General features: G+C 63.3%; 2 protein-coding genes across 3 annotated transcripts; both read left to right on the top strand.

The window, feature by feature from the left end:
* Nucleotides 1-1,086: 1,086 nt before the first annotated feature.
* Nucleotides 1,087-58,831, top strand: CACNA1S (calcium voltage-gated channel subunit alpha1 S). 2 transcript variants are annotated; one of them, XM_052653454.1, is made up of 44 exons: nt 1,087-1,349; nt 2,796-2,901; nt 16,786-16,925; nt 19,032-19,174; nt 19,300-19,452; nt 20,331-20,536; nt 21,715-21,818; nt 23,954-24,099; nt 24,516-24,597; nt 26,329-26,489; nt 28,170-28,395; nt 29,296-29,503; nt 29,673-29,793; nt 30,102-30,216; nt 30,593-30,686; nt 31,253-31,322; nt 31,845-31,977; nt 32,553-32,682; nt 33,253-33,312; nt 34,939-35,045; nt 35,417-35,504; nt 35,758-35,865; nt 37,706-37,758; nt 37,960-38,106; nt 38,492-38,693; nt 39,023-39,181; nt 40,578-40,688; nt 41,197-41,280; nt 46,241-46,294; nt 47,116-47,244; nt 47,815-47,880; nt 48,515-48,606; nt 49,147-49,306; nt 50,478-50,605; nt 51,562-51,658; nt 52,007-52,109; nt 52,849-52,950; nt 53,155-53,279; nt 54,907-55,035; nt 55,637-55,887; nt 57,059-57,144; nt 57,809-57,900; nt 58,074-58,214; nt 58,319-58,831. In XM_052653454.1, the coding sequence occupies exons 1-44, from the start codon at nt 1,198-1,200 to the stop codon at nt 58,568-58,570; spliced, it is 5,616 nt and encodes a 1,871-aa protein (XP_052509414.1). In that variant the 5' UTR covers nt 1,087-1,197; the 3' UTR covers nt 58,571-58,831. The 2 variants fall into 2 exon arrangements, with proteins under 2 accessions (XP_052509414.1, XP_052509413.1); XM_052653453.1 differs by having other exon boundaries at nt 1,088-1,349; nt 46,241-46,297.
* Nucleotides 58,832-80,514: 21,683 nt separating this feature from the next.
* On the top strand, nt 80,515-110,027 carry KIF21B (kinesin family member 21B). Its single transcript, XM_052653589.1, has 35 exons — nt 80,515-81,002; nt 81,755-81,977; nt 82,213-82,395; nt 84,850-84,999; nt 85,095-85,229; nt 85,480-85,647; nt 85,882-85,997; nt 86,434-86,629; nt 87,836-88,025; nt 88,477-88,540; nt 88,613-88,813; nt 89,136-89,217; nt 89,512-89,629; nt 90,303-90,494; nt 91,919-92,118; nt 94,726-94,833; nt 95,266-95,334; nt 95,643-95,875; nt 96,005-96,152; nt 96,238-96,432; nt 96,515-96,616; nt 99,559-99,724; nt 99,900-99,951; nt 100,103-100,160; nt 100,834-101,039; nt 101,126-101,200; nt 102,710-102,823; nt 105,061-105,099; nt 106,654-106,790; nt 107,403-107,583; nt 107,684-107,848; nt 108,026-108,143; nt 108,724-108,894; nt 109,323-109,522; nt 109,906-110,027. The coding sequence occupies exons 1-35, from the start codon at nt 80,515-80,517 to the stop codon at nt 110,003-110,005; spliced, it is 5,343 nt and encodes a 1,780-aa protein (XP_052509549.1). The 3' UTR covers nt 110,006-110,027.
* The last annotated feature ends 4,143 nt before the right edge of the window (nt 110,028-114,170 follow it).

Here is a 114,170-nt window from a genome sequence, read left to right as displayed (position 1 = left end):
AGGTCTAAGCCCAGGTTCCGGTGTGTACCCGGCCACTGCGGCCCTGATCTGTAAACCCGGGGGCCACTGGCGCAGCCCAGAAGGCAAGCCTGCTTTGATGGGCGGGCCTCGCCTGGACTCTCCAGGAGATGGCCCCAGACACCAGCGTCTCTTTGGGAGCTTGCCAGCCCGCCTCCCAGGGACACCCAGAGGGTGAGCTTGCACCCAGCCCAGGGTGGGGTGGCGGGGGAGGTCGTGTGGTCCGTGCTGCCCCCTGGCTTCCTTACTGGAGGACCCAAGGCTCCCAGCCCGCAGCCCCCAGCCTGCAGTGTGGCCTTTTCCTTTCCCAGGTCGGGAGGGGACTGCTTCCCCTCATCCTGCGCTCCGTGGCATGCAGGCCGCGTGGGTGTATGTGCTGTGTTTGCACCAAGGGGCTAAATAAAGACGCTGGGCTCTGTGGTTCCGGGTCACTGTCCACCTCTTTTCCCTGGCGACCCAGTCTCCTTCCACTCAGAGCACTTGCCTGCGGGGGGTGTGGGGTGTTCTGTTCGCTTATGCATTCAGCTGACGTTCACGCAGAGCTCAGTACCTGCCAGGGGCAGAGTCCCAGGGGCAGACACCTGCCCCTTGCACAGTTAGGGGCGGTGGGGTGAGGTGGGGAACAAAGGTGTGCACACCCAGGAGCCCCCCACCCTGGGGCGTGGGGGTGAGATTGGAGGGTCTTGGCCAGACGGCTGCGGGTGGAGATGGCAGGGAGGCCTGTGGACTCCTACTGAGCCGGGCCACCCAGCACCTTTTCCGGATGGTGTCTTGGGGTGGGGAGGGGGACTAATCTTGACATCCAGGAGCTGGTGTCGGTGGTCCCTCCGTGGGCTCAGTGAGTCTGGGGGCTCCAGATCACTTCCTGAGCTGTCCGCCGCTCCAGCCTGGGCCTGTGTGTGACCCTCCCCCCGCCTCCTTGGGGACATACCGGGATGCCGCCGGCTGGGCTGGGGAGGGGTGACAGCTGCCTGGCTGTGGAGCCCGGGGCTGGCCAGCGGGGAGCCAGGGGAGGCTAATTTTACCCCCGGAGCAGGGAGAGTGATCCCGCCCCGCCCGGCTGGCTCAGCAGGGCAGGCGCCCCAGCTCGGCCGCCCAGTCCAGGAGGCGGGGGGCGCTGGGACGCAGGGAGGAGAGGGCAGCGGTAGGCGAGCAGGACAGGCCGAGGCCGCGGGAGCCATGGAGCCGGCCCCAGCCCAGGACGAGGGCCTGCGGAGGAAGCAGGCCAAGAAGCCCATCCCAGAGGTCCTGCCCAGGCCGCCCCGGGCCTTGTTCTGCTTGACCCTCCAGAACCCTGTGCGGAAAGCCTGCATCAGCATTGTCGAGTGGAAGTATCCTTCAGGGGCTGTGCGGAGGGGAGGAGGGGGCTCAGTGATCACAAGCTCTGGGGGCCCGGCACTGGGGCCCAGGGGTGCAGCCGGGGGCTTTGGGAAAGGCGGCCCTGGCGCGGGCGCAGGGGGCTGAGGGCAAGGCGCAGGGCCCCGAGGCCACCTCTGGAAGGTGCTGGAAGGCGTGGAGGCCCTGACATGGGACTGGGTGGCGGGGGCCGGCGGGGCTGGGAGGCTGGTGGGGTGGGCACCAAGCTCTGTGCAGACATCAGGCCCGGCTGGGCCGCACGCCCTGGGCACAGGGACGTGACCCCCTCCACACTGGCATCAGCTCTGGGAGGAAGAATGATGAAAATGCCCGGCTTGCTGGGGCCAGGGGGACAGGCATGAAGGCAGAGGGAAGGCTGTTGTCATGGGGGTGCTGAGCGCACCGGCTGGGAATATTTGGAATATTTCTGAGGGGCTTTGGAAGACCGAGCTCCCACCAGCTGTTGCCTAGAAGATAGAGAGTGAGGGAGCTGCAGGGGCAGAGAACCCGGAACCGGGGCGCCTGGTGGGACCGGGCCTGCCCCCACACTGCTGTGCCCACCCTGGGGCCCCCTGCCCGTTCCGTCTGAGGGGCCAAGGGCCTCTCTCGCCTGTCTCCCGGCGCCTCTCCAGGCCTCTGCCCTGAGGCCACCTCTCCCCAAACCCAAGGAAGGTGGCTGGAAAGGGCAAGGGGCCTTCCCATGAGCTGTGGACACAGGGTGCATCCCCGCTGTCAGCTCACGCACACCTCTGCTCTTCCATCTTCACCCCTCAGTCCCCGCCACCCCCACCTTCCCTGGCGGCCTCCCCCAGGGCCCCTACTGCTCACCAGCAAGTCCAGGGAGCCTGGGGGTGCCCTCTGGCAAGCAGCTGGCTCGCCCTGCGCAGGGGGTGCTGGGACCTGGAGGTGCCCTCTGGCAAACAGCTGGCTTGCCCTGCGCAGGGGGTGCTGGGACTTGGGGGTGCAGCTGCCGCGGGGCAGTCTCCCCTGCTCAGGCCACAGAGGCCAGGTTTCAGGGCGCACAGCCGCTCCCCGTCCTGCCCCAGGGGCCTCACCCGGCTCACACCAGCCCAGCCTCCCTGGCTGCTCCTCCGAGGCCCGGAGGACTGTCTGACTGTAGCGCCTTCAAGGGGACAGAGGGGTGGGTGGCTGGGCGATAGGTGGGGGTGTAGGGACTGAGATGGGACTCAAGACTCCCTGAGCGTTGGAGCTGAGTAGCCCCATACGGGAGCCAGTGCCTCGCGGTCCCTGAACTTCTCAGTCAATCCCCTGATGGAGGAGGGTCCCCGCCCACACCCCTGCCAGGAGCAGAAGTGCGATGTGGGCCCGTCGCTGGGCCTCGGTGTCCACGGAGACCCCCAGTGCACTCTCTGCTCCACCCGCAAGTCCCGCGCCTCACTCTCTCCTTGACTCCGCCGCAGACCCTTCGAGACCATCATCTTACTCACCATCTTTGCCAACTGTGTGGCCCTGGCCGTGTACCTGCCCATGCCGGAAGATGACAACAACAGGCTGAACCTCGGCCTGGTAAGAGTGTGGTCCCGCCTCTGCTGGCCTGCTGCCCAGTGGGGGATGCTGGAGCTTCACCCCCAGCCCCCTGGGAGGGTAGAGAGCCCTGTCCCCGAGACCTGCAGGGCGGGCTGAGCGGCTCTGAGCTCTGCAGGGAAACCTGGCTGGGCTGGATTCCGTCATATCAGCAGCCAGCCTGAGCAAGTACCCGCTGTGCCAGCTCCGTGCTAAGTGCTGAGGCAGTCCAAGCGGGGGCTGGGAAGGAATGTCCAGACTCGGGAGCATTTCAGAAGGGAATGAGTTTGCTAAGACCAAAGATCAGAGAAAACAGGGGTGCTGCGAGCTCAGCAGGCTGACCTCCTAACAGCCCGGAGAGAGGCAGCGCTTTCCTGGTTTAGAAGCCAGTTTTTATAGCCTCAAGACAAAGAAAATTCCTGCTGGCAGGTTGCTGCTGGGTGATTGGTTAGGGTGGACTTCCCAGGTGGCACTAGGGGTGAAAAACCCACCTCCCAAAGCAGGAGCTGTAAGGGACATGGGTCCATCCCTGGGTGGGGAAGCTCCCCTTGGAGGAGGGCACAGCAACCCGCTCCAGTATCTCACCTGGAGAATCCCATGGACGGAAGAGCCTGGTGGGCTACAGTCTTTAAGCCACAAAGAGTCAGACGCAACTGAGTCAACTTAGCTCTCGCGCACGCACAGTTGGTCAGGGTGCTATAGGGTGAGCACGGGGTCAGCATTTTGGCCTAATTTGGAGTCAGGAAGCTCGTTAGTGATGATCAGGGGGCTTTGGCAAAGGTTACGAAGGGCCTCAGTCAGCTCTGGAGGTGACCTTGGTTCTGGCTCCACTGCTGTGCCCGCGGGACTCACCGCTGAGCACCGTGTGAGAGTAAGCTGTGTCCTCCGCACCACAGCCCCTAAGCCAGCCCCATTCGGCAGATGCAGAGACTGAGGCTTAGTGAGGCCAGTGACGGGGCTGAATGCTGATCTCCCTTCCCTGGGTGTGACTTGGAAGAAACGCGCTTCTGTGGAGCTTGCCTTTCTGCGGGAGTTTGTGTCAGCACCACGCTCCCTTCAGCCCAGCACCCACAACACGTCCACAGGCCAGGGAATGCCGCAGCTGGAGGGGGTTTCCTGGGTCAGGTTGTCCTGCTCCTCCCTGCCTCAGTCTGTTTGTGATGAGAAAACGGAGGCTTGGAGAGGATAAAAGATGGACTTACCGTAAGCCAGATCATAGTCCAATGCCCAACATTGCCCGAGTGCTCATTAGACGCCTGGCTCTGCGTGAACATTTTGCCTTATTGTCTCGTTCCTCCCCCGTGAGGCCGTTAGACCCTTTCTGAGATGAGGAGACTGAGACCCGGAGGGTCTGGGTTCCCTGCCTGGGGTCCCCCCACATGTCTGTCTTCCCAGAGAGTCTGACTCGGGCTCTGACTTTCAGCCTTGACTGGATCACTGTGCTGCCAACGTGGCAACAACCCGGAGGCTCCGGGAAAGCCACTGGAGGCCGTGGCCCTGGGCACCTCCCACCCAGGCTCCCGGGGGACAGGGCGGTGCACCCCTTCATGTCAGCAGGCTTTCCGGGCACTAACTGTGCGGGGAGGGCAGGAGGAAGCCGGCCGCATGTGTCCAGGGCCTGGAAGGGCAGCGCTGTCTGTGCCTCCGCGTGGCGCTGCTTTCCACGGGATCCATCTATCTTGGGTTAGGGAGAAGCTGGGAGTCTAAGTGTGTGCTTGGCTATAATTGGAAAAATGCAGAGAGTGGGATCCGACATGGGGGAGGCAGGTGTGGGGAGGCGCTCCTCGGAGCCCGGGTCCTGGGACGGGTCCCTTCTCTATGCCCTGCGTCCACCCTGCCCTTCAGCGGTTCCTGTCTGGGGGCGTTGGTTCCATTTCAACTCCCTAAAAGGTTGACAGCTTTGGAAAAGCACTCCATCCTCCGGAGAGTATCAGAGATCTTAGCAGGCACATTGCCTTCCATCTTGAAACAAAGCAGCCCCCTCAAAACGTCCAGACGGCGCTGTGGGCTGAGTGAGAGCGCCTGCAGAGATGAGGCAATGCGCGCCCCCGGCAGGACCACGCGGGAAGCCTTCCCAGACGGCCACCGCCACGGCGAGGGTCGGACCTGGACGGGCTGCTGCTCGTCCGTGAGGGACCCCCACTGTGAGGGCCCGGGTCGGGGGGACGCTGAGGCCGGCTCCCGCTCCCGCGGCACCCACGGCTCACACGGCTCACACAGCTCCCACGGGTCACACGGCTCACACGGCTCCCATGGCTCCCACGGCTCCCACGGCTCCCACGGCTCCCACGGCTCCCACGGCTCACACGGCTCCCACCGCTCCCATGGCTCACACGGCTCCCACAGCTCCCACGGCTCCCACGGCTCCCACGGCTCCCACGGCTCCCACGGCTCACACGGCTCACACGGCTCCCACCGCTCCCATGGCTCACACGGCTCCCACGGGTCACACAGCTCACACAGCTCCCACGGCTCCCACGGCTCCCACGGCTCCCACGGCTCCCACGGCTCCCATGGCTCCCACGGCTCACACGGCTCCCACGGGTCACACGGCTCACACGGCTCCCACGGCTCCCACGGCTCCCACGGGTCACACGGCTCCCACAGCTCCCACGGGTCACACGGCTCACACGGCTCCCACAGCTCCCACAGCTCCCACGGGTCACACGGCTCACACGGCTCACACGGCTCACACGGGTCACACAGCTCCCCACTCACACGGCTCACACGGCCGGCTCCCCGCTCACACGGCTCACACGGCCGGCTCCCCGCTCACACGGCTCACACAGCTCACACGGCTCACACGGCTCCCACAGCTCCCACGGGTCACACGGCTCACACGGCTCCCACGGCTCACACGGCTCACACGGCTCCCACCGCTCCCATGGCTCACACGGCTCCCACGGGTCACACAGCTCACACAGCTCCCACGGCTCCCACGGCTCCCACGGCTCCCACGGCTCCCACGGCTCCCATGGCTCCCACGGCTCACACGGCTCCCACGGGTCACACGGCTCACACGGCTCCCACGGCTCCCACGGCTCCCACGGGTCACACGGCTCCCACAGCTCCCACGGGTCACACGGCTCACATGGCTCCCACAGCTCCCACAGCTCCCACGGGTCACACGGCTCACACGGCTCACACGGCTCACACGGGTCACACAGCTCCCCACTCACACGGCTCACACGGCCGGCTCCCCGCTCACACGGCTCACACGGCCGGCTCCCCGCTCACACGGCTCACACAGCTCACACGGCTCACACGGCTCACACAGCTCACACGGGTCACACAGCTCCCCACTCACACGGCTCACACGGCCGGCTCCCCGCTCACACGGCTCACACGGCCGGCTCCCCGCTCACACGGCTCACACAGCTCACACGGCTCACACGGCCGGCTCCCCGCTCACACGGCTCACACGGCCGGCTCCCCGCTCACATGGCTCACACAGCTCACACGGCTCACACGGCCCACACAGCTCACACGGGTCACACAGCTCCCCACTCACACGGCTCACACGGCCAGCTCCCCGCTCACATGGCTCCCACGGCTCCCCGCTCCCACGGCTCACACGGCTCCCTGCTCACACGGCTCACACGGCTCCCCGCTCACACGGCTGAGGCCTCCCGCCTCCCCCTTGTCCATTATGTGTTTATCGTCCCAAAAACCGGTGAAAGGGAAGTGAGGGTGGGCAGAGCAATGGGGAGGGATCAGGGGTCTTCTTCTCTTCTTCCCACGATTGGCTGCCTTACAAGAACCTGAGGAAGGCCAGAGAACTCCCGTCTCCCACCCCCAGCCTTCCAGCAGAGCCATGGTTGGGAGAAGGGAGGCACCCGGACCACCGTTCACTCTCTTGTTCATTTAACAAACAGTCGAGTGCTCCGTCCCCGGCACCCACGGGGGTTGGCCTTGTGAACCAGAGTTCCCGTCTGCACAGAGGTCAGTCCAGTGCCTCAGGCGAGCAGTAAAGGAACAGGAGGCGCACAGGGTCGGGGGGCGTGAGCACGCTGTCCTGGAGGAAAACCTGGGTGAGCCATGGGGTCAGGGAGGCCCCAGAGGGTGGCAGGTCTGGCCTGGGCCGGGAGCGCAGAGGCGGCGTCCCGGAGGGCGGCCTGCTCGGGCGGGCGCCGTGCTCGGGACAACGCTCGGCAGTGGTGGTGGCAGCAAGTCTTTCACCGTCTCGTCTCTGTGTTTTGTGAGCGGGGCCCAGCAGGGGCAGGTGCACGGCCGGGAACTGAGGGCAGTGGCTCACTCACGGTCCCGCCTTCCCTGCCTCTAAGGACAGACTCTCAGCTCAGGCCCCGACCGCTGGGGCCCTGGGCCCCCTGGCAGGACCTGTCCGAGGTCCTGGGAGGGTCAGGTTTATGCCCATGCGCCATGCGGTGTGTCCGGACAGCCGTCCCCAGCCAGGGCTGCCTGTGCCGTGGCCCGGTCAGTGGTGCCCGGCAAGGTCCAGTCCCCCATCCCTCCAGTGCTCAGCGTACCCCTGAGGGAGGCCTGTCCCCGTCAGGCGGAAGCAGTGGGCCTGTGTGCAGGGGGACGCCCAGTTCCACACCCAGCTCAGGCCGGGGCACAGCTGGGTCATGGGGTAGGGGGGGTGCCTGGGCGGGTCTGCACACGCCAACATTAAACAGGCTGTAGCCCACCAGGAGAGGCTGCCAGGGGGAGCGCGGTGGCAGGAAGGTGTCCCGGCACCTTCAACGGCGCTGGCCTGGGCCAGGCCTGCACGTGCCCCGTCCCTGGGCCACAGAGGCTCCCCGACTCTGGGCGACTGCAGGCTGGTGGGGGCGGGCCTCGTGCGGCCCCGGGCAGCTGGCCCCTCACTCGGGGGGGAGCCCTGACACCTGTTCTGGGAACGAGCACCGCCCCCCACCCCAGGAGGCTGGGGCCCCTCCGGGAGCCACTCCGGCCCCACCCACCAGCTCTCAGCCAGGCTGACAGGCTGAGCTGGGGGCCCCTGTGACGCTTCGTCAGGGGGAAGCCCTGGGTCAGAGCAGCAGGGGAGGGCGAGGCCCAGAGACGGCCAGGAGGCCTGGGGAGACGCCGTGGTCCGAGACCCGTGAAGGCGGGGTCAGTGCCCACGTCCCAGCCACCGTGACGGCGTCCCAGCCAGCAGGGGGGATGTGGGCCCTGCCTCAGCCAGGCAGGAGATGCAGATGGTGGCTCAGAGAGGGGCCCTGGGGCTGCAGCTGTGTGATCTCGGGCGAGTTGCTGCGCTGCTGTACGCCCTCACCTGTAAAAGGGGTTAGCGCTGTAAACTTCCAAGAAGGCTCTGCCTGAGTCGAGACCTGCAGGTTGTGCCACCTCGTCTATCAGCACAGGAGCCCTCACTGTGCTGAGCCTCAGCACCCCTGTGGGGCTTCCCGGCCGCAGAGCCCGTCACAGAGGCCCTGGGTTGTTCTGGACTCAAAGGATGGAACTCGCATTGATGACCAAAGGATTATCTCAGACAAGATCTTCCTCTTCAGCCCACCTGCCATCTGTGCCCGACCTCTTTAACCCTTTTCTTCTTCCAACATCTGATTTATCTGGACGGCTTTTCTGGCCTCCACCCGAATGCCATCATCACCATCTTCGTCCTGGTCGTCATCCGTTGGGCACCTGCCCTGTGCCAGGCACTGCTCTGACATGCTCAGGGCCTCATTGCCCTGAATGCCCACCATGGCCCCACAGGGCAGCACAGTTATATAGACGAGTAAACTGAGGCACAGTGCCCTCTCAGAGCACAGTGGGCTCTGCAGCAAACCTGGGCCCTTGGTTGGGCACTGGGCGTGGCTCCCTCCTCATCAGAAGGGGACGCAGGAGGTCTTTGCTTCCCCGGGGAGTGGTCCTGGGCGGGGCTGGAGGAGGGGCCGTCCAGGACAGCAGCTCCTGGCGTCTCCCCAGGACCCCTCTCTCTAGACTGTGGAGTTGCTGCCACGCAGGCCAGGGAGGAAGCTCGGAGATCCGGCCCCACATCCACAGCCCCCAGAGGGCAGGCAGGCTGCTGTATGCCTGCAGGACTGACCCACACTGCCTGTGCCAGAGGTCCCCCAGCCTAGTGCAGGCGGCGGACGCCGCTCACACAGGCCAGCGTGTGTCAGGGAAGCAGGAGGGCGGAATAGACCCTGAGCCATCCTGGGGCCGGTGGGAGGGCAGAGGGGTGGAAGCCCAACTAGGACCCAGGGCGCCGGCCGCAGCCCAGGACCCCAGGAGGTCAGCTCCACCGCTCTAAGGCCCACCTGCTTCCTGAAGCCTGAAGGGGCCCTGCCCCGGGGGGGACCCCCGACTGAATTAATGAAGGGAAACCTTTGGGAGCGTCTCCATGCAGCCGGGGCCAGAGCAAGGGACCCACGCGGAAAATCAGCGGCGGCAGTGCCGGAGTGACCAGTTCTGGGGCAGGCTGGAAACATTGCTTTAGCTGCTTATCTGTCACTGTGCCCACAAGCAGAGGGTAAAGACATGACTCTGATTAAAACAGAGAAGGAACACAGGCCATAGGCTGATTCAACGCATAGAGACCAAGAAGCCGGGCACAGCTGGTTCAAAGAGAACTCGAGAAACAGCAATCTATGACCCTGCAGAAAACATGACAGGCTAGGGTTGCCGGATGAGACACACAGCGGGCTGGCGTCCTACAGCGTGTGTCCAGCAGGGATGGTCTCTATCAGGCAGGAGTCTGTGCTCCTACTGGGCAGAATCCTGAGAGTCAGAGGGACAGCCCCAGGTCAGTGGTTTCCAGGGTAGGAAGGGGAGGGGCTCTCAGTGACAGTCTAGAGGCTGGCGGGAACGTGTGTCCTGAGCGTGTGTAAGCATGTGTCCTGGGTGTGTCTCCTGAGAGTGTGTCCTGAGCTTGTGTAAGCATGCGTCCTAGACATGTATCCTGAGCGTGTATCTTGGGTGTGTGACCTCGGCGTGTCTTGGGTGTGTGTCCCAGGCGTGTCCCTAGTGTGTACCCCAGGCGTGTGTTCCGAGCATGTACCCCAGGCGTGTGTCCCGAGCGTGTACCCCGAGCGTGTACCCCAGGCGTGTGTCCCAAGTGTGTCCCGGGCGTGTGTCCTGAGCGTACTGCTCGCGTCTACAGGGCAGAGGCCAGGGGTCTGCTCCGCTGCCCCCAGTGCACAGGACCGCCCCCTCCTGCCGACCAAGAGCCGCCCACCCACAGGAGAGGCAGGGCGGAGGCCCCGGCAGACCCCTCGTCCAGGCCTGCTAGCAGAGGTTCCAGCAAGGGCCCGGTGCTGACGTCCAAGGTCGGGAGGATTTGCTGACGCCCGTCAGGCTGGCCTGGGGCAGCCAGGGGGCTGAGGGGCTGCCCCTCCCCACCCCCACCCCGTGCCTGCCGGCCGTCGGGCCCCTGACATTCCTGGGCTCGGATTGCCGTCTTTTTATAGGGTCCGGAATGCGCCCGCTGCCGCTTGGCCCACCCCACCTCCCCAGGAAGCGGCCCACACTGGCCTTGCCTATCAAAGACCCCGGGCCAGCCGGGCACAGAGGTCCAAGCCCGGGCCACTGCTCGGGGGTCTGGCGAAATGCCTGCCCTCTCCCATCGGGGGCTCAGAGTTCCCCACGCTCCTCCATGCCCCTCTCAGCCCAGGTGCTGCGTGGGCACCGAGAGGTGGGTGGACAGAGTCGGAGCTGCCCTGCACGCCTGGCCCAAGATGTTGGCCCCGGAGGCCCGGCAGAGCCCAGGCCTCAGGCAGCTGCAGCGCCTGCCGCCCCCGCCCCAGTCTGGCTCTGGTGCAGCTCCCTGCAGTCTGTGAGCCCCAGCTTGGGGGGGGGGGGGGGCGGATTCCCCGTCCTCCAGAACTGTCGGGGGAACATGTCTGTCCGGCCACACGGGGGTGGCTGAGGAGGTGGCTGTCGCCTCCCCTCTCTGTCCCCTCCTTGTGTTCCCAGCCCACTGCCAAGCCCTGAGGAACCCAGGCCTGGAGGGCAGAGGACGGGATCTGATGAGCCCCCCGGGGGTCCCCGTGTGAATTTTCTCCCCTCCCAGCATGACGTGGTGGTTGAGGTCATGGGGCCTGGGTTCTCATCACGGCCCTGCCAGTCGGCCGCTGTGTGATCCTGGAGAAATTACTTAACCTCTCTGTGCTTTGGTTTCCTCATCTGTTCGGTGGGGATAGGAGTGCTGCCCTTCCAGGCCCCTGTGAGGATGACGTGCGTGTGTGTGTGTGTCTGTGCGCATGTGCGTACATGTGTGTGCATGTGTGTGTGCACGTCTGTGTGCATGCACGTGTGTGCACATGTGTGCGTGCATGTGTGCGTGCGTGTGTGCACATGTATGTGTGTGACTACAGGAGGGCCTGGCGCACCAGCTCAGTGAAGCAGCGTGGCTGTCAGCACGCCGGCCCAGGCCCCATTTCCTGCCCATGACGTGGGTGCCTCGCTTTCTTGCCCCCCCCAGGTGACCGGCTCCCCCTGCGGCCCTCAGCCCTGCCACCCCCCTCTGGACACACTCCTGACCCTCTACCCAGCACGGGCCCCGCAGGAGCTGGCTCTCCTCCTGTGAAGGGAAGCAGAGGCCAGGGAGGGGGGACAGGCTCAGGTCTCGTCCATGCCGGGAGGGTGCGTCAGGATGAATGCAGCTACTGCCCTCCCACCAGCGGGCCCTCCTCCCAGCCTGGAGGCTGAGGGGTCCTGCAGACACACCCCAGGGCCTGCAATCCCGGGCACTGGCACCTCAGGCCGCAGGCCAGCTCCCCAGGACACCGGGGGCTGAGCCAGGGCAGGTGGGCCAGGGCCTCGCCCCCACCTCCCTCACGTCCACGCAGGAAAAGCTTCAGAGTAGGGGTGCCCAAGAGGCGCCCCCTTTGCTCCCAGAAGCCGGCCTCGCCTGGGCCCTACGCCCACCCCTCCAGGATGGACAGAACCGGACCGTGCTTGGTCTCCGCTCACTCACTCCATGGCCCGGCCCCGGTCTCAGGCGGCGCCCAGCAGCCCCATCCACCCTCGCGGCCACAGCGTTCTAGATACGTGGTTCCCCGGGCCACTGTCTGCTGTCCCTGCAGGCAGTTCAGGAAGCAGGAGTCCTTGGCAGGGCTGCCCCCTGCGGTCTCAGGGGTCTCCCGGTGCCTTCAGACCCTGCCGCAGCTCAGGGAGCTGTGAGGAAGCAGGCTCTCGAACCTCCAAACCCTGGGCTGAGGCTCTGTTTTGCTGGGGAGATGGCCCCCCACTTCAAGCCCTCCCACACACTGGGGCGGGGGGCTTTAGGAGACAAACCTCCCGACCTGCCCCCTACGTCTCCGGGGCAGCGGGCCCAGGGTCTGCTTGGGGAGCAGAACGGGGAGGACCCGGGGCGGGGAGCCTCTTGGAGCAGCAGCACCCGGGGGCCTGCTCCGAGCATGGCCGTGAGACCCCACGGCGCCCCCTGCACACAGGCTCCCCCTCTCAGCCAAACCCGCTCCGGCCCGTTGACGCAGATGGTCCTAACAGTGAACGACTGTGAGTGGAAAAGTGGAACGCTCCAGGCCCACCCCAGCAAGATTTGTGTCTGAACAGGTCACAGAGCCTGGGCCCTAAGGCAGGAGCCTCAGGCCTGGGGGTTGGGGAGGACCCGCCGCCTTCAGAACTGTGACTGGAGCTTCCCGGCTCCATCACCTTGCCCCAGACCAGCCTGCGGCGCCTTTCTGTGGACCCTGCAGGGCCCAGAGTCCTCCAAGGGGCCGCTGGCGTCAGGGATTCTGGGGTCCAGGCCCACTGTCCTGAAGGCCCCAGTGTGGTCAGACAGGGGGACCGAGGCCTGCGGACCTCCGGAGGGAGCCCCGCCCCACCCCCACCTCCCCACGGAGCCCAGGGCCTCGGGGCACGGAGAGTCGAGCCAGGATGACTGACCCCTGGAGACAGAGGCAGCAGCAGGATGGGGTGCGGTCTGAGCCCCGCTGTTCTCAGCCCAGGGCTTAAGGGGGTCTGGCTGCAATGCCCCCAGGAGCAGGGGAGTCAGGGTCACAGAGCAGGCCCGCCTCCAGCCAACACTAGTTCTGGAGCCCCAGTGAGCAGCCTGTCTGCGGAGGGATGTTTGTTAGTTAAGGCCCTTCCTTGCAGGGGTTTCTCTGGGGGCTCAGTGGAAGAATCTGCCTGCAATACTGGAAAGCCAGGTTAGACTCCTGGGTCACAAAGATGCCCTGGAGGAGGGCATGGCAGTCCGCTCCAGTGCTCCTGCCTGGAGAATCCCGTGGACAGAGGAGCCTCACAGGCTGCAGTCCACGGGGTCGCACAGAGTTGGACGTGACTGGAGCGACTCAGCACGCGTTGCAGGGAGCTGGTCTCAGCTCCTGGTCAGACAGGCTCATGGTGCTCACCCAGGCAGTGCCAGGGCTCTGGGGTGGGCACTGTCTCCCTGCGTGCGTGTCAGAGCCTGGGGTCCAGCGTCCCCTCTCAGAAACGGAGATGGCGAGGCCTCTGAGGCGTGCAGCAGCATCAGAGATGGGATTTTCTGCTGTGTATTCATTCAGCAAACGTTCCTTGAGGCCCTCCTGTGTGCCAGGCGGTCCCACATGCTCCAACATGGAGCTTTGCGGACGACCTATGAGGCCAGAGCTGTCTGTGGCTGGAGTGTCCCGTCCTCTGTGGTCTGACGGGTGCTCCTCCCCCGCGGACCTCGTCAGCGCTGAGCTGTGCAGGCTGGCCTCGGGGCTCGCCACGTGGCTTCCGTGAGCCCACCTTGGCCTGTGACCTGCCCGCGTGCCTGGGGGTTGTGCGTGTTGCTCTGACAGCTCCCAAAGGCCACTTCTGGAGCCTTCATGGCGCCCACCGCAGGTGGGGACCGAGGGCCAGCGCTGGGGACACCGATGCCCACGCTGGTGCTGGACTCAGGGGACGAGGCAGCAGCTCCAGGCTGTACAGTGAGGCGGGCAGACAGTCAGGAAGGACGAGACGGGGCGTGGCAAGCGGGGTCAGCTGCTGACAAACACCCCAACCTTGGGATGAAGATAGTGGGGGGAGGGAAGGAGGGGTCCTGGGCCCCAGTGATGACGCTGAAGCTGGGGTCCCAAAGAGAGAAGGGTGCGGTCATGGGGCTCTCTCAGAAGGACAGTCCTGGCAGAGCAACAGCAAGGGCAGAAGCCCCGAGCCCCGGTGACGTTAGGGGAGCCGTGCCAGGCGTGGGGGTGGGGGTGGAGTCCTGCCACAAAACCTTCCCTCACGCCCCACCAGCAGAGACTCAGGGATGCCGCCTAAGGTGACCTTTGCCCGCTCCCCAATCCCATTGCTGATGGGGACCACTGCCTCTTCTGTTTGGCGGCAGAGAAACCACGGGCAGCCCCAAGCTTCAGGACCCCACGTGTGGTCTCAGAGCTGCAGCTGGGGGAGGGGTGGTGAAGAGCGGCCCCGTGTTTGCGGGGACGGAGGGACACATGGGAGGAGCTCGCCCTGGGAGCTCAGAGGGCTGTTGGCGGGTGTGACGTCTGCTGGGCTGAGGGGCCCGGGGATGCAGGCAGAGGGGCAGGGGCAGCGGGAGATCCAGGGGCCTGGATGTCACGTGGGGGGTGTCCGGGGGTCGTATGGGCCTAGAAGGTGTGGGGGCACAGGTTGTGTGAGTTTGGGGGCAGGCGGGTCAGAAAACGCTAGGGTGCAGAAAGGTTTGGACATGGTAGGTGCTGGGGCCCAGGGCAGAGCAGTGGGAGGCGTCCAGAGAGAGCCAGGTGGGAGTCCCACTCAGCAAGTTGGTGCCATCAGCCTAGCCAGGACCATGTGGAGGAGCGGGATCTGGGGAGGGGCGTTCAGGTAGAGGCGGGACACACGGAGCCCAGCCCTGGCTGCCCCCGGACAGGACCGCGGGCCACGGCTCCGTGAGAACCAGCAGGGCGGTGCAGGGGGACACAGGCACAGCCGAAGGGAAGGGGGCGCGGGCGGAGCAGGCAGCCAGGGAGCTCCACGAAGGCTGGCCACCGGGGCCTTCAGATGGCCTCCAGGGTGGCGCTTAGTGAGCAGCGGGGAGAGAGCCAGGGCCGGGGGCCTGCAGTGACTCCACGTGACCCCGTTCCTGTGGCGGAGGAAGGGGCCCAGCCCCCTGCCTCGGCGGGACGCATGTACACACAGGTGCCCACGCAGAGCTCGGTAACTCCACGCGCGTCAGGGTCGGGCCGGAGCTAACAGCAGCGGACCCTGAGTGACCCGTGGCCTCGACAAGCTCCCTGGTGGCCAAGCGGAAGCAGGATGGGCAGGGGCAGGTGCAGGCGCCCCCCTCCCTTGCTGGTGTGTGGCCGGCCGCCTGGCCTGTGAGCTCTGCAGCTATTCTGGGCCCTGTTTTCCCTCCGCTAAGCCCACTTCTGCCCCTGGGGCAGCAGCCGCTGGAGCATTTAAATGCTGACTTGACTTCACTCACTGCTCCTTCTGCCCCCTCGGGCTGCTGGACTCCCAGTGGCCTGCCCTGCAGGGGACGGGACCCCCATCCCCCTCAGCTCTGCTGTGCTGCCCCCACCCTCGCAGGGAGCCATGGGATGGCCCCTGGACAGTGACCCCCACCAGGGCCATGGCCCCAGTTCCTGGCTGCCTTACTTAGCTCAAGCACAGGCCCTCCACAAGCCCTTCAGCAGGATGCAGCCTTACCTTCCAGTCCTACAGTGCCGTTTTCTGGAAGAAGGAGAAAGCTTTGGGCTTACAAGCTGGTGGAAGAAATAAAGAGCCCATTAAGGAAAGCAGGCTTAGCCCACATGTGCCTCAGTTTTCCTCTCTGGACAGAAGGGGAAACTGTGCTTTTAGGAAAATTCTCTAAATACTAAATGGGGAGGTCTCTGCAACCGGATCCGTGTGAATGAGCTTTTGGCGACCTTGCCTCCCAAGCCTACCTTTTTGGAAGTAAAAGTGAACTCTTGTCCGAGCCGCTAACCGGGTGGCCCTAACGTACCAATGGCTCTGCCGGGTGCTGGCCGGGCGGGGGCAGGTGACCCGTGGGGACACAGGTATGGGTGGTAGGACTCAGGCCTCCTCGCGCAGGGCCATCCAGGAGTCAAGCCTGTGGGAGGCACGGGGCGGGGGCGGGTACAGAGCTCTGAACCCTGGCTCAGAAGACAGCGGTGTCAGCCTGGAGCCCTGACAGGGTGAGCTGCTACTTTGGAAATAGCTGCCTCCTGGACCCGGGGACAGGGAGGGGTGACTGGGCCAGGGTGGGGGTGGGGCGGGGTCTGGAGAGGCCCAGAGGAGCCCCCCTTCAGTTGGGGGCTGGGCGGTGGGGGCTGAGCCAGGAGCCTTAGCCCCTGAACTCTGGGGCCCCCTCCACGGCAGTGACCCCGCAATGCCCCCACCCTGCGTGATGGCGCTTGTGCCCGCCAAGTGGTGCCTGCCAGCTTTGGATGTGGGCACGTGGGCTGGGCGGAGGGGGTCACAGAAAGTGGATGAAAGGGAAGGCTCTGACCAGCCTGGAAGGCCCCCCTGGAACCCTAGTGAGTGCTCCCCAACCCTCCTCCCGTGAGTCCTCGGGATGAGGGAGAAGATGCCCACACAGGAGCCACGTGGGGCCTTCATCCGGCGGCTGTCCAGCCTGTTCATCCATTCATCCCACTCTAGCCTGGAGATGCAGAGTCATTTTTTGAAAAAAGAGGAACTTCCCTGGTGCCCCAGAGGTTGACTCTGCCCTTCCACTGCAGGGGTCGTCATTTTGGTCTCTGGTCCTTGAACCAAGATTCCACAAGGCAGTGTGGCCAAAAAATAAAAGAGCAAAAAATCAACACCGCCTATATTTTAGTAAGACAGGAAAGGAACCAGGTAGAAACACCTGTGGCTTTTGCAGCTGGGGATACGCTCAGAAGACAGAGCGGGAAGAGGAACAGAGGACGTCAGAGGCGGCCCCAGGGCCTGGTGCGGCCCCCTGGGGAGGGGCCCTGCAGGAAGGAGGGACCCAGGTGGTAAGGTAGCAGGGGCAGGAGTCCCGAGGCGGCTGAGCCCTGATGTGACCCCCTCGCCCCGCAGGAGAAGCTGGAATACTTCTTCCTCATCGTCTTCTCCATCGAGGCCGCCATGAAGATCATCGCCTACGGCTTCCTGTTCCACCAGGACGCCTACCTGCGCAGCGGCTGGAACGTGCTGGACTTCATCATCGTCTTCCTGGGGTGAGACAGGCTGGGGTTCGGGGCTGAGCCTGGTGGGGACCCCAGGGCCCAGAGGCAGGTACAGCGGTGAGCGGGGTGGGGGCAGTGGGGGCACCAGCCAGTCACACCCTCCCCAGCCGGCACTGCCAGCCTGCTTGCTCTCTGCACACACGGCTGGAAACGTGTGCCTGCTTCCAGGACCCAGCACTTCCTGGACGTTCATAAAATTCTCAGCCTTCATTACCATCTCTCCACGGACCTGTGTGGAGCACGTGTCTCTTGAGTTCACGAGAATGGACATTTGGTAACCTGCAGGAGTCTGCGTGGGGTTCCCAGGTGGCGCTGGCGGTAGAGAACCCGCCTGCCAATGCAGGAGACGTGAGATGCATGTTCGGTCTCTGGGTCGGGAAGATCCCCTGGAGGAGGAGGACATAACAAGCCGCTCCAGTATTCTTGCCTGGAGAATCTCATGGACAGAGGAGCCTCGTGCCCTCCTGGTGCACAGTCCACGGGGCCACAAAGGGTCAGACACGACTGAAGGGACTGAGCATGCAGGAAGCACACGAGTCCGCTGGGGCCGCCATGACAAGAAGCCACAGACCGGGGCGGATACCACAAAAACGTATTTTCTGACTCTTCTGGAGGCTGGAAGTCCAAGGTCAAGGTGTTCCCAGGCTTCTCCTGAGGCCTCCCTTCTTGGCTTGCCGATGGCCACCTTCTTGCTGAATCCCCACGTGGTCCTTCCTCTATCCACACACACCCCTGTGGTGCACGTGCCCATGTGGGGTGTGCCACGTTTCCTCTTGTACTAAGGGTAGCAGTCAGACAATTAGAGCCCACCCTAACAGCCTCCTTTTCACTTGAGTCGCTTCTTTAGAGTCCTATCTTCAAATACAGTCATATTCTGAGATCCTAGGAGTTAGGGTTTCAGCATATGAACTGGGAGTGGGGTCAGGGGGAGCATGGCTAAGCCCATGAGATAAGATATAGCAGCCACCACCTAACTATAACAGGGCTTCCCAGTGGGCATGTACGATTGTGAGAGCTGGACGTAAAGAAGGCAGAACGCCAAAGAATTGATGCCTTTGAACTGTGGTGTTGGAGAAGATTCCAGAAGGTCTTGCTTGGACAGCAAGGAGATCAAACCAGTCAATCTTAAAGGAGATCAACCCTGAATATTCACTGGAAAGACTGACGCTGAAGCTGAAGCTTTAGCATTTTGGTCATCTGATGCCAACAGACAACTCACTGGAAAAGTCACCGATGCTGGGAAAGACCAAGCGCAGCAGGAAAAGAGTTCGTCAGAGGATGAGACGGTGGGACGGCATCACTGACTCGAAGGACATGAGTCTGAGCAGGCTCCAGGGGGTAGTGAAGGACAGGGAGCCTGGTGTGCTGCCACCGTGGGGTCAGAAAGAGTCAGACACGACTGAGCGACTGAACCAAACACACAACTTACTCCAGAGGCTGCTGTCTTAACCACTAAGCCGCCCTTCAAGTCAGTAAGAAGCATGGTGCTTACTTACCAATTGTACAGTACTGCTCTGGGCAGAACACGGAGAGGAGGGGGATTCTGTGGGTCAGCCTCTGCCCTGGACGCACTCCTGGCTGGAGGTCACGCTCCTGTGTGGTGCGGTCCAGGGGCAGCTGTCAACAGGATACAGAAGGGCTTGAGATGGACCTCAGAGCGCCCTGAGAGCAGGAAGGACGGCCGGGGCTTTGTCAGACGGCAGCAGGAGGAATGCCCGCAGGAGAGCCAGCCCTGGGCTTTCTCCTCCCGACCACCCGCCACCGGTGCCTGGCGGCTGGAACCGCCCACCCACTCCGGGGTGTGCTCAGCCCCCAGGCCTGACACAGATGCTGTGACCCCAGCGCCTCCACCCGCACCTTCAGGGCCAGAGTGGACATCACCGATGGGCCCAGCGTTCGTCTCACTGAGCCTGAACACGGCTGCGGGTCTTCTCTAAAATCCCCCGGGCAGACAGACATCGCCAGAGCCGCCCCCGGCGTGGGGCCTCATACCTGCCCCTCCCCACCTCCCTACAGGTCCCCGGACGGGACAAGGGCCCCGACCCCGGGCAGAGGCCTAGCTGACCGCGGGCCCGTCTCCCTCTTTGGTCGCCGCAGGGTCTTCACCGTGATCCTGGAGCAGGTCAACCTCATCCAGAGCAACACGGCCCCGATGAGCAGCAAAGGCGCGGGCCTGGACGTCAAGGCGCTGCGGGCCTTCCGCGTGCTCCGCCCGCTCCGGCTGGTGTCCGGGGTGCCCAGTGGGTGGCGCAGCCCTGCCCCTCCCCCGGCCTGCTCCCTGCCCCGGTTCTAGGCCCCTGCGGGCTCGGTGTCCCGGGAGGGCCAGGAGAGCGAGGGAAGCTGAGTCCGCGCCCCCGCCCCGCAGGCCTGCAGGTGGTCCTCAACTCCATCTTCAAGGCCATGTTGCCGCTCTTCCACATCGCCCTGCTGGTGCTCTTCATGGTCGTCATCTACGCCATCGTCGGCCTCGAGCTCTTCAAGGGCAAGATGCACAAGACGTGCTACTTCATCGGCACGGGTGCGCTGCGGGGCGGGGCGGGGCCGGGGGCGGGGCGGGGCGGGGCGGGGCCGGGGGCGGGCCGGGGCCGGGTGCGCTGCGGGGCGGGGCGGGGCGGGGCGGGCGTGCGCCGTGGGGCGGGGATGCTGATGGCGGGGGGCGGGGGGCGGGGGTGCGGAGGGCGGGGCGGGCGGGGTGGGGCGGGGCCGGGGCCGGGGCGGGGCGGGGCCGGGGCGGGGCCGGGGGCGGGGGCGGGGCGGGCGGGGCCGGGGCGGGGCCGGGGGCGGGGGCGGGGCGGGCGGGGCCGGGGGCGGGGGCGGGGCGGGCGGGGCCGGGGGCGGGGGGCGGGGGGCGGGGCGGGCGGGGCGGGCGGGGGGCGGGGCGGGCGGGGGGCGGGGCGGGCGGGGGGCGGGGCGGGCGGGGGGCGGGGCGGGCGGGGGGCGGGGCGGGCGGGGGGCGGGGCGGGCGGGGGGCGGGGCGGGCGGGGGGCGGGGCGGGCGGGGGGCGGGGCGGGCGGGGGGCGGGGCGGGCGGGGCGGGCTCTGTTTCAGCGCCCCAGACGGAGCTCTCAAGTCGGCGGGAGAGCCTGCCCACACCTCCGCCCCCGCTGCCTCCTTCTGCGAAGCTCTGTGGGTACAAGTGATCCACGGCGTGCCTCGCAGCCTGGGGTCTCTAGAAGCCTCGCCTCCAGGGAGGTCTGCCTGGAGCTGCTGCCCGCAGGCGTCGCTGTGCCTACCCATATCCGTGGATCCCTGCCTGGATCCGTACCCACGCCCCCCCAGCCTCCCTGCGGTCTGCACCACACGCCCCCGCGGGGCTGTCCTCCCGACTTCACAGTCTTGTTGAGACGCCCCCTCCCGTTCCCGCCTGGGGCTCACTGCTCTCGCCGCCCGCCCTCAGACATCGTGGCCACGGTGGAGAATGAGAAGCCGTCCCCCTGCGCCCGGACGGGCTCCGGCCGCCCCTGCACCATCAGCGGCAGCGAGTGCCGCGGCGGGTGGCCCGGCCCCAACCACGGCATCACCCACTTCGACAACTTCGGCTTCTCCATGCTCACCGTATATCAGTGCATCACCATGGAGGGCTGGACAGACGTCCTCTACTGGGTGGGTCTCGGCCCGAGACTGCCGGCTGTCCCCTCACCCGTGGGCTCGGGGCTGTTGGTGGGGCTGCCAGTCCTGGACCCCGGAGGGCCCGCTGCTCCCCTCCCCTCCAGCATCCCGGGGGGAGGGGTTGGGGTACCACCTGTGTCCGCAGCCCCAGGAGCAGTGAGGATGGAAACCAGGAGCTCGGCGGCTTCTGTTTCAGCTCCTACCTTGTCCCCAAGCCTGGCTGTGAGTGACTCGCCCCTGATGGCCAGGAATCTCAGATTTCCCGAGGGAGGAAGGACCTGGAGAGTCTCTCTCCTCACTGCTGGGCAAGGCTGCTCTCCCGTAAAAAGACGATTGGATACCAGGTCCCTCGTCTGTAGAATAAAAATACCAGCTCCATCATCGGGTAGTTAGATGGTTAGTGAGTCTGTTAACTGGGTCCCCACAGTACCGATGCACACCCAGTGTGTGGTCCTTCTGTTGAGAAGGTTCTTTTTTGGTGTTACTTAGAGCTATTTGATCCTCCAGCGATGGAAGGCATGATCCCATTTTCTGGATAAGGAAACTGAGGCTCAGAGAGGTTCAGTGATTTGGCCTATGGTGGCTAGTGAGCGACATGGCCAAGACTGACCTCTAATCCCCCCAGCTCCAACCCCGGAGCCTGGCCAGGGGGTGACACTGCCTATGTGGGACAGTTGGAGAACTGTCAAATGCTTTGCAAACGTAAAGGATTAGTGTGACTGGCTCTCGTGAGCTCAGATCATGGGAGCCGGTTATTAAACGTTTCAAAGGACTGTCACACGTGTCGTTTCGCCTGTGACCAGCCTGTGAGGGGCGAGCTCACATCGTCAGTTCAGGAGGCGTTGGGACAGGGCTCAGAGATGCCGGGGGACTCACTGCAGCCACAGGCGGTTCCTGAAGGAGCCGGCCGAGCGCAGGTCGAGGCTTGGAGTGTTTCTACTGGGAGAAATCTTGGCTGGAGAGGAGGCTGGTGCCAGCCAGCAAGACGGGGTCCAGGCAGGGAGCCGGGTGGTTGGAGGGAGGCAGGGCTCCGTCCCGCCGGCCAGGTAGCCGTCAGGAAGGCCCCAGTGCTCCGTCTTCAGGCGGGACCTAGGTGGCCAGGTGCGGCGAGCGGGCCAGCTTGCGGAGGGCCTGGGCCTGCACGCCGGGGACTCACGCCCATGTCTGCCCAGGTGAACGACGCCATCGGGAACGAGTGGCCCTGGATATACTTTGTCACCCTCATCCTGCTGGGCTCCTTCTTCATCCTCAACCTGGTGCTGGGCGTCCTCAGCGGGTGAGGGGCTAGAGGCAGCTGGGGCGGGGGGAATGGAGGGGGAGAAGGAGGGGCGGGGAGGGAGAGAGGGAAGAGGGCAGGGGGTGTGACTTAGAACACCCACTCCTGCCCGGGTCCCCTTTAGCTGGGAGCAGGCTCCTCGCTAGCAAGGAAGAGCGAAGATGCAGGGAGAGCCCTCCTTGCTCCACCCCCTCCCTCCTCCTCGAGCCTTCTTCCATCCTCGCTTCCTTCGGCCCCTGTGCATGAACCCCCCAAGACCCCGGCCTGCAGCCCCTGGAGGTGCAAGGTCTGAGGCTCAGCTCCAAGAATGGCCTCCGGGCTGAGCGTGCAGACTGGGGCAAGGGGCCCCGGTTTAAAGCCTGGCGCTGCTGCTGGCTGGCTGAGTGGCCTTTGCTAACTCCCTAGCCCCTCTGTGCCTCAGGTTTCACCTCTGACACAGAGGAATAACGTCAGGGCCTGCTTCACAGGCTGGTTGGGAGAACGCATGAGTCGGTTCCCATAACGTTCTTAGAGCAGAGGCTGGCACACCACGGGTGCTGCGTGCTCGTGGTCATGCCTCTGTGAGGCTCCACTGCAACCGTGGCAGGCAGCCTGGAAGCGGCCACCACCAGCCCCAGGAGCTGCTCTCCTGGCACTGGGGGCGGGGGGGGGGGGGGGGTCTGTGGACTTGGAGAAGAAGGCCCTGCTTCCATTTTCGACTCTGACTGAAACTCGACCCTTCTTTCATGGAGTGGTCATGGCGCCGCCCGTGACTCGTCCCAGTAGGAAGCCCTTGGCAGATCCCAGTGTCGCAAGTATCACTGCCTGGAAAGATGATGGTTTTTAGGACTGAGACTAGATCTTGCCAATTAATGAACTACTAAAGAAGCATTTGTTCAGCTGCTAAGTCATGTCCGACCCTTTGTGACCCCACGAACTGCAGCAGGCCAGGCTTCCCTGCCTTTCACCAACTCCTGGAGTTTTATATGTAATTTCAACACCATTTCTTTATGTCTCAACAACTACATGTTCATACCACTGGTTCCATTGTCAGGCTCTGGTTTCCAAATGAAACACTTTACAACGCTGCTCAAAATGCTCCTAACCCTAACCTAAATGGAGCATTTTCCCCATGGTTCTGAGGAGGGACCCACAGCTTTCACAGGAGCCCCGAACGGACTGGGGCACAAAGTGGCCAAGAACCCCTCTTGGACCCTGCCCAGCAGTGTGAGGGCGCAGGCAGTGTGAGCAGACCCTCAGGCTGGCTGCCCCCCGCCCCTCAGGCTGGCTGCCCCCGCCCTCCCCGAAGCCTTCCCCGACCCTCAGGTCCCCTGTACGACTGCTGCAGTCTGGTTTCTTTGAGGCCCAGCAGCCCCTACCCGGCCCCCGAGGCCTTAGGTCTGTAAGCAGAACTAAATCCATCAGGCGGCCTAAAGGGTCAGGGCTGCAGGGAAAACGAGTGATATGAGGCAGTTCTCGGCCTTCCCCAGGCACTATAAACTGACCAGGGCCAGACTTCACTGGGGTTCCTGCACCAGCTGCAGGAGGCAGCAACAAGCCAGAGCCTCCCTTGCTAGTTCCTGGGGCCGCAGGAGGGGGCCGAGGTGGTGTGCCCAGGCCTTTGTGGTGTTGAGTATATGGGGCATGTGTAGCAAGCTGCTGCTCCGGGCTCTCCAGAAATGGCAGTTGGGCGTTTTGTTTTTTTTGTCTTTGTGTAGTTTGGTCCAGAGTCTGCCCCAGCTGCATGCAGGTATTTTTCGTCCCACGTCGTTTCTTTGTATCTTTGCTGCTGGAGGAGAGGTGTGTCCAGGTGCAAGCAGTGTGCAAAGGGTCGCAGGTCCCAGCCTGTCTCAGGAGGATCCAGGCAGCTCTGTTAGGCAGTGGATGGTCGTGTCACTAACCCCTGCCCAAGGTCACCCAAGACGAGGCCGGAGAAATGAGATGGGACGAGAAGGAACAATAGCGGGGGGCCAAGTGTGCCAAGTATCCTGGAGGACTGCGGGGAGGGCTGCCCTCGGCCCCTGGAAGGTCCCCAGACCAGTGCGATACCCAGGCCAGGAGGGTGGGTGCGTCCAGCCTCAGAAGGGGCTCAGTGACCCAAGAAGCTCCATCCCCGCAACTGGTTCCTCCTCCTTCTCCTCCCTGGCCCCGTGCAGGGAATTCACCAAGGAGCGGGAGAAGGCCAAGTCCAGGGGAACATTCCAGAAGCTGCGGGAGAAGCAGCAGCTGGAGGAGGACCTCCGGGGCTACCTGAGCTGGATCACGCAGGGCGAGGTCATGGACGTGGATGACTTGAGAGAAGGTGGGAACCATGGGCGACAGTCAGCACCCCGCCCCAAGCTGCCCTCGTGCCGGCCCCCATAAGGGCATCCCCACGCCCTGCTCCCCCACAGCCCCAGGGCTTGATGAGCAGGACTGAGGGCCCCACTTTGCAGATGAGGAAGCATGGCCCCTAGAGGGCAAGCCTGGTGCCTCGAGGTGGAGGTGGCCAGGTGTGCCCAGAGCCCGCCCAGAGCACTGACTACCAAAGTACCCCACTGCCCCCAGGAACCACCCTCCCGACGGTGCAGGTTCTCTGGCTCCCGGGAATCAGGACAGCGCAGGGGGAGGGGTCCAGGCCCACGCAGGGCCACTGTCCCAGGTGCCCCTGGTCTGTGCCCTTTCCTGGTGCGTCCAGCCCAGAGGGGAGCCTGGCCGCCCATGCCTCTCTGTCCCCAGGGAAGCTGGCTCTGGATGAAGGTGGCTCCGACACGGAGAGCCTGTACGAAATCGCGGGCTTGAACAAAGTCATCCAGTTCGTGTGAGTGTCTGCCCGGCTCCGGGTCCCCCCCAGCCCCAGTCACCCGCCGTGGGTGGCTTCTGGGTCACGTTCCCTGAGTGCAGGAGGAGGGCATTGAGCAAATGACCTATTTCCACATCGCGTGAGGGAGACACTGGGAGCTGGTGGGGTAATTAGCCCCGGGAACCTCTGCTCCAGCAGGGTAGGCGGGCAGCGTCGCAGGCCTCTGGGGCAGGGGCTAGAGCCCTGGCATCTTTGTCTCAAGAGGGCCGTGTGTTTATTTGATTGGCTGCTTCCAAATTCACACACAATTGTGACTTTGAGAGATCCAACAATAGAGAAACGCACCAAAGAAAAGATGAAGTCCTTGCTGCCCTTCAAAGAGGTAACCATGGTAACAGATTTGCATCCCTCCAAGGCTGCTTCTACGCATTCATCTCTCCTACATACACATGCACGCGTGTGCACACACGCACATACACACATGAGTTTTTTACATGACAGCATTTCTCATACTGACCGCTGTCACTTCAGAACAAACAAAAGGACCCAACACACAGGAGGGCTTGCTGGATACATGAATGCGACCCACTCATAAACTGGAAGCTGACATTCTAAATTTAGAATGCTCTATTTAGGGCAAATTTATACACACAGAAACTTGTTTTAAAAAAAGACTTTCTTTTCTCGGAGCAGTTTCAGATTCACAGCAAAACTGAGCAGAAGGTGCAGAGACTGCCCACCTGCCCTCCCCTTGACCATGCCCAGGGCCCCCACCATCAGCACCGCCACCAGATGGGCCGTTTGTTACAACTCAGGAGCCTGCGTGGACAGCATCATCACCCCGAGTCCAGTTTACGTTGGGGCTCATCCTGTGTTTGATGATGCATACCCACCGTTATAATATCATACGGAGTATTTTTGCTGCCCTAAAAAGCCTCTGTTTTCTGCCTATTCACACCTCCACCTCCTATTCCTGGCAACCTACCACTGAGCTTACTGTCTCCAAAGTCTTGCCTTTCCCAGAATGTCACAGTGTGTGATCTCAGGCGGGCTCTTTTTACTTAGTGACACGCATTTAAGGTCCCTCTGCACCTTTGCAAGGTGTGATAGCTCACACACACACCTTCTGGCGGTAAGTCTTTGAACATAAAATATTCCACAGCATGAATACGTCATAGCCCAGTTAATCTGTCCAGTTTGGGGCAGTACAAACAGTGCCGAAGGGAACAGTTGTAAGAGTTCATCTCTGCCTGGTGGATTCCTAGAAATAGACTTGCTGGGTCAGAGGGAGTGGAGATTCTGAGCCCAGGTAAACGCTGCACAAAGGTTGTGCCAGTGATGGAGGTGCCCCTTCTGTGAACCCTCCCCAACACCAATATGACCAATTTGCTAAAGAATTGACCTTATGACCAGCGAAACGGGTCATCCCAGTGTGGCTTTACTTAAGATGGAAACGTATGGAGCCCTACTCTGGGCCTGGCACTGCGCTAAACTCAGCACCTGCGTTGTCTCTAGTGACCCCCAAGGTCAGCATCGCTGCTGTTCTCCTCTGAAATGTGGAGATATTTGCTCTAGGAGGCAAGATTTGCCACTTGTCTCTGCAGCTCACATTCTTGTCTCCTCTGGTGTGGCTGAAGGAGGGAGTGCGTGGTCAGACTAAGTGTGGCCAGAGCAGCCTGAAGGAAGCCTTGGGGAGGTGGGGGCTCTGGTAACACAACCTCTTCCGCTCCTTCCCTGCCTGCTTCTCAGCCGACACTGGAGGCAGTGGAACCGCGTCTTCCGCTGGAAGTGCCACGATGTGGTGAAGTCCAGGGTCTTCTACTGGCTGGTCATCCTGATCGTCGCTCTCAACACACTGTCGATCGCCTCAGAGCACCACCACCAGCCTCTCTGGTTGACCCACCTGCAAGGTGAGACACGTGACTGGCAGGCAAAGCCAGTGGTGCCTCAGGTTCTGTGAAGTCAGTTAGATGTTGACATCATTTTCTAGAAACTCTAGTGGTGGTCCTCTCTTCCTCGTGGCATTACCAGGGGAAATATTAATAACAGCAACACACTGGGGACCTGCCAGGTGCTTGCCAGGTGCCTGGGCAAATGATCACAAACACAGCTATCGGATGGACCGGTGAGCAGTAACTGAGCGCTTCAGACATCCAAGTTCGTTCGAGTTCTACTCCAGACACAGCAGCCTCTCACCAAGTGTTTATAGCATACACACTCTATGTAAGGCCAAGTAAAGAATGCAGGGGACACAGAAGGAAGGTCCCTCTCCCACCTTCAAGGAGCTTCCTGAGCCAAAGAAGAAGACAGATATTAATGAGTGATGCCAGGTCAAATAGGGAGGGCCCCAGCGGAGGTAAATGTAAGAGGCAGATTACAGAGGAGGGGAGGCTGGACGGGAGAAAGACACTCTGGTTAAAACGATGAAAAAGATGAAAGAAGGAAAACTTCCAGAACACCATCTTTTTCTGTGGGGAGGAGACAGGAAATAATGTTTCAGATCAGATGCATGTATGCATTCATCCATCTGTCTATCCACTCATCCATCAATCTATCCATGCATCTGTCCATCTGTCCATCCATCCATCCATCCATCCACCCATCCACACAACCATCCATCCATCCAACCAGCCATCCATCCACTCATTGCAGCCAACATTCTTGAGAACCCCTTAAGTGTGTCAAGCATCGTTAACGCATTGTCAATAACCAGTGTGGACAAAATGTGAACACTATCCACCAAGAGGGGTCAGATGTGAATTTGAGATCCCTGGTCTATGCAGATAAATGAATGGCAGTGCCACTTGCTGAGATGGGGAAGACAGTCAGTGACCAGGTATTTTTGGGGGGTGGGAGAGGTGAGGCAGTCCCCATCAGCTTAATCTCGGGCATGTTGAGTTTGAGGTCCCTTTGAGACATCCCAGTGAGAGGTTGAGGTGACAGACGCAAAGTAGGTCTGGGACCCAGTGGAAGGTCTGGGTTGAAAAGTCAGAGTCTGGAGTCACCGGCAGGCATGCTAATCAAGCTTGGCCTTAGAAGACATCACCAGGCCCCCAGAGGACGGTGTGTACTCACGTGCTCAGCTTGAGTGCAGCACTCAGGGTGAGGTGGGGGTGCCTCTGTGGAGGGGTACAGGAGAAGCTGGAGAAATCCTCGGGGGATGTGGTATCCAGGATGCAAGGGAAGCGAACGTTTCAAAAGGCAAGAGGGGACTTCTCTGGCAGCCCAGTGGGTTAGGACTCTGCCCTTCCACTGCAAGGGACATGGGTTCGACCCCTGGTTGCTGTGTTTCTGGGAGGTCAAGGAAATGGGGTTAAAATGCCTGTGGCTTGACTGCTGGAGTGAGGAGGGTGGGCCTGCCAAACGCTGTACAGTTTACCTTGTTAGAAATCTAGGCTGCGTCCCTTCAGTGGGGAAAATTCACCAGGTTTTACTGGATCTGGAGCGCAGGGAGAGGAGGATGTCCTGGAAACGCGGGGAGGGTGCCGCGTTCGACGCCCTTGTGTTGCTGGCAGTGGGGGGTCACTGGGGGCCTAGCCCAGGCGGGATGCGCAGGGGAGTGGCGCTGAGCTGCGCGGGCCGCCCTGCAGACGTGGCCAACCGGGTGCTGCTGGCCCTGTTCACCGTGGAGATGCTGATGAAGATGTACGGGCTGGGCCTGCGCCAGTACTTCATGTCCATCTTCAACCGCTTCGACTGCTTCGTGGTGTGCAGCGGCCTCCTGGAGATCCTGCTGGTGGAGTCGGGTGCCATGACGCCCTTGGGCATCTCGGTGCTGCGCTGCATCCGTCTGCTGCGGATCTTCAAGATCACCAAGTGAGCGGCGGCGCGGTTCCGGCGCCCCGCCCCTCCAGCCGCCCCACCCTCCTGCCTCCCTGCCCCGCCCCTCTGCCCTTCCAGCGGCGGCGTGGTCCCGGCGCCCCGCCCCTCCCACCACCCCCACACCTCCTGCCTGCCCCGCCCCTCCTGCCCTGTCGCGTCCCGCCCTTCCACTCTCCCAACCGGGGCGTGGTCCCGCCCATCCGCCTGCCCCGCCCCTCCTGCCTGCCCCGCCCCTCCCGCTTGCCCCGCCCCTCCCGCCTGTCGTATCCCGCCCCTCCACCCTCCCAACCGGGGCATGGCCCCGCCCATCCGCCTGCCCCGCCCCTCCTGCCTGCCCCGCCCCTCCCGCTTGCCCCGCCCCTCCACCCTCCCAACTGGGGCATGGTCCCGCCCATCCGCCTGCCCCGCCCCTCCTCTCCACCTTTCCATCAGGGGGCGTGGTCCCGCCACCCCTCCCTCCTGCCTCCCTTCCCCGCCCCTCTACCCTTCCAGCAGGGGGCGTGGTCGCACCCGCCCGCGGCCCTCCTCCGCCCCTGCACCCTTCCCCCTTCCACCCCCATCTCTCCTGTTTACTTACCTCTCACCAGGCCGATTGAGGGGCATGGAAAAGAGGAAGGAAAGGGAAGAGACTGGGAGAGGGAGGAAGGAAAGGAAGCCGGGAGGGGAGGAGGAGAAGAGGGTGGTGAGAAAGGATAGCAGAGAAGGGGGCGTGGAGTGGTCGCAGGCCCTGGGTGCAGGGGAGGGGTGGGCCTCACCCCCGTGGGGTTCAGAGTCTAGTGGTGGCCCCGGAAGTCAAACGGCCACCCTACAAAGGAGAACGAGATGACAAACCGGGATGGGAGCTCTGGATCCAGGCAGCCCCACCTCAGCGCCCCGGGCCTGCCCATCCTCCAGGTACTGGACGTCGCTGAGCAACCTGGTGGCATCGCTGCTCAACTCCATCCGCTCCATCGCCTCGCTGCTGCTGCTGCTCTTCCTCTTCATCGTCATCTTCGCCCTGCTGGGCATGCAGCTCTTCGGGGGCAGGTATGACTTCGAGGACACCGAGGTGCGGCGCAGCAACTTCGACAGCTTCCCGCAGGCCCTCATCAGCGTCTTCCAGGTAGGCCAGAGCCGCTCGCTGCCTGGCCTGCCAGACAGGGCCTCGCCTCCTCTGCCCCCAGCCATCCCCTCCAGCCGCGGACGGTTTGGGGGCGACGTTGGAAGGGGGCTCTTGGACAGCGTCGTCCCCAGGGAAGACGCTCACATCCCTCTGTTCCCCCCCACCCCAGGTGCTGACAGGCGAGGACTGGAACTCGGTGATGTACAACGGGATCATGGCCTACGGCGGCCCGTCCTACCCCGGGGTGCTCGTCTGCGTCTACTTCATCATCCTGTTTGTCTGCGGCAACTGTATCCCCTGGGGCGCAGGGCTCAGAAGAGAGCCCGGAGTGGGGAGGGGCCGGGAGACGGGCTGGGACTGGGGGTCCAGGTGCCCGGGCCCTCTGTGGGAGGCGGGGAGCGCCCAGCATCCGGAGCGGGGGAGGGGACACAGCAGGTGCCATGTGGGGACAGCGGTAGGGCAGCTCCTTCCAGCAGGAGGTTAAGGGACCTCAGGGTGACTGGTGACAGCGGGGAGGAGTCAGTCCCCAAAAGCCCGGAGCACTGGGGCAGGCAGGTTCTGCCGAGCCCAGCACCCCGGCTCCTTAGCGGCGCCCCAGACATCCTGCTCAACGTCTTCCTGGCCATCGCTGTGGACAACCTGGCAGAGGCCGAGAGCCTGACTTCCGCCCAGAAGGCCAAGGCTGAGGAGCGGAGACGCAGGAAGATGTCCAAGTGAGTGGGTGACCCAGCGAGAGGGACCTGCAAGAGGGGAGGAGGGAGGGCGCCCTGCACAGGAGAGCTGAGCCGTCCTGGACCAAACCTCGCTCCTCTGTGCTGTGAACCCAGACAGTGCCACCCCAGACGCCGCCATGGCCGCCCCCCACCAGCCAGCAGGCCTTGGGGTGGCTGACACCGAGGCTGCCGGCGCTGCTCACTCATCGCAGGCACTCGGCCCCTGCTGCTCCTGCCCCCGCGGAGCACCCCCGCCTTGAGCCCTGGGTGGGGTCGGGGGGGGCGCCCTCAGGCTGATCGGACCCCAAAAGGTGGAGGTTCTCTTCCATGGAGGAGCAGGGCCTCCATTTTGGGTTTGCTTGGTTTTCTAACTCAGGGGTCTCCCAGACAAGTCGGAGGAGGAGAAGGCGACGGTGGCCAAGAAGCTGGAGCAGAAACCCAAGGGGGAGGGCATCCCCACCACCGCCAAGGTGAGCCCATCAGCCCGTGGGGTGCTCTCAGGGGCCGCGAGGAGGGGCCTCTGAAAGTCCCCCTTTCGCCCGTGCCTTAGAGTGGGTGCTGCGGGAAGGGGGCTGTCTGCCTGGGCACCAGCCAGGTGAGGGCAGCTCCATCGCAGGGAAGCCTTTGTGCTGAGGGCACACATACCCAAACCGAGGAAGCAGACTTCCCCTGTATTGTGCCCCTTGCCCATCTGATACTCTGCTCCACGGAGCAGTGCAGACCAGCTTCCAGCCCTGCCATTCTGTCCCGGCCTGGGGGCTGAGGAAGTAGAGTTCAAAGGGGCAGGGGGTGGGGGGTCCTGGCCTGGGGACTCCTGTGTCTTCTGAGAACTAAGCGCGGGGTACGGCGCTCAGGCTCAGACAGGCGGGGGTCCCGGTGGCTTTCTGGGCCTGGCTTCCCCTTCGTGAGATGGGAAGGACCGTGACACCAGCACCCCCAGGCCGTAGGGAGGCTCGGGTGAGCTCACACCTGCACGCCCTCTGGCCAGTGGGGACCACAGCCCTGGTTTTCATCTTCATCATGTTCCTCCCTCCAGCTGAAGATCGACGAGTTTGAATCCAACGTCAACGAGGTGAAGGACCCCTACCCCTCGGCCGACTTCCCAGGTGAGGGTCCTGAGACCGAGGGCGGGGTGTGCAGGGTGGCTCCTCCTGCTGGCTGTTCCCCCGCCCGAATGAGGATTTGTGGAACCCGACCCCAGGAGAGAGAAGTTCCGAGTCCATTTATCTCAACAGGACTCCTGCCCTCATCAACGGCACGAGGTGGGGGCCTGCCTGGCAGGCAAGTCAGGGCAGAGCCGGGCCCAGCACTGCGGTCGCTTGCAGAGCAGGGCCCCCTGCACCCCCAGCTTGTGAGCCACCCCAGGTGGTGCCTCTAGCCCCGAGACAGGAGCTGCAGCAGCAAGGCTCTGGGACCTTGCTCCTGCCCCACTTCCGGAAGGTCCTGAGGCCGACAGCTCTCAGGCCAGCGTGCTGTGGGGAAGGGAGATGCCCGGCTGGACCCTGCTGGCCCCCCATGCCGCATGGCACTCCCTGGCTGCTGAGGGGTCACGGTTAGGTTCAGAGCACAGGAGCCAAGGGAATAGCGAAGCATCGAAAGACACCCCAGCCTCTCTCCCCTCCCCACAGGGGACGATGAGGAAGACGAGCCCGAGGTCCCGATAAGCCCCCGGCCCCGTCCGCTGGCTGAGCTGCAGCTGAAGGAGAAGGCAGTGCCCATTCCAGAAGCCAGCGCCTTCTTCATCTTCAGCCCCACCAACAAGTGGGTGGCCCCTCGGCAGTGGGGCAGGGTGGTGGTGGGGTCTCAGAGAGAAGGCTGCTTCCTGCTCTGAGGAGACAGCCTTCTCCCAATTCTCTGGGCCTACAGTTACACTGTGAGAAAGGCATCCTTTAACTTCAGATCTTTTGCCCCATTTAAAGTGCCAGCATCCCCAGGAGACATATATTTTAAGCCTCATGCGTTACTCACATCTGAGCGGGACTGGATATGTTGGTTCCTTCCTGAGAGCAGAGTGGGGCTGTAGTTCTCACGGGCTTCAGTCTGACGCCTTTAGATAACAGACCACAGTTGTCCTGGAGTTTCAGCGGTCAGCCTCAGGACCCGAGACTGGAGAGCAGCCTGCCCCGTGTTTTGATGGGAGCCGTGGGATGGGCGGAGTGTTGGGGGAGGGCTTGTTGAGGGATGGGATGGGGCTGCATAGCAACAGAAGGGGGCGGGGCCCGGCAAGTCCAGCAGAGACCACCTGGATGCAGGCTGACCTTCTCCACTGACCAGGGCGGAGGCTGCTGGGGCCCAAGGCCCCGTTCAGAGCCTCCTGGCCCCCCGCCCGCCCGCAGGATCCGCGTCCTGTGCCACCGCATCGTCAACGCCACGTGGTTCACCAACTTCATCCTGCTCTTCATCCTGCTCAGCAGCGCAGCCCTGGCAGCTGAGGACCCCCTCCGGGCTGAGTCCGTGAGGAACCAGGTGACAGCAGCCAACTCAGCGCCCCCCACTCCAGGCCTCAGGCACCCACACCTCACCCTGAGGCCCCCCGTCCAGCTGTATCCGCTGTGTGGCCCCCAGCATCACAGTTGCTTAGAGTTTAAGTCCCCAGAGGGCCAAAGCTGCCCGACTCACTCTTTCTGGACAGTGTGGTCACAGCATGCGCCCTAGACAGGCTCTGGGTGCTGGGTTTTAGCAGTGATGATGGTAGGGATGGTGGTGGTCTTGACGGTGATGGTAGTGTGGTGATGGTGGTGGTGTTGGGGGGATGGTGGTAGTGGGGTGGGGGTGGTCTTGACGGTGACGGTGGTGTAATGGTGGTGACGGTGGTGGTGGGGGGTGGGAGAGGATGGGGGTGGTGGGGGCTGGTGATGGGGGATTAGTGGGGGGGATGGTGGGGTGGGGTGCTCTTGGTGGCGGGGGGGAATGGTGTTAGGGGGATGGTGGTAGTGGGGTGGGGGTGGTCTTGACGGTGACGGTGGTGTGGTGATGAAGGTAACGATGCCGGCCCAGCCCTGCTCCTTCTCTCACTGACCCCTGCCCTGCCACCAGATCCTTGGGTATTTTGACATCGGGTTCACCTCTGTCTTCACTGTGGAGATTGTCCTCAAGGTGAGCGAAGGCCATGAGACCACACCGCGGGTCGGCTGGGGTCCCACTCACACAGGCTGTGCCCCCCCGGGGGCTGGGCTGCAGGGAGGAGGGGCAAGCCGGAAGGAGGCGGAGAGCAGCAGGGACGGACTCTCAGGACCCAGGGGGCCGGGTGGTCTCAGAGCCGGCCTGAGCGAGCGAGCAGGCAGGGGGGTGCAGGCCTGGGGTATGGTCAGTGGGCAGCCCGTGCATCTCTCAGCAGAGTGCCCTGCGTGTCTGTGAAGCCTTGGGCACCTTCTTCCACCATCCAGGCTTGGCTCACCTAAGTGCGGATGGGGAGCAGCGATCTGTTCCCAGACCTTTGTTGTCAGTGACTGAAAGGGCTCCCCCAGGGTCCCAGAGAAGTGGCTGTTGCCCTGGGCGGGGTTTTTGGCAGCCCTGCCCTCTCATGCCCCCCACCCCATGCCCCCACATCCATAGCACACCGCTGCCCTCCTGTTCTCACAGCGGACACACTGGGTTCACACTATCATGGTGGGGGTCTGGGGGCAGAGGTCGAGCCGTGCAAGGGGAGCAGGCCCAGAGCCGGCTGCAGTATGAAGGGAGGACAGTCCCTTCATTCAGGGGCCTGTTTATTGAAGAAATTAATCAGAGGGAAATGGTAGCTCCTTGGGGTCCAGGAGGACTTCTTGGAGGTGGTGACGTTAGAGTTAGGCCTTGAGATTGGACAGGACTTCATCAGAGAGAGAGTAGGGCAATCCAGGACGAAACAGTGACTGATGCATTGTACAGAGATGTTTGAAATGTGCCCAGAGAGGAGAAAGTGGCCCCTCTGGGCTGGGATACAGCACGTTTGAGGTGGGGGAATGGCGCCGGGCAAGGTCTTCAGGGTTGACGGGCTGTTGAGTCTGACCCAACCACGCCTAGGACACTTTCCAGGGAGGAAGAGGAGGAGAGAGGAGGAGGAAGAAAAGGAGGGAGGAAGAGGAAGAGGAGGAGGGAGAGGAGGGGGAATTGTGTCTGCAGGGCAGAGGGCAGGCCTCGCTGCCCAAGAGAGGTCCCTGCGCTCCCAGAACCGGGCGCTGAGGATGGGGCAGCGCCCTGAGGACTCATCCCGGAGTGTCCCCAGGTGCCCTCACCAGGGGGAGTGTCCCCAGGTGCCCTCACCAGGGGGAGTGTCCCCAGGTGCCCTCACCAGGGGGAGTGTCCCCAGGTGCCCTCACCAGGGGGAGTGTCCCCAGGTGCCCTCCCCAGGGGCAGTGTCCCCAGGTGCCCTCCCCAGGGGGAGTGTCCCCAGGTGCCCTCCCCAGGGGGAGTGTCCCCAGGTGCCCTCCCCAGGGGGAGTGTCCCCAGGTGCCCTCCCCAGGGGGAGTGTCCCCAGGCTCCACCCCACCAGGGGGAGTGTCCCCAGGTTCCACCCCCACCAGGGGGAGTGTCTCCAGGCTCCACCCCACCAGGGGGCGTGCCCAATGCTCCACCCACTGGGGGCGTGTCCCCAGGCTCCACCCACCGGGGGTGTGTCCCCAGGCTCCACCCACTGGGGGCGTGTCCCCAGGCTCCACCCACTGGGGGGCGTGTCCCCAGGCTCCACCCACCGGGGTGTGTCCCCAGCCCCCCTCGCCCACCAGCACGCCGCCTCTCCCCTAGATGACCGCCTACGGGGCCTTCCTGCACAAGGGCTCTTTCTGCCGCAACTACTTCAACATCCTGGACCTGGTGGTGGTGGCTGTGTCCCTCATCTCCATGGGACTCGAGTGAGTGGGGCAGCCGCCCGTGTGGGTTGGTGGGCCCCGAGCTGCCTGGGGATGGCATTCAGGGTCTCTTGGGCTGGCACCAAGTGGTCTGAGTGACAAGGTTCGGCAGGCAGAGTGTGTGTAGGAGACCAGGAGGGCATGTGGAGAGAGGGTGGTCGCCCCCAGCCCCGTGGGGAACACGGCCCTGGTGCCCGGGGAGCTCCTGTCTGACGGAGGGGCAGGTCTGTGGGCCGCCCCGGAGGGAGGCAGCCCAGGGCGGGAGGCCCCTGTGTCCCAGGGCGGGACACACGCAGCCTCAGGGGGAGGGCCGGGCAGGTAGGCGGGGGCGCAGAGAGCTGGGGGCAGGGGGAGGCTGAGCGGGCCGCCCCCAGGTCCAGTGCCATCTCTGTGGTGAAGATCCTGAGGGTCCTGAGGGTGCTCCGGCCGCTCCGGGCCATCAACAGAGCCAAAGGCCTGAAGGTGAGAGGGGCGCAGAGGGGCCCTCGGGGGAAGGGGCCCCGAGGCTGACTCCAGACTTGGCCCAGACAGCACCGGCTCGGCCCGCCCCCTTTTCGCGGTGGGGATGGGGATGCACCTGGGCAGCTCTGTCCCGTCAACCCCTTCTGTCCTCGACAAGCTGGGAGGCAGCGAGGCTTGCACTCGAGGCCCCTGGGCTGGGCTGGGCTGGGTGGCGAGAAGGGGCAGGTGCCGACCGGGGCCCCCACCCCTGCAGCACGTGGTGCAGTGTGTGTTTGTGGCCATCCGCACCATCGGGAACATCGTCCTGGTCACCACCCTCCTGCAGTTCATGTTCGCCTGCATCGGCGTCCAGCTCTTCAAGGTGAGCCCCGCCGGCCCCCCGCCCAGCGCTGGTTGGCCCACGTCCCCTCCAAGCAAAGGGAGGCTGGCTGTGAGGGCGGGTGTCCTGAATGCATGGGTGTAAGGCACGCTGTCAGGAGCCTGAGTGCGGACCCTCAGGGGTGGCCCCCCGCTGTCTCACTGGCTCTCCGGATCGAGGCCCCGGTCTGCCGGCCCGAGCAGCATCCTCCCTGCTGTCGTCCCCTCCACCCTCGGGGACAGGGCTGGCCCTAACCCTCACCCACCCCGCCTCTGCAACCTGAGTGCCCGCCAGTGTGTCCACCGGGAGCTTCTGCAGGGCGGGGGTGGGGGTCTGCTGTGTCCCGTCTGGGAGCTGCCCCCTCCAGTTCTGTTTCCTGGGGGAACTCAGCCATTCACTCCCGTCTGGGACTCAGCCAGCCCTGCAGTCCGGCTTCCTTTCCAGAGCTGGCCGCTGGACGCCTCTGGCTTTTAGACTGCATGCGGGACACAGACACAACCCCGAGGACACATCCACATTCACGGCCTTCCGGGTCCTTCCAGAACCCTCTGCTCCTGCCCCCAAAGCACCATCTTTCCAATCACGATTATGTAGTCTCAGTCACTGTGAGATATGCAATAGTTTCATCTCACAATCCTTCATTCATTCAACTCACATTTTGAGGGCAATTTCTCTGGGTCCAGGTCTCTGCTAGGGCTTGAGAGGGCTACGCAGCAAACCCCACCAGGTCGTCCCTGTGGGCAGGGGCAGGCTTTGGGGAGAGCTGTCAGGGTGGGGCTCCCAGAGGACGTTTAGGGGCCGGGTCCTGTGGGTTTCTGTCCTGGCGCAGTGGGACTAACAGCTTAGTCTCAAAACAGTGCTCAGAGCAGGCTGCGTGCGGCCCATCCCCCAGCTCCAGCCAGGCTGCCCCACCCTTCTGCCCAGCGTTGCCCTCTGCAGCCTGGGGACCCTGGCACCCCTGAGGGCAGGGTCTCGATGTGACCAACTCATTCTCACCTTGGCACCTTCTGGGCCGCCACATAGGAGCCCCCCAGACTCGCTCCCCAGGGAACGAGGAGCAGCTGCCCTTCCGCCCTCCACCCGCTCTGTGCCTTAGTCTCTTATCAACAGAGCCCCAGTCCCCGCTCGCCCACATACGTTCACTTTCTGCTCCGAGACATCAGGGCAGGTGGTGACAGGGATGGGTGTGGCCTTCAGCTTGTCCTGTGTGCCTGAGGAGGCAGTTCCCTCTCCTGGCCCTTGAGGGACCTGGACCAGTATCTGCGGGTTCAAATTTAATTTAGCTACAGGCAGACTGGCAATCACTTCCTTTTGCCCAAATGAAACCTTCCGTGGGCACCCAGTGTGTGAGGTAGATCAGAGAAGAAGCTGCTCAGGCTTAAATCTGCAGAGGGGCTCACAGAGCCCACCCACTGAGCCTTGGGGGTGGGTGTGCCAGGACCCCCGCGACATGTGGAGATAAGAGGTCTCATCCGTCCCAGCTGGGCTCTGTCCCAGGGCCTGAGCCGGGGGGGGGGGGGGGGGGTGGGACGTGGGGAGGCAGGGCACCCTGGTCCTTGCTCTGTGACAGGGAGACCCAGCAGAGGGGCAGGGGCTATGCCCGTGCTTCCCTTCCCGAGGCCGGCCTGGGCACCAGCAGTGCCATCACGCAGGAGCCGGTGCCCAGCCTCGCTGCTGTCTGCCCGGCGGGGAGCAGGGTGTGACAGACAGTCCTGGGCCCTGCCCCACGGCCAGGCTGCCCTACAGAGGGAGACCCAGACCCTGCCCTCCTTTCTCCGTGCCACCCCATCTTTCCACCCTGTTTCCATGACAACCTGTCTCCCTCCTTCCCTCTGGGACGCAGGGGAAGTTCTTCAGCTGCAACGACTTGTCCAAGATGACGGAGGAGGAGTGCAGGTGTGCAAGGGGGCCCTCATGCGCGGCAGGGCGGCCCTCCGCTGGGGAACTGGGGAACCTGAGCTCCTCGGGCTCACAGAGGCCCTTCCTCGGGTGACCTTGGGGAGGGTCCCAGGTCCGGAGCACACTCACTGCCCAGGGCTGGGAGGACGTGGGGAGGGGGCCCGCGTGCAGTGTGGTGACCTGGCCCCCCAACCCCAGGGGCTACTACTACGTGTACAAAGATGGAGACCCCACGCAGATAGAGGTGCGTCCCCGCCAGTGGGTGCACAACGCCTTCCATTTCGACAACGTGCTTTCGGCCATGATGTCCCTCTTCACTGTGTCCACCTTCGAAGGATGGCCTGAGTGAGTGAGCGGGGACCCCGGAGACACAGCCATGCCCGGGGGAGGCCCGGGAACCACCTGGCGGGCGTGCCAGGGGCTCTCACAGCGTGTGTGTGGGACGGGCGGCTCACTCCAGGGACAGCCTGACCGGGGTTTCGTGGGCCTGGGCCTCCCTGGCCACAGGGGCACCCCCCCACCGTGTGACTGGGGGACACGGCACCCTGTGTGGGACGGGAGGCAGGCCCCTTGCCCAACCTGCCCAGCCTTTCCGGGCAGGGTCCTAACTCCTCCACAGGTGACTGTCCAGGCGGCCCCCCACGGCTGGTGGGTCGGGGCCCGCCCTTCCCAGCCGGGCTCAGCCTCAGCCTAGCCCGCCCAGCCCACTTCTGTCCTCTGCCCACCCCAGGCTGCTGTACAAGGCCATCGACTCACACGAGGAGGACAAGGGCCCCGTGTACAACCACCGCGTGGAGATGGCCGTCTTCTTCATCGTCTACATCATCCTCATCGCCTTCTTCATGATGAACATCTTCGTGGGCTTCGTCATCGTCACCTTCCAGGAGCAGGGGGAGACTGAGTACAAGAACTGTGAGCTGGACAAGAACCAGGTGCTGGGCCCCTGCAGCCGGCATGAGGCTCGGGCCAGGGAAAGGGCCCTGGGGTGGGGGTGACCCACGACCCTCCTCCAGCCCATCTCCCACCTGAAGCAGCACTCAGTGGTCGGGTGGGGCCCCCTGTGGACCTATCGTGATGCCCAGAGCCCCTAGAAACTGGCATTGTCGGCTCCAGAGGGACCACAGCCTGGGGGGGACCCTTCCCTGAACAGCCCGGCAGAGGCCACAGCCGCGCTTGGCCTGCCGAGGGCAGGACCCTCCGGCCCCGGGGCGGGGGCGGGGGCGGGGCTCCGGCGCTGACGTGCCCAGCGCTGCCATCTCAGCGCCAGTGCGTGCAGTACGCCCTGAAGGCCCGGCCGCTGAGGTGCTACATCCCCAAGAACCCCTACCAGTACCAGGTGTGGTACGTCGTCACCTCCTCCTACTTCGAGTACCTGATGTTCGCCCTCATCATGCTCAACACCATCTGCCTGGGCATGCAGGTGAGGCCGCTGGGACAGGGCCCCCGGGACCAGGGCCCCTGGGACCAGGGCCTGGGCAGCCCAGCGGAGGGGCCCCAGGCTGGATAGCCACTCTGTGCCAGCCATTGTGCTGAGGTGCCCCGCGGGGCAGAGAGGGGAGTGGGCCGCAGGCCCGGGTGCCAGGCACGCGGCAGTGTATGAAAGCGGTGATTCAGGTGCACACGGGGCCGCAGCCACTCTGGGAAGGGGGTGGCTGCTCGGGGTGGGCCCTGTGGGAAGCCCAAAGGGCCTTCTCTGTCTTCCTTCTGCTGCTGTGCTTCTGGGTGGTGGAGATGGTTGGAATGTTGGCTCCAGTCCCAAGAAAAGTGGGTTTAATATTTACAGCACAGGTGTCTGAGGGGACAAGCACACTCGGTAGGCAGGTCACAGTCAGCAGCACCACTGCACACGCAGTCCCTCAGGCGAGTCCGACTCTTTGAGGACCCCGTGGACTGTAGCCCACCAGGCTTCTCTGTCCATGGGATTTCTCAGGCAAGAGTACTAGAGTGGGTTGCCATTTCCTTCTCCAGGGGATCTTCCCCTCCCAGGGGTCGAACCTGTGTCTCCTGCATTGGCAGGCGAGTTCTTTACCACTGAGCCACCAGGGAAGCTCCTCAAGCAGCATGGTTATGAAGCCTTAATTATCTGATCCCTTATGCCCGTGAATCAATAGAATCGCACAGCAAGGCCCCTGGCCCAGGAGTCACACACACTCCCAAGGACCACAGGCTGTCGGGTGGGGCGGGTCTGGAAAGGGAGTCCCGAGCTGGGGGTCCAGAGCGGAGGGGCCGGGCTCACATGGGGGCCCGAGGCAGGAACAGGGGTCCGGCAGTCCAGCCAGGACGGGTAGGGCTGGGGTGGGGGCAGTGCCAGAGCCTCTGCTGCCTGGGAAGGTCTCAGGGAAGAAGTGGGCTTCTGTCAACTTTATTTTTAAAAGAATGAGAGAGACTCCTGGGAAACGCTGGAGGACACAGATCTCAGGAGGGTCATAGGGGACACTCGAGAGGGCTGCGGGCGCTGCTCTGGGCTGCCACCGTGTCCCGGGGGGGCAGCCGGCAGGCACAGGTGACCTAGAACCAGGGGGCTTTTCTCCTGGTCTTGCACCTAGGCAGCGCCGGGAAGCTGGCCCCAGAGCTCCCCTGCTGGCCTCCCAGAACAGATGTGTGTGGGTAACCTGCTCATGGGACCAGGGCTGGGCCACCCTCTCCTCCCCTCACAGTCCTTCCGGGGAGAGGGCATGGCCATGAGGCCCAGTAGGATTCTGGATGTGGCTGGATCAGGCTCCGGGTTCTCTGAGACCAAGGAAAGCGGGGCAGGGGCTGGGGAAGAAGGCGGGGCTCTGGGGGAGCCGCCCAGCCCCTCGCTGTGTCCCCCGCAGCACTACAACCAGTCGGAGCAAATGAACCACATCTCTGACATTCTCAACGTGGCCTTCACCATCATCTTCACGCTGGAGATGGTCCTCAAGCTCATGGCGTTCAAGGCCAGGGTGAGTCCTGGGCTCGGGGGAGAGGCGAGCGCGTGTGGCCACGGGGCGACCTTCCCACGGAGCCCCCCACGGCCTCGTCCTCCCGGGCAGCCCTTGGGCACTCAGAGCCGGCCGGCTGCTCAGTTCTGGCCGCAGGAGTGGACAGTATGTGCCGGTGCCCCTTTGGTTCCTGAGCGTCTGAGCAGCAGCCCCGGGGCCAGGGAGCGTCCTGGTCCCCAAGTCCACACTACCCACCCCACCCTGTCAGGTCTGCCCGCAAGCCCCAGACTGGGTTTCAGCGGGCCGGGCTGGGGAAGACTTCCCTCTGTGGACAGGACCCCAATCCTGAGTCTCCCAGGCATGCTGCCTTCCTGTTGGACCACTTTATGCTCTGGAGGGAAGGGAGCAGAGGAGGGGCCCTGGAGCACCCCCGGGGAAGTGGCATCATGCCCCCCCCCTGAGCAATTCTGCAACAGGGGCCGCCGAGCTCCTTCCTTCCACAGCTCACCCTGGGACCCCCCTCCCCCAGGGCTATTTTGGGGACCCCTGGAACGTGTTTGACTTCCTGATTGTGATCGGCAGCATCATCGACGTCATCCTCAGTGAGATTGACGTGAGTACCGGGCGGGCGGAGCCATCGCTGGGGCGGGGCTGAGGCCACAGACCCTTGTGGGGGACCCACTGGTGTGCAGCCCAGCACCCCAGACCACAGACCCTGCAGAGCACACACCTCAGAGTCCAGGCACAGTGAGGGTGCCCGGCGGCCCACGGCAAGCGCCACCGTGGGCAGGAGCCGTCCTTTCTGGGTGGGGTGGTCAGGGAAGGCTGCATGGAGGTGGTGCCATGTGAAGGGACCTTCAGGAAAGGGAGGTGGGGAGGGGACAAGCCACACCAGCAGGGTGGCTGCGGGAGCCAGATGAGTAAACAGAAGGTCCAGGGTGTGGAGAGCTCAGCTCAGCAGAAGCAGGCCGGAGTGCGGGGCTGGGGGAGCTGCTGGAGAGGCAAGTGGGGGCTCAAACCTTGTGTCGCCCGCAGTGGGGGGTCACTGGGGGTCTCTGAACAGGGCAGTGGAAGGATCAAAGCTGCACTTCTAAAAAGTGAATCTGGAGGTGAGGGCAGGAGGTGAGACGACTGAAAGCAGGTGCCCAGTTAGGGAGGCGGTCATCGCCTCCTCAGATACTTTCCTCGTGCCCCCATGTGGGCTAGAGATACAGCAATGAACAGGGGCACCCGGGGAGACAGGCAGTGAAAACCAACCCACCACGTGGCAGGTGTGGCCAGTGAAGGGGTGGGAGGTGGCATCAGCTGGCCCCAGTCCAGCCCTGCAGGAGGCATGCGTGCGGGGTGGGGGGCAGAGCACAGCCCCTCAGCAGGGGTAGCTAGGAGGGGGTGGGCTGAGGGCCAGCGGGAGGCCTGGTGGCAGGGCTGGGGAGTGGGGAGCTGAGCTCAGAAACAGGGCAGGGGCTGCACCACATCCTTTCCTCAGTTCAGTCACTCAGTCGTGTCCAATTCTTTGTGACCCCATGGACTGCAGCACACCAGGCCTCCCTGTCCGTCACTGTCTCCCAGAGCTTGCCCAAGTTCATGTTCATTGAGTCAGTGATGCCATCCAACCATCTCATCCTCTGTCGTCCCCTTCTTCTCCTGCCTTCAATCTTTCTCAGCATCAGGGTCTTTTCCAATGAGTCAGCTCTTCTCGTCAGGTAGCCAAGTATTGGAGTTTCAGCTTCAACATCAGTCCTTCCAGTGAACACCCAGGACTGATCTCCTTTTGGATAGACTGGTTGGATCTCCTTGCAGTCCAAGGGACTCTCAAGAGTCTTCTCCAACACCACAGTTCAAAAGCATCAATTCTTCAGTGGTCAGCTTTCCTTATAGTCCAACTCTCACATCCATACATGACCACTGGAAAAACCACAGCCTTGACTAGACGGACCTTTGTTGGCAAAGTCATGTCTCTGCTTTTTAATATGCTGTCTAGGTTGGTCATAACTTTCCTTCCAAGGAGCACGCGTCTTTGAATTTCATGGCTGCAATCACCATCTTGCAGTGATTTTGGAGCCCAAGAAAATAAAATCAGTCACTGTTTCCATTGTTTCCCCCATTTATTTGCCATGAAGTGTTGGGACTGGATGCCGTGATCTTCATTTTTTGAATGTTGAGCTTTACGCCAACTTTTTCACTCTTCTCTTTCACTTTCATCAAGAGGCTCTTTAGTTCGTCTTCACTTTCTGCATAAGGATGGTGTCATCGGCATATCTGAGGTTATTGATATTTTTCCCGGCAATCTTGATTCCAACTTGTGCTTCATCCAGCCTGGCATTTCTCATGATGTGCTCTGCATGTAAGTTAAATAAGCAGGGTGACAATGTACAGCCTTGAGGGACTCCTTTACCGATTTGGAACCAGTCTGTTGTTCTGGGTCCGGTTCTAACTGTTGTTTCTTGACCTGCATACAGATTTCTCAGGTAAGGTGGTTTGGTATTCCCATTTCTTGAAGAATTTTCCACAGTTTGTTAATTAGTTCTTTGTTAGAGTCCGAGATTTTGTTCTGGGGGGATGAGAGCCCCTGGAGGCGCTCACACCTGGTCTGACTCTGCTTCTCAGAGGCCCCTCTGGGTGCTGCACTGATGGCAAGCTGCAGGGGACACTCGGGGTCACTTGGGGGAGCAGTCAGGACGTGCTCTGATCACCCGATGAGGGGTGGCGCGTGAGCTGTGGAGGGGACCCGTGACCAGCAGCTGGATCTGCTTGGAGTGTTGAGCTGACAGCATTTGTTGATGAACTTGATTCGGGGGGAGGAAAAGTAATCAACCGTGACTGCAAGGATCTTGCCCAAGAAACTGAGCTTCCGTTTTCTGAGACATGGAAACTCCGGGAGGAGGGGGGGTAGGGCAGGAACCAAGAGTCCTGTTCGGGGTGCGACAGCGCAGGTGGTGACACGGAGCGGGCTCGGGTTCACAGGCCTGGAGCACACAGGCTGGTCAGGCTGGAGCCCTGAGTCGGAGACTCCAGGAAGGAGCTGGCATTTAGGGTCGTGGAAGTGGGTGAGACAAGCGGCCGAGAGCAGGGCGTCTGGAGGGCGAAGGTCCAGGGGCTGGCCGGTGGTGCTCTCCAGGACCCCTGTCCTACGGCCTCCCAGGGGAGGACACCCGTTGGGAGTCGGGATGGGTGAGAGGCAGAGCGGGCTGAGGGCCTGGATGGTTCTCTCTTTTTCCTGCAAAGAGAAGGCGCCTCGAAGTAGGAGAGAGTGTGCAGCCAAGGAGAGTTTCTTTTGAAACCGGGAGAAATTACAGCGCGTCCTGGGCTCCGGGGAGAATCAGGCTGGGGGGGGCGGGGCGCCTGCAGGATCCACGTCCTTGGGCAGGAGCCCTGGGGTCCCCGGCGAGCACTGGCTCTGGGAGCCCAGTTCATCCCCGAGCAGGAGGGGGACTTGAGTCCCGTGGCTGTGTGGACAGCGGGATGAGTTAAGTGCCGCCCCGGGCCGCAGGAAGGAAGGCGTCGGGGACATTGGCGGAGGCGGGCATCTCCATGATTCTGCACTGGGGCTTGGAGCTGCCTTGTGTATGGGGTGGGTCGTGCGTCGTTGGAAACACAGGCCAGGAAACACGGGTCACTGCCCCCAGCACGTGGCAGCTGCCCCATACACAGAGGGAGGGGACGGCTGGAGCACAGGGGAGTGGAGGTTCCCACAGCATCCAGCCAGCAGGGCCTCTGGGCTGTGGCCAGGGAGCACCCAGGCCATGGGCTGTGGGGGTGACAGACGGCAGGGCGGCCTCGCTGAGAACCTGAAGCTGGGGAGGCTGCAGGTAAAGGAGGGGAGCAGGGGACAGGAAGGGCATCCCGGAGCCTGAGGCTGGGATCACAAGGCCGCATCCCCTAGACTGCGCGCCTGCCAGCTGCATCTTGGAGAGGCCTGGCCAGCCCCTGACAGGGATGCAGGTGGCCGTGAGGAGCTTACTCCAGGAGTGGACCAGCCCCAAGCCAACGCGCGCCCACGGCCCACCAATGAGCACTGCAGCCCTGCCAGCCCAGGGCCAGCCCTCGTGGGTGGGTGGGGGCAGGATGGGGGCCAGGGAAGGGGGCTAAGGACAAGTCTGGAGTCAGCAAGGGGAGGCCTGCAGAGAGCAGCGCCTTCTGTGGTGGAGGGCAGGCCTGGCCTGGGGTCCGGTTCACCCCACATGCAGGACAGATGGAACTCCATCCTTATGTATGCGGCTGGAGGGGGCGGGGCCGAGGCGGCAAACCAGGGCGCCCATGGGGCCTGCATGCACGTCTCCTTCACGCCCAGGCCTTTCTGGGAAGTAGCCCAGGGTTTGGGGCAGCACCTCTCACCCGTTCAGTCTCGACCCGGATGACAATCAGTCTTCTTGAAGCTTGAGGCCCATGTGGGGGGTGGGGGGGCTTTGGGGTCGGGCAGAGCCCTTTCTTCTGTGCAGGAGGGACGAGAGTGCCATTGGTCGCCGTGGGATTTTTAGGGACAGCAGATGTCCATCACCAGGCCTGTTTGCTTAAAGTCATGTTAAGACTTTGAATTAAAACGCTGACTCATATCCCTGCCGTATAATCCAGAGAGCAGAGAGGGCGGCGCCGTCTGTTAGCACTTTCTGCCGGGAGGGCTCTGCTCTGTCCACAGTGGCAGCCACGAGCCACGGGTGTGAAATGTGGCCAGCGCAGCCGGGGATGCGAATATCTATACCTGTGTTGTTTTCACCGTGATCCAAATGGCCACGTGGCTGCGGGTACCCCGTTGGCAGCACAGGTTTGGCACATGGCTTGTCATTCCTGGCTGCATGTTAAATCACCTGGGTGCATTTATGCCTTGGAAGCCAGGCCCAGTCCCCAGGAGCTGACTTAATCGGCCGAGTGGGGACCCAGCAAAGGTGTATATTTTTTTAAGTTCTCTGTGTGATTCTGATGTGCCGCCTGGGCTGAGAACCCATGGTCCAGCAGAAAGCTGCCCGGGGAACCAGTCTCCCAAATAATTAAAGATGAAACCATGATTCCTCATCCCAGGGCTCCAGAAACAGGGCTTCTCCAGAAATGTGGCCCCAGGGAGGAGCTCAGAGTAAACAGGAGAAAAGGCTGCCCCCACACAGCCCAGCCCGTCTAGGAGGCTGGCCCCTGAGACGGAAGCCTTGGTCCGGCTCCCAGGCAGGGGGTCTCAGACTCTCCCAGAGGGCTTTTGTCCCTGGAGCATGGGACCCTCATGGGGGCCAGCACCCCTGGATTCTCCTGCGACCGTGAGCAGGGCTCTCCTCCATGGCCATACACACAGCCCCAGCTCCACAGACCCCAGACGCACAGGCTGCATCTTGGAGGCGAGGGGGATCGGCCCATGTTCAGTCTTCCCTCCTCTTCTTGCTCCCTGGCCCCCGGCCTGTCGCCTCACCATCCCCACAGCCTCCTCCTCACACCCGCCCCCCGCCGCCGGGGGTCCTCACCGCTCCCCCACCCCCACCCCCCCACCCCCGCCTTGTTCTCTCTGTAACCCTCTGTGGTCTGTCCTCTCTGACGCCTCACCTCCCTCCCACCATGTCCCTCCTCTCTCCCCTCCCCCTCTCTCTCCACAGACTTTCCTGGCCTCCAGCGGGGGACTGTATTGCCTGGGTGGCGGCTGCGGGAACGTTGTAATTCCAGGCTGCATGAGCCTGCCAAGCTCGCCCGCCAGCTCTGCCCTGCAGCTTGCATGCCCGGGCCTGGCCGCTGGACTGCATGGGGCGGACGCGCTCAGGGCCCCCTGCCCCGAGCAGGCCCCCGAGGGTCCGGCTGGGGGCGGGCGGAGACTCTCTGCCACCAGAGTGTGCATGGGTGCGGTGGGAAGTGGGGCTCTGTGCTGACAGGAGCATCCAGAGAACCTGGGTGGCAGAGAACCTCAGTGACAGGTCACCAGCACCAAGCTTGTGGGGACACCAAATGCCGGGCAGGGGGCTCTCCCTGGCCATTCATCGTGTGTCGGGGGGCACGTGGGAAGTGGCCTTCCGGCTTGGGACAGCCACGTGCGGGGCAGGGCGGGCATGGAGTGGCCGTTGCATCGATGGCCACAGAGCAGCTGAGCTTCTGGGAGACTCTGCGCTGGGCGGGAGTGGGGGGCCACTGGGGAGGGGCGGGAGCGCTGCCGGGGTTCTCGGCTGAGTGGCAGTTTGGGGAGGAGATGACACGAGGCAGGACAGAGGGCAGGCACCTGGCCTGGCCGCTGCCTCCCCCAGGGCGGACGGAATCCCTGTCCGCCCAGCGCACTGCTTGGCGCCCCGCCCACCCCGCCTCCGGCTGAGCAAGCCCAGGGCCCTGGGCCCCGCGAGGGTCCGTGCGAGGTCCCAGCAGGCGCCGCTGGGTGGGCTGGAAGACCCCCACCGCGACACGTCCCTCACACACTGCCCTCCCCGCCTGCCTGCCCTCACCCCGCCCGCTCCCGGCCCCAGACTGACCCTGGGGCTGCGCCCCGCAGGACCCCGACGAGAGCGCCCGCATCTCCAGCGCCTTTTTCCGCCTGTTCCGGGTCATGAGGCTGATCAAGCTGCTGAGCCGCGCGGAGGGCGTGCGCACGCTGCTCTGGACTTTCATCAAGTCCTTCCAGGTGTGCAGTCCCGCCCACCCAGGACCCCGCCTACCCCGAGACCCCCGCCCATCATGGGACCGCGCCCACCCTGGGAAAATTCCCATGCACCCACCCCAGGACCCCACCCTCCCCAGGATCCCCGCCCACCCACGGGGCTCCGCCCACCGCTGGACCATGCCCACGCTGTGACCACTCCCACCGGGGCCCCCCCGGCCCATGGGGGACCACACCCACCCATGGAACCCCACCTGCCTGGGACCCCGCCCATGGGACCCCACCCACCAGGGGGCTGCAACCACCCCGGGACCCCGCCTACCCATGTGACCCCCCCCCACCATGGGACTCTCCACCCCGGAAGCCCACCCGCTCAGGGAACCCTTGCCCACCTATGAGACCCCACCCACCCACAGGACCCTGCACACTAGGGGACCTCGCCCACCCACGGGACTGTATCCCCATGGGTTACGGGGATGTTGGGACCGCCGTGGGTGCGGCCCAGGGGCCTGGGGTCCCCAGGGAGCTAAGGGAGGGCCCTGCACCGGGCGCGCAGCGGAGCCCTGCGCCCTGAGCCGCCGTCCTCGCCCGCAGGCCCTGCCCTACGTCGCCCTGCTCATCGTCATGCTCTTCTTCATCTACGCGGTCATCGGCATGCAGGTGCGGGCCCGAGGGCCCCTGGGAGGCCGGCCGGCCTGCAGGCTGGACCCTCACCCAGCCTGCCCCCTGCATCCCGGGAGCCCGGGGCTTGGCCACAGCCCCAGAGGAGGAGGTGGTTCCCAGCCGGCCCAGCATCAGTCAGGAGGAGGCAGCCCAGGGGAACCTTGTGGGCAGATGGACAAGGGCAGAACTGCTCTCCACGGCCCCTGCTGGAGGTTCTGGTGGTCTCAGCTACCCTCTCCTGGAGCACCCTGCTCTCTACATTGAGACCCTAAGTCAGCTCTTGGTTAGGAACACTGTCCCCCTCACCAGATTTATTTGGCTTGAGAAGAAAACCTTCAACCAGCCTTGGAAACACAAGTGAGCCTTGGATAAGGCAGGTTTGAACTTCGGGTGTCCACGTATCTGTGAATTTTTCAGGGAGCTGTACTAAGGCTCCACGGGATTCATGGTTGAGTCCGTGGATGTGGAACCGTGGATACACGGCGGGGAGCTGACTGTAGGCTTATACCCCGGCATTGCTCAGGGGTCAGCTGTAGCCCGGTTTGTGTGACCTGAGTTGGAGGGTGTCGGGGGCGCTGGGGCCGGTGGGAGACCTGTCCAGGTCCACAGTCCAGCCCTTCATGGCCTGCAGATGTTCGGGAAGATTGCCTTGGTGGACGGGACCCAAATCAACCGGAACAACAACTTCCAGACCTTCCCTCAGGCGGTGCTGCTGCTCTTCAGGCAGGAGGCCCCCGCCGCCCCCTCCCCAAGTCTGTGGGAGGCCAGCTGGCTTCCTACTCGTGGGCCCTGCACTCGCCCAGAAGGGCCAAGGCTTTGCCGTCCTTCTCGGATGCTCACCCTGGACAGCCTGTGCCCCCCCTTTCAATCACTCTTGGACGAGTGGCCGCCGTCTCCACGGTGCTCTGGGGTCGTGCATGTCCCCCACCCTTGCTGCACCCAGGTGGGAGGCGGAGGCCCCGTGTCCATCAGAGGGAGGGTGAGGCCTTGACGACTTCTGGCCCCGCGTTCCTCTGGCTGCCCACTGGTGACATGAGTCCTGGAGCGATTTTGCGCCTCTGTCCAGGAAGCCCCCTTTCGGTTTAGCCCCTGCCTAGGGCACCCCACGAGAGGCAGAGCAGGGGAGCCTCAGTGCAGAGGGGCAGCCTGTGGACCCCAGGTCCTGAGGGGTGCCAACCTGCTCCCGAACGTCCTGCTCGCAGGGGGCTGGCGGCTCCCTCCCCTGGGCCCCAGAGTGAGAGGTGCGGGACCTGTGCCTTCCAGGTGCGCCACGGGGGAGGCATGGCAGGAGATCCTGCTGGCCTGCAGCTACGGCCAGCTGTGTGACCCCGAGTCGGACTACGCCCCCGGGGAGGAGTACACCTGTGGCACGGACTTCGCCTACTACTACTTCCTCAGCTTCTACATGCTGTGCGCCTTCCTGGTGAGGGCCGCGGGCGGGCGGGAGGCGCCCAGCCCAGGGGAGCCCCGCGCCCCGCCCCGGCCGCCTCTGCCCCTCCCGGGATGCAGCTCAGGGACACAGGAGACACACGGGGCTCCGGCTAGTATCCCTGCTGTGGTCGGTCTGGGTGCAGCTGCTTTTCCTGGGGGCGAGTCTCAGGCTCCAGAGTTGTTGTTAAAAGGTTTTACCTTTGTGTTGTCGTCATTAGCAATTAGTAATCAAAAAATCAGAAGAACTTACTGAGACTTTGCACTAAAACAGAGGCTTCTATTTTACTTCCTAAAATAGACAGCAAAGCCGCCTGCCCCTGCCTCTTCCCTTGGAAGAGAAGCTTGCCTTTTTTTCGAGGGGCTGAGAGTCTGGAAGCAGAGCCCAGACGGCTTTGCGGCTTCAGGGCGCCGTCCCCGCACACAGGAGGCAGAGAGCCCCACAGTCCCGGACCCTCGCTCTTTCTCTTTCGTATGTTTACTGAAACACTTTGAGCATCTCATGTTCCCTGAGTTCAGGGCAAGGGACAGAAATGTGAATAGGACACTGTCCTGGCCCTGAAGACACCAGCTGAGTGCCAGGGGTCCGTGTGCAACAAAGCTTGCATTTCAGAGGCACCGGGTGATACAGAACAGGCAAGATCAGCACAGGGGCAGCATCCGGGGGGACAGCGTCCCTCAGGGGTCAGGCGAGAGGCTGAGGTTGGGACTTAAAGCATCAGTCCCTGGAGCTGGGGCAGAGGACACTTCCTGGACCCGAGCAGTGACACAGGCTGCTTGTGTGCAAGACACAGTTGCCAGAAGGGCTGGGAGGCAGGCCCCCTGGACAACCCCAGGCACCATGGACACCCAGGCCCCCTGGATACCCCCAGGCCCCATGGACACCCAGGCCCCCTGGACACCCCCAGGCCCCGTGGACACCCCCAGGCCCCCTGGACACCCCCAGGCCCCATGGACATTCCCAGGACCCATGGACACCCAGGCCTCCTGGACACCCCCAGGCCCCATGGACACCCAGGCCCCCTGGATACCCCCAGTCCCCATGGACACCCCCAGGCACCATGGACACCCAGGCCCCGTGGACACCCAGGCCCCCTGGACACCCCCAGCCCATCACCGTGCCACCTGCCTTTCCGTGCAGGGACCCCTCTGCTCTCCTCCCACAGATCATCAACCTCTTTGTGGCCGTCATCATGGACAACTTTGACTACCTGACACGGGACTGGTCCATCCTGGGCCCTCATCACCTGGATGAGTTCAAGGCCATCTGGGCGGAGTACGACCCGGAGGCTACGTGAGTCCAGGCTGCCGGCCCTGTGCTGGACCGTCCCTCCCCGGCCCCCTCCCACTCTAGGCCCCACCTGGCGTCCGACAGCGAGCCACCCTCCAGTCTAGCAGGAAGGAGCAGGCTTTCCTTCCCTTTGTTACCCAAGGGCCCAGAGCAGAGAAGTGGAGTCTCTCGGGGTTGGGAGGGAACCCGCAGCCCCCAGGGCAGAAGCCCCCTGGTCGTCTGGGAGATGGCCATCCAGCTTTGCTTGGACGCTTCTAGGAGCAGAGAGCTCACTACCTCCCCAGGCATTCTAGGCCCCACTGCTCAGAATGTGGTCACTGACCAAGCAGCTGAGCTGGATGAAAGTGCAGGCCCCGGCCTCACCCTACACTGACCGAGTCAGAATCTGTACCGGGGTAACCTGGCCTCCAGGGCCTTCGAGTGCACTTGAACTCTGTGGAGCCAGGCTGCCTTGCGTTCTTTCTAAGAAGGTCGCCTGCTCACGGTTGAGGACTTTCCCAGGTGTCAGGCACTGTGCCAACCAGGACACGCGTTAGTTAGCCCTATGGCAGCACCTGCAGTCTCCACCCGTCTCTGCAAGCCGGCTTTCACCCCCCTTGATGCACACACTCTACTATTAATGCAACCCAGAGCCCCCAGACAGTTTGACTAAAGCCCAAGGAAGGCTCCCCCTGGGAAAAATGAGGTCTGGATCCCAGCCCCGGAGATCCTGTATCTGAGGACACAGGCCTCTTCTTACCTGCACCCCCAGCCCCGCCAACAGAGAGCCCATTCTGTGCGCTGGGCAGCGGTGAGTTCGAACATTGTTCCTTCTTCAAAAAGGAAGCCCAGCTTCCGCTCCCCACACTCGGCTGGAAGTCAGGAGGCGTCCCTGTCTCCTGGCTCCCTCCCCTGGCCCTTCTCCGAGCAGGGAGGGAGGTCCTGGGGTGGCTGGTGCACAGGGCTGGTGTCCCCTGCAGGGGCAGGATCAAGCACCTGGACGTGGTGACCCTGCTGAGGAGGATCCAGCCCCCGCTGGGCTTCGGGAAGTTCTGCCCCCACCGGGTAGCATGTAAGGTAACCAGCGCTGCCAGCGAGGGGTGGGCACCCCCCTCCCACCTTCACCAACCCCCACCCCGGAGGAGGAGGCAGGGGCCCTGGGGCGGGGCGAGTGGGTGAGTCACTTTAGAGCAGGTGCCCCCTGGACGCACACATCGCTGCCTGGGACCTAAATCTCAGCAGTGTCCCCAGCTCATGTTTTACCCCCTCAGGGAGGGCACCATGGGCACCCTGCACTCCAGCCCCATCCCCTTCCCCTCATGGTCAGTCTCCTCCAGCCCCGTCCCCCACCCCCCCACCGCCCCCACCCGGCAAGGACAGCACTGCCCAGGGGCCCCGCCCGCAGTGAGCCCCCTCTCCGCACAGCGGCTGGTGGGCATGAACATGCCCCTCAACAGCGACGGCACGGTCACCTTCAATGCCACGCTCTTCGCCCTGGTGCGCACGGCTCTGAAGATCAAGACAGAAGGTATGGGCAGCCCCTCCCCGGGGGCCGGGCTTTCGCGCAGGTCCTGCCAGGCCCTCTGAGCTGAAGGTCGGGCTCAGGAGTCTCAGGGAGAAGCAGAGGGGGGACCCAGGCTGAGGCCACGTTAGGCTCAGTGGGTGCCCCTGGGTTCTGTAGGGCAGAGTCACCCAGCCTCTGTCCTCGCACAGCCAGCTCTGATGGAGGTGAGGTGGAAGGCAGCAGTGTTAGTGCGAGAGGTGTGGGCCCGGGGGCCTTCAGGCAGGAACTTCGGGGCAGGGCTTCCTGCCCGGAAGACAGACGGGGTGGGGGGCGGTGAGGGGGCCTCGCTCACATGGGGACCCAGCTGGGTCGGAGCCACCCCAAAGGGAAGCATGGCAGGCAGCAGTTCCTCAGAGGACAAGGAGAGGGGGGCCAGGGGTCAGGGAGGGGCCGAGGCGGAGCGCCTGGAGGGCTGCCTGGAGGAGGTGGAACAGACCAAGTGTGCGGGGGATTGATGACTGTCCTGGTATGGCAGGGAGGACAGGAGGGGACAGTCTCTGCAGTCAGCCAGTCTGGGTGCTGGAAGCCAAGGCCTGGGGCAAACGTGACCTAAGGCTGGGCTGCCCCAGGGGCACAGCAATCGTCCTCCCCCAGCAAAGTCTGTGCCCAGGGCAGAGCTGCCACAGGGAAAAGCCAGCCACCGTCTGCTGAGCGAGAGGTGGCCCCGTCAAGTGCTGCTGACCCGGCCTGTCCGTTGCCCCAGGTAACTTCGAGCAGGCCAACGAGGAGCTGCGAGCCATCATCAAGAAGGTCTGGAAGAGGACCAGCATGAAGCTCCTGGACCAGGTCATCCCTCCCATAGGAGGTGGGTGCGCCCTGGGGGCCCAGAGGCAGCCCTGCCTCCATGGGGAGCCCAAGGGCGTCGGCGCGTGGCCCAGCCCTCTATAGCCTTGAGCAGACGCCATGGGCTCAGGCCAGCAAGAGGAGGGGAGCTGGGCACCAGTCCCGGCTTGGCCCCACGCTGACCCCAGCCTCAGACGCCCACTGGCCGCGGTCGGCCCCTCTGCAGATGACGAGGTGACGGTGGGGAAGTTCTACGCCACGTTCCTCATCCAGGAGCACTTCCGGAAGTTCATGAGGCGCCAGGAGGAGTATTATGGGTACCGGCCCAAGAAGGACACCGTGCAGATCCAGGTAAGCCCGCCCCGAGCTCCGGGGGCTCTGCTGCTGAGCTGGTCTTCGGACTCTAGCTCCCTCTCTGTCTTTGGGGGCTGGCAGGGAAGGTAGTCAGGGCAGGAGGAGCCAGGACGCATCGGGGGTGCGATGATGGCCCTGGATGGGAGATGCTTCAAGCTCAAGGGAAGACCCCGGAGCCCTTCTGTCCCTGGGATGATATGACCCAGAGCCCTGGGTCCTACCCCCTGAACACAGGGAGAGACTGGGCTCGGCGGCAGCAGTGGTCTCCAAAGAGGGCAGGTCTCCTAGGGGAAGGAAGGGGCTTGAAATGACCCACTGGGTATCCAAATATATGTAGAAGTCTGTGTTATCTCGCCCGTTGTTCTTCTTATAATTTTTGCTTTATTTAGTTTTTGGTTGCGCGGGGTGTTCACTGCTTCGCTTCCTCTAGCTGTGGCGAGCGGGGGCTACGCTTAGCTGCCCGGGCTTCTCACTGTGGCGGCTGCTCTTGGTGGAGCGCGGCTCTAGGGCCCTCAGGCTCGGGAGTTCCAGTGCGTGGGCTCAGCACCTGTGGCTCCAAGGCTCCCGAGCACAGACTCAGTGGTGGTGGCGCTCGGGCTTAGTTGCTCCACGGCACGTGAGATCCTCCCAGACCAGGGGCCAAACCCGTGCCTCCTGCACACGAGCCACCGGGAAGCCCTTGTCTGTTTTTAATTTCCATGTTTTAAGCACATAATGGATAAATTTAAAAAACATTCACATAATTGGGCTGTGTGTTCAAAATTTTATTTCAATTTTTACTGTGAAACAATCTCAGAGTTTTAAAAATAGCATGTGCAATATAAAAGTCTTTTTTTTTTTTTCTGAACCACTTGAGAGTCATGCCCAGTGTTCAATCCTGAGCAGGTCAGTGTGTATTTCCTGAAAACAAGGGCATGTTCCTCCATAAGCCTCCTGCATAACTGTGATGCAGCCGACAAGATCAGGAAATGGACGCGTTTAGTCCCGTGGACTCCTTAGACCCCATGCGTGTTTCACCAGCGGTCCCAATAATGTCCTTCACGGCAAAAGGATTGGACCCAGAGTCACATGTGTTTAGCTGTGCGATCTCTTAGTCTTCAGCTCCTCAAGTCTTTCCTTGATGCGACCTTGACACTTGGAAGATTCCAGCCAGCACGGCCCTCAGCCTGGGTTTGTGGGACGCTCCCTCATGACAGATCGAGGGCTTGCCTCTTGGACAGGAATGTCCCAGCAGTGATGCTGTGTTCTCTCTGCAAACGGTCAGGTGACACCAACCTTGATTTGTTCCATTGCTGGTGATATGAACTCCGATCAGCTCACAGTGTGGCATTAACGGCACACACAATCGAAAGAGGTCGTGTGTGTGAAGACCGTGTGGAGTGAGAGGATTTTCCAACCTGGAGGCCTGGGCGGGGATGAAGCCCCTGTGAGGGCGAAAGAAGATGGCTTGAGGGCCGTTAGGGCTTGGATGATCCCAGAGGCTGGAGGAGCAGCCCCAGGGCAAGAGTGGACAGGCCCGGGCCTTCAGGGGAGCCCTGGTTGCCGGGATTAGGAGAGAGTGAGGGAAGCGGTCTCTCCTCCCCTCCTGGCCTGGAGGGCCCCTGAGTCCCTTCTCCGTCCCCAGGCCGGACTGAGGACCATCGAGGAAGAGGCAGCCCCCGAGATCCGCCGCACCATCTCGGGAGACCTGACGGCTGAGGAGGAGCTGGAGAGAGCCGTGGTGGAGGCCGCGATGGAGGAAGGGATCTTCCGGGTGAGCGAGGCCGTGGCCCCCCAGTGTGAGTGCTCCAGGAAGGAGGCTGGGAGCCCCGCCACGTACGCGGGGCTGGGGATGCCCGCTGCCCCGCTGCCTGCGGCTCCCGGGACGCCCCCCACCAGTGACCCTCCTGCCTCAGGTGCCCCGTCCCTCCCTCTATCCTCTCCCAACCTCCCCCTCCTCCCCTGCCCAAGCCCGAGGCAGCTCCACCCATCAGACGCCCACCCGCTTCACTGGAGGGCCTCTCAGGACCACCTCACTGAAGCTTCTTGGGTTATTCATAGGAATGGCCCTCTGAGGTCCAGAGCCACTCTCCAAGTGACTTGCGGAGGCGGGACTGGAGCCCTTCCTCCAGACGCCCGGCTCCAGGCTTCCCACTCCCCACATTCCTGTCTGCACACCTGGTACCCTACAGTTCTTAGGGGTGCCTTGTCCATCCCCCAAACTGAGGACACCCCGAGGATGCTAGTGCTTTCTCTGACCTCAGCCTGGACCGCTCCCCTCTGGCCTTGTTCCTGGCACCGGCCGGTGTCCGGGGTGGTGGGCCCTCCACTCTCGGCCTCTGCTCTCAGTCCCCCCCCTCTCCTCCTCACCCCAGAGGACCGGCGGCCTGTTTGGCCAGGTGGACAGCTTCCTGGAAAGGACCAACTCATTGGCCCCACACATGGCCAACCAGAGACCCCTCCAATTTACTGAAATTGAGATGGAGGAGATGGAATCGCCCGTCTTCCTGGAGGACTTCCCTCAACGTCCGAGCACGCACCCCCTTGCTCGCGCCAACACCAACAATGCCAACGCCAATGTTGCCAGTGGCAACAGCAACCATGGCAACAGCCAGGCATTTCTGAGGTAGTGGCAGCAGCTAGCAGCCCGGGATGTTGGGGCTGGGGTGGGACGTGGCTGGTGGGCTCCGGGCCTTTGCGGGGCACTCTCTGGGGTTCAGCCTTTGCCATGCTGCGAGAAACTGGCCCGGACGGCAGATTCTGGTGTGGCCAGCAGGGGGCAGCCTCGGGTCAGCCTCAGTCAGCACCCTGTGGCTTTTCTTCCATTGTCTTGGCTGGTCCGGAGTAGGACCTGTTAGGTTAGGAGAGGTGCACCTGAACAATTAAGGTTCGGTCGTTGGATCTGGGCTCCAGTGGTTCCCCTCTCGCCAGCCTCGGGCTGCTGCTAAGTCACTTCAGTCGTGTCTGACTCTGTGCAACCCCGTAGATAGCAGACCACCAGGCTCCCCCGTCCCTGGGATTCTCCAGGCAAGAACACTGGAGTGGGTTGCCATTTCCTTCTCCAATACGTGAAAGTGAAGTCGCTCAGTTGTGTCCGACTCTAAGCAACCCCATGGACTGCAGCCTACCAGGCTCCTCCATCCATGGGATTTTCCAGGCAAGAGTACTGGAGTGGGGTGCCATTGCCTTCCCCAAGCTGCAGACTGGATATAATCTGTGATCGAGTGCCAGGGATTGAGGGATGAGCGGAGGGCGCCTTGGCTATCGTAGTGTGGGCTGGGCTCCACGCAGACCTGTTCTAGACACGAGGCCCGGGGCTGGGATGTCCTTGGCCTGGAGAGTCTGGGTTTCTCACCCTCGGGGACGGGTATGACAGGGCAGAGGTCAGGGGAGCGGCTACTTCCCAGGCCAGGCTGCTTGCACCCCATTCCAGCCAGAGAGCCCTTGAATTAAGTCCACATGCCCAAGAGGGTGCCTGCACTGCGGGGTCAGCGTGATGCTGGGTGCTGCGGACGTGCAGATCCGGGCCTGTGCCCAGACCGTTGCAGTCTTGTCAGGGGGTATGTGCCATGGGGTCCAGCTATGACCAAATGACCTCAGAGAGTAGGTCCTGAGAAGACAGAGGGCCTGGGACCAAACTAGCTAGGGACACTGAGGGAGCTTCCAGAAACGAGGACTCGGGGGTCAAGGCCACTCCACAGCAACGGGCCCAGGCCCAAGGGCAAGGCTGTGGGGCTCAGGAAAGGCGGGATAGGCAGCCAGCAGCCTGTGGCTCACCAGCCACACTCCTGTTTCAGTGTCCACTACGAAGGGGAGCTCGAAGGGGAGACGGAGACGCCTGCCGCCAGAGGAGGACCCTTCGGCTGGCCCTCGGGGGCCCTGGGTCAGTTTCTCCTGTGCCCCTGAGGGGCTGACCTTCTCCCAGAGAGGGCTGGGGAGCCTGCTGTCTGGTTGGGGAACCCGGCCAGGAGGTGGGAGCCCGTGGTGACAGGGACCAGCTCATCACCCAGAGGAAGGGGCCACACAGGGGCCAGAGTGAAGGCGGGGCGGGGGGGTCTGCACTGTGAAAGGGCCGTCCCCGGGCACACCCCTCCTCGGCCAAAGGACAGCCCCTGGACATGCCAGCAGCTCAGCTCTGCCCTTCAGCAGCTGACCTGGTGGCTGCCCAGTGGGTTCTAGACAGCTGCACGGGACAGGAGGGAACCAAGGAAGCTGCGGTTCACAGAGATGAGGGTGCTCGACGTGTTTTCTGACCCTGACACACTCACACACTCATGCACACCCATACATACATATCTCGCACGTTCACCCACGCACACTCACACAAAGATCAGCTTGGCCAAAGCTGGCCGGGGTCTGGCCTTGATCCCCTCCCAAGCCCACAAGGACAGATGAGGGCAGAGAGGGCAGGGGGGAGTCCTGCCCGGCCTGGGGTAGGTGGACCTCTAGGACCCTGAGGGCCTCAGGGTGGGGCTGGCTGGCCGAGGGGAGCTCTGTGGACCCAAGCCCCCCAGGAGGACTGAGCCCTGGGCCCACTCTGCCCACAGGGCCCCACAGCAAGTCCCGAGTGGAGTGGCCGCGGGGACAGCTGCCCCGGAGAAGGACACCCGGGGCGCAGGCTCCCGCCGCCTCCTGCCAGGTAACAGGCCAGAGAGGACAGGAAGCAGGCTCCAGGCAGTGAGGGGGTGGCAGTGACTCAGCAGGAGGGACGGGACCCCCGTCCTCCCCTGCCTGGGATCTTGGCTGGGCCTTCCCCATCCCCATGGGCTCTGGCCTCCCTGAGGGGTCTATGCCTCGGTGCTTTCCAAACAGCGAGTGGGAGCAGAGTCTCAGGTGCCTGAGGAGAGGAGCCCCACCCCAGAGTCCCTGCCCTGGGAGGCGCCGCCCGGCAGTAGGACAGAGGACGGGACCCCCGGGGGCCCAGCTCCAGCCACGGCCCTGCTGATCCGTGAGGTGAGGGTGCTGCGTCTGGGGTGGCCCTGCCACGGCCTGCGGTGGAGAGGGTGGGGGGCAGGCCACCACCTCGGGACCACCCACCCGGCCTGCTCTCCCCGCAGGCTCTGGTGCGAGGGGGCCTGGACAGCTTGGCGGCGGATGCTAACTTCGTCATGGCCACGGGCCAGGCGCTGGCGGAGGCCTGCCGGATGGAACCGCGGGAGATGGAGGTGGCAGCCGCAGGGCTTCTGCAGGGACGCGAGGCCCTGGAGGGCGTGCCTGGTGCCCAAGGGTGCCTGGGCCTCGGGTCCTCCCTGGGCAGCCTCGACCAGCGTGAGGGCTCCCAGGAGACCCTGATTCCCCGCAGGCCATGAGGGCCCCGGCGTCTGCGTGGGCCTGGGCTGGCGAGACTGAGGGTGGGGGATCTGTTGCTGGAAGGTTAGCCTGGCTCGGCAGCCTTGATGGACAGAGGGATGGGCTGGGGCGGGCAGGGGGGTCAGGAAATGCGTCCAAGTTCAGCGGGCAGAAGGCGAAGTCACTCTCCTCACCAGCAAGCCGTGTGAGTGGACAGAGCTTCTGTGTCGTTCAGAGGCCTGGTCAGTGCTGGCAGGACATTAAAGTCTCCAGGCCTGCGACAGGGCACTGCCTCTGCTTGTCTCCTTCTGGGGGCCCTTCTATACCTCCCCCTGCCCTGCTCCCAAGGAGGGGCCTCTGGATGGTCCTCCTGCAGGGGCGGAGGGGCCGCTGAGGACGTTGTGGAGCTTCCGCACGTCCAGGCCCCTCACAGCTGCCCTTCCCCGAAGCTCGACCGAAATCCACTGCCTGCCCATCCCCAATAGCCTCAGGGGGCCCTGCTCGAGGCCTAAGGGAGCAAGGCCCTGGCATCCACCTCCTCGCTCGCTTTCCCTGGTTTCCTCCCCTGTCACGTGCTCCCTCTCACGGCTTCCCGGTGACCTCCCCCAGGCCACCCATCTCTCAGGGGAGGGTGTCCCCTGGGTGCTGGGTCCTCTCTCCTTCCTGCAGGGTCAGCCCCCTCTGTGGACATCACCTTCCTCATTTAGGGCCGAGCATCCCCTTCCCCCGTGCTTGTCCCCACCCACGTGTCCCGGCCCCGCCCCTGTGGTGGGCCCCGCCCCAGGTCCCGGCCCCGCCCCCGCCCCATCCCATCCTGGCCCCGCCCCCGTGGCCAGGTCCCATCTCTCCCAAACCCCACTCCGTGTCCTGCTCCTCGACTCTGAGGATGTCCAGCTTGAGCCAAAAGCCCGTCATGTCCAGAGCCGACCTCCTCGCCCTTGCCTGCAGCCTGTGACCTGGCGCCCCACTCTGCTCAGACCTCGAGTCTGAGGCAGACCCTCCCCAGCCCTGCCCCATGGGCCCCTGTCCCTTTTTCTTGGCCCGTCCCCTCCCACGGTGGCTCCCCCGACACTCGGTCCTCTTTCCAGACCTCACCTACTGCCACATCCTCCCAATGGCCTCGCAACATCTTGCCGGCCCCCCAGCCTGACCCTGATCCTTTTTAATGGAGAAAGCTGCTGTATCAGCCCCTCGCTTAAATCCCCGAAGCCTCCAAAGCCTCAGCATAGGGTGCACAACCCTGGCCCTGGACCCAGCCCCAGCCCTTGGGCCTGTCTACCCACCCTCTATCCCCCACAGCCCAGCTGTCCCTTTTAGCGAACCCTGAGCCCAACAGACCCCTAGCCTGTAGTCAGCTTCGCTATTACTTCCTGCAGAAAGCACCTCCCAAATACTCCCAAAGGCTTGGGGCCCCCACAACACGTGTCCCCATCTCAGCAGGTCACCACGGTGACATTATTTCACACCAGCCCAAGGCCTTCCCTGGTGGCTCAGCTGGTAAAGAATCTGCCTGCAATGCAGGAGACCTGGGTTCAGTCCTTGGGTTGGGAAGATCCTCTGGAGAAGTGAATGGCTGCCCACTCCAATATTCTGGCCTGAAGAATTCCATGGACAGAGGAGCCTGGTGGGTACAGTCCATGGGGTCCCAAAGAGTCGGACACGACTGAAGCAACTAAAGCTTTCACTTTCAGCCCAAGGTCAGGTTGTACCAAGGCAGAAGCAGGCCCTCCGGGCTTATCCTGAGCCCCAGAGCTGAGTACTGTTCTACAGTGTCCAATCGCTGTCAAATGCAGGGAAGTGCTGACCAGTGTGGCCTCTGCCCTGGCCAGTGCCCCACCGCCCCTAACCTGGGGTCACCCGCCCAGGGCTGCAGCCTTGAGCCCTCTGTCCAGGACCCGGGGAGGGGGCAGGGGCACAGGCCTTCTGAGGCAAGGGCTGCCTCCCTGGCTCCACCGTCATGGAGAGGACTCTCACGTCCCTGCTCCCCTGCCTCCGGGGGAGAGAGAAGATAGTCCACCTGCAGCCTGGCTGAAAACTGACATGGAAAAGTCTATAAAAGGATGTCTCCATTCACAAGCGGAATTATTAATGAGTGTAATGCCCAATGTACAGAATGCCAGCTCTGCGGCAGGCTCTGCTCCAGGGGCCCCGCAGCCATTTCTTCTTGTTCTCAACATGAAGCGTCACCCTCATTTGCAAGTAGGACCAGGACAGGACACGACAGGACACGTAATGCGCCAGAGGGCCCGCGCTGGTAGGAGGGCCCAGGCGGGACTCAACCCCACGCCGTGGCTCCACGGCCCTCACGGGAGGTCTGGCCGGCCTCCCAGCCCGAGGGACGCGTGCCTGCTGTCTCCAAGGAAGCCCAGCCCTCACCCTCTGGGAGAGTCCAGGTCGTCTCCTCCGCCACACTCAGGACCTTCTGACGGTCGGCGTGCACAGTCTTGCCTCCCCCAAGCTCCCCTTCAAATGCTGGTGGGTGTGTCCATGGAGGGCTGCCACACCCCCAAACAAAGGACAGAGGGAACGCAGGGTGGAAGGCTGCAGGCGGGGGGCCACGGTGGTGGGCAGGCGGGCCCCTGCGGTCAGCAAAGCCTTCCAACTGGGTTCCCAGCCAGAGTGCTGTCTGCTGCCCTCAGCTTCTCCCAGCCCATCCCCTGCAGACCTGGGGCCCAGCTGTGCTGGGGGATCTACAGAATGGGCGGGATGAAGCTGGGGGCTGGGGCGGGCAGTGAGCCACGTAGGGGGCGTGAGGCGGGGGGAAGCCCCTTCTCTCATCTGGAATCTGTGGAGCTCAGATGGAGCGTCTCTGAACCAAGGAGGTGGCCCGGCTCCCAAGTGCGGAGGCGGCCCGGCTCCGGTCCTGGGGCATCTCCAGGCCCAGCTCTGGCCGGGCTGCATGGTCCTTGAAACCGAGCTGCCCTGTGCAACGTGACGGAGCACAACCCTGGAGCCGGGCCAGTGGAGCCCCAAGGCCCTCCGACCGCCCCCCGCCCCGACATCAGCCGCTCACGCGCCCTTTCAAGCTTCCTCCTCCTGTAAATGGAGGAATGATTTCTGTTCCCAGGCTGGTGGCAGGCGTGAGTGTGACCGTGGAAGGGCCTGGCCCTCCAAGAAGCAGCTACTTGGACTGGGTCAGAGCTGGTCACTGAGAGAGCCCGACCTCACAGGGCGGAGGCTGACCTGATGGGGCTCTGAGTCTCTTGTGGGGGAGCTGGGCGGCTTAGCTCCCAGCCGCACATCTCAGCATCGGGCTGGTCCTCTCACAGGCTCTGCAGCTCCGACCCTCAGCCAGCAGGTGTGGAGGCCGGCCACAGGTCACTGGAAAAGCCACAGCCAACCCAGACCTAACCCTGGCCCCGTTCCCTGGCACCTGACCCCAGTTACACATCACTCCTGCCTTGGGCCCACAGCCACGGTGGCATTGGACACTCGCTCCCCCCCACCCCCTGCAAGGGTCCTGCTGCCAGTTTACTGATGAGCCGCCGAGGGCGGGGTCTGCCTGGCAGGGCTGGATGCGTCCTCCAGCTCCCTAGCCCATTGCGTCTTCCTGCTATGCCACACAGCTGCTCCCAGTGGAGCTTAAATCCGGTTTAGAAGCATTCTAAAAGAAGTTGGCCTAGATACATAGGGCAAAATAATAATCTTGGTGTCAAACAAGAATTGAAACCGCTAGGATGGCAGAGAAGCACGTGGAGGATCAGCTGCTGGGGTTTGGAGGGCTCAGAGCAGGGAGAGCGAAGCTCTGTTTGTTTAAAATGATCAGAAGAGGAGATCTCATTGTGGTCAGAAAGGAAGCCAAGACCCAGAGGAGGAACGTGCGTCGGGGTCCGTGCGAGGAGCCCGGCTCCAGGAGGAGGCCTGGGAGACGGGCAGGCCCAGTGGAGGGGCCGCCCAGCCCACTTCTAGTCATGTGTCCTCTAAAACGCCTCCACCAGTTTATCGTTCTGTCATCACGGAATGATAGCAGCGACCTTATCAAACCCAGTTCATTTCATGCCTGACGCAATGTCTCATTCAGCCTTGCAACACCATCCAGGATGTGGGCTATTAATAAACTCATTCCAGGAAAGGCCAAGTTAGCTTTCAGGCCAGGGGTCCAGCAGGGGCCCGGACACCACTCTGGAGCTGCTGACTTCCCGTTATCAGGAGGATGGCAGGGCAGTCCCTAATCCAGCCCCACCACACCCCCTACTGATCTGAGCCACGCCCTGCCCAGCGCCCGCCCAAGCACGCATACCCCAATGCCCTCAGCACCTCTGTGCACTCAGCAACCTTCCTCCTCCGTCCCAGCCCGTCTTCTCTGGCGGGCCTTCTCTGATGACCGCAGGAAACTCTGTCCATTTGACAAGGCCACTCTCCACCTGGTTCCATAAGAATGACGTCACTGGCCACTGCAGTCGCCAACCTTCAATACCCCCTGAAAGAGCTCAGGGCAGAGATCAGAAATGAGGCCCTCTGTGCTCCAGGAAAAGCCTGCAGAGCTGACCTTCGGCGTTAGGTTGTTTCAGATTTTATGAGCCTAATTTCTTGTATCTTCTGATACCTAGAAAAGCACTAAAATCGTCGGAGACATCCGTCCCCCGTGACTAGCAAACCCTTAGTATGCTCGGGGGCACATACCCCTTCTCCAAATCACAGGAGGCTGACTTGTTCTCACGTCTTCTGAGCAGCTCCGTGTTGCTGCCAAGAGCCTGTCTCCGGGCTACAGTCTTCAGTAAGTCCCCAAGCAGAACTGACCTCACAGCTCTCGGTTGATAACCCTTTCTTCTTATTCAGTTGCTCAGTCGTGTCCGACTCTTTGTGACCCCAGGGACTGCAGCGTTCCAGGCCTCCCTGTCCATCACCAACTCCCAAAGCTTGCTTAAACTCATGTCCATCGAGTCGGTGATGCCATCCAACCATCTCATCCTCTGTCATCCGCTTCTCCTCCCACCTTCAATCTTTCCCAGCATCATGGTCTTTTCCAATGAGTTGGCTCTCTGCATCAGGTGGCCAAAATATTGGAACTTCAACTTCAGCATCAGTCCTTCCTATGAATATTCAGGATTGATTTCCTTTACGATGGACTGGTTTGATCTCTTTGCAGTCCAAGGGACTCTCAAGAGTCTTCTCTAACACCACAGTTCAAAAGCATCAATTCTTCGATGCCCAGCACCATGGTCAGAAATGGCAGCAGCTGGTACTTTGTCTCTGAGAAGACAGATCTGTCTGGGGCCTCTGGGCAGTTACCCAGCCCTTTGCAGAGGCCCTGTTGCACAGAGGACTGATAGAGTGCCGCAGGGAAGGCTGAATGAGCAGGGCCAGGGTCAAAGTTAGGGGAGCCACTGTCCAAGACCACCACCCTGGCCAGGCACCATGGTAACCACCTGCATGAGTGATCTGACAACAGGAGGGCCTGGGAAGGAACTCGGAACCAACAAGCTCTCACCAGCCAGAAGAATTTGGAGAAGGTCACCAGTCCATACATCCTACCACCTCCCAGAATCCTCCTGGGAGAAGGAGGCAGCTGGTGATGCCTGCTCCCAGGAAGGGCCCTGAGTCAGAATGATTGGCCAGAGACAACTCAGAAACTAACCCCATCACCATAAAGCCTGAGACTGCGAGCCACAGGGCGGAGCGCTTCTCCTGGCTTCCCTCGCCCTCCTGCTCTCTGCCTGGGTGCCCCTCCCTATAGTTTCTTGCTTTGTCAGCACACGCGTCTCCTCGGACGGTTCATTTCCGAGTGTCGGACAAGAGTCCACCATCGGGCCCTGGGCCTCACAGCATTAGCACAGGTGTGTCCTGACCCCCGTCCATGACAGCTCCTTAGCAGGAGACGGCCAGTGGCGCGGAAGGGCCCTGGGGTTTTCCTAATTGCTTCTCTGAGTGGTTCCTGAGGATGCCTGCCCCCTTCTACCTGCCGCCAGGGCTCCACGTAGCCTGGAGGCCAGAACCCCAAAGGGGCGCCTGTGGTTCTGTGTGAGGAGCTGGAGTCCTGAGAGACTCGGGGCCCTGGGCATCTTTCAAGATCAGAACGCCGGCTCTGTGCCTTCTAGGGGTGTCGGTACAGGCGTGTGTGTGGTGTGAGCTCGTAGGCTCAGTGGCTCAACACGATGGAAGTTCACTCCTAGTGGACACCCTAAACCACGTGCATTTGTGTGCGGTGCCAGGGTGTGCGAAGCGTCCACCTACAAGCGATACTTGTGAGTTCTGCTCGCATTTCATTGGTCAAAGGAAGTCACAGGGCCACAGCTCACACCAGAGTGAGGACACGCCGGCCTGCCCTGTGCCAGAGGCAGCGAGCCGGAAATACTTGCCGGAGACATTAATGACCAGATACTAGCCAAGTGACCTCTGAGCCCATTTCCTCTTCTGCAAAATGAGGACAATGAGTGTTTGCCTCACAGACTGTGAGGAGTGAAAGAGAAAGTGCATTAACACCCTCGCCCGGGAGAGCCCTTGGGCAGGTAAGATAAAGCGTAGATGCCCTCCAGGTGGCGCCGGGGAGGCTGAACCCGGGGCATCCGTGCTCCACAGGGGTCCGGCGTGCCAGGTGCCCTCCCGCCCTGCAGACACCTACCTGACTCTCGGCCCCTCCACTGACGGAGGCTGGACATCCTCCCCGCCCCCAGCGACAAGGACCCCTTGGGCAGGCAACCGCGGCACACCCCCTGTGCCCAGCCTCACACACACTCATGCCCCACTTCCTGTCCATCTTACGACAGGTTGGCCCTCTGTCCAGTCAGACGGTGGGGCTCGCAGAAGAAGGGACAGGAGTGAAGGAAACTCACTTCCATCCTGGGCGGAGCCTTGTGCAGGACGCTCCGCCCAGGCCACCCCATTTCCAGCCCGTGGCAGCCCATGGCAAGGGAGCAGACTGTCCCCATTCTGGGGTGTGGAGCAGACAATGGGCACAGCTCCCTAACTTGCCCTGGTCACACGGCCAGAGGGGTCTCGCCACATCTCCGTGACTCCGGCTTCCGGCTGTCTTCTGTCCCTTTGTGCAGACTCGGCTCTTCTGCAAACCGTGAGCTCACACTAGCAGCCTGGTGTTCAGCCTGTGCCTCCCGCTGCACTGTGGGGGGGGCCACTGCCCCCTCTGGGGTTTTGGGTGCCAGTTCAGCAGCGCGCTGCATGATCCTGGACACGTCTCTTCACCTCCCTGGGCCTCAGTCTCCTCACCTGAAAAGGGCTCTTGTTGAACTAGATGACCTTAGGGCTGAAGGTTGAGGTCGCCCACACCTGCTCTAACACTGTCTTAGAAAGCACTTCAGAGAAGACGGGATGAAGCTCCTGTGTTTGAGGTTATGTGGTGCATTAAACCCTCATCTACATCTGAAACCAAAAATAGTGTGTGTGATTTCTTTTTTAAAGACTGACGGGTATTTGTAATCCACAGCACTTCTATCTCTTCCTTGCTATTTATAACAAATTCTGGTTTCCTCTATGGCTGAGTCTGTCTCTGTAACAAGGGAAGTCAGGCTGGGCCCTTGCTGAGCGGAGGTCCCACGTCTGCACCTAGTAGGCCATGTCCGGGGTTCACAGCTACTGCTGGTAGGCAGGACTGGGCTCTGTCTCTAGGTGGGCTCAGGAGGTGCGGCGGGCCCACCGCCAGCAGGGTGGGCTAGGGCCTGTTCTCCCAGGAACCCAGCTGGGCAGGATGGGGGCTGTGGCCAGAGGCCGGCCCTCCCCCACCCCCAGAACTCCAGGGCAAGGCTCAGACACTTCCTCCCACAGCCAGGGCCTGGTGCTCACCTAAAGAAGAACCACAGAGCAGGCCCAACGTCGGGCCACCCCAGGGGAGCCTTCTAGGGCCTGTTACTGTTGGGTTGCTGTGGAGAGCGGGATCAGGCAGGAGAGATCTTGGCCAGATGGCTGCCCTAGTCGCTGCCGGAGTCTAGTACGGTCACCACGGTAGCGTGGGAGGCTCCTGCCACGGAGAGGCCCCCGGCCCCCAGGGTTCACCTGCCCAGACGCCCACCAGTCCTGTCAGAAGAGATAATGAAGCCCGAGATGCCCAGTGGGGGGGTCTTGGCTTGGGCCAAGAGCTGAGGCTCACGCTGCAGTCCAGTCTGTGTGTGTGTGTGTGTGTGTGCGTGTGCACACGCACGCATGCATTGTGTGCATGTCTATGAGCATGTGTGCATGTGTGTGTGTGCACACACGCGTGTGAGTGTGTGCATGTGTGTGTGTGGTGGGGTGGGGTGGGGTGGGGGAGATGTGCACAGGCAGCTGAGGCAGAGCAGCCTCGGGGGTGGGAAGGAGGGAAGGGAGAAGAGCAGTGGGAGGAGGGGGTGGGGACACACCCAGGGAAGGAGCGGGGCTGAGCTGAGGCCTGGGGGCGCTGAGGAGCACCGGGGCGCTGAGGAGCACCCGCGCCATCCCAGGCTTTCCCGGCCTCTCTAACCAGATCCGCCCAGGCTGTGGTTTAAGCTTCCTGACCACCCCTTGGACCCCCATCCGACCTCCTTGCCTTAGGCCGGCATCTCCAGGAGACAGGATCCGGTCAGCAGGCTGCCCTGCGGCTCCCTGGTGGCCTAGGAGAGAGTCATCCTGAGGTCCTGACTTCTGGGAGGCCCAAGCTGCCGCCCTGGCGCTTCCTGGCTCCTCCGGGCTCAGTACCATGTGCCCTGGAGGGATGGGGGAGGGGACAGCACAGGGCTCTGGCGCCGTTTCCCAGCAGTGAAGCAGTGAAGCTGAGTCAGAAGGTCACCTACTCTATGAAGTCAGAGGGGACCTCCAGGAGGCGGGAAACCAGAGCCGGCCCCTGGAGAAGCCCAGACTCTGCTGGGCAGGAGAGCAGCCTTTCAAAATGCAACGTGGCTGTCTGGGGAGCACAAGTCTGGAGTCCAGCTGTCCAGCGCCTTTCTCCAGGCGGCTGCTTGGAGGTGGCCTGGGGAGTCTGGGTGCACTTCACAAGAGGCACGAGCTTGCTCCTGTGTCTGTTGCTTATATGCTGGGTGAGACTCAGTGCCCCTTTGGCAAAACTGAAACGAATAAAGCTCTTCCTGGTGGCTCAGATGGTAAAGAAACTGCCTGCAACGCAGGAGACTTGGGTTTGATTCCTGGGTCAGGAAGATCTCTTGAAGGAGAAATGGCACTCCTCCAGTATTCTTGACTGGGAAGTCCCATGGACAAAGGAGCCTGGCAGGCTACAGTACCTGTGGTCACAGAGCTGGACATGACTGAGCGACTAACACTGCACCGCTACTAAAGCCGAGCTCACAGGTGCTGAGCATGACATGTGCACAGGCGTGCAAAGTGCCTGTTCGTGCAGATGGTCCACAAATGTCAGTCTCCTCCCCTGTTCTCATCTTGGTTGGAAGAGCATGTCCAGGGTCTGACTGCTCAGCACTCTGCTGGTCTCCTGCTCCAGGGTGGGGGAAGCACTGGCCCCAGAGAGCTCTTCCTCTTGGTTCAAATGCTACCGAGAGTGCCGGGTCCTGCCAGGCCCTCGCCCGCCCCTGTCCCTCCTACCCAAGGACACCCGAGGTGGTGCTGCTGCTTTCCGTCAGATTGGGGTAGAGGGTGTTGATTTGCCCTTGAAATCTGCCCTTGAAATTATCTTTTGCTTTTTGGTCTGACCAAACCAAACTGGGATGTGGGCTACAGATAGAGCAGTTCTTTTGGTTGGGTGGGGGAGGGGAAGGGAGGAGGATGGCACCAAAGATGTGCCCTCTGCCCGTAGCCTGTGCCCTTTTCTGAATCTCTGATGTGGCTTCCTCATCTGAGGGTGATGCAAGAGGCTGGGAGGCAGGCTCCCCTTCCTCCCCTCCCCCAGCATGCGCCTTCCACATCTGGAGCTGCAGCTGGGTCCTACTCTTGGGCTTGGTCCAGCAGAGGGAGCTGGTTGAAGTGAGGGAGAGGGCAGGCAGCTGGTGAGGGGCCCCGTCAATGGCCCCAATGTTGGGAGCTGGCAGGCAGGGAGAAGGGGCTGGTCTCGGAGGCGGGAGAGGGCCTGGAGAGGCGAATGTGATTTCTTCACCACCACCCAGTGCTTCAAGCTCTCGGGGTTCCCCTTGTCCTTTGTACCCAAATGAAGACAGCTGCCCTCCCCGCCTCCTCCCCCTCCCACCTCCCCCCATCTCCCTCCAGCCTCTACCCAGGTGCCTGGAGCTCAGGGCTCCCTTTGTTCCCTGTCTCCCTGGGGCAGCTCAGGCCTCCCACGCCGACCCTCTGCCCCCACAGCTGCAACTGGCAGAGTGTGAGCAGGGATAAAGGGGTGGGGGGCTGGGGGTGGGAGTCATCTGTAGGTCATAAAGGTCACTGGAGCCTCCGTGGTCTCCAAGAACGGAGGGACCGTCTAGGCTTGGAGCCTGGCCAGGAACCAACCCAAAGATGAACTGTAAAACGCTGCAGGGTTGTAGGGACAGGGGATTTTAGTTAGACACTAGCGAGAATCCCCCATCAGTAAAGGTTGGCAAATTCACCGGAATAAATTAAGAGAGGCTTTCCCGGAGCTTTCAGTACACAATCCGTCAGGCGCTGTGGGACGCTCTGCAGGGAAGCGCCGGGCCGGGACACTCGGGTGCTTACCCTCGCTTAGCCACTAACTCCTGCGTGACCTTGGTAGTTCCCCTCCCTGCGCCCGGCTTCCGCATTTATGGGCGGGGGGCGGGGAGCGCCCACCGAGGCCGAGGGTCTGCGGTGGGTCTGCGGCGCCGGGGTCGAGGCACCGGTGTGATCAGCTCTTGGGGCCGTGTCCCTCCGGAGACCCCAGGAAACCTCTCCAGGCCCCCAGCGAGCTTGTGGACTCGGACCATCGAGGGGTCTCTTTAAAGGCTTCCGCCCCGCCCCTGCTACCAGGTCGGGCCTTCGGTTGGCGCAGCGGGCTTGGGGGCGGAGATAGGGGCGGGGCCTGAGCGTCAGGGGCGGGGCCTCCGCCGGGCCGGCCCCCGCCCCCTTTGTTCGCGCGGCGGCAGGAGGCGCGGCGCGGCCCGAGGTGCGCGCGCGGGAGCCGCGCGGTGGGGAGACCGTCTCGCCCCGGCTGTCCACAGGCCCCGCGCTGCCGCCCGATGGCGCGAGGGGGCGCGCGGGCCCGGCCCCGGGGGCCCTCAGCCGGCCGCGGGTGAGCCCTCCGCGGGCCGCCCGCGAGCATGTCACCTCCAGGAGCCGCAGCCCCCGCCCGCAGCGCCCGCGCCCCCGCCCTCTGCAGCCGCGGCCGCCGCCGTCGCCCCGGTCATCGGCCCGCAGGCCCCCGCCCCTGATCGACCCGGGCCCCGGCACTGCAGCGCCATGGCCGGCCAGGGGGACTGCTGCGTCAAGGTGGCCGTCAGGTAGGACGGGTGACTGGGGCGCGTGCGCGGAGAGCTCGGCTTTGTCTCGCGTGGGCACGGGGCGGGGGTCCGGGGGTCCAGGGGGCGCCGCTCCACGGGCAGCCCGCGCCCGCGGAAGCCCAGCCGGCCGCGCTGGAGGGCGCTGCGCGTTGGCCGGGCCCCCGGGGGAGCGGCATCCCCGCGGGCGGCAGGAGGGGCTTTGTTTGGGTAGTGATTTCGGGCCCCTCTCGGGAGCCCTTAATGATCAGAAAATCGAATAAACAAGGAAATCCGGTATTTCACACCCAGCCCGGGCCCGGGAGGGAGCGTCTGTGTGTTTCCTCTTTGCCCCCCTCCCCCCCACGGGCTGCAGTCTCACGCGGGGACACTGGGTGGGGGACATTTCCCCGCATCCACCCATCCTGCTGATCCTGCGCTCTCCGCACTGCCGGATAGGCAGCACGCCGCCCTGGCCGGCTCCGCAGACAAAGATCGAGGAAGGACGAGTGGAAGGGCTGGGATGGGGCCTTGGCCGGTAGGGAGGCAGCGGCTCTGGAGAGATCCCTGCCCGCCCTGCCCCTAGAGCGGCTGGGCTGGGGACCGAGCAGGGGTGTCAAGGGTTCTCCTCTCAGAGGGCAGGCGGTGGTGACCCTGATGCCCCATCCTCAGGCCCTCAGACAGAACTGAGCCGGGGGAGGGCCACGTGGACCTGCCTGGGACTTTGAGGGACATCCTGGCCGAAGCAGGGTGGGCAGAGGACAGGGCACAATGGAGATGTGTTCTTTGTGTTGGGTGGGGGTGCTCCGCGCCATGTCACCCTCCCTGTTCTTGATTTGGGTTTAGCTCTTTGAGGCTAAAGACGGACTCTCCCAGTCCGTTGGTGGGAGAGTGCCAGCCTGGGACCCGTCACCAACACAGGGAGGAGGGTGGAGAGCATCACCCAGCCCTATGTGATGAGGGTGCGAGTCTGAGTCTGGGTCTAGGGTGGGTCTGAGAAAGGCCTCTGACTTCCCTGGGTTGTAGGTGACCCAGATTCCAGAATTCCAGGGCAGTCACTCCGAGAAGACCGTGGAAAACACCCCAGGGCAGGTGCTGCCACCCACCCCCAACCCCAGCCACCTGGCTAGCCCTCTGCAGTGGAGAGGGGCTGGGGACCGCTGATCACAGCCTGGAGCGGAGGGAGTGAGAGAGCATGCCCTCCCCCTGGACCGCTGGCTGCTCTCGGAGCATCACTGGCACACACTCGCTGGCCCTGGAGAGCCCGAGACAAAGCGGAGCCCCAAAGATGCCCGGTGGGCTGGCGGGGTGGGGTTCTTTGCAGCAGGATCCTATGGGGCTCAGGGTGAGGGCCAGGGGCACGGTGGCGGGCGGGGGTGGGGTGGCGATAAGACAGCTGCAGCGGAGTGGACACGCAGTGAAAGGAGACTGGGCCAGGGCGGGGAGGGGGCTTCCTCTGGACTCCATCTCACCCGGGAGAGCCAAACCGAGCCCCCTGCCCCACCTCGTCAGGGCCCCCAGGCCAGACAGGGGGTGCGGAGGTGTGGCCAATCCGTGGCCTTGGCACCCATGCAGCCGGGGAAGAGCTGGTGTTCTCTCCCCACTGCCGCCAGCGGCAGGAGCTCCCCGGGACCCTTCCCACCTGGAGCATCTTGCCCGCCCACGCTACCCTCCTGTGACCCGCATCATCTCTGCCTCCACTGAGACTGCCTGGTGGGGTCTGAGTGTCCCCACTCCTTGCCTCTGCCACTGGCCTGGAGGGAGGGTGGGGGTTGGAACACCTCCAGAGCCAGATCTTCAGGGCCTCCCCTCCCACTCCGGCCCCAGTGCACACGCCAGACTAGGGTGGGCAGCTGGCTGTGGAGGGCAGACAATGCCTGGACAGAGCCCAGCTTATAATCAGAGCTGAGGACGGGACTGGACTAGGACCGAGGCTGGGAGGGGGAGCAGATGGCGCCACTGGGGGCTGCAGGGAGACTTCTCCGTTCTTTGGGGGTCCCCTTCAACCCCCACCCCAAGCCCACCCTCAGAAATCTCTGGTCCCATGAAGGACTGGGTGGCGGGCTGGAGCAGTGTTGACCACTGATAGGAAGAGCCGAGGATCTGGAACTGCCAGGGGCATAGCCTGGTTGCCCTTTCTCATATCTAACTGGGTCCCCATGAGAATGCCTTATGGTAAGTCCAGGGTCCGACTCTTGAGACAGGGAGGCCAGGAACGGGGCAGACATGGTCTGACATGTGTGTGTGTTTGTGTGTGTAAGGGTCCAGGGGCCACTAGATTAGGTAAGAAGTGCCAGGCCTGGGGCTCTTGGCCCTGTAATCTCCGGATAAGGATCAAAGCTGGCTTGTGTGCAGAGCTGCGGGGAAGGCCATGGAAGAGTCAGACCAGAGGAGGCAGCTTTCAGGACCCGGAGCTGCGGGTAAAGGAAGAAGGTCTAGATGTGAGCAGAACCCCAACCCCCTGCCCCCAGCCTCAGGCCGCCCTGGAAGCTGGCACTCTGCCCCTTAACTCTGCATCGAGACTCCCAGGCCAGCCCCTCCAGCCTCCCCTGTGATCCATTTATCCTTTAATCCCCATGTCCGATAAGGACTCTCTCAGCTCTGAGGCTGGCTAAGGCCAGTCTCTACCTGGGAGGGGGGTGATGGGGAGAGCAGACCTGCTCCAGGTTGCAGAAATGCAGGCCTAACTGGTAGGGGGGAAAGGGGAAGGGGCGGCTATTAAGAAATGCTGGTTGGCAAAGTTGAGATTGGGGAAGGAAGCCGAGTCATTTATTTAAGACCCTTCTAAGCCCCCAGCTCTGAGCCCCCAGCACAAGGGGAGGCCTGACCACCCCACCCTCTTATCCTTGCCTGGTTTCCTTAAGCTCTGTCCTTAGTCTGCTGGGGTGGGGCCGGGGGTTCCCTGGCCATCCATCCCTGGACACTGCAGGGTCAGACCTGGGCTGGAACGGGGCTGGGGACGCCAGCCAGGCGCCCAGGGACACCTGCTCTGTCCTCGGGTTCTTTAGCTGCAGTTATTCCCCTGGCTCTAGGCTCCTCTGAAGTCTCAGTCAGTGTCTGTCTAAAATTTTGAATCAAGAGAATTGGTGGCTTGGGACAAAGATAAGACAGAAAACACTGAGTGGGGTGGGGAGGCGGTGCCTTCAGCGTCTCCCCCCCACCCCTCCCCCAGCAGAGTCCAAGGCCGGCCAGGACCAACTAGAGCCCCTGCTGATGGTTCCGAGACCCGGGAAAATGGCCTAGGCAGGGCCCCCCGTGGGGGTGGAGACCCGAGCGTCTTGGTGGCGGTCTCCTGCTGCAGAAACAGGGCTATGTCATCACCAGGAAGTGCAGTGTAGTAACCGCAGGCCCCGGAAGCATGCCCCCACCCTCTGCCCGAGCCAGCCCGCCTGATTGGCTGTCAGCTTTTGAAGACCGCGCCTGGCGGGGGCAGGGGCTGAGGAAGTGACAGAAGTGACATGTGCCTGGCACCCTCCTTCCCACAGCGGCTCCAGGGACAGAGGGCTGGGCTGGGGCCCCGTTTCTGTTTCTCCTTCTGGGCCTCAGTTTTTCCTCCCTGTACAATGGGATCAGCGGGCTGTTCTGGCATGTCCTTTTGTGAAGAGCAGTGTTCTGGGTGCAGTGGAAGGTGGACAGTCCTTAAAGGCTGACTCTGGAGGAGCTGAGCATGAAGAAAATGTGAACAGAAATAAGCACTCGCTGAAAGCATGCCTCGGAGGTGTCTCACCGGGTTAAGCCTCAGCGACTGTTAGGTGAAAAGAATTCACCTGGAGCCCTGGGACTGACTGGTGACGGACCATAGGCAGCAGGCAGTGGAGAAAGCACTGGGCTGGGGGGCCTGGGCGCGGTCACTTCCTGCCCACTCGCTGAGCGCCAGGCATCGCGTCTTTTTGTCCCCCACGCAGGCCTGCGGGAGCCAGGTGCCAAATGCCACCCCACCGAGGAGACAGGCACAGGCTCACCGCGGTAAACACAGGCCTCTGACCGTGAGCCCAGGGCAGCCGCCCTCCCGAGGCCCTGCTCCATGCAGCCTGCTCCGGCCGCTAACTGGCACTTCGCCGGCGTTCCCACACCTCCGTTTGCTCTGATGCTTCGGGCAGGTCGCGGCTGTGACCGTGAATGTGGGAAGGCGCGCAGGGAGGCACTCAGGGCTGGGCACAAGCAGCCTGTCCACGCGCCCCTGGATGTGGGGCTCTCTGCCCGCCCCCACTGGTGGGAGCCGCCCTCCTGCCTTTCCTGAGCTCCACGCAGCTGCCCCTGGACGCTGCTTTCAGCTGTTTTCCTGCCCGAGGGCCACCTTGCCACCCTGTAGGGCAGCTCCCTGACAGCCACGTCTCCGCCTGTGTCCTTGCGGGCCTCCTTCAACTTGGGCCCCTCTATCACTTGATTCACCCTCTAGACGAGCAGCCCGCTAGGAGGAATGGGGGCCCTGAGAGGCTGCGGGCTGGGGAGGGGAGGCAGCCTCCCTGCTGGGCCGGGGACTGGGCTGGGTTGGTAGCCTGGGCCCGGGGCTGCTCCTCCATCCCGGTGGGTGGGCGGTGGAGCTTGGTGGGCATTTGTGGGGCCTGTGGCAGGTGTCCTGTCCCCAGGGGCACCCCTGCCCTACCCTCACTACTCTGGGTGTGGAAGGGACGCGGGCCTGTGGTTCACCATCCCCGGACCCCCAGACACCCAAGCCCCTGTCCCTACTCCGTGCAGGGTGGAAGCCCACTGTTCCTGGGGTCGAGCCGGGAAGGGCCCCTGGAGCCGGGGTCAGGGGCTGGTGGGAGCACAGGCCGACACCTGTTGCTGTGCATTCCCCAGCAGGCGAGTGTCCCCAGGGCCCAGTCCCTGCCGAGCGGCCCTCCCAGCCCCGGATGCCAGCACAGCTCGGGGCTCTGCAGCGTCTCCCGGGAGGTCATGGGAAACCCCTGCCAGATGCCCCAGGACGGGGTGGGGGAGGGGCAGGCCAGCCGGCAGGGCTGGGGCGCAGCTGCGCGGGCTTCCCTGGGCTGGGGACACCCCCTCCCAGGCCCCAAAGCTGGGCCTGCAGGGTGGACCTCGGAGCGGGGAGTGGGCAGTTCAGGACAGGGGCCCAGGGACTGCCCCCACCCCCGCCCCTCCTCACACCCACGCTCCAGCTTCTCCCCACTCGCCTCCTCCTCCAGGCCTCCTTCAGCCTTTCTGGGGTAGCGGGCCCAGCTGAGACCCCGATGCCTTGGGGTTGTGGATGAGACACCCCACGCCCTGCCCCACTGGACGGCCCGCCGGGGCGTTCCGCAGAAGTCAGTGGCCAGGACCCTGGGACGAACTGAGAGAGCGAGAGGCAGGGGACATCCCCGGGAGGGAGGGCGTCAGAGCCCTGAGCCCCAGGCTTCCTGTGGGTCCCCTTGCGTGTCTGCGGCCCTCCCTGGGCTCCTGGGAACACGTGCAGGGGCAGAAATCAGGCAGAGGGGGCTGCAGACCCCTTTCCCCAGGCCTGGCCTCGTAAACTCAGGTCCTTTGACCCCGCCGTACAAAGCCTTCTTGTTTGGGGGTTCAGACCAGTGTTTTCCCTGAGGCAGCCTCAGGAGGACTGGGCTGGGGGAGGGCCTGGGAGCTCACAGGGCTCCCCACGCCGCAGCTCTGCAGCTGAGAGGGGCAGCACCCCATGCTAGACCTGCCACCCTGCTTCAGGGCGGACTGCCCCCGCACTCCCCACGGGGCGGGCTAAGTCAGCTGAAGCCCCAGGGTGTCTGGGAGCCAGACTCCCGTGAGACAGCAGGGATGTCGATTCCAGCCGACTTCCTGGAGCTGGCAGGCTGTCCAGGAAGGGGTGGGGGAGGAGGAGAGGATGCCCACGAACGTGGGTGCACACCTCCTCCCTCTGCCTTGGAGGCGACGCCGTGCTCTTGCGAGGCAGCAGCCTCCTGGGTCCCTGGCCCCCGCTTCCCCTGCCCCGGCCTCGGCGGTCTTCACTGTGAATGTGAAAACACTCCCCAGCAGACGGCTCTGGCCCTCTGGCAGCTGTCGGCAGGATCATCTTTCCCCGGCCGCCCCCTCTCCGGGCCGGGGCTGCTTAGAGGGTGCAGCAGGCCAGGCCACAGTCAGGCTGGGTTTGGATTTCAGCTCCACCATTAGGAGAGTGTGACTCTGGGCTTGTTCGGATTCTCCCTTCTGAGCCTCAGGAAGGAGGCAGTCCTTATATGTGACACGTGTCCCTGCACGTAAAGGCGCTCCATGCATCGGCTCTCAAAAGATACCGCGTCCGGTCCTAACAGAGGCGGCTCGGGCGGCATCAGCGACCATGACTCCAGGGGAGTAGGACTGCGGACCCCCTTCCCTTCCGAGGGCTCCGCAGCCTCTGCAGGCAGGAGGCTCTCGCTGCTAGCCAGTCTGAATCCCTCACGCTGTGGCTGAGTTCCCCTCTGGTCTGGCTCCTTCAGTAACGGGGCCAAGCTGGCCCCTGGCAGGTCACGGCATGGCTGAGTGCCTCGCTGTGCCAGGCAGACGGGGGTCCTGTGGCTCCTCTCTGTGTCCCCCACCACACACACTCCTCCACATTGGAGGTCGTGAGAGCCCAGCGCCAGACGGAGCCAGGTGTGGCGTGAGGAGGGAGTCACAGGATCTGGGCAGCCGAGGGGGCAGCCCACTCCAGGACGGGGTGCTGGGCATTCTCACTTCTCCAGGCGCCCAAGCCCTCGGGCTCCTATTCAGGGTTCCAGAAAGACATTAAGGTGTCCAGGAGGGGCTCACACCCCTGGGCTGTTTCTGAAGGAACTGGTTACGAGGTGATCTTCGCCGTCGGAGGGGGCTGCGGTTCTTCTCAAGGCCCTGGACGTGGGGCCTGCGAGGGTGTCTTCCAGCCTGGAAGACCCCAGAGTGACAACTTGCCTGCAGGCTGGTTTTCCCGGGTCCTCCTGCTCTGACCCTTCAGTCCATGGCCAGGAAAGATGGGCCTCCTAGAAGACCTAGCTACTGATTAGCTCTGTGACCCTGAGCTGAGTTAATATCTCTTTGAGCCCTCTTTGTAAATTGTGGGGGGACCTCCTCCTTAGAATGTGTGCAAAGTGTGGTAGGAATCCACCTTAGAATGTGTGCAAAGTGTGGTAGGAATCCCCCCTTAGAACGTGTGCAAAGTGTGGTGGGAATCCCCCGCTTAGAATGTGTGCAAAGTGTGGCAGATTCTCTCACTTAGATCGTGTGCAAAGTTTGGTAGGTACCGTGACCAGTGACCAGCAAAGAGGCATGTTGCTCCTTACCTGCGGGGTTATTACTCCTGAGGAATTGAGTCCACGAGGTTCCAGGTACCAGCAAAAAGGAATGTCAGGAATCAGAGCACACACCACAACTGTAAGAATTTTCTAGGATTCTGGAGCAGTTCTTAGTTGTTTTAATATCACAGCCTGAGCCTGGCAGGCGACAGTCCATGGGGTCGCAAGAGTGGGACACGACTTAGCAACTAAACCACGACCTCTTGGAAAAAAGGAAGATGTGGGAGCCTGGGATAAAGACCCGGGGGCGGGTCGGTTAGGGACCTACGGAGGGGCTGGATCCGGCTAACCGGGCGGGACGGGGTTCACCTGGAGCCGGCCACAACCACGCGCCCTGCCCCATCCCCCAGCGGCGGCAAGGAGCCCTGCGGGGTGGTTGGCGGCTCTGTGCGGCGTCACCGAAGCCGGTCGGGAGCGGGGCGCCGCTGGCCAGGCTTTGGGGGAGGGAGCCTCCCGCCTTGGCAGGCGCAGCGTCCCCGGGCCTGCCTCCTCGCTGGCTCCGCCGTCCTCCGCTTCCGCCCTGTCCTGGCTCCCGAAGAGCCGGGGAAGTGCTGAGCTCAGCGCTCTTCGCAGCCCCGGGCTCGGGCTCGCCGCCTTTGTGTCCCGCCTGGGGGGACACGAGCCGGTGTGGGGTGCGGCCCGGGCGCCCGCAGCCCTCCGCCGCGAGTGTACAGACGGCTCTTAGAATCCCCAGCCCCGGCGCCCTAGCGCCTCTCGGCAGTGCGCGGAGGCGGCCCCGCGGGCCCGGGCTGGACCCCTCCGCCGCCGGAGAGCCCCCGGGCCTTCTCTGAGCCCCTCCCGGCCCTCTGCGCGTTGCCAAGTGGCAGATAGACCGGGCTCTGTTCTGGGAAGTTCCGGGCCTTTCTCAGTGGGGCCCTGCGCCGCCCTTACCCCTGCAGGGCCGGGAGAAGGGCTGGGGAGGTTGGGGGACGGCGGGTGGGGGGAAGGATTCCGGGGCTGAGGGTGGGGGTCTCTGCTCAGAAATGACCCCCCCGCCGTGGGGTCCACTAAATGCCTTTCGGGCTTGACAAAAACAGGCAGCCCAGTTTGCCAGTTCGAGTTTTCCGAGCAGTGCAGTAAATCATAACTTATCGGGATCACGGAGTTTTTCCATTCCCCCTTGAATTTTGCATCCGAGGCGAGAATACCTCACTCGCCTCACCCTGGGTCAAGGTGGGGCCCACAGCGCCCTGTGCCCCTGGTTCTCTTGGAAGATCCTGGAGCCTGGTACCCACCCCTGCCCACCCTCCCACCCCTAGGGAACAGCGCTAGCAGGGGTGCCGTCCTGCCGCCCTGCGTAGCCGGAAGCTGTCTCCTTCCCTCATCTGGGGCTCCAGGGCTGCCCGCAGAAGTGACCTGGCCCGGGGCGGGGCCAGGCTGGTCAGGAGCTGCCGCAGGCGAGGGCCGCCGAGTTCCTAGAAAGCTGAAACTGGGAAGAGATGTCTGGATGAGGCAGGGAGCAGGGGTGGCCGAGCCGCTGGGGGGTGGGGCAGGCGCTTGCCAAGGGCCCGTCTTTGTCTCCTGGACTCGGGTTTGGGTTCAGAGTCTCCCCCGGGGCAGGGTGTGGTGGGAAGGAGCCCAAGGCGACCGCGCCCACTGGACTGGGGCCCCCGAAAGCCCAGCGCTCGGGTCCAGCCTGCCGGACCTGTGTCGGCTGTGGCGGGCCACCCCCCACCCAGCTGCCCCCTGCTCCCTTGGTGGTGCCGGGCAGGGAGTTTATACGTCCGTCTGGGCCCTGAGTGTCCCAGGCAGCTGGAGAAGTGGAGAAGCCGCAGGCTTCGGACTCCCGGCTTGCCTGTACCGACTGGGACTCAGCCTCAGCTCCCCTCTCTGGACAGTGGGTTGAGGTCGCTAGCGCATCACCTCCCTTGGGTGAGATGGCCTGAGGCACCCGGCCCAGCGCTGGTGCATGGAAGCACCCATGTCCAGTTACTGGTTCAAGGCCCGTTCCTGGGATGCACACTCCCCCAAGCCCCGTCCGGGTTGGTGGCCTTGGGAGTTAGTGACTCATCCTGGGCTCGTGTCCTCTGGCTCCCAGCTGGTGCCCCATTCTCTGGATGGTAGTGCTCACCCATCCACCCCTGCCAAGGACACTGATGCTTAGCATGGGCCAGCGTGGGGCTGGCTGGCTCTCTGACCCCAGAGGACCCCACACCAAAGTGTGCTGGACCGGGGAAGGTCCCAGGGTGAATGCCTGCTCACCTTGCAATGCCTGGATCCTCAAACGCTGGAGCCCCCTCCTCTAGGCCCTGCCTCCTGATGTCCTTCCGGCCGCCCTCTTGGGCTGGGGGCCTGGTGGGCGGAGCAGAAGCCGGCTTCTTGCTGATGGGATCCACCAGGCAAGGCAACGGCTCCCCCTCCGTGGCTCCTCCTGTCTCCAGGGACCCTGATTTGATTTCCTCCAATCACCAACATTGCCATCTGCCTGTGGTAATTAAATGGTATTTGAACCAGATCCAGAAATCCCATCGCAAGCAACCCACATGGCAGGGAGCTGGTGCTGGCCAGCAAAGCTGGAGAGGCTTCAGAGGCGGCTGGGTCCCCCTGGGAGCCCCGGACACCATGGGTCCCCGGGCCTGAGCTCCTGGGCCCTGCCCGGTGCCCTTTGAGGTTGCGGCCCGCCTTCCCCCAGACACCCTGGGCCCCCAGGCCTGGGCTCCTGGGCCCTGCCCGGTGCCCTTTGAGGTTGCTGCCCACCTTCCCCTGGGCACGCTGGGCCCTGCCTCTCAGCTGCACAAAACATAGGAACAAGGGAGGAGTGGAGCCTGCCCTGCCCAGGCTCGGACCCTGACGCCCCTGGCGCCTGCCCCTGGCCGGCACCGTCTGTTTCCTTGTCTGCCGCGGGGATCGAAGTGTCCCGCTTGGGCGTGGTTGTGCGTGTCGGCCGCCGCCACCAGCGGTCCAGGTGGGAGCGCCACCCGAGCGTCTTACTGACGGATCCAGGGTCTGGTGTGTAGGTCCAGAAAGGGTGGGGGGGGTTCCCAGCAACCCTCCCAGCCAGAAGCTGGTCTGGGGGAGACGGGAGCTGGGCTCTCACTTCAGCCTGGCCTGCCGCAGCTCAATGGGGCAGGGAGGGGGGTGGTAACCTCCGTGGGCGTCTGGCCCCTGCAGCCTCAGTGGTGTGAGGACCGGTCCTGGAGAAAGGCCAGGCCACCACCCCGCCCCCAGCCTCTTATTCCCCTCACAGGTGAACGCGAGGCGCAAGCTCAGGGGCTTCTCACCGGGCTCTGAGGGGCCTCGGGGCTGGGCAGCCTGAGGCTGAGACAGGATGGCCCTTGGGGGCCGGCTCTGCGGGGTCGGGGCCCCCCTGGGCCAGCCCTCACACGCTTTCTTCTCTCTGTAAATGTTGGCTTAGGACGGGGTGCTGACAAGCAGCTCATTGTGCTGAGGGGCTGGCTGGCTGTGTGAGCCCACGGGCACCCCCGCCTGGAGATTCAGGCTTCGGGAGGCGCTCTCTGCCAGTCCATGCCCATGCTCACTGGCTCACTCTCGGTTGCCATGGGGACCTCCTCCAGCAGCGGCTGCTTGCAAGAGGGGCAGGGGCAGGGGGCGGCCCTACCCACTGCCCACGCTGCGCCCCACTACGCCCTGAGGCCCCTCTCCTCTGTGTCGGGGAGCCCCCAGGGCCTGGGACAGGGGCCCTCCTGCGGCAGGTGGCCCTACTGGAGGTCCCTGCCCTCTGACTTTTGCCTCGACTCGCTCTGCAGGGTCCTGCCTGGTCCAGCCGTACTGGCTTCCAGAAGAGAACCCGAGTTTGTGCCTGAGACTGTTCCCCTAGCATCTGGGGCGGGCCTTCCTGAGCAGGGGGACCCTGCCCGGTGCCCAGGCCTGGGCAGAGGCACTGGTGTCCTCCGGAACGTAGCCCCCCGGGGGCGCAGCCAGGCCTGGCCCTTCCTTCCCTCGCTGGCCCTGGGCTTTGCCTCTCAGGAGGGGCCAACTATCTTCTCCCCACCCCCTTCTCTACGGGACACGGACCTTGGGGCTGCGTGACCAGTCAGGAGCGTGTGCATTGGTGCCAGCGAGACCTGTCACATTCTGTAGTTGCCCAATCTTGGGAAAGTCAAACTCTCCCAGCCTCTGTTTTCTCAGTAAAAATCCAGGAAATAATACATACCTCGCAGGTTTATGGTAAAGAATACGTGAATTCGTGTTAGGTGAAATACCTCTCACGTAGATTCAGTTCCCAGGGCGCTCATGCAATGTTAGCAGCTGCTGGACTTCCTTATGGCCCAGTGCTAGGACTCCACCCGCCAATGCAGGGGACACGGTTCGATCCGTGCTCTGGCGAGATTCCACATGCCACGGGGCGACTGAGCCCGTGGCGTCACAGCTATGGCACCCTCGAGCCCCAGCTACTGAGCCCATGGGCTGCAGTCCTGAAGCCCTCACCCCCAGAGCCCGTGCAATGAGAAGCCCGCGCTCCGCATCTAGGGAAAGCCCATGTGCAGCCACGAAGACCCAGTGCAGCCAACATGCGTGCATGCAGAAATAACGCCCGCAGCTGCTGCTTTGAGCGGTGTTGACATTATCATCAGGAGAAGGCAAAGGCACCCATCACTGTTACTGCTCGGGAGGTCTCACACAGCTGCCCCCATGCTACGCTTCCTCCCTTCTCCCACTCGTGGGAGAGGAGGGGCCCGGGGGCGGACGCTGGCCAGCTGGACGGGCGGGAGGGTGGCTGCGGGTCACCCCTAGCCAGTCTGACCCAGGACTCCCTCCCACCCCCCGCCCCGGGCAGGATCCGGCCCCAGCTGTCAAAAGAGAAGATTGAGGGCTGCCACATCTGCACGTCGGTCACCCCCGGGGAGCCCCAGGTCCTCCTGGGGAAGGACAAGGCCTTCACCTATGACTTTGTCTTCGACCTGGACACCTGGCAGGAGCAGGTCTACTCCACGTGCGTCAGCAAGCTCGTGGAGGGCTGCTTTGAGGGCTACAACGCCACGGTGCTGGCCTACGGGCAGGTGAGTGCCTTCTCCGCCTGTGGTCACCTGGGCCCCGGCCCCCGTCTGAGGGCAGAAAGCTGGCCGCGGGGTAGCTGGGATGCAGCTGGGGTCTTGTCTGTGGTCCGGGGTTGCTGGGGCGCTGCTGGCTGAGACTTGGGATCGGCTGGCGGGGACAGGCTGGGAGGGTCCCAGGCTCGCCGCCCCACCCCCCAGGGTCCTGGGTAACGCCCTCCTCCCAACTTTGCCGACACAGACGGGGGCAGGGAAGACGTACACCATGGGCACCGGCTTCGACGTGGCCACGGCGGAGGAGGAGCAGGGCATCATCCCGCGGGCCATCGCGCACCTCTTTGGGGGCATCGCGGAGCGCAAAAAGCGGGCGCAGGAGCAGGGCGTGGCCGGGCCCGAGTTCAAAGTCAGCGCTCAGTTCCTGGAGGTCCGTGGCCTTGCGGATGTGTGTGTGTGTGGGGAGGTGTGCGGCAGGACTCGGGGGCCAGGCTCCCTGCGGGGCAGCAGAGGAGGCACCGCAGGGATGAGGTCCCTGCTGTGGAGGGCGTCCCCCAACTCCGCGGCGCTGGAGGCCCACCTGGCAGGACCCTGAAGGGGCTCTCTGCCCCTGATGGGGCTCGAGGCAGGGAGAACCTGAAGGATCCTTGCAAACTCAGATGGATTACAGCTCTGCCATCTGGTGGGCGCAATGGCACCCAGTCCTGGGGCCCTAGGGTGACCAGGACACCCAGGCCCGGCTCATAGTGAGAACTCTGGCTCTCACCCTTCCTGGCCTCCACTGGGCCCTCCCGTCCCTTTCTGGCTGAGGTCCTTCCTGACCCTGGGAGTCTTCTCTGACCCCAGGGCAGGAGGGTTCTCCAGAGGGGGCCTTTCTGGCCGCTGGTCTTGCCTCTCTCTGGGTGGAGGTCAGGGTGCTGAGCCCCAGGGAGGCAGCTAGCAGCTTTGGGGCTGGGGAGGGGGCCCCTGGCCTCCCATGAGACCTCTCAGAAGCGTCTCCAGGAGGGCCGTGGGCTCGGTACCTCTTATGAGGCCCAGCGTGACCAGGCTCCTGCTCTCGGCCACCTGGCCCAGGCAGCGTCAGCCCCAGGGATCCTGGCCGTGTCCAGGGTGTGCTCGGAGGGAAGGATGTGGTCCCAGCCTTCCCTAGGCCTCCCTGTCCACCGCTGCCTCTCCAGCCCTGCTCCCTCCTGGGCACATGTGCACCGCTGTCCCCTTAGGGGGCTGTGCTTTAGGCTTGGAAGTTGCTCTTTGTCCTTCTGGACTCTTGCTTTTGATAAACAGTCTGCCTTTGTGTGTGTGTGTACATGTTATGTGTGTAAGTATATGTGTCTGTGCATGTGTATATGCATGTATAAGTATCTATATGTATATGTGTGCAGGCGTGTGTATGTGTGTGTCTCTGTATACATATATATGGATGGATGGATGTGTTCCATCCCCGGGTAAAGAAGATCCCCTGGAGGAGGAAATGGCAACCCACTCCAGTATTCTTGCCTGGAGAATCCCATGGACAGAGGAGCCTGGCTACTATGGTCCATGCGGCTACAGAGTCACGCACAACTGAGCGACTGAGCACACACTCACTGCATAGGTCTCTACGTGTGTCTGTGTATATCTGTGTGTTTGTGTATATGCATATGTGTTTGTGTGTATATGTGTATATCTGTGTGTTTGTGTATACACATATGTGTATTGTGTGTGTGCATGTGTATATCTGTTTGTGTGTACACATATGTGTATTTGTGTGTGTACGCATGTGTATATCTGTTTGTGTATTTGTGTGTGCACGCATGTGTATATCCGTGTGTTTGTGTATACGCATATGTGTATTTGTGTGTGTATGCATGTGTATATCTGTGTTTGTGCATATGCATATGTGTATTGTGTGCACGCGTGTGTATATCTGTGTTTGTGTATACACATATGTGTATTTTGTGTGTGCATGTGTGTATCTGTTTGTGTATACACATATGTGTATTTGTGTGTGTGGATGTGTATAATCTGTTTGTGTACACGCATATGTGTTTGTGTGTATATGTGTATATCTGTGTGTTTGTGTATATGCATATGTGTATTTGTGTGCATGTTTGTGTGTATGTGTGTCCCACGCTGTGTATTTCTATACAGGGATTAAATGTTGCCGTGTGTCTTTCTTGACAGACAGACAGACACCAAGGCCCCACATCCGCACCAGGGCCTTCCGTTCCCTCTTCCCCTTCCTGTGGAGTATTTCTGTCCCTTGAAAGCCATCAAAGCCTCGGATGTCCGTGGGCTGGGACCTGCCCCCCCCACAGGCCGCTGTCGGCCGCTGACTGCTTGCTTGTCCCTCCTGCTCCCCGCCCCAGCTCCCTGCCCGGTGACAATTCCAACAGGTGAAACTTGTCCTGCCAGCGATTCCAAGCACAGGACTCCAAAGCTGAGACCATCTGACATGGGGGGACACTCCCGGCCAGGCCACCTCCCACAGTGGTGTCCCCAGGCTCACCGAGGGCCAGTTCATAGGTGGCTCTCCATCCCTCACCCCCAGAGCTCAGTTCCCCACAGAGCCCCACCCCCGCGCTTGGAGCCCCGCCCCCGCCCCCTCTCCCTGACGCATCACATACTCTGTGGAGGCCTCAGTCCTCTTGTTCCCACCGGGTCCTCAGCCCTCGAGGTGGAGCGCTGATTGCTGCCTACGTGGGCTCTACCCAGGATCCAGCTGCTCCTGCCCCGGCCAGGGGAAAGAGCCCAGAACCTGGAGCCCCGGGAGGGCCGGGGTGGCTGGGGAGCCTCCCAGGGCTGGTCTCCGTGCCTGCAGAGCAGAGCTGGCGTGTGGCTGGAGAGAGCGCTGGGGCCCCGGGCCACGCCCGCGTACACCCAGCCCCGTCTCCTGCCCGCACAGCTCTACAATGAGGAGATCCTTGACCTCTTCGATAGCGCACGCGACCCTGACGTCCGCCACCGCAAATCCCACATCAAGATCCACGAGGACGCCAGCGGCAGCATCTACACCACGGGCGTCACCTCCCGCCTCATCAGCTCCCAGGAGGAGGTGAGCGCCCGCGGAGCCACGGTGGGCTAGTGGGGGTGGGGTGGGCGGGGAGCTGGGCCGCCCAGCTGCGGGCCCTGACGTCCGCCCTTCCGCAGCTGATCCAGTGCCTGAAGCAGGGCGCCCTGTCCCGCACCACGGCCAGCACCCAGATGAACGTGCAGAGCTCGCGCTCTCACGCCATCTTCACCATCCACCTGTGCCAGATGCGCGTGTGCGCCCGGCCCGACCTGGTGAGAAGCCCGAGGCAGACACCTGTTGGCGGGAGGGTGGTGCGGCGGGAGCCCAGGCTCTGGGCCAGCTGACCCGGACTTGGGCTCACCCTGCTGCTTGCAAACTCGCCTTCCTCTCGGTGGGGGAGAAGCAGGCAGTGCACGCAGTCTGATGCTCGGTGTGCGCGAGGCACCCCCAGCTACGCTGCCCCCCAGGCCCCGAGGGCAGGGGCTGGGAGCAGAGGGGCCATGCCGGCTGGCTTCCCTGCAGGTGAACGAGGCCGTGAGCAGGCTTCCTGATGGTGCCCCTCCTGGAAGCGAGTACGAGACGCTCACCGCCAAGTTTCACTTCGTGGACCTGGCCGGCTCCGAGCGGCTGAAGCGGACAGGAGCCACAGGCGAGCGGGCCAAGGAGGGCATCTCCATCAACTGTGGGCTGGTAGGCACGCAGCGGCCAGCACGGCTCAGCCTCAGACCCTCTCCAGGCCCGCCTCAAGCCGGCTGCTGGCCGGGGCGGGCCGCTGCCCTGACCCTGACTGCCCACTGTCACCAACTCTCACATCTGCCTCTAAACCCTCGGGGAGCCTGAGGGCTGCTGGGGTCAGCGGGACAGGTCCACCCTCCAGGCTCAGTCCTCCCCCGGTGCCTCTCAAGCAGCGATCTGTCTCCGCAGCTGGCCTTGGGCAACGTGATCAGCGCCCTGGGGGACCAGAGCAAGAAGGTGGTGCACGTGCCCTACCGGGACTCCAAGCTCACCCGGCTCCTCCAGGACTCGCTGGGCGGCAACAGGTACCCGCCGACACCTGGGGAGGGGCGGAGGAAGGGGGAGCGCAGGGGCCTGCGGGTGTCCGGGTTGGAGCGGGAAGGCCCAGCGGACAAGAGGCCCGCCCGGCCCTGTGGGCTGCAGGCCTGGAGGTGCCCACCGGCCACTATGGTCGGACCCGGCTTCGTCGTCTGCACGGTAGGGAGGGGTATCCTAAGGAGGTGGTAGAGGCCGAAGGGGACGCGGAGGCCGCATCACAACCCTCCTCCCCCTCCCCCGCCGCCTGCTGGCCACCTCGCCGCGGTCAGCACTGTTGACCCAGGCCAGGTGGTGCGGAGCCCCAGCCCCAGGCTCTGCCCAGGTCCTTAGGGCCCCCAGCCAGGAGCAGGATCTGCTCTGAAGTGATGCCCCCCCGGTCCGGCTGTGTGCTAGACCTTCATTCCACACCCCCACACTCCCCAGCCAGACCATCATGATCGCCTGCGTGAGCCCCTCGGACCGCGACTTCATGGAGACGCTCAACACGCTCAAATACGCCAACCGGGCCCGCAACATCAAGAACAAGGTGGTGGTGAACCAGGACAAGACCAGCCAGCAGATCAGCGCGCTGCGAGCCGAAATCGCGCGCCTGCAAATGGAGCTGATGGAGTACAAGGCGGTGAGTAGGCCCCGCCCCTCCCAGGGCCCGCACTCGCACCCCTCCAAGGCCCCACCCCAACCACAGGCCCCGCCCTTCCAGGGCCTCACCCCTCCAAAGGCCCCGCCCCTCCCACCAGGCTCCGCCCTTCCTGCCCTGCCCCACCCGGCCCCGCCCCCTCCCCATTCGGCCTCGCGCTCTGCATGCCAGTCTTGGTGGCCAGGGCCGGGCTCACCGAGTGACTGGAGCATCGTCGGAGCTCTCAGGCTTACAGTGTCAGACAAAGAGGTGCACATCCTGATTGCACAGTTCTCATGTGTAGGGCAGGTGCTCTGTGGGGTTTTATTCCGCCGCATGTGCCGTGTTGGCCCAGAGGAGACTCAGGCTGCAGCACGGCAGCATGAGGACAATTGACGGGACCACACGAGTGGGCCAGCGCACCTGGGGGTGCTGCAGGGGACAGGGCTGGCCCCCTCATTCAGGTGGTCAGGGAGGGCCTCAAGGAAGAGGGGCCTTCATTATGGGAACAAGTGGGATACCAGCAAAAGGAGGTGGGGCAGGTGTCCTCCGGTGCCAACAGGCTACGAGCAAAGAAACAGGGAAGGGAAGATGAAGTGCTCTGGGGAAGTGTCCCATTCTATGTGACTAAGGCAGAAGGCACCAGCAGCGGCCCCTGGCCCGAACCTGGCACACAAGTGGGTTTTGGTTTGACTGGCCCTTTGCTTTAAAAGAATGCAGGGGTAGTTGTCACTTTTCTGAAAATTAGGGAGTTTCTGTTTTCTTTAACACTGCGAAGCTCTAACAGTGTGGTGCCGGGCTGGCTGGAGGGGCCCGGGGCAGCCCCTTCTAGACTCTGTGCAGCTCTATTCGCTGCAGTGCCCCTCACCCTGCCGTCTTACACCTGCCCTCCTCACTCGAGACCACCCCCTGCTCTGGGTTTTGGCCCTGGGTTAGCGTTTGTGGAGACAGGAAGCTGAGCAGTGGAGAGGGAGGTGGGTTGAGACTGTGAAGGTCTGGAATGGCTGGTCATGAACTGTGGACTTTCTGTTGTCACAGGGGCCCTGAAAGGTTTCTGAGCCCTGGGAGATGAGAGCTGGCAGGGGGAGCTGGCAGGGCTACCGTGTGGGGGGAGAGGCGGGGGTGGTGGGGAAGAGCATCGTGACCCCCCCCCCACCCTGTCCCTGACTGCCCCCCTTCCCACCCCCCCCCCCCCCCCGCTGCTCCCAGGGCAAGAGAGTGATTGGGGAGGATGGCGCCGAGGGCTACAGCGACCTGTTCCGGGAGAACGCCCTGCTGCAGAAGGAGAACGGGGCGCTGCGCCTGCGGGTGAAGGCCATGCAGGAGGCCATCGATGCCATCAACAACCGCGTCACCCAGCTCATGAGCCAGGAGGCCAACCTGCTCCTGGCCAAGGCCGGTGAGCCAGCTGCCCCAGGCGGGAAGGCCCCTGCCCCCACACCAGCTCGGGATGCCGGGATGTGGGACTCACAGGGCAGCCGGCTTTTCCTTTCTCTGTAAATGCAATCGCACGTACTGTCCTGTGATGCTTTACTTCTCATGATGCTGTGTTAAACACACAAGCCCACTTAATTCTCTTAAGCTGCGTAGTGTTCCGTATGTGGTGGTGATGAGTGATTTACCGTAACAGCCTCTGTCGATGGACATTTGCTTGTTTCCAGTCTCGCTGTTACCAGTACGCCGGGGTCTCTGCACCCCCGGACAAGCCCCTCTCTGATAGAGACTCCTCCTTGGACAAGGGCATGTGTGCACTGCCCTGTTCGGGGCACTGATAGGAGACCACAGCCTGGAGCTGAAGGGCCTCCCTGTGCTTACCTTCTTAACTGTCCCTGCCCCCTGCATCCCTGCAGGAGACGGCAACGAGGCCATCGGTGCTCTGATCCAGAACTACATCCGGGAGATCGAGGAGCTGCGGTGAGTGGGCGCCCACACACCTGGGAGCCTGGGACCGAGGCAGGGCCGCTCACCTCCACCCCCACCCTGCAGGACCAAGCTCCTGGAGAGCGAGGCCATGAACGAGTCCCTGCGTCGCAGCCTCTCACGGGCCTCGGCCCGGAGCCCCTACTCCCTGGGCGCATCCCCGGCTGCCCCGGCCAGCTCCATGGAGGATGCCTCTGAAGTCATCCGCCGAGCGAAGCAGGACCTGGAGCGGCTCAAGAAGAAGGAGGTCAGGCAGCGGAGAAAGAGGTGAGGGCGGCTCTCCCCAGGCAGCCTGAGGACCCCGTGCTCAGGGGCCGTGGGCACCCAGGTGGCCTGGGGACTCACCGAGTGAGGCCGCTGTGGACAGAAGACCCCAGCGCCGAATGCTGGACGTCCCCCGAGGAGGAGGGGGAGGGAGGATCCCACCCGGGCTTAATTTGGGCTGGGGGCTAGGGAAGAGCAGTGACCCCTGCAGAGCTGGACCCAGTCCCACCCAGTACTTGAAACTCTTGCCCCCTCAGCTCTCACCCTGCACACTCACTCAAGGCAGGTTAGCCCCCTCACCTGTCCCTCCTTCACTCCTGGGCAGCCCAGAGAAAGAGGCCTTCAAAAAGAGGGCAAAACTCCAGCAAGAGAACAGTGAGGAGACCGATGACAACGAGGCCGAGGAGGTGAGGGACCCGCCCCCTCAAGCTGCCCCCTTGTCCCTGCCCAAGTGGGGGCCTCCACAGACATCCTTGTGCAGGGTGGGGGAGGGCTCGGGTCGACCTTCAGTGGGTCCTGTGCCTCCCAGTATCTGACTGGTTGCCACGGTGATGTCCATCCCTCAGCCCCTCATCACAGTTAGGTGATGCAGGCAGGAGGCTTCTCTGGGTGGGACTCTCCCAGGAGTGAGGGTGGGGAGTGAGCCCCCCCTGCCATGGGCCACCCCACTCCCCACCTTCCTGACGGTGCCTGGCGCCCAGGAGGATGAGGAACGAGAAGAGAGCGGCTGTGAGGAGGAGGAAGGCCGAGAAGACGAGGACGAGGACTCGGGCAGCGAAGAGAGCCTGGTGGACTCCGACTCTGACCCAGAGGAGAAGGGTGCGTGCTCCTGAGCGGGGGAGCCGAGGCGGGGCTGCCTTCCACGGGGGCCCAGAGAGACTGCTTGGGGCAGTGGCTGTCCGACGTCCAGGCGGGAGCTCAGATGTGCAACCCATCCTAGCAGAAGCCTACTGAGCACGTGTTGGTGCTGGGCTCTGAGGTGAACTTGAGCCCGTGAACGTGCCCGGCCTCCCTGGACGCACGACCACCCTGGGTGGACATGTTAGGACCCCTCCCTTGGTCACCACCGAAGAGCAGTTGGTGGTTCACCCCTGGGTGTGGGGGATGTGGAGCTGGGCCTCGGACCGAGGCCTGGCTGTTCCGAAGCCCACTCCTCTAAGCAGGCCGTGTGTCCCTCAGCTCTGACCCAGAGCCCTGCCGGCTGCTCGGCGTCCTTTCTGCCCTGCAGCCCCGCCGGCTCCCAGGTCATCCGCAGCGGGTGGGCATCAGCTTCTGGGGCTCAGCAGGGGCGGATGAGACGCCTGGTGCCCCCAAGTCCTGGGCCCAACCCTGCACTTCCGGGCTGCTCTTTCAGCCCCTGCCCACCGTGGGATGAGGCATTTCCCCTTGCCGCTGGTCACTGAGTGGTCACGGCTGGCCAGAGGAAGGCCCTGTCCCCATCCCGGCGACCCGGGCCCCCAGCGCCTCAGCCAGCCTGTCTCTGCGCCCACAGCGGCGAACTATCAGGCGGACCTGGCCGACCTGACGTGCGAGATCGAAATCAAGCAGAAGCTGATCGACGAGCTGGAGAACAGCCAGCGGCGGCTGCAGACCCTGAAGCACCAGTACGAGGAAAAGCTGATCCTGCTGCAGAACAAGATCCGGGACACGCAGCTGGAGCGCGACCGCGTGCTGCAGAACCTCAGTGAGGCCCCGCCCTGCCCCGCGAGGCCCCGCCCACCGCGAGCCCCGCACCGCCCACCGCGGGCCCCGCCCCACTCGCCTTGAGACCCCGCCGCGCCACACATATTAGAATCCTTTCTCTATCCAGGCACATGAAGAGACACCCCTGTCTTTTCCTGAATTCTCTCCTAGGATGTTTCCTTTGGTTCCGTTTACAAATCTACCTCTCACAGTGTGTCTTCTGTACAGCACTCTCAGCCCGTTCATCCTGTTACTGTTCATTCATTCACTCACACATTCACTTACTCAGCAAACATCCGTGGAATAGGCTTGCAGAGCGGCCCTGTTCTAGGTGCCAGAGTTGTTGGAGCGAGCGCTCTAGTGGGGAGAGGCAGACGGCAGGAAGTGGCGGATTCTACAGCGTGTCGGGGTGACAAGTGCTGTGGGCGAAAGCAGCACGGAAGGAGGCAGGGCGTGCTGGGGACGGGGTGGACGTGTTGGAAAGGGTGGTCGTGGAAGACTCGCTGAGAAGCGGGAGTCCGAGGACGAGGGAGGGGAAGAGCATTGCAGGCAGGAGTTCAAGATGAAGAGGCCCTGGGGCGCCCCGATGACGGGCACAGTGGGAGGGCACGGTAGCAGCAGAGGAGGCCAGAGAGAAATGGCCAGACGTGCCGGTCATTTTAAGGACTTCTGCCTTATTCTCTGAGGGACGTGGGAAGTTGGGGCTTTGAGAGACGTGATGTAAATTTTGAAAGCATTCTGACGAGATCGCTCCAGCTGCTGTGCAGGGAAACGCAAGTGGAAGCTTGAGATCTGCTAGGCAACTGTTATAGAGGTCCTGGTGAGAGATGGTGCGGGCAGGAGGTGGTGAGAAGCCGTCAGATTCCGGATACATTTTGAGGATGCAGACAAAGGGCTTTGTTGGTTGCTTGGTGGGAGATTAAGAGAGGGGAGCCAAGGACGTCTCCAGGTACCAGTACGATGGCAGACACTGAGATGAGGAAGACTGCTGGGTGAAGGGGTGGGTTTGCACTGGTTAATCTGCCGTGTCTGTTGGCAGATCAGGTCAGGAGTGGAGAAGGCTTCTTTCTTCTGCCGGAGCCCCTGTCTCTCTGTCTTCTCTTACTAACCCTTCCCCTCCCCGCTGTTCCAGCCCTCTTCGCCAATCATGGGTCAGAGCAGGCCAGCGGACCTAGTACCCAGGCCCCTCATGGGAAGCTGGCGAGCATGGGCTGAGATCTCAGGATGAATCACTTCTTCAAGGTCCCTAGAATGTCCTTGGGTATCTCCTAATCCGAGCCCCTCCTTGTTCACCAGAGGGAACAGGCTGAGGAGGGTGTGACTCACCAACATCACACAGTGAGACCTCCCCCCCGCCCGGGCGCGGTCCGAGCCCGCGGCACTGGGGCCCGGGGACCTGCGCCAACGCTGCCCCACTGCGCACAGGTACCATGGAGTGCTACACAGAGGAGAAGGCCAACAAGATCAAGGCGGACTACGAGAAGAGGCTGCGGGAGATGAACCGGGACCTGCAGAAGCTGCAGGCCGCACAGAAGGAGCACGCGCGGCTGCTCAAGAACCAGTCTCGCTACGAGAGGGAGCTCAAGAAGCTGCAGGCCGAGGTGGCCGAGATGAAGAAGGCCAAGGTGGGGGCTGGAGACAGGGCCAAAGTGGGGGACGGGGACGGGGGTGGGGCCAGTGCGGGGCCAGGGTGGGATCAAGATGAAGACAAGCCTAGGTGGGAACTGAGGGCCAAGATGGGGCTGGGGGCGGGGCCAAGATGGGGCTGGGGGCGGGGCCAAGATGAAGTGGACCAAGTGGGCGGGGCTAAGGTGGGGTTGGGGGCGGGGCCGAGATGTAGAAGGCCAAGGTGGGGGATGGGGATGGGGATGGGGGTCAATGCGGGGCCAGGGCGGGGCTGGGGGCGGGACTTGTGGGCGGGGCCAAAAGGAAGAAGGCCAAAAGGGGCAGACTGAGGGTATGGGAGGCGGAGTGTAGTCTCAAAATCCATTTGAAAGTGAAGAAAGTGTTAGCTGCTCAGTCGTTTCTGACTCTTTGCCACTCCATGGACTGCCAGGCTCCTCTAGTCCATAGAATTCTCCAGGCAAGGATACTGGAGTGGGTAGCCTTTCCCTTCTCCAGGGGATCTTCCCGACCCCGGGATCGAACCCAGGTCTTCTGTATCGCAGGCAGACTCTACCGTCTGAGCCCTAAAAATCCATTTACTGTGTTAAAAATAACCACCACTGGCAGCGTGGATGCTCGTCTTGACACTTGACATTGCCTCGTTCGACTGTCCTGCTCCTGGACCTTGTCCTCTTAGCTAGAGGTTGTGCAGGGTGAAAGCACCTTCCCCAGTAGAGGGTCCCCCGAGGACCCCCAGGGACCCCGCCCACTGCGGTGGTCTCCAGTCCGCGCGCACTGCTCGAGTCCTCGGGTCTGGGCCGCCTCCACGGGCGGACGCCGACCGGGGTTGCGGAGGATGCGGCGGACTTGGTCAGCGGGCGCCCTCTGGCGGCAGGAGGGAGGCCCTAGGCCTTGGTTGTCCCCCTTCGGGACTCTGGAGCTCGTGGAGCGGTTCCCAGGGGACGTCTGCCTGCCTCCTCTCTGCCCGAGTGCAGGTTCCCTGGCTAAGCCTCTCCAGGTGCCCCGGCCAGTGCGGGCCGGCCGTCATCTCAGGGGAGGTGACGCCACTGTAGACCTTTAGGAGGGAGGATCCTCCTGTGGCTCTGAAACCTGGAAAAATAATATTAATGTAATAATGCCCACGACGACGTGTGGGAAGGACAGAGGGTCCCTGCGTGTTCCTGGGCTTCCATCTCAGCTTGTTCGGCTCTTCAGCGGGGACTCCCCTGCTCCGCTCAGCTCGCTTAGTTCTTGTGAGCCTGGGGGAGAGGCTGAGAAGAGCACCCTTGGGCCGTTCCCGCAGTGGGTGTGCCCAGGAGGAGTCCAGGGTTTCGTTCAGAAGGACCTGGGGTTGCAGGCATGGACTCTGATCAAATGCCACGAGCACCAAGGCCAGGACCCTGCCACTGCAGTTGAGGGGCACCCGTGCTCACGGAGGTGCCCTCGGGAGCGGGGACGCCCAGAGCAGGGCCGCCGTGGGTCCTGACGTCACGTGCCTGGAGTGTTCCCGCCACTCTGAGACCGCCACCCTGTGACGACCCCCATGGGGCTCAGCCACACAGACGGAGTTGGGCAGATGGGCCTTCGTCCCGAAAAACACATTCCTCCCCAGGAAACCTTGGGCTCTGGCTCTGGCCCCAGAAGAGGGCTACCACGTTGGGGTGCATGCTGCACCCCCATGTGTGGGGCTCAGGTCCGCTTCCAGCCAAGGCTTGGGTCACTCTAGCCAGCCCCAGCCCTTTGGGGCAGCATTCACTCTGGACCCACAGGCCCAGCAGCAGGGAGGTCCCCTCCTCTCTGTAGCTCCCCCCGACACAGCCACCAGCCCCTGGCCAACCTCCCTCCCTGCCGGGCTGTGTCCTCTCCTGACTGTCCTCGAGGCAGGCTGGTGACTTTCCTGGGGTGCCTGAGGCTTCAGTGGTAGCAGAGGGACCGCCCGGCCGGATTCTCACGGCCCCATCTCGTGGAAGGGGGCTGACCCCGTGCACTGGAGGGAGAGGTGCCACCAGGCCCCAGGTGCTTGCTCCCCACCATGCCGGCTCACCTCTGGATGCCCGGACGATGCCCTCTGTGCCAGGAACTCAGCTCCAGACTGTGCTTGGGGGCCTGCCCTGCCCTGACCCACTGGAGTACCACCCCCACGGCCGTGGTAAGAGCTGGATTTTGAAGCAAAATGACCCGGACCACAAATCTGGCCACCCATTGCTGATTTTATGACTTTAGGTCATTTGGTCTCTCTGAGGCTCATTTCCTGTTTATAAAATAGGAGTGGTACCACTTCTCTCATACGACTGTTACGAGGGCCTGGGCATACAGCGTGGGCTCCACCCATGCTTCTGGTTTTCACGGTCACCATGAGCCTGGTCTGCCTGGGAGCTCACCCCACAGCAGCTCAGCTCCATCACATAGGCTGGGCCCTGGCGGCGGCTCCAGGTGGGGCCACCAGAGCCGTGGGGGCTGTGCTGGACCCTGCCACGTGGTGGCGCCTGCACAGCCAGGCTGGCAGTAAGGCCGTTTCTTTTGGGAGCTTGGCCGGGGGGCAAGTCAGCTTCAAGTTCTGCGGAGAGTAGGGGACAGGCCCCGAGGCGCTGCCCCCGGCCTCACGGCTGTACCCCCCCCACACACAGGTGGCCCTGATGAAGCAGATGCGGGAGGAGCAGCAACGGCGGCGGCTGGTGGAGACCAAGCGGACCCGGGAGATCGCGCAGCTCAGGAAGGAGCAGCGGCGGCAGGAGGTGAGGGCGCCTCCAGGCCCCGGCCTGTCTCCCCGCGCACTGGCACTCCTCCTGACCACCCGGCCCGGCAGGCCGTCCTCGGCGGTGAGGAGGTGCTTGGAGGCGAGCGCAGCCCCACGCGGGAAGGCAGGACAGCTGCGGGCGCCCAGCCTGGTCCCCGTATGGTTCCGAGCTGGGCCTGGAGCCCCGCGCCAGCCAGGACCCAGCATGCCAGCCGCAGCGTCCAGCCTGCGGAGAGGCCCGCGTGCCCAGCCCTCTACCCCAGGCTCCTTGCCCCTGCCCTGGTTGGGAGAAGAGGCCGAGAGACTTGCCCTCCGAATACCAGGTCCTCTTTCCCCACGACTTCTGGCTCCACAAGGCTCCCCTCCAGAGCCGGTGGGGCAGACCCGCCTCAAGGCTTGAGCGAGGGCTCCATCCCCTTCTCACCCCTAGTTTCAGATCCGAGCTCTGGAGTCCCAGAAGAGGCAGCAGGAAATAGTCTTGCGGAGGAAGACTCAGGAGGTGAGTGCGGGCCCCCACCCAGCCCCCAGAGCAGCCCCCCTCCCGCCCCCACCGAGTGCTGACCCTGGGTTACCCCGTGGGGGCGCTGAAGCGGGGGGAGCCCAAGAGGCCTGAGATGTCAGTTTTTAAAAAGAGAAGTCTCTTTTTTGTTCATGTCACATCAAAGACCCCTTGGCCCTTTCTCCGTCCTAAACCCAGGCCAGAACGGAGCGGCCCCTGTATTCTCCCTACCTAGCACCCCCAGGCTGGGCCTTTCTGTGAGCCTGGGAGCACCCTGCCCAGTGGGCCCCTGTCCTCTGGACCCCCAGGTTTCTGCACTGAGGCGTCTGGCCAAGCCCATGTCTGAGCGGGTGGCAGGGCGAGTAGGACCGAAGTCACCTATGCTGGACTCGGGGGCCGAGGTGTCAGCCAGCACCACCTCATCCGAGGCCGAATCGGGGGCCCGCTCCGTCTCCAGCATCGTGCGCCAGTGGGACCGCAAGATCAACCACTTCCTGGGGACTCACCCCGCGCCCACCGTGCCTGGTGCCCGCCCTGCCAGGTGAGGAGGCCAGTGCCTGAGCATTGGGGGCTGTGGGGTGGGGCCTCAGAGGCTCCAGGCGAGGGGCTTCGCACAGTGCAGAGGCTGAGAGTGGTCCCGCTCTGGCCCCCCCACCTGTGCCCCCCCCAGAAAGAAGTTCCAGAAGAAGGGGCCCAGCCAGAGCTTCAGCAAGGCTGCCAGGCTCAAGTGGCAGTCGCTGGAGCGGAGGATCCTGGACATCGTCATGCAGAGAATGACCATTGTCAACCTGGAGGCCGACATGGAGCGGCTCATCAAGGTGGGCCCGCCCCTCCGTCCCCCCCCCCCCCCACCGCTCTCCAGGCGTTGGGGGCGGCAGCCTGAGGCCTCGCCTGCCTCCCCAGAAAAGGGAGGAGCTCTCCCTCATGCAGGAGGCGCTGCGCAGGAAGCGGGAGCGGCTGCAGGCCGAGAGCCCCGAGGAGGAGAAGGGGCTGCAGGAGCTGGCGGAGGAGATCGAGGTGCTGGCAGCCAACATCGACTACATCAACGACAGCATCGGCGACTGCCAGGCCACCATCGTGCAGCTGGAGGAGACCAAGGTGCCCGGGGGCGGGTGGGCCGCACAGGCGTGGGCGGGGCGGCGGGACGGCCGGGTGACGCGCCCTCTGCCTCCCCATCCAGGAGGAGCTGGACTCCACGGACACATCGGTGGTCATCAGCTCCTGCTCCCTGGCTGAAGCCCGCCTCCTGCTGGACAACTTCCTCAAGGCGTCCATCGACAAGGTGGGCGGGCCGCTGGCCTCCCAGCGGACGGGCACCTGCAGAGCCTGCCTTGGGCTGGAACACTCACGGCTGGCTACCCAGCTGTGTCACTCACGAGCGGACGCTGAAAAGCTGGGGTGATGGCTGGCCATGTGACTTTAATGAGGCAATGTGGCCAGGGGCTTGGTGTGGTCACCGCACACAGCAGGGCCTGAGCCTATGGAGGGGGAGGCAGCAGCTTTTGTGTGTGTGTGTGTGTCTGTCTGTGTGTCTGTGTATCTGTGTGTGTGTGTCTATGTGTATCTGTGTGTCTGTCTGTCTCTGTGTGTGTGTGTGTCTGCCTGTGTCTGTGTCTATGTGTCTCTGTGTGTCCATGTCTGTCTGTGTCTGTGTGTGTGTGTGTGTCCATGTCTGTCTGTGTCTGTGTGTGTGTGTGTGTGTCTGTGTCCATGTCTCTGTGTGTCTATGTGTGTCCGTGTCTGTCTGTGTGTGTGTGTGTGTGTGTGTCTGTGTCCATGTCTCTGTGTGTCTGTGTGTGTCCATGTCTGTGTGTGTGTGTCTGTGTCCATGTCTCTGTGTGTCTGTGTGTGTCCATGTCTGTGTGTGTCTGTGTGTCTCTGTGTGTCCATGTCTGTCTGTGTCTATGTGTCTCTGTGTGTCCATGTCTGTCTGTGTCTGTGTGTCTGTGTGTGTCCATGTCTGTGTGTGTCTGTGTGTGTGTGTGTGTCTGTGTCCATGTCTCTGTGTGTCTGTGTGTGTCCGTGTCTGTGTGTGTCTGTGTGTGTGTGTGTGTGTCTGTGTCCATGTCTCTGTGTGTCTATGTGTGTCCGTGTCTGTGTGTGTCTGTGTGTCTGTGTGTGTCTGTGTGTGTGTGTGTGTGTGTCTGTGTCCATGTCTCTGTGTGTCTATGTGTGTCCGTGTCTGTGTGTCTGTGTGTGTGTGTGTCTGTGTCCATGTCTCTGTGTGTCTGTGTTTGTCCGTGTCTGTGTGTGTCTGTGTGTGTGTGTGTGTCTGTGTCCATGTCTCTGTGTGTCTATGTGTGTCCGTGTCTGTGTGTGTGTGTGTGTCTGTGTCCATGTCTCTGTGTGTCTGTGTGTGTCCATGTCTGTGTGTGTGTGTGTGTCTGTGTCCATGTCTCTGTGTGTCTGTGTTTGTCCGTGTCTGTGTGTGTCTGTGTGTGTGTGTGTGTCTGTGTCCATGTCTCTGTGTGTCTATGTGTGTCCGTGTCTGTCTGTGTGTGTGTGTGTGTGTGTGTCTGTGTCCATGTCTCTGTGTGTCTGTGTGTGTCCATGTCTGTGTGTGTGTGTCTGTGTCCATGTCTCTGTGTGTCTGTGTGTGTCCATGTCTGTGTGTGTCTGTGTGTCTCTGTGTGTCCATGTCTGTCTGTGTCTATGTGTCTCTGTGTGTCCATGTCTGTCTGTGTCTGTGTGTCTGTGTGTGTCCATGTCTGTGTGTGTCTGTGTGTGTGTGTGTGTGTCTGTGTCCATGTCTCTGTGTGTCTGTGTGTGTCCGTGTCTGTGTGTGTCTGTGTGTCTGTGTGTGTGTCTGTGTCCATGTCTCTGTGTGTCTATGTGTGTCCGTGTCTGTGTGTGTCTGTGTGTCTGTGTGTGTCTGTGTGTGTGTCTGTGTCCATGTCTCTGTGTGTCTATGTGTGTCCGTGTCTGTGTGTCTGTGTGTGTGTGTGTCTGTGTCCATGTCTCTGTGTGTCTGTGTTTGTCCGTGTCTGTGTGTGTCTGTGTGTGTGTGTGTGTCTGTGTCCATGTCTCTGTGTGTCTATGTGTGTCCGTGTCTGTGTGTGTGTGTGTGTGTCTGTGTCCATGTCTCTGTGTGTCTGTGTGTGTCCGTGTCTGTGTGTGTGTGTGTCTGTGTGTGTCCGTGTCTGTGTGTCTGTGTGTGTGTGTGTGTGTGTCTGTGTCCATGTCTGTGTGTGTCTGTGTGTGTCTGTGTGTGTCTGTGTGTGTGTGTGTGTGTGGTGGGGCAGCAGGAGCAGACAGATGGACGTGCTCCTCCCAGGGGTGGGGTTGGTGCCGGAACAGCAGGTGTGTCTCAGCTCCCTTGCCCGCTCCGACAGGGCCCAGGCTGTGGGGTGGCTTCCTTCCCCTGGGGCTGTGCCTGCGGGGCGGCTCTGGACAGGGCAGGAGGAGACAGATATAGCAGACTCCTCCCCCCTCCGTCCCCCCAGGGAGCTCTCTCAGCTCTGCTCTCGGGAGGGTGTTCCTCTGCTGGGCTGCCGTGACCAGCATCGTGGTTGGGGGCCTAAACGCACAGCTTCATCCCTCCCAGTCCCAGCGGCTGGAGGCCAGAGATGAGGTGCAGGCAGGGCTGGCGTCCTCGGAGCCTGTTTCCATGCCTTGCAGGCGTTGCCTCCCCCTCCTGTGGTCGCCCCTCTGTGTGTCTGTGTCCTGACCTCCTATAAGGACACCGGTCACAGGGATTGGGGCCCCCCAGGGACTTAATTTTAACTCAATCATCTTTTTTGTGCATGCGTGCTAAGTCGCTTCAGCCATGTCCGCCAGGCTCCTCTGTCCGTGGGATTCTCCCGGCAAGAATACTGGAGTGGGTAGTCATGCCCTCCTCCTGGGGATCTTCCCAATCCAGGGGTCAAACCCATGTCTTTTAAACCTCCTGCATCTGCAGGTGGGTTCTTGGCCACTAGCACCACCTGGGAAGCCCTGATCATCTCTTAAAGCCCCTCATTTCCAAATGCAGTCCCCTTCTGAGGTCCTGGAGTTACGTCTGTGTTCGTGTCTGGGGACACTATACAGGCCACACGGGGAGCGTGCCCCCAGCGTGAATGTGGGGGAAGCCAAGGGTCCAGGGTGCGTCTTGGGCCTGTGACGGGTGCAGGGTGAGGGTGAGCCCTTGAGGCTCTTGTGAGGTGCAGATGCTGGGAGGGCAGTGATGGGGGTCCCCATGGGCCCAGGGCGGGAAGGGTGACCCCAGGCCTCACTGCCCATCCTCAGGGGCTGCAGGTGGCACAGAAGGAGGCACAGATCCGGCTGCTGGAGGGGCGGCTGCGGCAAACAGACATAGCAGGCTCCTCCCAGAACCACGTGCTCCTGGACGCCCTGCGGGAGAAGGCTGAGGCCCATCCCGAGCTGCAGGCCCTCATCCACAACGTGCAGCAGGGTACGGGCCCCCCGGGGCCCCAGACATCCAGGGCTCCCTCCCTCCCACCCCGGAGACCCTCGCTTCCCCAGCTCCCCAGAAGCCCCAATCTGACCCGAGGAACGGTGGGAGGGAGGCCGCCCTCCCCGCACTCCATTGGTTGGGGTCTCACCCCCGGCTCCCTCCTCCCCCACAGAGAATGGCTATGCCAGCACAGACGAGGAGGTGTCCGAGTTCTCTGAGGGGAGGTGAGTTTCCAAGTCGAGAGGGGGCACGTGCCCTGGGCTGGGCCGAGGGCTGACCCGGGGCCTGGGGGCTCCCGGGGACCCACGAGTCTAAGTCCCGGGGAGCCAGAATCCCAGCTGTCAGCACCCTGACCCTCATTGGCTTCTCCCTTAGCTTCTCCCAGTCATTCACCATGAAAGGCTCCACCAGCCACGATGACTTCAAGTTCAAGGTGAGCCCCACTGGCAGGCAGACAGGCTGCTCCCCACAGCCTGGTCCCCGCCTTCCTGTGGCACGGCCCCCACCCCCAGCCCCCACCTAGTACTGCCTCCAGCTGGGGTATGGGGGCCAAGAAGAGTCTCAGCTGGAACGGGGGGCAGGGGGTACCCGGGTTTGTGACCTGTGACAGCCCCTTCCTTCTGAAGCGGGTGGAGTGACATCACCACAGCCCAAGGCCCCGCCTTCAGAAATCCCCCTCTTCCTCACCAAACTGCCTCCAGCTCTGATCAGAGCCTTGCCCCGGATGTCCACTCACTGTGCACACAGGTCTGAAGTCAGGGAGTAGGCTAGACTGAACCCCCAGTGGGACACGTTAGAGAGGGAAGGCAGAGCACTGGGACTCAGGAGCAGAGATGCGAGCGCAGCCTCTGGGTGCACCGAGGAGCCAGGGACACCGGTCCGCCTGGGCAGTTCTGCTTGCCAAGTCTAGGGTGGGAAGGGCATTCCGGTTGGTTCGGCTTCTCCAGACGCCCTGGGAGACCTGCCTGGGGGAAGTCTGCCGGGCCCTTCCGTCCACTCCTCTGCCTCTGGGTGGCAGCACCGTCTGCCCTGTGGAATTCCCCCTCCTCCCCCTTCTGCACCATCACGTCGGGGCAGGTGGGTCCACCCAACCCTTCCTGTCACAGGGTGAGCCCAAGCTGTCCGCCCAGATGAAGGCTGTGTCGGCTGAGTGCCTGGGCCCCCCGCTGGACGTCTCCACCAAGAACATCACCAAGTCCCTGGCCTCCCTCGTGGAGATCAAAGAGGACGGCGTGGGCTTCTCGGTCCGAGACCCCTACTACCGGGACAAGGTCTCACGGACCATCAGCCTGCCCACCAGAGGGAGCACTTTGTAAGGAGGGAGCGAGCGGTGGGAGGCGGGGGCGGGGGGCCGGCGCTGGGAGGTGGGTTCGGGCCTCACTGGGCCCTGTGTTCCAGCCCCCGACAGTCTCGAGGTGCGGAGACGTCCCCTCTGACCCGGAGGAAGTCCTACGACCGAGGGCAGCCCGTCAGGTGAGGGCGTGCACTCACCCTGCAGCAGGGTGTCGTATACACTTTCGTCAGCACCACCCCCGCCGTGGCCCCTTCCCCGCTTTGCCGGCTGCAGCTCAGGAAATAACCTCCGTGAGCGCCTGAGGTGGTGGCCAAGGCCAAGGCTGAAAACTGCTGACTGCCGTGAGCTCGGTGTGGACGGCTTCGCAGGAGCCTGGACTGGTCTCGGGACCAGTATGCCTCAGCCCCTCTCAGGGCCGTGGGTCCTTGGGAGGCCCCAGAGGTCTTGTCCTGTGGGGAGAGCATGAGAGAGTAAGGACAGTCCAGGAAGGGGAAGGGGCACAGGACAGTGGAGGGGCCCCAACTGCTCAGCCACTCCTGGGGCCCCTGGGGCTTCTGCAGGTCGCTGGATGCTTCTCTGAGACGTTTGGCGGCCTCCGCGGTCACTTGTGAAGCAGTGGAGGGCAGGGTGACCTCGTGCACCTGCCTTGAGGGGAGGAAGATGTGCTCCAGTCCCTCCCTCTGGCCCAGCCCCTCCTCCGCACCCCCTTATCCGTGGCCTTTGGTGGGAGGAGTTGCGGGACATCCGTGCACCTGGGGGACCCCAGAAACCATCCCGCCCCTGTGACAGGGTCAACACACAGGAGCCGCCTCGGGGTGGGGTGGGGGGTGCAGGCTGGACTCTGCAGAGGGAGGGAGGATGGGCCGCACCCGAGGTCCACCTTCCAAAGAGAGAGGCCTTGGGTGTCGTGTCGTCACCTCACTGTGCGGCCGACTTAGTGATTCCCAAGCCACCGTTCCCGCAAAGTACAGGGCGGAGTACTTGAGGGCGTCAGGTCACAGCGTTTCCATCACCCCAGCATGTGAGTTCCTGCTGAAAGACACTTTATCTAGTATATACCACTGACTCATTGTCCCTGGGTCGGGAAGATCCTCTGGAGAAGGCAATGGTGAGCCACTCCAGTACTCTTGCCTGCAAAATCCCTATGGACAGAGGCACCTGGTAGGCTACAGTCCACGGGGTCGCAAAGACTTGGACACGACTGAGCAACTAAACTTTCATTAGCCCTGACCTCGGGGCCAGCAGCCCTCTATAGAGCTCATGACTGAAGGGAAGTTCATCTAACGGGCTTTCTCCATCAGTCGCGCCCCAGCTTCCTTGAACTCCGCACACCAGACTGCCCTGCAGCAGCTTTGGGGCCATTTAAGTCAGTGACATCACCAGCAAGAGCGCAGAAATATGAAAAGTATGCCATGACATAGACTTTGGAAAGGACACGTGTGTGCAGGGTGAGGAGGGCGGGGCCGCCTCTCCCGACCGCAGCTGGGGACGTGTGTGCTTGGGGCCTCACGTCTGCAAATGATGGGGGAGGCCCGCAGATCTTGTTTGGGGCTGACACACGCGCCGTGTGATAAGCAAGGGATTCCCAGACTCGGAACCAGGTGGCCACCAAGCGGAAGGCGGGGCAGGTGGCCCACGGGCAACGGTGCGGGTCCTGACGGCGGTACTCTGTCCTACTCGCCTGCCAGGTCCACAGACGTGGGGTTCACGCCCCCCTCGTCCCCTCCCACCCGGCCCCGCAACGACCGAAATGTCTTCTCTCGTCTCACCAGTAACCAGAGCCAAGGGTCCGCGCTGGACAAGTAAGGGCGGGGGCGGGGAGAGGAGTCGGAGGGGCGGGGTGGGGGGCGGGGAGGAGTTTGCGGGTGGGGTGGGGGCGGAGCCGGAGGCAGAGCGAGGAGTCTGGTGGCGGGGCGAGGCCAAGATTCCGAGGACGGGGCGGGGCCGGGGCGGGGCGAGGAGTCCGGGGGCGGGGCGGGGCGGGGCGAAGAGTCTGTGGGCGGGGCGGGGCGGGGCGATGAGTCGGGGCGGGGGTGGGGCGCTGAGTCGGGGTGGGGCAATGGGGCGGGGCGGGGCTCTACAGGTGGGCCCTCGCCACGGGCGCGCGGGCAGCAAGAGATCCTGCACACACCGTGCTGGCCCCACTCCATGCTGAACGTGGGCCCCTCCCGTCCCCAAGTGTTCGGGGGCCGCCGGAGAAGGCAGGAAGGAGGCCATGGGGCTGTAGCCGTGCACCCCGGGGGCCTCCCCAGAACTGCTCGCCTGTCCCTTGTGCCTCTGATTCTTCTGAGGCTCCTTCCCCCAGCTTCAGTCGTGCCCCCTCCCCAGCGCTCATGCTCGGGGCCCCTTGGGGACTATCCCCACAGAAGGAGACCCTGTTACGGTCACACGGAGGGGTCAGTGCCCGCTGCTGACCGCCCCTTCTGGACGCTCACCTTCCAGTGTGATGGCCCCTAAGCTGCAGCCTGCTTGCACACACGCGACTCCACTAGCTGCGAGCCAGCCGTGAGGACCGTCTTCCCTGTATTATAAAGAGGCGATGAGGCTCACAGAGGTCAAGCTGGGCCCAGGCCTGGGGCCTCTTGACACGTGGGGATCTGCCTTGGGGAAGGGGGAGGCCTGGCCCTCCCATGCTCTCCTCTGTGCCCCCAACACTCCCGGGAACCCCCCCAACTCTGCAGCCCCAGTGGGCTCCTCTTGGCTCCTCTATCCTCTTAGATGGTGCGGGGGGGCTGCTGTCCTCTGGGGGAGCCCAGGCTACCAAGTGCTAGTCCTTGCCTGCATCCACACCTCCCCACAGAAATGCCCCTTCCTGGGTCAAAATACTGCTCCTCCCTTGACCCACTTTGTCTCCCCTTGTGGAAGGAAGGCACCAGCACACCAGCCAGGGTGCCCCCTACATACCAGACAGGGTGTCTCCCTGCCATAACAGTCAGGGCACCCCCTCAACACAAACCAGGGAGCTGCACACACCAACCAGGACGCCCCCGTGCCAACCAGGGCACCCTCACACCCAGCAGAGTGCCACCCACACCAACCAGGGTGCCACTCACACCAGTCAGTTTGACCCCACATAACAGCCAGGGCACCCCCACACGAGTCAGAGAACTGCACATACCAGCCAGGGTGCCCTTGCCAGTGAGGTGTCCCCCACATTCCATCCAGGGTGCCCCCACATACCAGCCAAGGTGCCCCCACACCAGCCAGTGAACCCCCCCACATAACAGCCAGGGCACCCCCACATGAGTCAAGGAGCTGCACATACCATCTAGGGTGCCCCCCCACATACCAGCCAGGGTGCCCTTGCCAGTGAGGTGTCCCCCACATTCCATCCAGGGTGCCCCCACATACCAGCTAGGGTGCCCCCACACCAGCCAGGGTGCCCCCTCATCAGCCGGTGCGCCCCCCCACATAACAGCCAGGGCACCCCCACATGAGCCAAGGAGCTGCACATACCATCTAGGGTGCCCCCCCACCAGCCAGGTGCCCCCTCACCAGCCAGACACCTCCACATCATCCAGGGCAGTAAGCCTCTCAGCCTTGACAGTCACAGTTCCTTTTCAGCAGCTCTGGGTGGAGCTGGCATCCCAGCCCTGTCCCGTCCTGCCTGGTGGCCCTGGTGTCAGGCCCACACACGTACAGAGCCAGCTCCTGGGCCTTGTCCAGGCTCCCGGGAACACTCCCGGGAGCAGCGAGTTTGGGGGTCAGCAGGTCCCTGCTGGGAGAGGGCAGCTCCTGGGCCGGGTGAGAGCAGTCACCGAGTTGCTCCAGGGGGCAAGGGGCCCCCAGCTTGTGAGGCAGCCAAGAGCCTGGGACCAGCAAGGCCTGTCTCCCCCGAGGCCCCTCCCTACCCCCACCCTATTAGCTGGGGGCACCCCCGGCCCCCAGGCCGGCCCCCTCCCCGCTGCCCTCAGCAACCCCTCTCCTCTCCTCCCGCCCCCCTCGGAGAATAACCGCCCTCTGACCGCCCCACGCTGCTGCCGCTCGCTCCCTCGTGTGTGTCCCCTCCCCCCTAATCCAGCTAATTTTCTGCCCCCAGGTCTGATGACAGCGACTCCTCTTTGTCGGAGGTCCTGAGGTACACACAGAATGGCTCACTGCTCCCTCTCCCCCCGCCCCACACCCTGGCCTCAGCATGCGGCCCCTCCCCCGTGACTCCCCCAGACCCCTCTTGCCTTCTCACCCCGGCTCCTCCCTCTTGGGTGCTTCGTGGCCTCTGACTGTGCCAGGCTGGAGCTGGGGGCTCGGGGAGGGCGTGGCTGCTGGCGCCTTGTCACTGGGTGGGAGGGGTAGGCACGGGAGCCTGGGGCGCCGGACCCGCCGAGAAAGGCCTGGTGGTGCTAGAGGGGTCGGACCTTATCCGTTGGGTCAGGGGCTTGCTCGTGACCTTGGTCCTGAGCCAAGAGTGCCCCTCACCATGTCTCCTGGCCCAAGGACCAGGCATACCAGGAGACTGTCCCCCAGCCAGCCCTGTGAAGCCCCCCATGGCAGAGCAGGTCCCTGGACCCAGTGGGCCTGAGGCCCCTGCTGGGAAAGGGCCCCCCGCCCCAGGGCTGAGGCTCCCCTATACCTCCCACCTGGGGGGACGCTTCTGTAACCCGCCCCCCGGAACTCTCTCTTGGAAGGAGGGTTATGCCTTTACTGTGTGGTTTTCCCGTAAGCTGGCTGCCTGGAGCTCCTTCCCTGGCCATGCAGCTGGGCCAAAACAGAAGCAGCGAGCTGGGGTGGGTGAGGTGGGGGGCTGTGCATGTGTGTGTGACGCCTAGGATGGCCAGGCCCTGGCTGACCGCTGTCCTCGGGGTGAGCTGGCAGAGTCTGGGGCTTTGTCAGCAGCTGCAGGCAGGGCAGGACGTGGGTCCCGTCGGATGCTCTCAGCCACAGCATCCCCGTCACGGTGGCGCTCTCTTTGGAGAGGACAGACGTGCTTTCAGACGTGCACGTACCTGGGCTGGGGGCCTGTTCCCAGAGACCCCCGCTGAGAGCAAGCTCTTCCTCCTCAGGGCCTCCGGAGGCTGGGGTGTAGCCGGATCCCTGGGCCCGCTCAGGACAGGCCTCCTCCGTTGGCTCGCGGGCAGGCAGGGCCGCTCCAGCCCAGCGTAGCTACTCGCAGAGGGGCCAGGGCGTCCTTCCCATGGCGCTGAGCAGGCTATGTGAATGGCAGTCACTGGCCTGATCATGCCGGTCCCACCAGGCGTGTGTGCACACCTGCACACATGTCCATCTCTGCAAGGGCCAGACAGCCTGTGCGCCCCCCGTCTGCACACCCCCCACCCTCCCTGGGGTCACTGAGGTGGCGGAGGAGCCCCCCCAGCTCTAGGGTCTCTCCCACCCGGCTCCGGCCTGGAGGTGTCTGTGCCTCGGGTTCTGGGTCAGGCAGGGTGGCAGGGGCCTCCCCGCGGGCAGGGCCCCGCTGTTGTGACCCCTGGCCAAGCCCAGTTGGTCTGGCTCCCCAGGCGTGTTCAGCACGGCGACTGAGAAGCCGCACCACACGTCCTTGCCTTCGTGGCTCTCGGACTCCGGGGGCAGTACCTGAGGCCCCAGAGCCCCTGCGCGTGCCCTGTACCCAGGAGCCTTGCTCGGCCTGGCCGCAGCCCCGGGCTGACGGGCACCTCTCTCCCTCTCTCCCGGGAAGGGGCATCATCACCCCGGTCGGAGGAGCCAAGGGCTCCAGGACGGCCCCGCTGCAGTGCGTCTCCATGGCTGAGGGCCACACCAAGCCTGTGCTCTGTGTGGACGCCACGGATGAGCTGCTCTTCACGGGCTCCAAAGGTGGGTGGGACCCAGGCTGGCCCCGTGGGCTCAGGGTCTCCCAGCTGCCTGCTCCCTCCGCCCGAGACCGCAGCCAAGGAGAGGAGAACCTGCTCCTGTTGGGGCTCAGGGCTCCCCCACCCCAGGCCTCCCCTCCTAGCTGGCCCTGGGGGCTCCACCCATACCTGCCTCCTGAACGCCCGGAAGCGTGTCATCATTCATGTCTGCACCCTCCTCCACACCCGCCCCGGCACTTGGGGCCCCGCGTTTCCCATGGTGACAGTCCCAGCAACAGAAGAGGCTGCCTGCCAGCGAAAGCAGCTGTGTTGTACCCACAGACCTGCGTGGCAGGAGGGAGAGCTGCGAGTCTAGGTGAGGCGGCTGGGCCCGGGGTTTTTCCCGAGGTTCGCTTGCCCCTGCTGGCTCACTGGCCAGTGGGTGGCACGTGGCGAGCTTTGCTGTAGGCCCAGCCCCTCCGCAGTGCCCGCTGGGCCCCTGTCAGGAGCAGGCATGAGCCCGTGTTGGCCCCGCAGACCAGGAGCGCCTCCTCTGGGTGTCTCTGGACACCTCTGCCAGCCTTGGCGGCCCTGTGGGGTGTGGGTATGTGATATGGCGGTCCCCGCTTCCCCTTAGATCGCAGCTGTAAGATGTGGAACCTGGTAACGGGGCAGGAGATCGCGGCTCTGAAGGGTCACCCCAACAACGTGGTCTCCATCAAGTACTGCAGCCACTCGGGGCTCGTGTTCTCCGTGTCCGCCTCCTACATCAAGGTGTGGGACATCCGAGACTCGGCCAAGTGCGTCCGGACGCTCACGTGAGTTCCCCCCGCCGGGCTGTTGGGGCTGGGGTGGGAGCCAGGGCCCGGCCCGCCCGGCGGGCACACCCCCGACGCCGCCTCTCTCCCTCGCACGCAGGTCCTCGGGCCAGGTGGTCTCGGGGGACGCCTGCGCGGCCGCATCCACCCGCACGGTGTCCAGCGGGCAGGGGGAGCACCAGATCAACCAGATCGCCCTCAGCCCCGCGGGCAGCGTGCTCTACGCCGCCTCGGGGAACGCCGTCCGCATCTGGGAGCTCAGCAGGTGGGGGCCCGGGGAGGGCGGCGGCGGTGGGGGGGCAGGTGACCCCCGGGTGGCAGGATCTCACTGCTCCCCCAGCCCCCAGGACCCTGGCCAGCGTGTTCACCTGGAGCCGACCCCTGTCCCACCCCAGGGTCCCCCCGCTTCATCCCCCCAAGCTGGGCATCTCCACCCCTGCAGGTTCCAGCCTGTCGGCAAGCTGACTGGCCACATTGGCCCTGTGATGTGCCTGACGGTCACCCAGACTGCCAGCCAGCATGACCTGGTGGTGACTGGCTCCAAGGACCACTACGTTAAGGTACCGAGACGGCCTTGACCTTGAAGCTGGGTTCGGGGGATGGGCCCTCTTCTGCTCTCCCCACCTTGGCCTTCCCCTCCGCTGCCTTGGGACTCAATGAAAAATAATGTGACTCCTGGGGCTTTATACTGAACAGTCCCTCCCAGGGAGCAAGGTCTGTGCAGGAGGGAGATTGCAGCGTGATTTTGTAAATGGTGGAAAAACCCGCAGGGCTGGGAGCAGGGTGACTGTCGGCCTGAGGAACACAAGAGCGCAGTCTGCACTGACGATCTTTGCTCCTTGGTTGCGTCGCTGCAAACAGGTTCAAAGTCAGAGGCTGAGAAGCAGAAGATAAACAGGGTAGAGGGCTCATGACGAATATTTCAGGTGCAAGTAGTACTATATTGATTTATTAAAAAGTAAAAGACCTTAATAGGAGACTCACCCCCCAGACCCATGCTGAGTCAGTCTCCCTGCCCCCAGTCCCCATGCCCCGGGAGCCTCTCTCCACCCTGAGTGCCGGCCTGGGGGACCTCGAGCTGGCCCCCTGGAGGCGGGGGGTGGGGGTGGCCCGGGACTCCCTCCAGCCCTTCCTCTGCAGATGTTCGAGCTGGGCGAGGGCGTGACGGGCACCATCGGGCCCACCCACAACTTCGAGCCCCCGCATTACGACGGCATCGAGTGTCTGGCTATCCAGGGGGATGTCCTGTTCAGTGGCTCCCGCGACAACGGCGTTAAGAAGTGGGACCTGGAGCACCAGGAGCTCGTGCAGGTGTTGAGGGCGGGAGAGGCTGGCCCTGGGGAGGGCTTGGGGCCCTTGCACCCAGAGCCAGAGCCCCCAACGCCTGCTGAGTCTATACCCTCTTCCCCTGCTGCCCCCAGCAACCTCTCCAGAGCCCCCACCCTCCTCAGGCAGCCCCTCTAAGGAAGGGTCTGCTCTCAGCCCTGTCTGACCAGTTACCCCCTTTTCTTCCGACCCTTCTGAGGTCGTGCGGGGCCTCTTCAGTGGTGCGGGGCCTCTTCAGTGGTGCGGGGCCTCAGGTTTGAGCCTGGGAGAGGGGCTGAAGGACCCATCTCGGAACCCTGCAGAGCCTGGCTCCTGGGCCCTGAGATGCTGCCTGCCCCCCGCCCCCCAGGGGACTCTAGCGTCCCTGGGACAGGGTCCCCGCTCCCCACCCTTACGGCTCGCTCCTTCCCTAGCAAATCCCCACAGCACACAAGGACTGGGTATGCGCCCTGGCCTTCGTCCCGGGCCGCCCCATGCTTCTGAGCGCCTGCCGTGCGGGCGTCGTCAAGGTCTGGAACGTGGACAACTTTACGCCCATCGGCGAGATCAAAGGCCACGACAGCCCCATCAACGCCGTCTGCACCAACAGCAGGCATATTTTCACCGCCTCCAGGTGGGTGCCAGGCAGGGGGGCGCTCCACTCTTGCTCCCAGCCTCTCCCGGGCGGGCGGGCGGGCGTGGGCCCAGCCCCCAGTGCAGACCCCACAGCACCCCTGCCCCCTACCTTCCTTTCCAGGGCACCGCCTAGGGGTGGGGCTGGGCATGCTGGGCCCCAGCCAGGACTCCCCGCTTGCCTCCCGTTCCTCAGCCCCTGGAGCACCCACCCCCCGCCCCAGCACTGGTCCCATCCAGGGCTGCCCAGGCCCCTGCCCCAGCACTGATCCCGTCCAGGGATGCCCAGCCCTGTCCCGTGGGCAGCCGCTCAGACGGCCTCTTCTTTCTCCTTCCTGTTCCGACCTCGTCTCTTCTCTCCGCCTCCCCCTTCCTGCCCGACAGTGACTGCCGGGTAAAGTTGTGGAATTACGTCCCTGGACTCACCCCCTGCCTCCCGCGCCGAGTCCTGGCCATAAAGGGCCGCGCCACCACCATGCCCTGACCCCACTCCCCTCCCCTCCCGTCTCCCCGTCCCTCATCTCCTCTCTCTCCTCCTCCCCTCTCTCCTCTTTCCTCTTTCTCCACTTCGATCTGAGCTGCTTCTTAACGGTATGAGATTGGTTTTCTCTAGCCCCATACCCTGCCTGCCTGAGATTGCCACGCCCACCCCCCTTCCTTCCTTCTGAGCATGGACGGGGCACAGACCCCCAGGAGAGGGGTGCCAGGTGGCAGAGAGCAGAGGGGGGCGTTCAGGCCCGGACAGGACAGAACACAATAGTGACAAGAGAGCCTCCTGTTGGGCCGTGGTGGCCACAGGCCCCTCTCCCTGCCCAGCGCCCGCCCCCCACCCCCCACAGCCACTGTCGCCCTGGGTGACCCCTGGACCTGGGTTCCGGCCACACCTGGAGAGTTGGGGACTCCAGCCCGTCCTTCATGCGGGGGTGGCCGGCCAGGCCCACGGCAAGAATTGACCGCCCTCTCTCACTCTACCCAGTGACCTGACCGTGAAGTTCTGGAGCGCCCGGCGCCTGCCCAGCGGCCCCCACTAGCAGTGAGGTCAGAGGACGCCCACCCCTCGGCCCAGCAGCCTGGACACAGGAGGGGACAGAGGGTGTGGCCGAGGGGTGTGGCCCCTCCTGCCCCCCGCCCCCACCTTCCCACGAGATACTGTTGCCCGCATCCACCACCTCTTGGGCATAGGGCGGTCGGGGAGGAAATCAAGCTGTGAAGCCAAAGGGCGATTCCCCCTGTTTCTCCCTCCTCCTGGCCCTGAATTCCATTGGCCAGCTGGCCACCCCCTTCTTCCAGCCTTGGCCAGGGGACTCCTGTCGGAGTGGTAAGGCGGCCCCTGCCAACCAGGCCTCCCCTCCACCCCCCAGCCCAGCCACTGCACCTGCCTCTGAGCCCAGAAAGACAGCCCTCAGGTAACCATGCAGACCAGGTGCGGGCAGCTAGCCCTGCAGCTGACCTCTGCCCTCGGCCACCAGTGGCCGCTCCCCGCGGACCCCGGTGATTCCTTGGGTCCCTTTCTGACAGTCTCAGCGGAGCTGCTGGAAAGATTCCTTTGGGGAGACAGTCAGAATGCTTCAGTTATTTATGTTGTTTTTTTATTTTTACTTTTGCTGTTGCCTCCTGGAAAACTGACTTGAAGTTCCTCCCCACATGTTCATTCCCGCAGCTGTTGGGGCCAGGATTCCAGCGCCCGGCAGGGCGGGCTCTCCGCCGGCTCTGCAGAGCAGGGCGGTGCCCCAGGGGGCTCTGCAGCCTGGGCCTGTCCCCACCTCAGTGGGGGGCTGCTCTCGGACCCCGCCCCCAGATACGGGGCGCCTCCGTGCCTTCCTCCGCGGGGCTGGGCGCCCACCCGCGCAACCTTACACCAGCCGCGCCCACAGGGGTCTCCTGGCTCGTGGGGCCTCCCGTCCATGGCCCCCACTCCCTGAGCCCCACGTGGGCCACACAGAAGCAGCTCGGAAGACCATCCACCAGGAAGGGGCTCAGCCCCCACCTCCGCTCATCCCCCCCAGCCTGGCAGCGCCGGGGACCTCCCTGCCCCGAAGGGCCAGCAGTGAGGCCGAGTCTGCTGAGCTGCTCTTTCCTGGGGGCTGGGCCCCCCACTCCTGAGATGTCCCTCTTTTCTTTTTCCTTTTCCATGCATTTTTCTAACGCTGACCTGACCTTGTGCTTCCTGGCCTCAGTCTAGGGGGCCGGGAGCCCCAGCTCTGTCCAGAGAACACAGTGACCTTTGGGTCTTCAGGAGGCGGCCCTCGGCGCCCCTCGCCACGCGGTCAGAGCCCGGCACTCGGGGAGGAGGGAAGGAGGACAGGGCCTCGCCCTGCTGCACAGAGCTGCCCCCCAGCTGAGAAAGCCGTCCCACTGTGAGCGGCCCCGGCTGGACTCGGGGCAGACGTCGGGGAGCAGTCATGCAGCGCTGGAGCAGCGCCTTCAGGACTGGAAGCCCCTCCTCCTGGGCCCCCCCACGGGGCACTGGGAGCCCCATCCGCCACTGAGAAGTGGACACTGAGAAGCCGCCCCTCCGTCTACCCGCTCAACAGAAAGCTCAACCTTGCGACCTATACCCGAGAATATGCGCGACTGTTTACAGACTGTAGAAATACAGAAGACTGGCTGGCCTCGCCTGGGCCTGGACTGTGGCTGCAAGCCTGTCCTTGCTCGAGGGGGGCCCATTAGAGGTGCTCGGCGTCCCTGCCCGCCTATGTCCCGCTGTTGCCGACGAGTCCGCTACCTCATGGCGGGCTGGCTCTGCAGTCCTGGCGGGAAGCCCTGACTCTGGGGTTTTGGGAGCAGGAGGCCCCATGCCCCTCCCTGCACAAGCTTTCTAGGTGTGGAAGCACAAAGCGGTTGAGATGAGAGCACAAGGCAGGGCTGGCGGCTGGCGACCTGGGCAAGCCTGCCAGGAGGTTGCGCCCCGGGGGGCGCCGAAAAGGCCCGCTCCCACGGGGCTCAGGCACAGCCTGTCCCCCTTCCAGGGCTCATCCTGCGCTGCTGCCCCTCTGAGCCATCCCAAGGCTTGAGGCCGGCCCTGCAGGCAGGCCGCGTCGGAGGGCTGGGGCCCGGAGTGGCACCCTCTTCCCCCCATGTCCTGAATCTTTGAATGCCTGACCCCAGCCCTCCTGACGAGCTTGGATCCGCCCCCTGCCCCCCATCCCGGGCCGAGCCCTGGAACAGCTTTAGCAGCTGGTCGGTGAGCTCTCTGAACGGGCCGTCTTCTGGCCTTCTCAGTCCGGTCCTGGGCCCAGACCTCGGCTTTCAGCATCCCCAGGCCAGCATCTCTTCTGTCAGTGGGGCTGGCTCCTCTGAGGCGGCCAGAAGCCCCCAGGCACACCTGGCATCACGTCCAGAGCTTGCCAGGGGAGGGAGGCTGAGAGCCGAGGCTGGCTCACCCCGAGCCTCTGAGGCGGTCAGGGAGCCACCATTTGGGAAGGGCCGCCTGTGGGTCGGGGTGGGGAAGGGGGAGGTCTGGCCCTGCTGCCTGCCTGGGAATTGAAAGCACAAAGCGCTGGAGGGGCCTCCTTGTGCCGCCCAGGAGGGGAGGCGCCCCAGGCGGCTGCTGTGAAGTCAGGGATTCCTGGCCTCTCCTGCCCTTCGCGGGGGCGGGGGCGGGGGGGTGCCCAGGCTGCTGGCATCCTCTGAATTGGTCTGGGCCGGGTGCGGGCACACCCCGTGGTCTTTGAGCCTCACCTCACCCGCAGTGCCGGAGCCTAGAGCTCCTTCCCACCAAAGTGGCCCAAAGCCAGCTCCTCGGTCCCTTTGCACCACCCCGCCCCCAGCAAAGGAAACAATGCCGAGTTCAGCTGGGCATGGCCTCCGGGCCGGGCTCAGGGGCCAGGGCTTGGCCGGTTCTCCCCGGGAGCCCTCCTCTCCTGCTCTCAGGCCCTCCCCTGCCTTCTGATGCACAGGCACAGAGCCCGCAGTAAAATTCTCACTTCTGAAGCATCTTTGCTCTCCTCCTCCACCACCCCCGGGGCTCAAAGGGCGATCCGGCCCCCACAGCTCCCTGGTCCAGCCCTCTGAACACCTGTCCTGAGGGGTGCCGAGGGTCAGAGCAGACCCCTGCCCCGCCCACCAGCTCTTTTCTAGCCATCCCCTGCCGGGGCGCAGGGCTGTGTTTGGCTCAGCTCCTCCGCTGGGTGGTCGCACAGGTGTATGTATGTTTTGTATGCTGGCCAATGACTGTACATAGTGTATGAAAGTTATTTAAGCTCATGCTGTACATTTCTGTTCCCAGACAGGATGTGAGTGTTCGAAGAAGCTGTCGTGAATAAAACTCGAGTGGCCATTGTCCGTGATGTAACACTGAGGGCCGCTGACATTGAGCGGGTGGTCATTCCCCGGCTTAGGGGGCGGGGGCCTGGCCTCTGGGCTGGGCCCAGCATGAGGGTCACCGCACATGTGGTGGGCTGAGGGCCCACCGAGGGAGCTGTACCCCCTCCCCAAGCCTCCCTGGACCCCCTCCTGGGACGGGCGTGGAGCTGGAGTTGGGCCGTGCGCTTCTGAACAGTGCCTGCTCCATTCCTGACACTGTTCCCAGCATCGTCCGTCAGACAGTCACAACCTGTGTGACGGGTGCTGTTGGCGCTTTCTGAAGCAAGAAGAGTCTCAGAGAGGAAGCGGCTTGCCGGCGTCCTGCTCTGAGGAGCCCGCAGGGC

The sequence above is a fragment of the Budorcas taxicolor genome, chromosome 16 (genome assembly GCF_023091745.1).
Source record: "Budorcas taxicolor isolate Tak-1 chromosome 16, Takin1.1, whole genome shotgun sequence".
Taxonomy (NCBI): domain Eukaryota; kingdom Metazoa; phylum Chordata; class Mammalia; order Artiodactyla; family Bovidae; genus Budorcas; species Budorcas taxicolor.
The sequence above is the reverse complement of the archived record's forward strand: the minus strand, read 5'-3'. Positions and strand labels throughout refer to the sequence as shown.

Bases quoted from the DNA above. Each gene is read 5' to 3' on its own strand.
- CACNA1S (XM_052653453.1), top strand. From the start codon at position 1,198: ATGGAGCCGGCCCCAGCCCAGGACGAGGGCCTGCGGAGGAAGCAGGCC. The intron at 26,490-28,169 runs GTGAGACACGTG...GCCGCCCTGCAG, and splicing joins CTGGTTGACCCACCTGCAAG to ACGTGGCCAACCGGGTGCTG. The intron at 57,901-58,073 runs GTAACAGGCCAG...CTTTCCAAACAG, and splicing joins CTCCCGCCGCCTCCTGCCAG to CGAGTGGGAGCAGAGTCTCA.
- KIF21B (XM_052653589.1), top strand. From the start codon at position 80,515: ATGGGGACCTCCTCCAGCAGCGGCTGCTTGCAAGAGGGGCAGGGGCAG. The intron at 86,630-87,835 runs GTGAGTAGGCCC...CGCTGCTCCCAG, and splicing joins AGCTGATGGAGTACAAGGCG to GGCAAGAGAGTGATTGGGGA. The intron at 101,201-102,709 runs GTGAGGGCGTGC...CTCGCCTGCCAG, and splicing joins GACCGAGGGCAGCCCGTCAG to GTCCACAGACGTGGGGTTCA.